This window comes from Chiloscyllium punctatum, chromosome 36 (assembly GCF_047496795.1).
Source record: "Chiloscyllium punctatum isolate Juve2018m chromosome 36, sChiPun1.3, whole genome shotgun sequence".
In the NCBI taxonomy this organism is placed as follows: Eukaryota; Metazoa; Chordata; class Chondrichthyes; order Orectolobiformes; family Hemiscylliidae; genus Chiloscyllium; species Chiloscyllium punctatum.
Genome location: NC_092774.1, coordinates 5,915,429 through 6,059,607, shown reverse-complemented (window position 1 = coordinate 6,059,607; position 144,179 = coordinate 5,915,429). Strand labels below are relative to the sequence as shown.

Genomic DNA, 144,179 nt, shown 5'->3' with positions numbered 1-144,179 from the left:
ATGAGCTGCAAATGTCTGATATTACAATATATTACTGCAAACTGAGAGTCACAATAACAGGTCCCAAGAGGGGGCATCGCACGAAGCCACCGCCAGGTGGTGGGAGAAACATTGATTACCAGCATTTAACAACAAACCTGGACAATGTCTCTGCATGAATGTTCCTATCAGTCCTGAATAATTGAGTGAGACTTCCAATATAAATTAAGTCCCCAGTGAGCAATTGCGAAATGCAATACTGTGGTGTTATTAAAACCCCCATCTAATATATGCATGCCAATTTCGCCTGTTCGCTGTTTTGATGCTGCTAACAAGGAATGACAAGGGGCATTCTTTCCCTCGTGTGTCCTGCATGGAAGTGTATCAGAATTTATCCCTTTCCAAACTCAGTCTAAACAGTGACAGTGAGAGAAAAAGGAACATCGAATTTCAGCAACTATGTTCATTACTCTGTAACTACTTATTTCAAGCCATCAAGTGGCAAACAGCTCAGTTTCAGATCAAGCTGCATTTGCTTGCTCGGTTTTCTTTCTGCTCATTGTAATGCACAATTAATATTTCTCTTCTCTGACATATATACCGACTTCTGGTTATCGAAATCATCAGACTATCAGATCCAAGTTGCCTATTGCACAATCCTTCGTGAGTGGCATTCATTAAACATAGCCAATGCTGACAGGTTTTACTTGTCCGATGCTCTGCAGAGCTCTGAGGCACTGAAACATCCCTGGCATCCGGATCAGCAGTGATCTGGCTTTCTGCGCTCTCTCTGGTGTGGGTAGCTTTTATTGTCGTTAAGAATTGAAATTTTGAAAGAGGATTTAATCACTGGAGGTATAAATTTGTGAAGCAGAGTGATTGCATTAGATAAGTATGCAAGTAGGATTAAGCCACACTTGGATGTGCACTTCTTGTCTCTTTCTTAACTGTAGAAATAATCGACACCGACATGCGGGAAATAGTAGTGCAAAAATTTGTAGAGTTTTTGAAACAGTGCTGACACAATTCTGCTTGGAATCCATTTTATGGTACATTTATTGTTTTCTTGAAGAAATAATACAAGCTGAATGTAGCTGAGCTTGTTTAAAGGCTTCTGCTCTAGTCTGACCTTGCAGCTGTGATCGCATAACTGTAGACAAGTACTTCTTTGTCTATGAAGTCATTGTCTGGCTAAAATAAAAATGCTTGCTGATCTATTACGAATGTCTGCATAAACAAGACGGCACTTGACCAGGACAGAAATTGCGCAAACAACCCTGTGCTCGCCTAATACTCTATTGCCAACAGACAGTTAATTGTAAGAGTTTTAAAAATATGGGAACCTCTGTAGCTATTTCGGAGAGCGATATGCAGTTCCATTCATTCATAATGGTATCCGTTTCTCTCAGTGTGATACATATCTTGCAATAAACGTGTCTGTGTTTGAGATTTATTTCTCAAAGTCAATTCTTCAAAAATAGACTGCATGTTTTCTACTTACAAAGAGATCAAGTCTGAAATTATAACATTGGTTTTAATTTCTGATTTGTAACGTAATCCTGACCTGAGCTGGCATGCAGGCTGACACGAAGGAAGAGTGATAAGAACGCTATTAAAACCGGCTGTCTGCAGGATCCTGACCGGAGCCAGCAGGCTGGTCCAAGTTAGGGAACGATCTGAGGCAAGAATGGGACAGGAGAGGCCACTGCCATTAAGAAAAGTGAAACAAAAAAATAGCAGACATTGAGGAATTCCCAACAGTGCAATTATTTGCCTTTGTTTGTCTCCGTTTGTCTTTGTTTCTTGTTCATTTTTACACAGTTAGTAAATCTGTCCGACAGAAATGAAGAAGTGAAATGGGGTCAAAGAACTGAAAGCACACAAGCAACGGGCTGCCCCTCGTGACGAGCCTACCTTGCCTTACTGAACAGGAGATTCGCACCTGTTCGTAGCTTGAGAACACATAATGAAGCGCCACAGTAAATATGTGAAATTCAGGAGTCAGGCAGGAATCCCAATGGCCCCCCCCCGGACAGTGGCTGTCAAAGTTTGGAAGGACACGGGCGGAGGTCATAACGTTATCCTTATTACAACCGATGTATAAGTGTAATCCCATGACTACCGCCCTTACAGAGGCTCACTTAAACTGGAAAATATTGATCACTGGAGACGACCATTGAGGGTGGGAATGGCGAAACTTCATCGGATAAGATTTATATGATACCGCACCTGGATAAAATTAAAGACTGAGCTGAAGCCATCAGTCCCGAAAAATAAAAATTGTGGTTAGTGTTCCGAGAACTCTTTTGAAAACCCTTCCACCAGAACTCAGCCCTATTTCCCGAAGTACTACAAAATTGCTGTCCCTGTCCAGGCGCCGAGTCACAAATAGAACAGATTGTTGTTTTTATCGCTTCAAAATGAAGCAGGGAAGCTGACCAGGGACAAAATGCTATTAGAAACACTGATACAGTGCTCTCTCTAATTGGCCAGAAAATGCGAGTGCGATTCACAATAGAGCCCTACTGGTCAGATGAGCGGGCCTGGTGAAAGCACTGAGGCAGGTCCCAGCAGACTTGACTGAACTTTTGTTTCAGAGTCTACTGAATCATCGACTTCCAGTTTGTCTGGTAGTGGACAAGGCACCAGATCTCACAATTTGCAGAAAATTAAGAAACTTGCTTCAACCCCTGTCTCGGATTATGACAGGTGAGACCCCATTGATAAGCCTAAACCCACGCTGATGTTCACAGCATGCTTCAAGATTATCCTGATCCGCTCAAGTGTCGAATATCATTTTAATTAGCTTGTTTCAAATCTGCAGCATTTGTAACAGCATGCCTCAAGACGTCCATACTTTATTGAATTGTCAAACGAGACACATTGGGCAACCGTTGAAGACTCCATTGTATTTTCCCCTGGGTCGTGGACTAATGCAGAGGCACGAACAGATTCGCTTGGATATATGGCTGGAATTGTAAATGGAATGGCTGAGAGGCATTTTGATTAATATTTGGTAAAGCAGCTGTGTGTCACAGCCAAGATTTATGAAGACAAACATCCTAATGTTGATTGTTTCAAAATGTGTATGTCTGATTACCTTTACGAGCGAGGAATACATGAAACTAAAAACTGAGATCGGAAGGAAGTTGGAAAATGTCATGCATGTGCAGACAGAGTGAACTTTATCTGTAAATAACATTCACTGAACTAAGTTTTGAAAGGAAACTGAGAGAAACAGACAGAGAGAGAGAGAGAGAGAGACAGATACAAAGAGAGAAAGAGAGAGAGAAAGAGAGTGAGAGAGAAGAGGGAGAGAATGAATAAGCACTCGAGTCAGCGCTGATTCCCTGACCCTTGTGGAAAAGTTAACTATTTGCATTCTTGTTGAATGCACACTTGCTTGTTGGTGATTGATTGTTTGTGTTTTGTTCCCTGAAGCTCGAGATCCGGAAATGTTTGAATTTAATTTGCATTTTTGAAACCTACGATTATTCTAAAGAAACCATCAGTGCGTACGAAATGAAAATTCCATAAAAAGTTAAGTTGATGAAATATTAACCCACCCATTCTTCATAAAGCTCATGACTGCACGACTGTCAATTTCGAACTCGTCACATTTTTATGTTTTCATGTAATACATTCTTATTTAAATTCGAATCCGTGTAATATGGAGGAAGACGACTTTACAATCTTTCAGTGAATGAAGTGTGGTTTTTCCTTCGATGTTTGCAACATTTAACACAAGCACAGACAACACTCAACACCCCTTCCCGCCCCCATAGTTTTATGGTACTGGCAAAGATCAATTTCACCCCTTTCAACCAGCAGCTGTTGTAATAGTCAAAGAATTGGCTGAAGGAATAAAAAAAGATTAGTACTCTACCCAAATTAGAATCAATATATACACTGCTTTCTTACAGAGGTTTTCTGAAGCATGTTTATTTTGTGATTAATAAATCAATTCAGATCAATCTTATGGTATAGTACAGTGACATTAACATTTCATCACCCTGGCCACAACTGCAGAATGTTCATGCTCATTTCACAGCCTATAACATTACAATGAACAATAACTGATTGGAACCGCTTAAATATTCAGATTTGTCATTGAATTTCAGTGACAAGAACCAGGTAATTATAATGGATTTCAGATGTGGCAATTGTGCACATTAGATTTAATAAAATTGGATCTTGCATGAATGAATTTCAGTTTATATTAAAAATCTTATCAAAATTTATACTCAATAGAAAGAAAAGTTGCAACCTAATAGGCAGAGTAGAATATAATAATCCTGATCAGATTTAAATCGTTTTTGTGGCATTTAGCCACTTGTCCAATTTTTTAATTCTCAATTAGAGACAATGGTTATATTAGTGAATATTTTTTGACAAACTATTTGTATGAGCCCTGCATTTAAAAAAAAATCAGAATTAGTTGGCATGATCGATTGGTTCTCATACTTTTATCGGGAACTGTGTCATTGCATCACGGTTTATTTGAAGCATGGGTTGTAATGATTAATCTCTGGTGCTGGAAAAGCACTGCTGGCAAGGCAGCATCCGAGGAGCAGGAGAATCAAAGTTTTGAGCATAAGGTCTTCATGTTCCTGATGGAGATCTTATGCTCGAAACGTCGATTCCTCTGCTCCTCGGAAGCTGCCTGACCGCATGTGCTGCTTCTGCCCCAGACTCGTGGGCTCTGATCTCAAGCATCTGCAATCCTCAATTTCTTCCTGTGATGGTTAACGTTTCTCTGGACCATTCCTTTAAAAAAAATGTACAATAGAAGTAAAGACAATATGAGGGAAAGTTTTGGAAGCAGAGCGCGTTAATAAGAAAGGGAGAATAAGATTTGCTGTGTTCCTCATGCAAAGAACTGACACTTAAACAAGACATTGAATAGCCTCCAGTGCTGTTGCCATTCTGATTTTATGTTATATGATAAGCTTGCGTTAGCGTATGAAAATCTAAATGTTGGAGTTTTTAAAATGAAGTTCTTCATTACACAGGTGTTTTTGGATAGCATGGAGACATGAATTATCTTGGATGTGCAAATTGAATCATTAATGGCAGCCCAAAAAAAAACGAAGGAAATTTAAAGAATTGAAAGCAAAAGTTCCAAAGGAAAGGGTACTCTTGGGGAAATTGTAACTTTGAACATGAACAAACAGGTCAGCATCCAAAATAGCAGTTGCAGTGGGTACATTGAAATTTTTAGTTCAGAAGAACAGTTAATCAACCTATTTTAAAAGTTAGACATCTTAAAAGGGAAACATTTTAGTATACTATGTATATTGTTGTCAAGTTGTTCGTGTACTGTACCTTTAAGAGAGTTAAAAGCTAACAGTGCTGCCTGACAGCACTAAGTGTTCAGAATAAAATAACAATTTAACACCTGGTCGAAAGCTAGGAAAGCTGTATGCCTCGAGACAAAAACCGATTCGAATTAGACCAATCAGTTCAAATTATACCCCGAAATATGTCAAAGTCCAGTCAAGTTTGATTGTCGTATATTGACAATCTTAAAGGCCAATGAGACAATCCAATGCTTTGCGGGTATAAGACGGTGAACATTGAACTGCCAAGCCACCAGCATGTAAAGTCTGCCCGGAAACATCTCTAAAGGTACCCTTAGCGATCAGTAACCTGTGAAGGAGAATCCCAAAGAAGAAACGAAGATAGGAATACAGAGAAGAACCGAACGCACCCTGATTGTGAGATAAGAAGTTTTGTTTTGTAAACTGTAGTTGGATTTTTTTTAATCAGAGCAGTATTGTAGAGGGAAAAGTAAAAGAGCGGTTAAAGGATGGATTGCAAATCGTTGCGAGTTGATTGTTCTCTGTTGGCAGAAAGTGAGGACTGCAGATGCTGGAGATCAGAGATGGAAATGTGTTGCTGGAAAAGCGCAGCAGGTCAGGCAGCATCCAAGGACCAGGAGAATCGACGTTTAGGGCATGAGCCCTTCTTCGGAAATGCGGTAAGTGTGCCAAGCAGGTTAAGATAAAATGTAGGGAGGAGGGACTTTGGGTGGGGGTGTTGGAAATGTGATACGTGGAAGGAGGTTAAGGTGAGGGTGATAGGCCGGAGTGGGGGTGGGGGCGGAGAGGTCAGGAAAACGATTGCAGGTTAGGAAGGTGGTGCTGAGTTCGAGGGTTTGGACTGAGACAAGGTGAGGGGAGGGGAAATGAGGGAACTGGAGAAATCTGAGTTCATCCCTTGTGGTTGGAGGGTTCCTAGGCAGAAGATAAGGCACTCTTCCTCAAGCCGTAGTGTTGCTATGGTCTGGCGATGGAGGAGTCCAAGGACCTGCATGTCCTTGGTGGAGTGCGAGGGGGAGTTGAAGTGTTGAGCCACGGAGTGGTTGGGTCGGTTGGTCCGGGTGTCCCAGAGGTGTTCTCTGAAATGTTCTGCAAGTAGAAGGCATGTCTCTCAAATATAGTGGAAGCCAGATTGGGTGCAGCGGATACAGTAAATAATGTGTGTGGAGGTGCAGGTGAATTTGTGGCGGATATGGAAGCATCCCTTGGGACCTTGGGGGGAAGTGAGGGGGGAGGTGTGGGCGCAAGTTTTGCATTTCTTGCGGTTGCAGGGGAAGGTGCCGGGAGTGGAGGTTGGGTGGGTGGGGGGAGTGGACCTGACGAGGGAGTCACGGAGGGAGTGTTATTTTCGGAAGGCTGATAGTGGAGGGGAGGGAAATATATCCCTGGTGGTGGGGTCCGTTTTGAGTTGGCGGAAATGACAACGGATGGTACGATGTATATGGAGGTTGGTGGGGTGGTGTTATACTTTAAGAAATAATGTGGTTAATTTTTACTTTAAATTGTAATTGGCCTCTCGAAGTTTCACAAATTACTGCAAGTAATAAATCTATTCTGTGTTGCTGGTTTCAATTAAATAGGAGGATTTACTCCGTGTCATAACAATTTGGGGTCTCAGGTCCGGGACTTGAACTCGTTTAGACATTTTTGAATAGATTTGGGGTACGAAGATTTCCAACATATTTAAGCACTTGCAAGTTCGTGCCCTAGTCGGTAAATGAAATATAGGTGTGACAACTTGTTTAATTTCGTTGACTTGTGGTTGATTAAATTATAATTGAGAGAAATGGCTATTAGAATTGCTCAAGAGGTTCCAGGATTCGAAGATGATCCTTAAATTTACGAACAAAGTTCATAAGGAAAGAAAAAAGCCCATAACTTCGAGAAATAGAAGTTAAACTAGATTTAGTTTTTACCAAGGACAAAATTAAATCTGACATTTTAAGGGAATTACTTAAACACTTAGATTTGTCAGAGAAACAGACAAGTGCATTCGAGGTCGAAAAATGTACATTATAATTGGGGAAAATAGAGTTAGAAGATAAACAAAGAGAAAGAGAGGAAAGACAGAGGGAAAGAGAAACATGAAGGGAGAGAGAAGAAAGAGGGACAGAGAAGGTTTTGAGCTGAGCAAACAGAGACAGAAGAAAAGAATGGCGAAAGAGAGAAAGAATACAGAGAAAGAGACAAAATTTGACCTTGAGAAGTTGCGAATTTGTCAGCAAATGCAAGTTGCTGGATGGAGATTAAAAGACAAGTTTGTGATATATATATATTGATATGTCAAAACTCTGCCACCGCTTTATGAGAAAGATGTGAAGTATTCTGTATTTCGTTTGAAAAATTGGCGACGCAGAAGGAATTGCCTGAGGATATATGATTACTGCCAGCTAAGACTAAACTGATAGGTTGAGCTAGTGAAATATTTGTTGCAAAGTCAGATGAGGTGTCAAGAAATTATGAAGAGGTTAAACAGCCTATTTAAAGTGATTATGAATTGGTACGAGAAGCATATCGACAGAGGTCCAAAAAACAAAGAAGGAACTAAGTTAGAATTACTTTGAGTTCGAAATAACTGAACACAACTTTGTTTAGACTACATTCCCTGCAGTGTTGAAGCAGGGCATTTGACCCAATAGTCCAAACCGACTCTCCAAAGAGTACCCCACCTAGACCCATTTCCCTCTGACTAATGCACATAACACCATGGGAAATTAGCATGGCTAATTCACCGAACCTGGATATTTTTTGGACTGTGGGAGGAAAACAGCGCACCCGGAAGGGACCCACTAAAATTTCAAGGATAATATTTTGACGCCGCTGGCAATGGTTGCAATCATCCCTAATGATCAGCCATCTTTTTCAGACACTGAAATGCTTCTGGAAATATAACATCGTTACATTTGCTATGAGCCAAAACAGAAACAAGAAAATTCGGTTCAATGAAACTCAATCGCAAATGCAGCAAAAAAAACAGTTTCTTCTCTACCTTAAAAGTAATTGAAAATGCAAATGTTTGTTTAAATCATCACTTTGTCCCTACCCTTCAGATCGACTGACACGCTGCATGGACTGAAGGGAGCTTTCGCAATCAGATTGCGGCTTTGTTACCTCTTGCAGGTCTTCTGCTATAAAATCATGAACTGTTTACCTCTCATGACATTGCATACAGGCAAATAAAGCTTTTCTGTCTGTGTTTTATTCACTGATAAAGAGATCAGCACTGTGGAGGACACTGCAGTGTCATCTATTGTGTATGTTATTGTGCAGTTAATCATCAGACACAAATATGCAGCACACGAATATACTGTTATGGGTGCTTCTGGATTCTGTCAGGCCATTACAACATATTTGCTTTACTTTCATGCATGCATTCGATCTATTTCAACAGAATTCAGCATAAATATGCGAAAAGAGTGCATGATTTTGTTTGAATCGGGTTACTCACTTTTGAGGTGCTATTCTGTAGCCTGTCTTCAACGTGTTAGCAAAGTGTTGCACAAACTTGTTTCGATATATGTTATATTTTGTGAGGTACAGATCCAAAGAAACAATCCAATCTTGACGAAAATATTCCACCAGATTTCAAAACGCAGTTTATCTTTTTTAAGACTTATTATGATAAAGGTCTGTGATCCTGTCATGTTCTTGCATCACAAAGACAGGGCCTTGCTGCTCTGAAGACAGGGGACATGATCAGATGTGAACCAGTGATGAAGTGAGAAAGGACCGAGAAAGCATATCTTCACATGAGATGAAATTATCCCCTTTCTAACTAATCAAAGAGTTGACACACCACGTGACTTTACTGGGTGTTGTTTAACTTTAATCCATTGACTGATTCATGCCTTTCTTTCATTCACGTCCTTTGCTGTCAGCGGTGTCCCAGTTTCTGAGTTACATCTCAATTTGAATGACGTATGATTTGGTGCAAAGGAATCCCTCTGTAGTCATTCTGGCAATGGCAACATGTAATTACAGGAGCTGTGCTCCATGAATAGCTGTGCTATTTAAAAAGTTGGTTACGTTTATCCAGTTTTCAGAGTGCGAGTCTTTTTTTCCGCTCTGCTCTCTGTGGCATTCATTATCGTTGAGAAGTTTAATGTTTTAAATAGCTTTGACTTGGTTGAGAGATTAATTTGAAATAAAAAGAAGATACTTGGATTAAACGTGAATCTGGCCTGATTTACTTTTGAACAATTGTCAACAATTCAGATCTCTTTCTTACCGAAGTAGCAATGGAGACAGAAAATAGGAATGAAAAGCAATTCCTGCGCTCATACTAATATGGAAAAATAACATCAAACATAAATCAATCTAATGGGTATGGTTCCTTCCTCCACGAATGAGAAGACAGATGAGTTGGCTAAATTATATCATTGGAATGGTTAATAGGCACTTCAGACTTGGAGAGGATGCTTCTCCCACTGATGTTTCAGATCTTGGCGCCCGAAAATCGATTAACTGGAAATGCAGACAAAATTTCTTCAGACAGGGCTTTGGGCAAGCGTGCCTCTCAGCGCCACGAGAAATGGTTGAAAAGAATAGTAAAGATGAATCGAAATGTAAAGTAGACTTACACATGAGAGTGAAACATGTTTAGGGACTTGAAAGGAAGCGGGAGGGTGCCTGCTCGTTTTTATTGACCACACAGACATAGGTCTGATGACCAATTGAGAATTTCTTTGGGCTCCAGTTCCTACCAACATTTGCGGGAATGCGGATTCTGAACTTTCTCAATCAGTGAAACATTTAATCATTTTCGTTCAAATTGTCTTCCAGATATGAGCAATGGGAATTCTGTCACTCAGCGAAAACCTTCTCTCTCACATACAGAGGGAGAAGATGTCACTGCACCTACAACGGCGCTGCTTCTTAATTTTTCTGGTACCTTCAGTACCCAGACAGACAACCCGAGTTCACATTCCAGAGGTACACAACTGATACGGATGCATATGAGGCAGATTTAGTTCAGATCAGGTCTTCTGATGCCCACCAGAAGACAGAAAATTCGTACCGATTGACAATCTCGAAGCTGCAGTTGTATGACACCGCCGGGTATTACTGGGCAATGAGCCTTACTGTGCTGGAAAAGAGCGAAAACATCATGCAATATCTGGCACTGATATCTGGGTCACGGCTGCTCTATATTTGCAGGGCTGTTTGTAACAGCATATCAAACACATTAGATTGTGTTCTGGCTTTGATTGTATACCTGTGAAGCAATATAAAGTTTTTCATATTCAACATGCTGATCATTGTACTGATTATGGGAGGCAACTAATACTGTTTATTTAGGGATCACTGGAGGCTTTCGATCTTCATTGAGCATAGAATACTCTGCAGCTAACCACACATGTACATAATTGATTTGAAAAATAAAACACCCATTGAGCATTTTTTAAACATGTGGATCACCTGTATTTACAGCCTGCCAGATAAGGCATATCCATAAAATTACAATACTCTCAGTGAACACCTCTCAATATTAAAATCACTCGTACATGTTAAAAAAATCGAAGGATGCGGATTGTGAAGAGCGTGAAAGAGAATGATTTTAAGGCAAGAAAAGAGAATGCTGAAGAAAGATGAAAAGCATAATGTCCTTTCAGAACAATCGTGATGCATTCTGGGTACCAGACCATTACGATCAATGGTTAATTTTAAATGTTAACTTGATAGGTGGTCATCATGAAAATATGTATTCCTGCAATATGTGACTTCTTTTTATCCTGTCATGAGATGTATGTGCCCCTGGGAAAACAAAACAGCATTTGTTGCCTTTCGTTAATTGCCCTTGAACTGGGTGCCATTCAAAAGATATTGGAAGACAATCAAGCGTCAATCACATTGGCTTTCCTCATGTCTGGCGGACTAGGTAACGAAGACATCATTCTTTCCTGAAAGAATATCAAAGTTTTGTTTTTTTTTTGTTTGCGCACCAATCGATCACTGTTTCAGGTGTATGTTTACAGGGACCAGCTAATTGCAGATTATTTTTTTACGAAATTTACATTCCATGAGTCGTCCTGTCTGCAGAATATTTGCCTGACTCTCTAAATTACTGATGCCTTAATATCACTATGACATCATTACCCGCCATTCCAATGTACATATTAAATATAATTATTTTTCATGTGTTTTTCATGATTTACGTTTTGGGCATTAAAATCATCAAAGAAAATTTATCATTTTAAAATTCAAATGATACATTTTTTCCCCCAATTTAAAAGTTTTATATGGTAGTGGCCCCCGTATCCACGGGGGAGATGTTCCAAGACCGACCACACCAACCTGAGAGTTTGAATCGTATTGAACCCATTGAATTGAAGGGGAAATGGACCGTCCTGACAGCTCCGTGTTCCCTGTTTCGGGAAGTTTCCCTGTAATATATTTGGGAAGCGATAAACTGCAGGTAAGTGAAACCACGGACACCAGACCCACGGATAAGGAAGATGCACAATTCTTGAAAACATCCATGGGTGAATAAAGAACTGCTGATCGACCAGGGATTATATTATCTAATGCAGTGTCCAAGCTGCATCGTTTACCATTCCTCAAACCAGGACTGTCGTAAACTCTATGATATTTGGAATTGTTATTTATTCTGTTTGAACTTACTTGCGGATAAAGTTCAAATGCTTGCTGCTATTACGAAAGATACAGAGTATTTAACAACGGTATGTAAAAATTTCCATGTATTAAAAACAAATCACAGGTCGGAGATACAACCGTCACTGTTTTTTTCTCTCTCTCAGCTCCCACTGCAACTGAGAGTTACTGCACATATTGTCAATTTTAGAATCGATCGTATCCCCGCCCAAAGCTTCCATTTCCGGCTCTTACTTCCCGCCCCCACCCACTCGTGCAGCGGAGGTTCACGACTTCAATTCCTGGAATGGCGGTATTGCCTTACGCTGAAATACTGGAGCGACTGGGCTTGTATACCCTTGAATGTAGAACACTGAGAGCGGATATGATTGAGAGATATAAGATTATTGAAGGATTGGACACTCTGGAGGCAGGAAACATGTTTCTGCAGATGGGTGAGTGCCGAACCAGAGGACACAGCTTAAAAATACGGGGTAGAACCTTTAGGACAGAGATGAGGAGAAACATCTTCACCCAGAGAGTGGTGGCTGTGTGGAATGTACTGCTCCAGAGGGCAGTGGAGGCCCAGTCTCTGGATTCATTTAAGAAAGAGTTGGATAGAGCTCTCAAGGATAGTGGAATCAAGGGTAATGGAGATAAGGTCGGAACAGGATACTGATTAAGGATGATCAGCCATGATCATATTGAATGGTGGTGCAGGCTTGAAGGGAAGAACGGCCTACTCCTACACCTATTGTCTATTGTCTACTCCTATTAAATCTATCTCATTTGTCCTTTTGGAGAGATTGCTGCCACTGCATCATCTATGTTATTAATTGGATTAGCAAAGCAGTTGGGCAAGGATCTGCATTTCTACTCCGTTCGAGTTACAGTGTCGGCAAAAATTATGGAGAAATGTCTCATACATGCTACTGTTACTACAAACATGTGGAGACTGTTTTAGAAACAGTTGTTGCAAGTAATGAATAAATATGTCCCTCTGAGACAGAAAAAAAGTGGTAAGATAAAGGAACCTTGGATGATGAGAGTGGTGGCGCATCTCGTCAAAAGGAAAAACGTAGCTTTTGTAAGGTGGAGGAAGCTAGGGTCAAACTCAGGTCTGGGGGACTACAGGCAGGCGAGGAAGGAGCTCCAAAATAGTCTGAGGAGAGCCAGGAGGGGGCACGGGAAAGGCTTGGCAGAACGGAGTAGGGAGAACACAAAGGCATTTTACACTTATGTGAGGAATAAGAGAATATTATAATACCAGGGAGAGCAGAGGGAATTTGTGCGTGAAGTCTGAGGAGGTAGGGGAAGGCCTAAATGAATTTTTTGTTCCTGACTTTGCGAAAGAAACGAACCTTGTAGTGAATGAAACCTTTGAAGAGCAGGTGTGCATGCTGGAATGGATAGAGACAGAGGAGGTTGATGTGCTAAACATTTTGTCAAACATTAAGATTGACAAGTCGCCAGGCCCGGACCAGATTTGACCTCGGCTGCTTTGGGAAACGACAAATACAATTGCTGCGCCACTTGCAAAGATCTTTTCATCCTCGCTCTCCACTGGAGTCGTACCTGAGGACAGGAGAGAGGCAAATGTAATTCCTCTCTTCAAGAAAGGAAATAGGGAAATCCCTGGCAATTACAGACCAGTAAGTCTCACGTCTGTCGTCTGCAAGGTGGTAGAAAGGATTCTGAGGGATAGGATTTATGACCATCTGAAAGAGCATGGCTTGATTAAATGCAGTCAACACGGCTTTGTGAGGGCCAGGTCATGCCTCACAAACCTTATCAAGGTCTTTGAGGATGTGACCAGAAGAGTTGATGTGGGTCGACCTGTGGATGTGGTGTATATGGACTTCAGCAAGGTATTTGATAAGGTTCCCCATGGTAGGTTCATTCCGAAGATTAGGAGGAATGGAATACAGGGGAACTTAGCTGTCTGGATACAGAATTGGCTGGCCAATTGAAGACAGCGAGTTGTAGTAAAAGGAAAATATTCTGCCTGGAAGTCTGGGTGAGTGGTGTTCCACAGGCGTCTGTCCTTGGGTCTCTTCTCTTTGTAGTTTTTATTAATGACTTGGATGAGGGGATTGAAGGATGAGTCAGCACGTTTGCAGACGACACAAAGGTTGGAGCTGTCGTTGACAGTATAGCGGGCTGTTGTAGGCTGCAGCGGGACTTTGACAGGATGCAGAGATGGGCTGAGAGGTGGCAGATGGAGTTCAACCTGGATAAATGCGAGGTGATGCATTTTGGAAGGTCGAATTTGAAAGCTGAGTACAGGATTAAGGAAAGGATTCTTGGTAGTGTGGAGGAACGGAGGGATCTTGGGGTGCACGTGAAAATGGCCACCCAGGTGGTCATGGTTGTTAAGAAATCATATGGTGTTTTAGCTTTCATTAACAGGCGGATTGAGTTTAAGAGTCGTGAGATCTTGTTGCTGCTCTATAAAACTTTGGTTAAACTGCACTTGGAATACTGCGTCCAGTTCTAGTTGCACTATTGGAGGAAAGATGTGGATGCTTTGGAGACGGTTCAGAGGAGGTTTACCAAGATCCTGCCTGGACTGGAGGGCTTATCTTATGAAGAGAGGTAGACTGAGCTCGGACATTTTTCATTGGTTAAAAGGAGAAGGAGAGGGGACCTAATTGAGGTGTCCAAGATAATGAGAGGCATTGATAGAGTCAATAACCAGAGACTATTTCCTCGGGCAGAAATGACTAACACGAGGGGTCATAGATTTATGCTGGTTGGAGGAAAGTACAGAGGGGATGTCACTGGAGGTTTCTTTACACAGAGAGTTGTGAGAGCATGAAATGCGTTGCCAGCAGCAGTTGTGGAGACAGGGTCGTTGGGGACATTTAAGAGACAACTGGACATGCATATGGTCACAGAATTTTGAGGGTGCATATATGAGGATTGGTGATCAGCACAACATCGTGGGCTGAAGGGCCTGTTCTGGACTGTACTGTTCTATGTTCGACAGTTCCTCACCATCGCATCTATTCTCAGGAAGTATTTCCTTCACAGAAAACGGCTGATTTTTACAAACTGAATGTTTTTGTTTGTTGATGTGACGGTGATGATTATGTTGATCAACAAGAGGCCGATGTTAATTATCATTCTTATTTCGTTTCACATGTTAGAATAGAGCCAGCAGGATACAGTGGAACAAGCGTTTGCTGAAATGACGGTTGTAGAGGGAATGGATATCGTACTAATCCTCAACTTGAAGACAAGTGATTCGAACCCTTTTGCATACTGGTACAGTCATCACACCATGCAGCCTCCAGATTTCATGTTTATTGGGATGAATGTGCGCAGGAACATTGGCGTCAGCGATGTATTTTCTTCAAATAAAACTGGCAAGATCGCTAAACTGTCAATCCGCAATATCCTTATCTCTAACAGAGCCGTGTATCTGTGTGCCCTGCAGCCCACACTGATGCAGAGATGTAGCAGATCCTGTCCAAAAACCCACATTGAGAGTATCAGTTTGTGTGCACTGGAGGGCACTCTAATATAGAGCAACGCAATCAATTGAGTCCAAGGCTGGGGGGAGAATCACAAAACTATGGAAAATGTCGAAACGTACAACGCTGTACACGAACCAGGGCGATTCTATTTCACAGTTAGACTGCATCTGCAAGCCAAACTTGTCGTACCAATTGGCTTTATAAGTTCTGAAGAAGGATTACTGGACTCGAAATGCTAACTCCAATTTCACTCCAGAGATGTTGCCGATCGTGCTGAGGTTTTCCAGCAAATTATGGCTTTGTTTCTGACTTCCAGCACCCACAGTTCCTTCCGTTTTTACCTGAATGCATTGTTCTCTGATATTTCTCAAATTTCGATTACTAGACCTAAGTGATTGATGTCAAAAATAATAAATGATTTGTCCAGGGATTGCATGTATTGCTCCAATTTTGGGAGAGTTTCAATCTGTATTGCAGAAATGAATTCTGCGTTGCAAATACATTCTGAGTCATTGTTTCATGAGAGAAATGCTATAAACCTACACTGACCTTACTTGATTTCTACGTGCACTCCAATCCTTTTCTTGTACATCCAGAAACGGCGGGGAATTCAGACATCTATACTGAAGACATGTAGCATGGAGGGTGAAGGGGTTAGGTTGTGGCGTGGGGTGGTGAAGAGGAATCCCTTGATTTACCAGGATTGCACTCTGTCAATTTGCACAAGTTAAACAAAATGACTGCTTCAAACATCGATGGTTTTCATCTCGCCCACAGTGCAGTGTATCTTTCTACCATGTATCCTATATTACTGCAGAAATTAGATTAGACTCCTTACAGGGTGGAAACAGACCCTTCGGTCCAACCAGTCCACACCGACCTTCCGAAGAGTAACCCACCCAGACCCATCACCCTCTGACGAAGACACCTAACACTATGGGCAATTTATCATTGTCAATTCAACTGACGTGCACATCTTTGGACTGTGGGAGGTAACCAGAGCAAACCCACGCAGAATGTGCAAATTCCACGCAGGATGTGCAAGCTCCACACAGACAGACACCCGAGGTTGGAATTGAACCTAGGACCCTGGTGCTGTAAGGTAGCAGTTCTTACCACCGAACCACCGTGTCACTATGCCGTGCAGAGTCGAGTGATCCAGACAAAAACACGAAGAGTTCGATCTCTTGTTGATGAGATGGTGCTCTCACACCGCTAAATGCAGTAATTATTCAGAAATACGAACGAGATGCGTCGAAGACACTGAGGTGTTCTGGCTCCATTTATTGAAAGGGATGAAGATTCAATGTACTGAGTTTTCTGACACCACCCTGCGCCCAGGTTAGAATAAAAGCGAATCGCCCCCTTGACTGCTGGTGAACCCAAACTTTCGACCCTGTTTTTATTCATAATCTTTTCATAAGCTTTATCTGGCCTAATTAATATCTGTCCAGTCTTCGTCCTCATTAATTATGATCAATTCAGATAACAAATTCCTCCTCCCTTAAAATTTCGTGGGAAATTTCTGTTGAATCGAAATGAGACACGATGTCCAGCTGCCAAGTATTGATTTTACAACTCAGCTGTCTCCCGTCTATCCATGCGAACAGCTCCTTTTATGGTCTCTGATCAGCCCTCCACCTCTTTCAACACTCTTTTTTTTCTTGATATGTCACTAAATGACTTTGACATTTCTTTTTAGAGGCAAATTACTGCAAATCATGAAATCTATAGTGAAAGAAATGCATGTTGAAGATCACAACGGATCAGGGAGCATGCATGGAGAAAGAGCAATCTCATGTTTCTGGTCGAGACGATTATTCAGCGGGCCCTGAAAAAGAGAAATAGACACGAACCATGAACTTGCTCTCTCATTAATCTCCAGCATTTTTGTTTTCAGTTGTAATGTCCTGTGCTTTGTTTCTTCGTGTGTCATGTCTGTGTGAATCCGTGTATTCCCATGTGCTGTCAGGTATTCGTTTCGATGAGCAATGAGAGTTATTTTGGCTGGAGGTTGACAGAATTAATGTGCTAAAGCACCTCGCCCCGTTGCTTGCTCTTGTCATTAAAACGATACAAGTGTTGCATCTGGTGGTAAACGAATATGACTGCAGGAGTTGTCAATTTTGAAAGCCATCAATATCTTTTTGAGGACTGCTCTTGACGTGTTTCTCCTGAAACTTTTTGATTCTCAAGGGATACTGTTTCATTTGCATTGCTTCATTTTATTTGAAGATGCCTTCAGCAAATAATAATACCTTCGCTGCTTGATTTAACATGCGATCTTTGTCAGCCAGTCCTCTCACATAAAACTTCACAACGTCAGACTCTAATTTGATTCAGCATTTGGCAAACGTCTTCTAGAAATGCAAATATATCGCACTGTCTCGTTTCCTTTTAACTGTTCTTCATCTTACCTCCTTCAAGGATTCCTCAATATTTGACGGACATGATAGCACTTCATTTCCCCCAAAGTAGGCTTGTTGACTCTGCTTAATTGCTATGGATTTCTGAATGATCTGTTCTGGCGTCCATTACAATAAACTTCAGGTATTTATCCTCAATTACAGAAGTTGGTTTATGCAGCTTAGGGTTAATTGCTTTTGCTTTCTTATACTATGGAATAGCTGTCGTGAGATTGGGTGCAAATAAACAAAAAGCGAAGGTAAGAGATGACGTTAATATTAGTGAGTTTCATATTCAAAGATGCAATCACTTATTGATCGATGGCATGGGGTGCATCTCATAGAGATGCATAAAATTTCAACAGGACTCGATAAATTAGTTACAGGGAGGAGTGCTCCGATGGTGGACCTGTCAAGAATCCAGAGTCACGTTCTGAAGATTTGGAGTGAACCATTTAGGACGGAGATGAGGGCATACACCTTCATCCAAAGAGGCATGAGCCTCTGGGATTCATTATCACAGCAAGTAGTTGATGCCATTACAATGAATTTATTCAAAAGGCGGTTAGTTACAGCAGTTGGGGCAAATGGGATCAAAGGTTATGGGGAGAAAGCAGAATTAGACTCTTGAGTTGGGTGATTCGCCATGATCATGATGAATGGTGGAGCAGGCTCGAAGTCCGAATGACCTCTTCCTGCTCCAGTGATCTATGATTCTATGCTTCGATTAAACTTTAATACACCTCAAAATATATAGTTTTAACTTTATGTGAGTTGGAGTGAAAATAGAGCGTTCATATGATTATTGCATCCTTCATTACATATTCCATTCACAAAATTGAGCTTTTCATGAAGGGTGTGAAATAACTTCAAATTTCAATAAAGAAATTTCCTCGTTGTCCAGTAAAACCAAACTGCCTTTTAAAATTTTGCTCTGTGTGAAGTGACACGGTGGTCAGTTTGGTTGTTTAGTGAGCTGTTACTCGGATTCAAAAAGATTGCATTGGAAGAATGAAACAATTCCGGAACCTGAGAGGTCCACAGCCCGTAAAGAAAAGCCTGTAGGGGTTTGGCGAGGCCTGCAGAAGGTGACATTGTATCTTTCATCATTTTAAATTTAAAAGGGACAGACAGGCAGACAGATAGACATTCTGAGCTTATGATTAATCTGATTTTAACCCAATCAATCATATGCTTCTCCAGGTGAGAAAAAGCTGTGCCCCATTGCAGGCAGAGACGGATCACTCACACACACACATACACACACACACACACACACACACACACACACACACACACACACAGACACACACACACACACACAGACACACACACACACACACACACACACACACACACAAATATAGGAAGGCACACTTTCATACTTGCAATAATGTAAACTGACTCTCACACAACTATCACAAACATGCAGTTACATATTTAGTGTGACCAAGTTTATTAAAAGCAGTGTTTTGTTACAAAAAAATATTAAATTTGAAAATTAGTTTCAACGTTTCGGGTCGAGCAGCACTTCCTGAGAATTCGTTCAGAAGAAGGGCCACTCGAGTCGAAACGTTAATTCTGATATCTCCCCAGCATATGTTGCCAATTATGCTGAGCTTTTCCAGCATTTTTAAAATTTCGTCTCGAATCTACTGCATTGGCAGTTCTTTCCAGTTTTTATGAACATTCAAAACTGATTTTGCGTAAACTTGTCTTCAAACTAATGTTGATACCGATCCACTTAATTTCGATTGCATATTTGCAGTCGCATTCTTCCTGCTATACAACCTGTTACAAAGCTGCTGCATGCAAGAGGGAAACTTTGCTTCGCCTGAACAAAGCCCTGGTCAGTTCACATTGGAAGGACGGAGTGCAGAGTGTTCATCATTCGCTGCTGATAATGAACTCTTGTTAGAGGGAAATATTCATACATAATAGTAGGATGCTTGAATCCTCTTCTGAAACTCTGTTGCAGAGGAAAAGTGAAAAAAAAGTAAAAGTAGGATGAGCATCGATATCACATTCTTTGTTTTCCAACACTGCAAAACCAAAATCCGAAGAATCGGTATCATTAATTAGATTCTTGGAAGGCAGGAAGGGAAGAGGTATTCTGTAGAGTTCAAACAATATGTTCGATAAAGATACTATTCTGATTATGGGTGGAAACTCGGCTATAATTACAGTTGGGGAGTCATGAAGCGACGCAGCATGGAAACAGAAGCTTTGCGCAACTCATCCGCACCAAGAAGTTATCTTGAACAGAAGTAGTGCCGTTTGCCTGCGTTTGGCACTTATCTCTTTAATCCCTTCCTATGCTTGCACCAATCCAGATGGTATTAAAATGTTACATTAATAAAACTTTTTGCACATCCTCTGCCCTCTCATTCCATGTACGCACCACCCAATGTGTGAAAGGTTTGAACCTCAAGTCCTTTTAACATCTTTCCTTTTTCACTTTAAATCTATGCCCTTCAGATTTGTACTCCCATAACTTGAAAGAAAAGGACCTTGCATATTCACCTATCTGTGCTGTGCATGGTTTTATCAACGTCTACAAGGTCTCTGCCCGGCTTCAGCGCTCCAAGGACAAAAAAGACCGAGTGCGTTCAACCTCTTGCAATACAGTTTATGTTGCGAGTTCTTGGATCAGAAGAAAATCACAGAAACCACTTGTTAATGTGTCACTGGAGCCCTGGATCAGCTACCTCGCCAGAACATTGAATGCCATCCTCTTTTGAAAAAGGAAACCAAATAACTAATCTTGACAGACGTTAAACTCTGAATGACATTAAATGCAGCTGAACTCGTTCATGTGTCATTATGATGTAAAACCTGGTGATTAATTTAGCTCACTACAAAGCATGTGTTGCTTGCTTCTCACAAAGCATCGCTTGCCTGCCCAACAAGGTGAAACCACTGACGTGGATTCTGACGTGTCCCCCTCTCTCTCTGTCCTCCTCTCTCTCTCTCTGTCCCCCCCATCCCTCTCACTACGTCCCCCTCTATCTCTGTCCCCCCTCTCTCTGTGTCCCTCTCTCTCTGTCCCCCCTCCTCTCTCTGTCCCCTTCTCCTTCTCAGGTCTGAACTCGAGCATAACGTTATCATATCCGCCACTTTCCCAGTGGGGAATCATGCATTTTCTTCACTGATTAGATTATTATTGTTAATTATTCCAATGTAACAAAGTAATTGTAGCAATTTTGATCGCCACCACGTTTGTTGCCAGAGATCTGCTTATACATTTTCTAAAGAAAATAAATTTAATATTCACACTAAGCTGTCTGCTATCGAATAATTGGCTTCAGTTATTCACCCATGGGCAGGACATGAGGACAGAAGTTGTGGAAAATACGAAATAAACATCAAAATGAGAATGAGACATATGTCCTGGGATCTGACTTAGAGTCATAGAGTCATAGAGATGTACAGCATGGAAACAGGCCCTTCAGTCCAACCCGTCCATTCTGACCAGATATCCCAACCCAATTTAGCACCCAGCCCATATCCCTCCAAACCTTCCTATTCATATACCCATCCAAATGCCTCTTAAATGTTGTACCAGCCTCCGTCACTTCCTCTGGGAGCTTAGTCCATACACGTATCACCCTCTGCGTGAAAAAGTTGCCCCGTAGGCCTCTTTAATATCTTTCTCCTCTTACCCTAAACCTATGCCCTCTAGTTCTCGACTCCCCGAACCCAGGGAAAAGACTTTGCCTATTTACCCTATCCATGCCCTACATAATTTTGTAAACCTTGATAAGGAACACCTCAACCTCCGACGCTCCAGGAAAAACAGCCCGAGCCTGTTCGGCCTCTTCCTATAACTCAATTTCTCCAACTCTGGCAACATCCTTGTAAACCTTTTCTTAACCCTTTCAAGTTTCACAACAGCTTTCCGATAGGAAGGAGACCGGAATTGCACGCAATACTCCAACAGTGGCCTAACCAATGTCCTGTACGGCCGCAACATGGCCTCCCAAATCCTGTACTCAATAATCTGACCATTAAAAGAAAGCATACTAAACGCCTTCTTCATTGTCCTACATACCTGTGACTCCACTTTCAAGGAGGTATGAACCTGCACTCCAAGGTCTCTTTGATCAGCAACACTCCCTGGGACCTTACCGTTAACTGTATAAGTCCTGCTAAGATTTGCTTTCCCAAAATGCAGCACCTCGCATTTCTCTGATTTAAACACCATCTGCCACTTCTCAGCCCATTGGCCCATCTGGTCAAGATCCTGTTGTTATTTAAGGTAACTCTCTTCGTTGTCAACTACACCTCTAATTTTGGTGTCATCTGCAAACTTACTAACTGTACCTCTTATGCTCACATCCAAATCATTTATGCAAATGACAAAAAGTAGAGCACCCAGCATCGATCCTTGTGGCACTCCACTGGTCACAGGCCTCCAATCTGAAAAACCTCACTCCACCACCACCCTCTGTCTTATACCTTTGAGCCATTCTGTATCCAAATGGGTTGTTCTCCTTTTATTCCGTGAGACCTAACCTTGCTAATCGGTCTTCGATGGGGAAACTTGTCGAACATTTTCCTGAAGTTCATTTCGATCAGATCTACGTATCTTCCCTCATGAATCCTCTTTGTTACTTCCTCAGAAAACTCAATCAAGTTTGTGAGACATGATTTCCCACGCACAAAACCATGGTGACTATCTCTAATCAGTCCTTGCCTTTCCAAATACATGCTCATGATAATGACGTTGGAGATTGACAGTTTAACGCCATCTGTAAATTTCTCAGACTCACATCCGATTCTAATCCGAGCAATAGCAGTAAAGTTTGTTTTACAAACGTTGCTGGCCTTGAGAGCCTGTTTGCAGGAGTCTGCTAACATACAGCGATATTTAAATAAACTTTTCTCGTTCTGTTCCCGGGGACGGTGAACAAATTCGCGAGGAATTTCTAAATATGCTGGTGCTGCGTTCATCGTTGATATCACACTACAAACTTCTAGCGTAAAGAATATGGATCACAAAACACATTTTGCTCAACCTGAAAAAAGGATAACTCTCAGCAGGTATAAATGAAACAGCATTTTAGATGCCAATTGTGGTCAGATTTGTGTTCGAAACTCTGTTTCAATGTCACGAAGAGTTGATCTGTCATAATTGCTTTTAAGTATCGTTCATATAAAATAAGTGATCTTTGATCCCGACAAAGGTTTCCTGCAAGTCACACACCATCCTGACTTGTAACTGCATCACCGTTCTTTGATCAATGCTTCGAGAACCTTCAATACCCGTCCCTGCAGCACTCTGGTTGTCCATGAACACCAAGGGCAACAATGGTCCAGGAACACAGCTCACCAACCAATTCTTCAGGACAGCGAGAGTTTGACAATAACAGCTGAGGCTCAAGTCCCATGAAAGTATTCAAGCAAATACATTCTCGGGTGGGTAATTGTCTTTTAATTGTTAGTATCCCCTCTAAAGATCGCTGAACATAGAGTGACTCAGGGAAATTTTATACTCCAACAGGTAGATCACTTCTACTACTCATATAGCATCTGATTTCTTTTGGAAAATTTGAGGGGTGATGCACTCTGAGGGAATGTAACACTGAAAGCCACGCTATTGGTATCGAGACTGGTTTTATTTTAAAGAGAAGTACGCAAGGTTCCAAACGATCAATTGTGGTAGGGGACTCTCTACAGAGGCACAGATGGGCGTTTCTGCAGCCAACAACGAGACATCAGAATCGTGATTTGCTTCCCTGAAGCAATTAGCAAGGATGTTTCGGAAAGGGTGTTGAATATTCTCAAAACCAAAAGGGAACAATAGGAGTTAACTGTACTGATTAGAGCTAACGATATACGAAGAGAAAATGATGGGATTCTGATGAGACAATATTGGCCATTAGACAGAAACTGAAAAGGCAGGTTCTCTAGGGAAGTGATATTTGGATTCCTCCCAATGCCACGATCTTGGGAGAGTATGAATAGGAGGATAGAGCGGATGGCAGCGTCTGTCATTGGAAGCTGTTTTGGGGCGAGAAGTGATCTATTTGAGAAGGATGGATTGCACGTTAATTGGAACGGGCTTAATATACTGGTGGGGAGATTTATTCGAGCTGCCAGCAGGATTGAAGCTCGTAAGGGTGGGGTTGTGGGAAGGAGCCCAGGAGTTAGTGAGAAGAGAGGCCATTCTGCGACTGGTTAATTTGGTAAACGGAGAGAAATAAACAGGAGCAAAATAAACTGTCAGGGCAGGCAGAAAGCAGAAAAGGGCGAAGGAGAACCGAAAGGGAATCTACAAATGCATTGAACTCAAAAGTGTATCAATGGACAGAAGAGAGCTCCTTAAAGATCAGCGAGGCTCCCTATATGTGGAACCACTGCAGACGGGGGAGATTACTGTGGATCAGGATGTGGAAGATACAGAATGTGAGGAAATAAATAGTGACATTTTCAAAAATGCCAATATGACAGAGTAGAAGGTGCTGAACATCTTAAAACGGATAAAGGGGAACAAGAGATCTCTATGAGAAGCTAGTGAAGCTTTTGCTGGGCCCTTTGCTCAGATGTTCGCATCATCAAAAGCCATGGGTGAACTGTCAGCACACTGGAGGTTGTTACGCACGTTGTGACATTTAAGAAATTACGTAAGGACAATCCAGTTCAACTATAGACTAATGAGTCTGACATCAGTAGTGTGCGAGTTATTGCAAGGGATCCTGAGGGACATATAAACCTGAATTTATATGGAAAGGGAGATCTGATTAGAGTTAGTCAACATGGCTTTGTGCGTGTGAAATCGTGTCTCCCGAGCTTGACTGATTTTGTTTTAAAGAAATGACGAGGGCAGAACGGTGGACGTGATCTATGTGAAATCTAACAAGACTTTCAACAATGTTCCTAAGGGTACACGAGTTAGCGAGGTTATATCACATGGAATACAGAGAGATCAAGTCACTTGCATAATGAACTGGCTCAAAGATAGAAAACAGAAGGTAATGGTGAAGAGTTTCTTTTCAGATTGGAAGCTTTTGTCCACTGGCATGTCACAGGGACCTGTGCTAAGTCAACTGTTTTTTCATCATTCACGTGAATGAATTGCATGTGAATATAGGAATTATGGGTACTAAATTTGCAGATGACAACGCAAAATGAGTGTGATATGGACAGTGAAATAGATTACCTCAGAACACAACTGCACCTTTATCATCTAGTCCAATTGGCCAAAGGGCCAAGGCTTGGGGGATGGAATTCCATTTTGAACTATGTGATGTTTAGCATTTTGGAAATGCAAATAAGGGCAGGACTTATACACTTAGCAGTAAAGTTCTGGGGAGGGCTGCTGAACAAAGAGATCTTAATGGAGATTCGTAGTTCCTTGAAAGTGGCCAACATGGTGACGAAGAAGGAGTCACATATGCTCACTGTGATTGGTCCGTGCATTGAGTCAAGAAATTGGGAGGCCATGTTTAAGCTGTACAGGACTTAGATTAGACCACATATGGAATACTGCAGGCAATTCTGGTCTTCCTGCCAGGCGAAGGACGTTGTGAAACTTTGAAATGATCAGAAAACACTTGCAAGAATGTTGCCAAATTTGAATTGTTTAATCCATAGAGACAACCTGAACCGGCTGGTTCTACTTGTCCTGAAGTCTCAGAGCGTAATGTTGATAAAATCATGAGGGGCAAGAATAGCTAACGTGTTGTCCCAGTAGAGGGGTTTCCAAAACTAGAGGGCGAAGGCTGAAGGTGACAGGGGCAAGATCTCAAAGGAAACTAAGGAACAACATTTTCATTCTGACGTGCTGCATGCATGGAATGAACTGCCAGAGGAAGTGGTGGAGGATGGTGTAATTACAACATTTGAAAGGCATCTCAATCGGGTCATGAAGAGAACTGGTTTAGAGCAATATGGGACAAATGCTGGCAAATGGTTAGATTAATTTACGATACCTGGTTGGCATAGACGCATTGGACTGAAGGGCCTGTTTTCATGCTGCATTTTTCTATGGCTCTATGACTCTATATTCTGATAGAGTCAAGTTTTGTCCCAATGAAAAACAATTGTGCAATGAGTCATAGAGTCAAACAGCACGGAAATTGACAGTTCGGTCCAACCTGTTTGCACTTGCCAGATGTCCTGAAGTTATCTAGTCCAATTTGGCAGCTTTTGCCCGTGTTCCTCTAAACCATTTCTATTTATGCACTCATCCAAACGTCTTTAAATGTTGAAATTTGTATCCAATTGGCTAGGTACCCATTGGGTCCAATGTGATTATAACTTATTCTTCAATCTACCATGCGGGAGCCTTGTCAAAAGGCAGGCTGACGTCCATATTGCTAAGGTCTACCTTCGTCAATCTTCTTTGTCAACTCTTAAAGAAGTTAATCCGGTTAGTGTGATACGATTGCTCATGGACAAAACTATGTTAAATAAACCTTAATCAGTCCTGACCTTCCAAATGCATGGACATCCTCTCAATCATAATCCTGCCAAGAACTTACCTAGCACTGACGTTATGGGTACTGAGCAGAAAGTGAGTAGCTTATTGTCGAAATTGCTGATGCAAAAACAATGTAGACTTTCCAAGTGCATGAAATAGAGAATAAGTATTGCTGAATTTTAACCATTGAACGCTGTGACTTTTTGTTCGAGCTGGGATACCTAATCATTGTTATTCAACTCTCAAGACAAACACCAGCCACAGCATATACGAATGGGAAACAGAAAGAAAGATTCTGGAACGTGAATTGGGAATGATGGAATGACTCGGAACTTTAAAAAGCCGATTCAAGTGCGAAATACCTGTCGTCAATGCGATAATCAGTGTGTGTCTGAGCTTCACCCCTATAGTTTTTGGCGAAACACAAGAAACAGGGACAGTGATCACCGTCTTTACCACGCACGGAATGGGAGAAAATTAAATCAAGCCTAATTAGTCAGCTGACATATAATCTCCTCCAGGCACATTCTTAAATGTTCAAACGACTCTTTCTGTAGAAGGGGGCTAATAATATTCAGTAGGTGAACAGCCATCTCCATCTGGTGGCAATTGTGACGACATCTGTAACAGACAAATGTAACCACGTCTACAAACACACGGAGGCTGAGAGGAAAGACTTAAAAGGTTCCACATTAAGGGAAATCAGCATGTCTCTGTTGCCTGGTGAGGAAGGAAACACTGTGTTGAAGATTTCTTTAAAAACTGAAATTTCATAGCATTTACTGTGTACCACGAGGTTTTCTTTAACAGCTACTACTGCTGTGCGTAATCTTCCAAAATTGCATCATATGAAAACAAAGACAGAAATTACAAAAGCAGTTAAGTTAAAATGCCCAAAACCAGCATCAGTACTTTCTCTGGCGCCAAACACACCCTATTATCTATATTCTTTTTAAAATCAACGCTTCTAAAATTTGGTGAATGAACTGGCAATAACACGGATTATGGGACGATGATAATCTGACATCATGGATGTCTACCCAATTGCCATTAACCATTATTGATGAGATAATTTATTTGGATGCATCAAATCAAGGTTCATCTCGAAATGCGATTAAACAATAAGTCCCAGGGTTATAGAAAGGAGAACGTTCAGGATAGGAGGCGCGAGGAAAACTCATAGAGGCTAACTTAGGTCCATTCCATAATAACCATGTTGGGGCCAAGAGATTTAGAGGAACTGAGAGTCGCAATGGGAGGGGTAGAGGTTTTGATTTTAGCCCAGAGATTTTGAGCAATAGTGATTTGCAGATTTGGTAAGACAAGAAATGTGAGAATAACACAAAATAAGCTCGATCTTCTGAAATCAATGTAATATTTGAATTTCGAATAAGATTTCAATTAGAATGTGATAATATTATTGCAATGTGTACTCATGCCGAGGAAAACAGGAGTACAGTGAGAAGTGTACAAAGCTGCCATTCCTAACTTGGAATGTGAATAAAACATAATTAATGTAAAAAACGGATACAAAAGAAATACAGCCAAACTTGCCAAACTTAAAGGAAACGTTCAAATCACCCTTATCACATCCACCATGAGTCCTGACCTATCACTGAAGCTGGTAAATCGCTGCTGGAATATTGAAGCTTTAAAGTTTATCCTTTATTTTTTGAACGCTCAGATGGATTTGAATCCATGCCTGCTGCTGATGCTGGAGAGTTGGAACGTTACTGTTACTTCCGCCAGGCACCCGAGTCTTGCCAGAGCCTGGATCTTCAGAACAATCTGCGATTCTGGACCAGGGGGTCAATATGGTCGCCCCGAGGTGAGTTGTCTCTTTTGTGCCATCTTTGCTGGTGCCGCAGTATCCTCAGAACCTGTTTCTCGATCACCAGGAAATCTCGTTGTTGCATTCCATGATTGAAATGCTCTTGCCATCACCAAGAATGCTGTTGCAAAAGGAAGAAAAATAAAAACAAAAAAAAAACAAGCAAAAGAAGAATTCGAACAAGAGAAATCAGAATGAAGGAGCTAAATTTGTAATAATAGGGAATAACATAGTTCGACAAAATTAAAAACAGGTTTGATAAAATACACCTTGCCAACTGTTTTCGGTAGTACGATTTTCAAACAGATGGGATAAAAAGAATTAGAAGAAAAGCAACATACTTTACTTTTCCCATTGAACTCTGCTCAAATTTTTGTTTCTGCAGTGAATGAATGGTAGGAAATTCGATTCTATGCAAACTTTTTACATGTATTGCAAGGGCACTAAATCTACACAGCGATAAAACAACAAAAGGATGAAAGGTTTGGAATTAAATAAATAGTCTTTTTGAAGAGTGGATGCAGCTTCGTTTTTTGATTGACTATATGCTGCATTGCATATCTCCAATAATTCGACTTTTTGAAATCCCCTACCCATCAAGTTGTATCTCACTTAACTTGTGACTAAAGGGGCAGGGTAGTCACAGATATCTCAACATTCTGAATTTCCATATGTCAAACCGAGCAGTGACACGTATTTTCTGTTCTCAAATGCAGCAGTAAGTTCACTCATCGCCATGTCACCGCAGTCCTGCCTTCAACTTCCGTTTGTTCTGACTCTTACCCACCTTTCCGCCCTGTGGTATTTAGGAGATTGCTGCAACCCTTTCTGCTGGTGATTGACTGGAGAAACTTTGAAAGTGGATCTAGGGTAGAGGGTTTTGCAGTCTGCAGAATTACAAACCCAGACAGCACAATGAAGAACTACCTTGCACGACTCTTCATCATTGCCTCATTTCTCAGTAAGTCCTTCTTTCCATTCAACCCCGGCCAAATTATTTGTAGTCGGGACATTATTATTATTGAAACAATGACTGTACTGATCATGACTTCACATAATGTTATTATTTTTCTTAGAATACAGTTGTGAAGACACAGTGGAACAACCAGTTCCTGAAATGACGGTTAAGGAAGGAAATAATGTTATACTCCCATGCAACTTTAAGACCAGTGATCTTAATCCGTATGTTTTCTGGTACAGACAACCCGCAGGACAGCCTCCACAATATATACTTTACATGATTACAGTTGGGACTGTAAATAGGAATCCTGAATTGTCTGATCGTTTTTCTTTGACATTTGAGAAAACTACAAAGGAAACCAATTTAACGATCAACAAGGCCTTCATATCTGACTCTGCTGTGTATTTGTGTGCAATGAGACCCACACTGATGCAGACAGATGGCACGACCCGTACAAAAACTCACTCTCAGACTTCCAATTAGAGGTCACCAGGGGGCAGTCTCACACCGCGGAACATAACAATTAATCTCTTCTGGGAGAATCACAGACCAAATTCTTGTAGTCATAAAAACGGATCTCAGTAACAAATGTTTAGTTACATTTGCAGATCTATATCGCTCTGTAAGTTCAGGATGCCAATATGGTAAGAATAACACTCAGAAATATCTCTGTGCTATTCTGTTTCCTGTTATTTTGCAAATGAACGACTCCAATGCATTTCCTTCTCATCTCTCCATTCAGTTCCTTCCGCTCAACACACTCGATCACATTTACTTTGCACTTGCATGACCATTGGTAATGCCACTGTGGCGGGGGCAGAGTGGCGTGAGGACTAGGCGCATATTGCTCATGTAAGTATTTGTTCATTCTTGGGAGACGAATTCAGAAGTTTTGCAACATGCCTTCGTGCAAACAGCAGCAACACGTTATGTCACGCATTCAATCAAAGTGCCTGACTTCTATGTCCACAGACATGTGAGCAGTTCTCTGAAGCACACACCCACACACATGTACAAATACACACATCTATGCACACGCATGAGCCTTCTGCCAAACGTCCTCCTTTTGGCTCGATCACAGCCTGTCAGGTCTATGTCATTTCTTCATCACTGCTGTCAACTGCGCGGTGAATACATTATTTACACTTGAATTGGCATTGGGCTGTAACTGCCATCCTCAGTAATTGTCAAACAGGGGGTTGCAATTCTAATAGGTTTCAACAAACTAGAATATGCTTAAGAGTGCCAAGGTCAATTTAACATGGTGTTCTAAGAAAATATCTTAAAAGCGTTGTATGTGTCTACATCCAGGTTACTTCAGCCGTTTGACATTTACAGTATTTAGAATAGTGGGAATGGAGGTTAGGGCAGTTGAATGTTCCTCTTGCAGAATGTGGAACTTTAAGGTCATCATCAGTTTCCATACTGAGTTCATCTGCAAGAAGTCACCAAACTCCATCTCCTCGAAACCCGCGGTGGGGAACTGAAGCTGGAGCTGGATGATCTTCGGAACATTGAGGAGGCAGAGTGGGTTATCGAGAGTAGTTACAGGAAGGTAGCGACATCTCAGGTACAAGAAGAAGGTAGATGGGTTACCGTCAGCTGATTGAAAGGGAACTGGCCGACAGTGCAGGGCTTAATAGTGGCCAATCCACCCAACAACATTTTGCGTACTGTTTTAGGCGGGGGTGTGGGGTAGACAGTATTGCAGTGGCAGAAAAGTCGTTTGAAGATTCCTCCACTGAGGTAGTATAGGCTGATGTTAGAATCAGGAAAAGAGAAATCACCAAGTTTGGAGTTTTCTATTGGCCTCCCAATAGTTCCAGAGATGTAGAGGCAAGGATAGCAAAGATCATTCTGGTTAGGAACGAGGGTAAAAGGTTAGTTATTACTGAGGACTTTAACTTTCCAAATATTGTTTGGAAATACCGCAGTTCGAGTATTTTAGATGGGTCAGTTTTTGTCCAACGTGTGCAGGAAGGTTTCCTGACACAGTATGTAGAGAGGCATACAAGGAGCGCGTACATATTGGAATTGGTTCTGTGTAATGAGGTCGTCCAGATGTTTGATTTTGGAGATACGTGAGCACTTTGGAGATAATGACCACAATTTGATTATGTTTGCTTAAGCAATTGAACGGGATAGGTATATACCACAGGGCAAGAGTTATAGCTGTGGGAAAGGCAAATGTGATGAGATAAGGCAAGATTTAGGATGCATAGGATGGGGAAGGAAATTGCCAGAGATGGGCAGAATTGAAAAGTGGAGCTTATTCAATGATTAACTACTGTGTGTTCTTGACAGTTATGCACTTGTCATAAGTTGTCGTACGTGGGAGCCATGGTATATCAAAGAAATTGAAGCTCTTGTCAAGAATAAGATGAATACTCATGTCAGGATGAGACTTTAAGGCGCAGTTGGGGCACTTGCGAGTTACAATTTAGACAGGAAAGACCTCAAGATAGAGCGAAGGAGAGCCTCGAGGGGGCATGAGAACTCATTGACGGATAGGATCAAGGAAATTCCTAAGGCTTTCACTCGGTACATTAGGAATTAAAGAATGACGAGAGAAAGATTAGGTCCAATCTAGGATAGCAGTGGGAAATTGTGTGCCGTGTCAGAGTAGATAGGGATAACGCTAAATGAATATATTTCATTAGTATTCACAATAGAAGAAAATAGTGATGTGGAGGACAATACTGTGTTATAGACTACTGGACTAGATGAGATTGATGTTCACAAAGAAGAGGTGTCAGCAATTCTGGAAACTGTGAAAATAGAGAAGTCCCTTGTGCTGGATGGATTTTATCCAACGATTCCCTGGGATGCCAGGGAGGAGATTGATGAGCCTTTGGCTTGGATCCTTATGTTGTCATTGTCTACAGGAATAGTGCCAGAAGACTGGAAGAAAGCAAATGTTTTTCCCTTATTCAAAAAGGAACGTAGAGGCAACCCTGGTAATAACAGACCAGTGAACCTTACTTCAATTGCAGATAAAGTGTTGAAAAAGGCCAGAACAGATCGGATTTATAAACTCCTCGATAGAAATAAGTTGATTAGGGATATTCAAAACGGTTTTGTGAAGGGTAGGTCGTATCTCACAGACTTTATTGAGTTGTTGAGAAGGTGACTAAGCAGGTGGATGAGGGTAAAGCAGTTGATGTGTTGTGATGCATATGGATTTCATAAGGCGTTTGAGAAGATTTCCCACGGTGGGGTATTACACAAAATACAGAAACATGGCATTGAGGGTAATTAGAGGTTTGGATCAGAAATTGACTGTCTGAAATAACTTATGACTGGTTTGAATCTGCCACTGAGTTAAGGTCTGAAGCTTCAGGAATCAGGACTCACAAATGTGTGGAGGAGGCAATGGGCTCTTATTTACAATTCCGATTCTATTTTCACCTGGTGCACTCGGTAGGAAATGGATCTGCAGTACGTCTTTTTCCTTTTGTTTTGTAAATTTGCATGAAATTAATTTCTTCCCTTCCATGAGCCATTTCTTTCCAGCTTTCAACTCTCTCGGAGTATAAGAGATTTCAAAGAATTTACAATGGATTAAATGACATCAGATGATATTGTGGTAACTCGTAGATCTGTACTTATGTTGCAAAGAAAACGATGTTGTTCAAAATTTTATGCTGTGATGAAACATGAATAAAATATTGATCGCTTAGATATTTGACAAGATAACTTTATAATGTGGTTATATTACTATCTAGCGTATTCAGTGCTCTTTAGAATTATGTTATTTTACATGAATAATTATTGTGCGAATATGACATTCGAGGTTATTTGTGGAGGCATATGAAAGTTGTGAGTGGGAGTGCACGATATTTAAGCAAATGTGTATTTTGGCTCGCCCCGATAGGTGTTGCACATATTTCTTTTACTTTGGATAATTCGAGTTTCTCATCATGAATGAGTTTTGGTTGCTTATTTAGTTTTAACTTCAGATTAAAGTTTACTTTTCTTCGTCTCTTGATTTGCTTTTGATGGAGATATGCTTTGAATGTTTTATGAGCAAATTTGATTTGAATACGAAATAAAACGACACTCAGAAGATGACTAGTTATTTTATCTGATAGTTTTTCAGACTTTTTCTGAAGTTCTTTTCGTCTAGGCTGTTTCTTTTCTCAGTGTCTGCCTATTTCCTCAGTTCATTTTCCGTCTGTGTCAGGGCTTAAATGTTATGCCGACCTGACTTTCTGTGAAGGAATTTTGATGTAAATGTATTCTTCCGATACATCATTAAACCCTTTTGCTAATCAAACCAAACACCCAGAAGACCTTACCTTGTCTCGTAGTTTGCAAAAGTATGGAGAACTCCTAAATTTCTCTATTTGAAGAAAGATTACCGATGCATTGTTTAACTCTAAAAGTAAACCAGAAACAACAACTATTTGTATCACTATGCGTTCTTTCTCTTTAATGATTGCTATCTCCATACAACTCTGTAACAATATGCTGTTCCAATACAACCGTAGTAAAATTGCATCAACTTAATCTCAAAATCACACAGCGGTTGTCTTCTCCGCTGTCCAACTTCTTTCTGCGGGAGACCTCCCTGTTTTATCTACTGTCTTTGATGGTAAAAATGTTTCAGATGTAAAAGGTGCCTTTGATCGCTCGTGTATGAGCTGGCACTGTATGTCGATGACAGTTGCCATCTGTCTAAATTTCAAACTGTCAAATTGCCAATTTTATCCACCCAATATCGGATTGTCTCATTGGTTCGATATTGGCAAATCAATAAATTCAAAATCGATTGTGTCTTCGTGTCCTGAGGCATACTTAAAGCAGATTGGTCAAATTCAAATTGTTCTAAAACAATCATGCATCAGTTTCACTGCCAAATGTTGAATTTTTTCAAATTTACAGTGCACTCTGAGAGTGCTATCTAGTCAGATGTTATGCGCTTTCAAGCTCCCAGTGCTTAACAACATTCATTTTCTTAAAAGTACGTACATGCTTTCATAATCCATAGCAGAATGTGTTTTATAAAAGCTGTGAGTCTTGTTGCGCATGTACCTCTGACTTTCTATGAACATGTGTGCATGTGGTTGTATGTCTAACGTTTCTGTATCTCGAAATAAGTAGTTTGTGTGTGTACGAGTTTTTGAGTTGTCTTATTTTCTGCATTAGTTGTTAACATTTTGTACGTTCTATACAATGAATTTAAACGTCGATCACTTAACATTTCAAACAAGATTGCTCCTACAAATCACTGAAGCTTTACTATTTTGTTCATTCCCTGGATATGCAGAAAATGATCTCTTGTTCCTCCAACTTGCGTTCAGATTTGCTGCGGCAGTGGAGGAGGCCAAGGATGGTGGTATGGGAAGGGAGTAAGAAGGGGAATTAAAATGGGCAGTGACTGGGAGGTCAGGTCGACATGCTCGGCGAAATGTGCACTGAGTTTATATTTGGACTCTTCCCGTTGAGAGTTGACCACACCGTGAACACTGGATACTGTAATGTGGTGTGGAGAAGAGGCAGCTGTACTTTTGACTTAATTGGAAGGACGGTTTGAAGCGCTGGATGGAGGCGAATGGGAGTGTGCTAACAGGTTTTGCAAATTTTTTGAAGTCAGGGAAAGGTACCTGAGTGTTGTTGGGGATGGTAACGCAAACCAGCCTTTGGCAAATGGGAATGCTTTACAGAAATCAGAGAGTGGTGGGGAGGGGAAGTTGATTTTGGTGCTGGGTCAAACTGGAGCTGGTGGAATTGTGTACGTGTGACATTTTGAATGTGGAGACTGGAGGGGTGGAAGGTCAGAACATGGGGAACGCTGTGTTCATTGCATTTAGGGTGGGATTTAGAGCAGTGGAGCGGGAAAGGAGGAGGTGCGGTGGAAGGATGTCTGGATGACAGAAGCAGGAAAAGCGAGTTTTTCAAATTAGGTGGACATCTGCAATGCTTGGCAGTGGAATGTCTCTTCATCCGAGCAGATGCTGTGGGGGCAGAGGAATTGGGAGAATGGAATGGAGTTCTTGCACGATACTGAGTTGGAGGAGGTGTAGTACAGGTAGTTATGGGAGTATATGGGCTTTTGTAAACGTCTGGCTGGAGACTGTCTATTATCCAGTACATCACATGTCTTTAATGAAAGTAGTTCATTTTTTAAAATTATGTTGTGATGCAGATTGTCTCGACGATTACTATATTTTAAAGGAAAGTAGGTAATTCTACACCATTGTCTATGTTCAGCAAAAACGCATCTTGGGTTTCAAAGGGGAGACAGGTGTTTACAATGTATTACCAAACAGTGAGGAACTGGATGATCTTCCAGGATTTAACAAATTTGGGAATTTTACACTTCAAGGGAAACCATACACTCGATTCGAGGAAAGGTTCCTTGGGGCATCGTGAAGTACGGTCATGAACAATTAGGAAGGAAGGAAGGAAAGAAGGAAAGAATAAAGGAAGGAGGGAAGGAAGGAAGGAAGGAAGAAAGGTGGATAGGCAGCTTAAATGGACCTTTTTCTGAATGAAAAGTAAGTGCTGCACTTTGAGACACAGGCATGAAACTAAGCTGTGTGTGAAGTTTCAGTACAAAATTTCCTGAGCGTGGTGGAGTGATACATCAGTATTTTGAGCACGTCGTGGAACGTATTCTGAGATTCTGCGGAGATGAATATGTTGTTGTGGGGATTAAATAGCTGGAACAAGTCATTCGTCTGTTTCAGGATGCAGTCTACATTTTGGAAATCCAGACAGTTGAAGTCGATATCACCTTTACACCGAAGGAGAAGGATATATCCCAATTCAGTGACCAACAGCAGTCGGAAGCTGACAGAGATGGTAAGAGCAGGCTGATGGATCTCCTGCGACATTCTATCCCTGCCATACACAACGTTTTCAAATATCTTGCGGGCATTGCTGACGGCTCGGTATGTCATACAGTCAAGACAGTAAGCAGCAGATTAAGCAGATAAAGTAGAAAGGGGTTTAAATGCATTTCACCTAATCATAAGTCTGCCTGGTGTGTAAAGTATAAATGTTGAATTTGATGTCACACAAATAGAACGCGCTATCCAGAACATATGGGGACGTTTTTGACACACCTCAGGATATAGACCATTCCAATGTCCAGCGATATAATTTTCTCGATGCAGTATCTGCACTTCAGGCATGAGCTACAAATGGATACAAAACGTTCGACAGTGAAGGCTACAGACAGACATACTGAGATCTCTCGGTTGCAGCGAACCAGGATTGCGCTCTGCCTGCGTACAGAGGTAGTGGAGAGTATTCTGTAAGCAAAGTAGACGTGGCTGATCCGATTGAGGATGCACCCAGTGATGATGACAAAAGAAATAGACACGGTTACTGCCATGAGATAGTAGGTTACGTACCTGGAGAGACCACATGGTCTGCGGGATAGTCTTATAATTGACATCAAGTTTGCTGTGAGAAACAGTACGTTTACTCGTAAAATGTAAGTTGCAATATCTATACTTCATATCACATGTAATTTTACCAGATGGATGTTGCTCAATCGAGTTCAATGATGAGCAGCTACTTCAGCCTATCTGACACTGAAACTCTCCTCGTCTGAACTTGAGTTATCTCCAGTCTCCAAACAAACAAGTTATTTGGTAATAGTTCAGTGTTTCATGATGAATTACACATTTGTCAATATCAGGTACCTTGCAGTCAGAGCCTTCCTCTAACAACGCTGTTCTCAAGTCAATTTTTCAATTCCAGTAGCGAGGTATCCAAATTAATAGATAAATAAAATCATATCAGACATTCCGTATTCATAACTAGACCTGTTCTTGAAAAATCTCTGCTCCCTGATTTTATGAGCATTGGGCTGGTAATCACTCACCTTTAATAACGTCATTGCTTAATTTGTGAAAGACCACATAGATTAATATCTCACATGCTGTTCCCACCTGACATCTCAAAATAACTGCACTTTTTCAGTTTTTTTGGTCTGATATTAATCACTCTGCTGTGACTTTAACTGTCGAGATCAAATATTCTGCAACTTCCTTGGTCATTAGTATTGTCTTATGTCTTCCTCAGGAAATTCTCCAAGCTGCACAATTCAGTTATACAACAGATTCAACTTGCCTCTCATTTATTCTAACTGAGAGTGTCCAGGGAGAAGCTAAATTGCATCATGCAGCTCAAATGCAGTTCAATGAACATATCAACACACATCTATGAAACTTCAGTTTGTAACATTGACAAATGAGTAATTCCATTATCTTAAAACAGACTGCTGGCAACGAATGTTTAGGCTGTTATTCCAAATCCACTTGTCATACATGTATCAACTGGAGTTTCTGATGGGACATGCTGACTGGAGGTCTTACTACTAACCTGAAATTGCCTCTACTCGTCTTTTCGCTCAGGTGCCTATGTATTCTATAAATTAGGGAAACAGGTTCGCTCATTTAATTCATTTGGTGGTGACGTTATCATATACATATTAATTATCAGGAGATGAATCCTGACTGACAGTGTGTAAAACGCCAGCATAGAACACAACGAGCCCAATGCAACCACTCCTGCAAAAATGAATAAAATAGAAAACTTTGCGTTCCAACCAAACCATGCAGGCAGAAATTGTATTTGAACCTTTGAGAGTGATGGTGGATGCCACAATAATTATCCGGTCTGCTTTGCTCTGCCTGCAGTATATGTTCGATGCATGCTTTGTGAGCTATCTGGGAAAGTGGAGAATACTTCATCATACTCTTGTGACTTGCTGAAAATTCATCGTGATTCTCGAATCAGGATGTAAATGACTCGCTGCAGTATTTCTAGCCACTGATCTGCTGTTTGAATTGAGAATACATTTTAGTTTCTTGTCAATGGTTACACTCAGGCTGTTGATCGTGGGGGAACTTAGCTCAGGCAATGTCATTTCATTTCCAATAGCCCATCGTTAAATTTGGTCGAAAATGATGCTCTCTCCTGCCACGAAGCCAAAGGGTCTTGACATCAAGATGAGGAAAATGCTCCATTCCATCACTTCCACGTCAGAAATCAAACATTTAACTGTTGAATCCAAATTTCACCATTCTGACTGATTGTGTAACATGCAGTGACGTTTCAACACGCATGCAAACACATTTGAAACGTTTTGCAATTTCTTGCCTGTATTATGTTAAGCAATGGGTTTCGCATAACCAATGCCCTTTGAGAGATTTTGTTTCCTCAAATCCCTTCTTACCTTAGAATTGTGCCCCCTGTTGTCGACCAGTTTAATAAGGGGAACATCTTCTCCCAACATACCCGACCGAAGCACCGATAAACTTCATACATCTTATTTAGAATTTAATTGCACCTAAAATGAGCATAGTTGGGGGATTCGGAATAATGAGAATGTGAACCACATTTACACACGAGCAAAAAGACACACAGCCATTTTCAAAATGACCAATGGCGTTCATGTATCCTGTACACCACTGTTATGCTAGCTTGTCCAATCTAGTGTTTATTGCACTTATTACAAGGTATTTTAAAATGAAAATGATGAACTTCAAGGTAAAAACAATGACTGCAGAGGCTGGAAACCAGATTCTGGATTAGTGGTGCTGGAAGAGCACAGCAGTTCAGACAGTATCCATTAAGCTTCGATATCGACGTTTCGGGCAAAAGCCCTTCATCAGGAATAAAGGCAGTGAGCCTAAAGAGTGGAGAGATAAGCGAGAGGAGGGTGGAGATGGGGAGAAAGTAGCAAAGAGTACAATGGGTGAGTGGGGGAGGGGATGAAGGTGATCGGTCAAGGAGGAGAGGGTGGACGGTATCTCCTTTTCCACCTATCGACTCCCCCACTCACCCATTGTACTCTATGCTACTTTTTCCCTACCCCCACCCTCCTGTAGCTTATCTGTCCATGCTTCAGGCTCACTGCCTTTATTCCTGATGAAGGGCTTTTGACCGAAACGTCGATTTCGAAGCTACTTGGATGCTGCCTGAACTGTTGTGCTCTTCCAGCACCACTAATCCAGAATGATGAACTTCAAACCAGTCTCTGCAGGCAAATAACAGATACAGACAAAATAACGAACTGCAGACACAATCATCGCAACACTCAAAGAGTAAGCTGCATTTGAACATTATGACAACACGCGACAAGACACAGCAGTACAGAGGATCTACGAAGAGCAAAGCAAAATCACCAATGCAGGAATTATGAAAATGTACCCAAAGAACACAGCCCACCAATTTCTCAGAAACAAACCCAAACAAGCAAACAAAACACGTCCAGAAACCAGAGCCACTCTCCCCTACATTAAAGACACCTCAGAAATGACTGCCATACTACTCAGACCTTTTGATATCATGATAGCCCACAAACCCACTAACACACTAAAACAGGAGCTAATGAACTTTAAAGAGTTTACACCGACAAAAAGCAGAACTAACATAATTTACAAAATACCTTGCAAGAACTGTTACAAGCGCTACATTGGCCAAACATTCAGAGAACTGGCCAGCAGGATGCATGAACAACAACTAACCACAAAAAGACATAAATCACTCTGACTAATATCCTTATATACAGATGAGGAAAGGCATCCCTTCGACTGGGGCAACATATCCATTCTAGAAAAAAGCCAAATAGAGACACATACGTATATTTCTTGAAACATGGCATTCCAACTGGAATTCTATCACCAAACACATTAAGTTGGATTCATTTGGCACCCATTGAGAAAGAGAACAGGAAATGACATCACCAACTCAAGGAAACCTAATCATGTAAATAGAAAGTGGGCCACATAACCAGTGCTTCATCCGGACGCTCTCTGATGGTGTAACCGAGTATGGTGACAAAACGTCTGAAAACTGATCTTCCAGCTCAGCGAGAAAACCCATATCCCGACACCTCAACCTGAGCTACAAGTGTTCTCAAAACTCGCTCAGAGTTGGGAATGTTCAAAAACGTTCCAAAACGTGACAGATGAGTTTCCAATCTTTGAATGTAATTTTTAAGGAGGTATTACTAATCTGGCCTGATTAAGCGACACATTGATAAATACTTACAAATGGAAATATATTTCAGAAAGGAAAAATGCGTCAATTCCGTTAAACCTAAGAAATGAATGGTCAGTTAGAATGACAAATGCTCTCATCCCTTCAAGATCAATTTAAACGTTCGCTACCAAAAGAAACAGAAACATCATTAAAAACAACTTTTCAAGAATGATTTCTTCTTCTACCTGCGTTTATCATTGTTGAACAGTTCTGAGTCCGTTAGCATATTAGCAGAACATACCCAAATGTTTCCTGTCTGTTTTTTTGAGCCTTTTTTCCTATTCCACCAAACTATGGTTGCTTCCTCGTACCACATCACTTTGTCTGATTTTACAATGAATCTTGGTTCTGTTGATGTGCACGATCGTTGGGCCGACTGGAGCTTTCGAGTCGCCCTTATTTAAAAAATACATCAAAGGATGAAACTAGCTGGTTATGATTTGTATGCCTGTTTCGTTCACAATGAGACTGATACCGAGTAATGGAAAGGAATGGAGGGTCGACTGAAGGAAGGAAGGAAGGAGGGAAGGACAGAAGGGTGGAAGGACGAATCATATACTTTTGAAGAAACTGTGGACTTTACAATCATTTTATCCAAAATTAGCAACGAATGAGCACAGTAGGATTCAAATTAAAAGAAAAGGTAAAGACGAATAAGGAGAAACATTACCTCACTTGTTATGACACGAGGGATAATTATTGACCAGGGTTGCAGAGAGAAATCTCTTTTCATTTTGAAGTAGTAAGGGTGGAATATTTTACGTACTTGCTGAGCTAATAGGAACAATCCTTGAGTAAGCATCCATAATGGACAGCTGGACGTTCAAATCTTTTTGAGCTGGCAACAGGAAACTACTGGAACAACTTACAGTTCTCCCACAGACCTGAAGCCACGAATGGCTGATTCTGGGAGAGGGTTTTACATGTCTAAAGGGAAGTACTGGCAAGATGTTCTGCACATTTTTCTTTCTACCACTAAGTGCTGGCCGTCAACATTTGGAAGGGGCGCTTCAGCATTTTCTCGAGTTCTTCCCGGAACATTTTCTGTGATACCACGAAGATGAAGATGTTGTTGCAGGAGCTGAGTAAGGTGAGAATGTTGGTTGTCTCTTGAAGGATATACTTGGGTTCGTTGAAATTCCGTTTGCCAACATACTCCTCACCGGGAACCATTCTGTGGAGAAAGCGTACGATATAAGTAACCCACAAGAGGAGGAAACTAAGAGAGATGGCAAAGAGCAGGAAAATGCACCTCTTGCGGTTCACCATCTCTAAGTCTCCATCTTTTCCAGCTCTGCGGAGTCTCTCACGGGCTCTGTTGGCCATTGCAATGTGACTTATAGTGAGGGCGTTGAACAGCACAATGAGGAACAATGGAAGCAAGGGGACTAGTATATTGTTTAAATATCGGTAGACCTGCCAACTGGGCGAAGTGTGGAATATCGACTTGATATCACAGAACCAGGGCACTGCATCGAGTATATACATGGGCTTGTAGATGAAGTAGAAAGGGACGTTCTTCATGCAGAGTAGGACAGAGATGAACCCTATGACCCGTGACGCAGTTTTCTTTGTGCAGCATTTGGTCTTGAAATTCTGGCAGCAGATGGCCACAAAACGGTCGAAGGTGAAAGCCACTGTCAGCCAGACGGAGCAATCTCGCGTGGCGTAGATCAGCACAGCACTGAGGCTGCAGCCAGGGGTGGTGGACAGAACGCTGTAGCTAAAATAGATGCGGCCAATCCAGTTGAGGATACATCCACTGATGATAACTAAGAAATCAGCGACGGCTATTGCCAGCATTTAGCAGGTGATGCATCGGGAGAGACCACAGCATCCTTGATATAAGATAATAATCGCTAACACGTTTGCTATGGAAGATGAAGAAAGAGTGAGATAGATGATACCAAACAATCTCCAAACGCCAGACAGCAGCCACATGCAGTCTGACACTGAAAGAGACATAATCCATCGAATTTCCGTGCTGAGACTCAGACTCAAATTCAGACCTTTCAAAATTGTTGGTAATTGCTCAATATCCATTGCTGGATTAAACACTTGTTCGTATAGGAATAACTGCAAACTTCTCTGCTCCAAGTTCTACTCTGACAACTGAGACATATGGGGACCTGGTTGAAGTCCGTTATATAGACAAAACATTGGATATTACGGATATTCAGCCAGATCGTGAAGGCAACGAGCATATTATTATGAAGAATAAAAACATGGCTGAGTTAGAACAGCCTGCTTACCGGGTGCACCAATAAAAGCGAGAAATGGATAGAAAATTGCCAAGAACAGCCCATTCGCTGGCCCATGCATATTTTTTTTTCAGCGATTGAAGGGATTACCGAATTTCCAGACTGCAGCCCTGACATACATTCGAGGTGCCCCTCATTTATCCTAAATGGGAATCTCCAGAGGGGCAATTCAGTTAGAACGTGCACGTCAGGTGCAGTTCTGCCAACAAAAAAAACAAAATCTCTTATCTTCCATTTGTAACATTGCTAACGGAAATCTGCAAATCGAAAAAAATAGAAGGGCAATAAGTTGGCTGCAAAGTCTGTCTTCAACTCTCACCACACGTAGAGTTCTTGAATTAAAACTATGCTGAGACCCCCATCGCGAACCTAAAACCATCACTCATTATTTAGAGGTTGCTCTAAATATCTCAAGAATCTTTCATCTTTTCAGTTCATGTATTTTTCTTTGCTTTTTGATTTTTACAAAGTGAGTTCACTTATCCATGGCTGAATGCTCACAGTATGTTTTAAAATACTAAGGAAGGCATCTGAGGAGGTCACCATCACAGTCAAATACTGAGCAATGTAGAAACTGCAGAGCATTTATTTGTTCTGCAAGACCACAAAATCAGTAAGTGCCACCAGGTGTTGGAGGTTCTTATTGAATTTCTGATGTGTTGATAGATGTTAATGGCCTGGTGCAGTATAAATAGAGACAACATGAGGTAAAGTGATAACTGAAACATGATTTTGAATAATGGTATCATGCTCATTTGCTGAACTGTTGGTGTCCGTAAGACAAGGGTCATTGTGCTGAAAATATATTGAGCTGTAACAGGAAAGGCACTACTAAGGGAGATTTGTGCAATGGAACGTAGAATTATATATTATCGAATATAACAACACATGACACAGAGCTGAACATAAGGAGATAAAAAGCGACATATACAGTAGAGTAGATATTTGGTACCATGTAATAATAAGTAAGGCAGCTCATGCAAGATAAACTGAGACAAAAAAATGAAGGAATAAATATGTAGTTGAATAACAATACAGAAACGCTGCAAAACAATAACGACCAAGGAACAGGAGAATCGACGTTTCGGGCATTAGCCCTCCTTCAGGAAACGTCGATTCTCCTGTTCCTTGGATGCTGCCTGACCTGCTGCGCTTTTCCAGCAACACATTTTCAGCTCTGATCTCCAGCATCTGCAGTCCTCACTTTCTCCCCAATGACGACCAAGGAAAGGCCTCATTCAATGTATGTTCAAACCATTTTCAATGAATGTTTCAGTCACTCTCTGATTATTTACGAATGGGTACCGAGTAACTAAACAGTCTCGACTCAAAAGGACAGACTTGAATAATCTCCTCTTGAATTTTGAGAAGTGACTTTTCCCAGCATTTGTATATGAACCCTGGTTAATGTTTTAATTGGTAAGAAGTCTGACACATTCACAGCGTAGCAAATGATGCAATATATATCATGACTAAGCATGCATCTCGAAACAGTGTGTCTCACTCCTATTTGGCGTGGGTGCACTTTACTTGCAAGCGTTCTCCTGTTGCTTTGTCCACTGAGCGAAGTGACCTGATGACTGCTAGTTATGGAGTCATAATAGTTTGCAGCATAGAAGGCAACTTTCCGCCCGGATACTCTGCACAGGTGAAAAACAAGGGCCTAACTATGCTAATCTCATTCTCCAGCTGTTAGCCCATAGCTTTGTTTGAGTTGGTACTGCAACCATTTATTGAAATACTTCTTAAAAGTTATGAGGAGCTCTGTTTCTGCACAGCTTACATGCCGCGAGTTCCAGAACACCAAGAGATTTGGAATCCCATACATTTCATAATTTTACATGAGTGTGCATTTAGGATCAATGTTCAGAGGACTGACATAATACAGAGACAAGCTACCGAATGGTGTCCAAAATGACATCCCGGTGAACCTCAGGAGAAAGCCTGACAGAAAAAGGGCCAAGAGAGAATGTGACTTCAGAAACCAATGGTTCCCATGTGTGGTGGGACATGATGATCGAAGCTGCCGGGAAGAGAACAAGAAGACATTATCCCTGCATGATGTTGAGGCAGTAACATTTTTGATCGCAGATAAATGCGCAGAACAATTGCACACCGAGACAGACAGGAAAGCAAGAATGGAATAAACACGAATGTAGCAGTTAAAGCTTTATATTGCTGTTATATGCAGCTCAATTGTTTTCTCTCAGTTCAACCTTCAAATCCATTATCAGGTTAGTTATGTATCTTCATAATAAGATCATAAAACCTCGGAGCAGAAGACGATTGAGTCTGATCTGCTGATCTTCAACTCCACTTTCCTGCCTACCCCAGAACACTAGATTTCCTTGTTGTATAAGCATCCGTCTATTTCAGCCTTGAAAATGTTTAAACGAACCATCCCAATGCAGGAAAGAATTCCATAGTTTCACTACTTTCTGAGAGAAGACGTTTCTCGTCAGCACTGTATTGTACAAGCCTTATCCCCAGATTAGCCCCACTGATCCAATATTGTGCCCAAAAACGAAAAAAAATACTTTCTGCCGCAACCATATGAAGTTCACTAAGAACCTTGTATATTTCAGTAAGAAACTAATTTCTGTAACAGTGCAGCCCAGTGAATTAGATACTGGATAACGATGATCTTCCCAATTTGCACCTGGCTCATGTGATGTGATACATTCTCACTGATTCTGACAGAGCCGATCTGGTTTGACTGATTTCACTGTCAAAGACTTCTGGCCAGTTGATGAGTTTGTGAAGGAGCAATAAATCCTCATGTCCTGACTTGGAAATGAATTTGAGATGGGCTGAATACATGCTGAATCTTAACTGCTGGACCAAAAGGGAAGACTTTTAACAGTTAAAAGGGAAGCCTTTTAACTTTTAAAAATCATAACATTTTTACCTTTTGATATTTTTCATTTTCCATCTCTTTCATGACTGAAATGTATTTATTCTTTTGCAAAATTATCATGCCATTGACTTTTACCAGCACAGAAAGAAATGAAGTCGCCCAACGTTTCAATTCCAGTCATCTGTTCTGATGCTATTTTCCAGCCCTCGACCCACAGCCTTCGTAGTCGTGGGATATCTAGTGTACATCTATGTAATATTCTTAATCTGACATTTCATTTAGAAAAGAATAAGACTGATTTTCGACATGGTAAAATTGTTTTAGTACTCCCTGCTGTAAGTGAGCTTCATTTTCATCCACAGACGAAAACGTGCAGACACTTCCACGAGAGTTAAAGAGGCCGCACGAAACTAACTCTTTAAAAAAAAACGATATTTTGGCTCATTGATGTCAGATTCAGTCTGTTGTCCATCAATGCGAGTCTGAGAAGTCATTAACTCACTGGAGATTCAGTCAACTTTAGGACCAAGAAATCGTGAATTTGTTTTGAACAAGTGCCCCGGGATGTGAAACATTAAATCTGTATTTTCGGCCCATTCCTCTAACAGTTTCTATGATTGCTTTAAATGCATTCGCTGCCTGGAATTTGACAGAGAAACAAAATCGAACAATCTGTTTTATAATTCGATTTTCTCGATTGCTTCCACAAAGTGAGCTGCGGAAGTCTGTGTGTTGCTGCTAGGAGATTCAATGATTGCCCCGCCAGTCGTTGTCATGGAACAGCTCTCCTTTTGTCTGAAGACAGCGGCAGCAGTCACAAATGATCATGACACAGAATTGACAAGAAATTATCGGACAGAGAGATACTTCAACTTCAGAATCAGATTACTTCTGGGAAATAAGGGAAGAAAATGGAATGTCTTTGATGCATAATTACCAATCAGCATTGATCGCCACAGAATCTAGACTCTGACCAACAGCATCGTCTTGTTCAATCGAGAAAAGGAGCGTGGATATTTGAAAACATTGATTCTACTCCCGACCCTCACTCATCTGTTGACCGACGCAGGTTACTCTCAACTCACTGCCTCATACCCTGAATAGATCTGAGACACTGAGAGTGTCAGTGAAAGGAAATGCACTGAACTGGAACATCGGCTCAGATGACAGGTAATTCAGTCTTCCAGAGGAAATGGTAACAAAAAAACGATGCTTTTATATTTCTAAAGATTCATTTACAGAAAAATTCTTGTGTAGGCCTAATGACCAAGGAGAAGGTACTGGTGAGTTGGGTACTTGACCTGTTGTTGCCATTGGTGTATGACGATACCGGGAGTGTTGTTTGGAAGGGAGTTACGAGATTATCACTCTGTGACACAGATGGAATTGCAGTATATTTCCAAGTCAGAATGATGAGTCATTTGGGGGACCGGTTACAAATAGTATTACAACTGATTACTCGGGAATTTAACTTGAATTTGGCTTATTGATGGCCCAATAGCTCCTCAAGTAAGTCGAAAATTCTGGACAATCTCCTCAGATAGATGCATAGATCCCTTCCCTTATGACAATGAAATCTGGTGTTACTGAATAACAATTATGGAATATTGACTCTCCCTGCAAATGTAAATGAGTTTTTTTTTGTGTGGGATCAGCTTTCAGTCTGCATCAGTGCCACTCATTGCAGAGAGATGAACCCCGCTGGTGAAGATGACGGCTTTGTTGGTCGCGAACTTGGTAATCTTCAAACTTTTATTCAATTTGACAGAGAATATATCCGTGGAGTCATAATTTCTGTTTGACATCACTTCTGCAACAAATAAACATGCTGTGGATGCTGCTGTGGTTGCTCACAGTGGTAGTAAACTTTAGGGACAGAATCGTATGTCTTCAAGTTGCATGTTACTGTGACATTATTTCCCTCCTTAACTGTTATATCAGGAACAGGTTATTATGTTGTCCCCTGCTGATCTCATGTTAATGAAAGAAAATATGTTACAAACATCTGGACGGGGTGGGGGTTGGGGTGGGATTGAATTTTGCTGGCAAACAAAATACCTTCTGACATGACAGATAATCACGAGGAGCAAGACAAGGCCGTTTCTCGTTGTGCTCCGTGGATTTGGAGTCAACGACTGGGTAAAACTACATCCTTAATTCCCGGTCAAAGGTGACCCAATCAATGGCAACGAATGCGGCCTTCAGCAAACCCTTAAGGAACACGTGGACGGGAAGGCATTTCATTGTGACAGCAGCAAACGAAAGCTGTGGGCGGCAGTGTGAACAGAAAGTGCACAGCGCCACTCAGCTATATCCGGAGCTGGTGAATGTTGAGAACTCTGTGACCACTGTGTTCCCTTAGTAACAGAGTCACTGAGGTGCAAATCGTGGGGACAAAAGATGACAAAATTTGGAAACATGTAAAGCAAATCGACGTCATTCAGACATTCTGTCCCTGACTTCTCTTTGAAAGAACTGAATAGCTATTCAACTCATCGCTCTTCATAAATTCTGCAGCTATGCATGTTTCAATCCATTGCAAATGTCTTTACAGCACTTTTTTCCGAAAATTAGCAGGAAGTCTGCTTTCCTTCTTCTCTAGCTCCTTGATTTATACTTCATATCAAGATTCAATACATAAAGTAAGGCGTATTTATTTTCTCTCTTAATTCTCTGGATCATGTTCCTTGGATTAGAGAGAATCAACCAGTGAAAACAATTGGTTCAGTGGGGTATCAAAATGGCTCTCTTTTGAATTACATGGAATCTGGATCTTTGATACATTTAAGACCAAACTCTCTCTCTCTCAAGTCAAATATTGGTCAAATTATCCCTCAGTTGATTTGGAAATATTAATGTTTGTCAAGTCAGTTTGAGAATAAAGTTTTTCTAATTCTGTTGGAGATCTCATTGCCTATGAAGTCAGTTAGAGGTCAATCGTCTATGTTTATTCAGCTTTATTTCTGAAGAGAAGAACGTGCTTTTAATAAATGCAAAGTTGTGTTGACGGAAGTGACGTTAGACCAATCAGGTCCAACGATCTGAGCACATCCTATCACACGTTATGGAAAAGGTGGCATCTATTGAGCCTTTGCTAATGCTTCCAGATTTTTTTGTTCAATATTTTGCGTACAGAACGGCCTCTCGAATACTAGAGCAGCCGTCATGTGACGCTTCATTACTGCTCTGGTCTTTGTGAACTGTATTATCGGTGAGAAGTTTAATGTTTTAAAAAATTGACATTGTTGTCGGGTAAATTTGAAATAAAAACAAGGTAGAAGGTTTAAAAGCATCTAACCTGGATTGGAACAACCTTGAATTATTGTCAGCAATTCTCATCTCTTCCATACAGAAGGAGTTATGGAGCCACAAAATCGAAATGAAAAGCGATTCCAGCAAACATACGAAAGTGGAAACAGAACATCTTCCATGAATCAATGCAAAGATTGTGCTTGCTTTCTCTACTAAGGAGAAGAGAGATGGGTTGGCTGATTTATACCGTTAGATTGACTAATAGGTGCATTAGACGTGGAGAGGTTGCTTTCCCCGTGGATGTTTCAGACCTTTGTGCCCAAAAATCGTCTATCTGGAAGTGCAGACGGAATTTCTTCAGCAATTGCTTTTGGCGAAAATGTCAGCCTCATTGAGAAATCGTTGAAAAGAAAATTAAAGACGCATAGAAGCGTAAAGTAGACGTACACATGAGAGTGAAATAGGCGTAGGGACTTGCTGTTTAATATGTCGAAATGGGAGGGTTTCTGATCCTGGTAATTACAAACAGAGAGACATGGGCGTGATGGCCAAAAGAAATTTTCTTTGGGCTCTAGTTCCTACCGACGGTGAACTTTCGCCATCTGTGGAACGTTTAATCGTTTTCTTTAACCCTTTGCTCCAGGTCTCAGTGATAGGAAATCTGTCATTCAGCACAATCCTTTTATCACACAGACAGAGGGCGCTACTCACCACTTTTTCTGGTACCATCAGTGTCGAGACAGACAGGCCGAGTTCGAACTCCAGATGTACATGACGGGCAGCGACACATTAAAGGTAATTTTTGCTCAGCTCTGGTTTTCCGATGTCCGCCAGCAGACTGAAAAGTTGTACCTATTGACAATCTTGAAGCTGCTGTTGTCTGACACCGCAGTTTATTGCCGTGCAATGGGTCTTGCGGTGATGCAAAATGTGAAAGCAGTGTACAATGACAGCCTCTGAAATCCAAGTCATAGCTGCGTTGTATTCAGGTCTGTTTGTAACAGCGAGTCAGATACATTCAATTGTGCTCGGATTATGATTGTATCCAGCAAAGCAACATGAAATTTTTCATTTTGAACATGCTTATCATTGCACTGACTATGGGAGGGAATTAATGCACTTTATTTCGGGATCACCGCAGACTTCCATTTTCATTGAGAATACACTATTCTGCAGCTAACCACGTATGCGTATCAGTGATTTGAAAAAAAAAACAAAACAGCAAATGAGTATTCTTCCTAAAACATGTGAAATATCTGCATTTGGCAGCCTGACAGATGAGGGGCATCTGCATAACTACAATAATCTCACAGAACACCGTTCAATGTTAAAGCAATTCGCACATATTAAAAAAAAAGCTAATGATGCAGAATGTGAAAATCCCCGAAGATAATGATTCCAAGGCAGGATAAGAGAATGCAGAAAAAAGATGAATGCAGCAATGTCAGAAAAAAAACAGTCGTGATGCATTCTGGGTACCAGATCATACGATCAATGGTCACATTTAAAATGTTTACTTCTTAGGTGATCATCATGAAAATATGTGTTCCTTCAGTATGGGACTTTTATTTAGCCCGTCATAAGGTGTGTGTGTGTCTCCGGATAAACAGGATTCGATACCCTTCCTTAATTGCCCTTCAACGGGTGTCTTTCAAAAGCTTTTGGAAGCCAGTCAAACGTCAACTGCATTGGTTATTCTGGAGTCATGTGTCAACCAGACCATTTAATGAGGATATCATTCTTTCCTGAAAGAATATCAGCTTTTTTAAAAATTGTACAGCAATCGATTACGATGTCACAAATATCCTTCCAGGTACTAATGAATTGCAGATTATTTCATAACTGAATTTACATTCCATTAGTCGACCTCCCTGCAGAGCACTTGTCTGAGCCTCTGAATTACTTATGCAGTAATACCACTACGATGCCATTACACGCCATTGCAAAATAAACATAGCATCAATGATTTCCATGCTTTATTCATGGTTTACGTTTTGAACATTAAAATTAACAAAGAAAATCTACCATATTCAAAATCAAGTGACACGACTTACTTTTGTTTTTCTTTGATTTAAATGTTCAATGCAGGACTCCCCCTCACCTATGGGGGATACATTCCAAGATCTATTACAGAAGCCTGAAATCGTGGATAGTAGCAAACCCTTCATCTAAATGGAACTGTGCATTCCTGGCACTCCCCGGTCCCTGGTTCTGGAAGGCTCCCTGCAATATATTTGTGCGACTTTAAACCGAGGGAAACTGAAGCTCCGGAAACCAGGCCCACAGAAACGAAGTTCGCCCTGTAGTTGAAATCAGCCATGTGTGAAGAAAGAACAGTGGACCGGCCGATGATTATATTGCCAAATGCAGTGTTCCAGCTCCATCATTTACCATTCCTCAAACCAGGACTATAAGAACGTCGCTGACGTTCAGCAATGTTATTTATGGCGTTGAAATTCTATGGGGATAAAATTAAAATACTCGTATGTATTATCAAAGATGTAGAGTATTGAAATACGGTAAGTAGCATTTTCCCAGTTTTGAAAACAGATCCGTGATGTAAATGTCATGTTTTTTTAAACCCCTCTCAGCTCTGAAGGCCGCTGAGAGTCACTAGACAAATTGCCAAGTTCAGAATCGACCGTGTCCCCGCCCAAAGCTTCAGTTTCCTGCTTTTACCCCGCCCCCACACCCTCACATTCACTCAGACGCAATTGTGCTTTTGAAGAGATTGCTTCTGCTGCACCATCTATGTTATTGACAAGATCAGCAAAGCAGTTCGTCAAGGATCTGTAATTCTGCTCTGTTCGGATTGCAGAGTCGGCAAATATGATGGGGAAATACCTCATACCAATCCTCATAATTGTGTCTATTCTCAGTAAGTATCTCTTTCTCAGAGAAGGGCTAAATATTACAAAAAGAATGTTATTGTTTATCGATGAGATGGTGACGATTATGTTGATCAATATGAGTACGATATTGATTGTCATTTTAATTTTGTTTCACCTGTTAGAATGGAGCCAGCAGGATTCAGTGGAACAATCGGTTGCTGAAATGACGGTTGAAGAGGGAAAGGACATCGCCCTCAACTGCAATTTGAAGACAAGTGATTCGAACCCTTATGCATACTGGTACAGTCAGCGACACGTGCAGCCTCCAGAGTTCATGTTTCGAATTATTGGCACGAATCTGCACAGGAACACTGGCATCAGTGACAGATTTTCTTCAAATAAAACTGGCAAGATCACTGAACTCTTTATTCGCAATAGCCTCATCTCCGACAGCGCCGTGTATCTCTGTGCCATGCAGCTCACATTGATACAGAGATATAGTGGATCCTGTACAAAAACCTCCCTTGAGAGTTTCAGCTTGTGCACACCAGAGGGCGCTCCAACACCAAGCAGACAGTTTACACCAATTGTTCTCATTGATTGCTGTTTCGCTGTCATCAGCGATGATAGAGCAGCCAATCTTACCTCAGTGGAAAAAGAACATGTTTTCTTATTATGTGCAGTTATTACAAGGTATTTTTAAATGACAATGATGAACTTCAAGGTATAAACAATGACTGCAGATGCTGGAAACCAGATTCTGGATTAGTGGTGCTGTAAGAGCACAGCAGTTCAGGCAGCAGCCAAGTAGCTCCGAAATCGACGTTTCGGGCAATAGCCCTTCATGAGGAATAAAGGCAGTGAGCCTGTAGCGTGGAGAGATAAGCTAGAGGAGGGTGGGGGTGGGGTGAAAGAAGCATAGAGTACAATGGGTGATTGGGGAAGGGGATGAAGGTGATAGGTCAAGGAGGAGACGGTGGACGGTATCTCCTTTTCCAACTATCCACTCCACCTGATGAAGGGCTTTTGCCCGAAACGTTGATTTCGAAGCTACTTGGATGCTGCCTGAACTGCTATGCTCTTCCAGCATCACTAATCCGGACTGATGAAATTCAAACCAGTCTCTACAGGCAAATAACAGATACAGACAAACTAACAAACTACAGAAGCAATCATCGCAATACCTAAAAATTAAGCTGCATTTGAACACTAGTGCAACAAGCGACAAGACACGGCAGAACAGAGGATCTACGAAGAGCAAAGGTAAATCACCAATGCAGGAATTAAGAAAAGGTACCCAATGAACACAGCCCGCCAATCTCTCAGAAACAAACCCAAACAAGCAAACAAAACACGTCCAGAAACCAGAGCCACTCTCCCCTACATTAAAGACACCTCAGAAATGACTGCCATACTACTCAGACCTTTTCATATCATGATAGCCCACAAACCCACTAACACACTAAAACAGGAGCTAATGAACTTGAAAGAGATTATACCGACAAAAAGCAGAACTAATATAATTTACCAAAAACCTTGCAAGAACTGTAACAAGCGCTACATTGGCCAAAGAGTCAGAGAACTGGCCAGCAGGATACATGAACAGCAACTAACCACAAAAAGACATGAACCACTCTGACTAATATCCTTATATACAGATGAGGAAAGGCATCCCTTCGACTGGGGCAACATATCCATTCTAAAAAAAAGCCAAGCAGAGACACATACGAATATTCCTAGAAACATGGCATTCCAACTGGAATTCCATCACCAAACACATTAACTTGGATTCATTTGGCACCCATTGTGAAAGAGAACAGGAAATGACATCACGAACTCAAGGAAACCTAATCACGTAAATAGAAAGTGGGTCACACCACCAGTGCTTCATCCGGACGCTCTCTGATGGTGTAACCGAGTATGGTGACAAAACGTCTGAAAACTGATCTTCCAGCTCAGCGAGAAAACCCACATCCCGACACCTCAACCTGAGCGACAAGTGTTGTCAAAACTCGCTAACAGTTGGGAATGTTCAAAAACGTTCCAAAACGTGACAGATGACTTTCAAATCTTTGAATGTTATTTTTAAGGAGGTATTAGTAAACTGGCCTGATTAAGCGACACATTGATAAATACTTACAAACGGAAATATATTTCAGAAAGGGAAAATGCGTCAATTCCGTTAAACCTAAGAAACGAATGGCCAGTTAGAATGACAAATACTCTCATCTCTTCAAGATCAATTTAAACGTTCGCTCCCAAAAGAAACAGAAACATCATTAAAAACAACTTTTCAAGAATGATTTATTCTTATACCTGCGTTTATCATTGTTGAACAGTTCTGACTTCGTTAGCATATTAGCAAAACATACTCAAATGTTTCCTGTCTGTTTTTTGAGCCTTTTTTCCTATTCAGCCAAACTATGGTTGCTTCCTCGTACCACATCACTTTTTCTGATTTTACAATGAATCTTGGTTCTGTTGATGTTCACGATCGTTGGGCCGACTGGAGCTTTCGAGTCGCCCTTATTTAAAAATACATCAAAGGATGAAACTAGCTGGTTATGATTTGTATGCCTGTTTCGTTCACAATGAGACTGATACCGAGTAATGGAAAGGAATGGAAGGTAGAATGAAGGAAGGAAGGAAGGAGGGAAGGACAGAAGGGTGGAAGGACGAATCATATACTTTTGAAGAAACTGTGGACTTTACAATCATTTTATCCAAAATTAGCAACGAATGAGCACAGTAAGATTCAAGTGAATAGAGAAGACAAAGGCGAATAAGGAGAAACATGACCTCACTTGTTATGACACGAGGGATAATTATTGACCAGGGTTGCAGAGAGAAATCTCTTTTCATTTTGAAGTAGTAAGGGTGGAATATTTTACGTACTTGTTGAGCTAATAGGTACAATCCTTGAGTAAGCATCCATAATGGACAGCTGGACGTTCAAATCTTTTTGAGCTGGCAACAGGGAACTACTGGAACAACTTACAGTTCTCCCACAGACCTGAAGCCACGAATGGCTGATTGTGGGAGAGGGTTTTACATATCTAAAGGGAAGTACTGGCATGATGTTCTGCACATTTTTCTTTCGACCACTTAGTGCTGGCCCTCAACATTTGGAAGGGGCGCTTCAGCATTTTCTCGAGTTCTTCCCGGAACTCTTTCTGTGATTCCACGTAGATAAAGATGTTGTTGCAGGAGCTGAGTAAGGTGAGCATGTTGGTTGTCTCATGAAGGATGTACTTGGGGTCGTTGAAGTTCCGTTTGCCAACATACTCCTCACCGGTAACCATTCTGTGGAGAAAGCGTACGATATAAGTAAACCACAACAGGAGGAAACTAAGAGAGATGGCAAAGAGCAGGACAATGGACCTCTTGCGGTTCACCATCTCTAAGTCTCCATCGTTTCCAGCTCCGCGCAGTCTCTCACGGGCTCTGTTGGCCATTACAATGTGTCTTACAGTGAAGGCGTTGAACAGCACAATGAGGAACAATGAAAGAAAGGGGACAAGTATATTGTTTAAATATCGGTAGACCTGCCAAGTGGGGGAAGTGTGGAATATCGTCTTGATATCACAGAACCAGGGCACGGCATCGAATATATACATGGGCTTGCAGATGAGGTAGAAAGGGACGTTCTTCATGCAGAGTAGGACAGAGATGAACCCTATGACACGTGACACAGTTTTCTTTGTGCAGTATCTGGTCTTCAAATTCTGGCAGCAGATGGCCACAAAACGGTCGATAGTGAAAGCCACTGTCAGCCAGACGGAGCAATCTCGCGTGGCGTAGACCAGCACAGCACTGAGGCTGCAGCCAGGGGTGGTGGACATAACGCTGTAGCTAAAATAGATGCGGCCAATCCTGTTGAGGATACATCCACTAATGATAACTAAGAAATCAGCGACGTCTATTGCCAGCAGGTAACAGGTGATGCATCGGGAGAGACCACAGCATCCTTGATATAAGATAATAATCGCGAACACGTTTGCTATGGAAGATGAAGAAAGAGTGAGATAGATGATACCAAACAATCTCCAAACGCCAGACAGCAGCCACATGCAGTCTGACACTGAAAGAGACTTAATCCATCGAATTTCCGTGCTGAGACTCAGACTCAAATTCAGACCTTTCAAAATTGTTGGTAATTGCTCAATATCCATTGCTGGATTAAACACTTGTTAGTATAGGAATCACTGCAAACTTCTCTGCTCCAAGTTCTACTCTGACAACTGAGACATATGGGGACCTGGTTGAAGTCTGTTATAGAGACAAAACATTGGATATTACGGATATTCAGCCAGATCGTGAAGGCAAAGAGCATATTTAAATGAAGAATAAAAACATAGGTGAGTTAGAACAGCCTGCTTACCGGGTGCACCAATAAGAGCGAGAATTGGATAGAAAATTGCAAAGAACAGCCCATTCGCTGGCCCATGCATATGTTTTTTCAGCGATTGAAGGGATTACCGAATTTCCAGACTGCAGCCCTGACATACATTCGAAGTGTCCCTCATTTATCCTAACTGGGAATCTCCAGAGCAGCAATTAAGTTAGAACGTGCACGTCAGGTGTAGTTCTGCCAATAAAAAAAAACAAAATCTCTTAACTTCCATTTGTAACGTTGCTAACGGAAATCTGCAAATCGAAAAAAAATAGAAGGGCAATAAGTTGGCTTCAAAGTCTGCCTTCAACTCTCACCACACGTAGAGTTCTTGAATTAAAACTATGCTTAGACCCCCATCTCGAACCTAAAACCATCACTCATTATTTACAGGTTGTTCTAAATATCTCAAGAATCTTTCATCTATTCAGTTCATGCTTTTTGTTTGCTTTTTGATTTTTACAAAGTGAGTTCACTTATCCATGGCTGAATGCTCAATGTATGTTTTGAAATACTATGGAAGGCATCTGAGGAGGTCACCATCACAGACAAATACTGAGCAATGTAGAAACTGCAGAGCATTTATTTGTTCTGCAAGACCACAAAATCAGTAAGCGCCACCAAGTGTTGGAGGTTCTTATAGAATTTCTGATGTGTTGATAGATGTTAATGGCCTGGTGCAGTATAAATAGAGACAACATGAGGTAAAGTGATAACTGAAACATGATTTTGAGTAATGGTATCATTCTCATTTGCTGAACTGTTGGTGTCCTTAAGACAAGGGTCATTGTGCTGATAAATATATTGAACTGTAACAGGAAAGGCACTTCTAAGGGAGACTTGTGCAATGGAACATGGAATTATATATTATCGAATATAACAACACATGACATAGAGCTGAACATAATGAGATAATAAGCGACATATACGGTAGAGTAGATATTTAGTGCCATGTAATAATAAGTAAGGCAGTCTCATGCAAGATAAACTGAGACAAAAAGAATGAAGAAATAAATATGTAGTTGAATAACAATACAGAGACGCTGCAAAACAATGAAGACAAAGGAACAGGAGAATGGACGATTCGGGCATCAGCCCTTCTTCAGGAAAAGTCGATTCTCCTGTTCCTTGGATGCTGCCTGACCTGCTGCTGTTTTCCAGCAACACATTTTCATCTCTGATCTCCAGCATCTGCAGTCCTCACTTTCTCCCCAATGACGACCAAGCCAAGGCCTCATTCAATGTATGTTGAAATCATTTTCAATGAATGTTTCAGTCATTCTCTGATTATTTACGAATGGGTACCGAGTAACGAAACAGTCTCGACTCAAAAGGACTGACTTGAACAATCTCCTCTTGAATTTTGAGAATAGATTTTTCCCAGCATTTTCATGTGAACCCTGGTTAATGTTTTAATTGGTAACAAGTCTGATACATTCACAGCGTAGCTAATGATGCAATAATATCATGACTGAGCATGCATCTAGAAACAGTGTGTCTCACTCCTATTTGGCGTGGGTACACTTTACTTGAAAACGTTCTCCTGTTGCTTCGTCCACTGAATGAAGTGACCTGATTACTGCCAGTTATGGAGTCATAAAGGTTTGCCGCACAGAAGGCAACTTTCCGGCCAGATAGTCTGCAGAAGTGAAAAACAAGGGCCTAACTATACGAATCCCATTCTCCAGCTGTTAGCCCATAGTTTTGTTTGAGTTGGTACTGCAAGCATTCTTTGAAATACTTCTTAAAAGTTATGAGGAACTCTGTTTCTGCACACATTACATGCCGCGAGTTCCAGAATACCAAGAGGTTTGGAATCCCATACATTTCATAATTTTACATGAGTGAGCATTTAGGATCAATGTTCAGAGGAATGACATAATACAGAGACAACCTACCGAATGGTGTCCAAAAGGACATCTCGGTGAACCTCAGGAGAAAGCCAGACAGAAAAAGGGCCAAGAGGGAATGTGACTTCAGAAACCAATGGTTCCCATGTTTGCTGGTACATGATGATCGAAGCTGCCGGGAAGAGAACAAGAAGACGTTATCCCTGCATGATGTTGAGGCAGTCACATTTGTGATCGCAGATAAATGCGGAGAACAACTGCACACCGAGACTGACAGGTAAGCAAGAATGGAATAAACACGAATGTAGCAGTTAAAGCTTTATATTGCTGTTATATGCAGCTCAATAGTTCTCTCTCAGTTCAAACTTCAAATCCAAAATCAGGTTAGTTATGTATCTTCATAATAAGATCACAAAACCTCGGAGCAGAAGACGATTGAGTCTGATCTGCTGATCCTCAACTCCACTTTCCTGCCTACCCCAGAACACTAGATTTCCTTGTTGAGTAAGTATCCGTCTATTTCAGCCTTGAAAATGTTTAAACGAACCATCCCAATGCAGTAAAGTATTTCATAGTTTCACTACTTTCTGAGAGAAGAAGTTTCTCGTCAGCACTGTATTGTCCAAGTCTTATCCCCAGATTATCCCCACTGATCCAATATTGTGTCCAAATGTGAGAAAAAAAAAACTTTCTGCCACAACCATATGAAGTTCGCTAAGAACCTTGTATATTTCAGTCAGAAACTAATTTTCTGTAACACTGCAGCCCAGTGATCTAAGATACTGGATAACGATGATCTTCCCATTTGCACCTGGCTCATGTGATCTGATACATTCTCACTGATTCTGACAGAGCCGATCTGGTTTCACTGATTTCACTGTCAAAGACTTCTGGCCAGTTGATGAGTTTGTGAAGGAGCAATAAATCCTCATTTCCTGACTGGGAAATGAATTTGAGATGGGCTGAATACATGATGAATCTTAACTGGTGGACCAAAAGGGAAGACATTTAACAGTTAAAAGGGAAGCCTTTTAACTTTTAAAAATAATAACATTTTTAGCTTTTGATATTTTTCATTGTCCATCTCTTTCATGACTGAAATGTATTTATTCTTTTGCAAAATTATCATGCCATCGACTTTTACCAGTAATCTTCGTAATTTTATTCAATTTGACAAAGAATATATCCGTGGAGTCATCATTTTTGTTTGACATCACTTCTGCAACAAATAAACATGCTGTGGATGCTGCTGTGGTTGCTTACAGTGGAAGTAAACTTTCGGGACAGAATCGTATGTCTTCAAGTTGCATGTTACTGTGACATTATTTCTTTCCTTAACTGCTGTATCAGGAACAGGTTAATATGTTGTCCCCTGCGGATCTCATATTAATGAAAGAAAATATGTTACAAACATCTGGACGGGGTGGGGGGTGGTGTGGGATTGAATTTTGCTGGCAAACAAAATACCTTCTGACCAGACATATAATCACGGGGAGCAAGACAATACCGTTTCTCGTGGTGCTCTGTGGATTTGGAGTGAACGTCTGGGTAAAACTACATCCTTAATACCCGGTCAAAGGTGACCCAATCAATGGCAAACAATGCGGCCTGCAGCAAACCCTCAAGGAACACATGGACAGGAAGGCATTTCATTGTGACAGCAGCAAACGAAAGCTGCGGGCGACAGTGTGAACAGAAAGTGCACAGCGCCACTCAGCTGTATCCGGAGCTGGTGAATGTTGAGAACTCTGTGAGCACTGTGTTACCTTAGAAACAGTCACTGAGGTTCAAATTATGGGACAAAAGATGAAGAATTTTGGAAAATCGACGCTATTCAGACATTCTGCCTGTGACTTCTCTTTGAAAGAGCTGAATATCTATTCAACTCATCGCTCTTCATAAATTCTGCAGCTATGCATGTTTCAATCCATTGCAAGTGTCTTTACAGCACTTTTTTTCCGAAAAGTAGCAGGTAGTCTGCTTTCCTTCTTCTCTAGCTCCGTAGTTTATACTTCAAGACAAGATTCAATGCATAAAATAAGGCATATTTATTTTCCCTCTTAATTCTCTGGATCATGTTCCTTGGATTAGAGAGAATCCTACCAGTGAAAACAATTTGTTCAGTGGGGTATCAAAATGGTTCTCTTATCAATTACAGGGAAGCTGGATCTTTGATAAATTTAAGACCAAACTCTCTCTCTCTCAAGTCAAATATTGGTCAAATTGTCCCTCAGTTGATTGGAAATATTAATGTTTGTCAAGTCAGTTTGAGAATACAGTGTTTCTAATTCTGTTGTAGATCTCATTGTCTATGAAGTCAGTTAGAGGTAAATCGTCTATGTTTATTCACCTTTATTTCTGACGAGAAGAACGTGTTTTTTAATAAATGCAAAGTTGTGTGGACGGAAGTGACATTAGACCAATCAGGTCCAACGATCTGAGCACATCCTATCACACGTTATGGAACAGGTGGCATCTACTGAGCCTTTGCTAATGCTTCCAGATTTTTTTGTTCAATATTCTCTCGGTTTTTGCAGTACAGAACGGCCTCTCGAATACTGGAGCAGCCGTGATGTGACCCTTCATTACTGCTCTGGTCTTTGTGAACTTTATTATCGGTGAGAAGTTAAATGTTTTAAAAAGATTGACATTGTTGTAGGGTAAATTTGATATAAAAACAAGGTAGAAGGTTTAAAAGTGCATCTAACCTGGATTGGAACACACTTGAATTATTGTCAGCAATTCTCATCTCTTCCGTACAGAAGGAGTAATGGAGCCACAAAATCGAAATGAAAAGCGATTCCAGCAATCATACGAAATTGGAAACAGAACATCCTCCATGAATCAATGCAAAGATTGTGATTGCTTTCTCTACTAAGGAGAAGGGAGATGGGTTGGCTGATTTATACCCTTGGATGGACTAATAGGTGCATTAGACTTGGAGAGGATGCTTTCCCCGTGGATGTTTCAGACCTTTGTGCCCAAAAATCGTCTATCTGGAATTGCGGACGGAATTTCTTCAGCAATTGCTTTGGGCGAATATGTCAGCCCCATTGAGAAATCGTTGAAAAGAAAATTAAAGACGCATTGAAACGTAAAGTAGACGAACACACGAGAGTGAAATAGGCGTAGGGACTTGCTGTTTAATACGACGAAATGGGAGGGTTTCTGATCCTGGTAATTACACACAGAGAGACATGGGCCTGATGTCCAAAGGAAATTTTCTTTGTGCTCTCGTTCCTACCGACTGTGAACTTTCGCCATCTGTGGAACGTTTAATCGTTTTCTTTAACCCTATGCTCCAGGTCTCAGTGATAGGAAATCTGTCATTCAGCACAATCCTTTTCTCACACAGACAGAGGGCGCTACTCATCACTTTTTCTGGAACCATCAGTGTCGAGACAGACAGGCCGAGTTCGAACTCCAGATGTACATGACGGGCACCGATACATTAAAGGTGATTTTTGCTCAGCTCTGGTTTTCCGATGTCCGCCAGCACACAGAAAAGTTGTACCTATTGACAATCTTGAAGCTGCTGTTGTCTGACACCGCAGTTTATTGCGGTGCAATGGGTCTTGCGGTGTTGCAAAACGTGAAAGCACTGTGCAATGACAGCCACTGAAATCCAAGTCATAGCTGCGTTGTATTCAGGTCTGTTTGTAACAGCGAGTCAGATGCATTCAATTGTGCTCGGATTATGATTGTATCCAGCAAAGCAACATGAATGCTTTCATATTGAACATGCTTATCATTGCACTGACTATGGGAGGGAATTAATGCACTTTATTTCGGGATCACCGCAGACTTCCATTTTCATTGAGAATACACTATTCTGCAGCTAACCACGTATGCGTATCAGTGATTTGAAAAAAAAACAAAACAGCAAATGAGTATTCTTCCTAAAACATGTGTAATATCTGCGTTAGGCAGCCTGACAGATGAGGGGTATCTACATAACTACAATAATCTCACAGAACACCGTTCAATGTTAAAGCAATTCGCACATATTAAAAAAAAAGCTAATGATGCAGAATGTGAAAATCCCCGAAGATAATGAATCCAAGGCATGATAAGACAATGCAGAACAAAGATGAATGCTGCAATGTCAGCAAAAAAGACAGTCGTGATGCATTCTGGGTACCAGATCATACGATCAATGGTCACATTTAAAATGTTTACTTCTTAGGTGATCATCATGAAAATATGTGTTCCTTCAATATGGGACTTTTATTTATCCCGTCATAAGGTGTGTGTGTTTCCCCGGATAAACAGGATTCGTTGCTCTTCCTTAATTGCCCTTCAACGGGTGTCTTTCAAAAGCTTTTGGAAGCCAGTCAAGCGTCAACTGCATTGGTTATTCTGGTCTCATGTGTCAACCAGACCATTTAAAGAAGATATCATTTTTCCTGAAAGAATATCAGCTTTTTAAAAAATTGCACACCAATCGATTACGATGTCACAAATATCCTTCCAGGTACTAATGAATTGCAGATTATTTCATAACTGAATTTACATTCCATTAGTCGACCTCCCTGCAGAGCACTTGTCTGAGCCTCTGAATTACTTATGCAGTAATACCACTACGATGCCATTACACGCCATTGCAAAATAAACATAGCATCAATGATTTCCATGCTTTTTTAATGGTTTACGTTTTGAACATTAAAATTAACAATGAAAATCTACCATATTCAAAATGAAGTGACACGACTTACTTTTGTTTTTCTTTGATTTAAATGTTCAATGCAGGACTCCCCCTCACCTATGGGGGATACAGTCCAAGATCTATGACAGAAGCCTGAAATCGTGGATAGTAGCGAAACCATTCATCTAAATGGAACTGTGCATTCCTGGCACTCCCTGGTCCCTGGTTCTGGAAGGCTCCCTGCAATATATTTGTGCTACAGTAAACCGCGGGTAACTGAAGCTCCGGAAACCAGGCCCACAGAAACGAAGTTCGCCCTGCAATTGAAATCAGCCATGTGTGAAGAAAGAACAGTGGACCGGCCGATGATTATATTGCCAAATGCAGTGTTCCAGCTACATCATTTACCATTCCTCAAACCAGGACTTTAAGAACGTCGCTGACGTTCAGCAATGTTATTTATTGCGTAGAAATTCTATGGGGATAAAATTAAAATACTTGTATGTATTATAAAAGATGTAGAGTATTGAAATATGGTAAGTAGCATTTTCCAAGTTTTGAAAACAGATCCGTGATGGAAATGTTATTTTTTTAAGCCTCTCTCAGCTCTGAAGGCCGCTGAGAGTTACTAGACAAATTGCCAAGTTCAGAATCGAACGTGTCCCCGCCCAAAGCTTCAGTTTCCTGCTCTTACCCCGCCCCCACACCCTCACATTCACTCTGACCCAATTGTGCTTTTGAAGAGATTGCTTCTGCTGCACCATCTATGTTATTGACAAGATCAGCAAAGCAGTTCGTCAAGGATCTGTAATTCTGCTCTGTTCGAGTTGCAGAGTCGGCGAATATGATGGGGAAATATCTCATACCAATCCTCATAATCGTGTATATTCTCAGTAAGTATCTCTTTCTCAGAAAAGGGCTAAATATTACAAAAAGAATGTTATTGTTTATCGATGAGATGGTGACGATTATGTTGATCAATATGAGTATGATATTGATTGTCATTTTAATTTTGTTTCACCTGTTAGAATGGAGCCAGCAGGATTCAGTGGAACAATCGGTTGCTGAAATGACGGTTGAAGAGGGAAAGGACATCGCCCTCAACTGCAATTTGAAGACAAGTGATTCTAACCCTGATGCATACTGGTACAGTCAGCGACACATGCAGCCTCCAGAGTTCATGTTTCGATTTATTGGGACGAATCTGCACAGGAACACTGGCATCAGTGACAGATTTTCTTCAAATAAAACTGGCAAGATCACTGAACTCTTTCTTCGCAATAGCCTCATCTCCGACAGCGCCGTGTATCTCTGTGCCATGCAGCTCACATTGATACAGAGATACAGTGGATCCTGTACAAAAACCTCCCTTGAGAGTTTCAGCTTGTGCACACCAGAGGGCGCTCCAACACCAAGCAGACAGTTTACACCCATTGTTCTCATTGATTGCTGTGTAGCTGTCATCAGCTATGACAGAGCAGCCAATCTTACGTCAGGGAAAAAAAAACATGTTTTCTTATTATGTGCTGTTAGTACAAGGCATTTTTAAATGACAATGATGAACTTCAAGGTAAAAACAATGACTGCAGATGCTGGAAACCAGATTCTGGATTAGTGGTGCTGGAAGAGCACAGCAGTTCAGGCAGCATCCAAGTAGCTCGAAATCGACGCTTCGGGCAACAGCCCTTCATCAGGAATAAAGGCAGTGAGCCTGTAGCGTGGAGAGATAAGCTAGAGGAGAGTGGGGGTGGGGAGAAAGTAGCATAGAGTACAATGTGTGTGGGGAAGGGGATGAAGGTGATAGGTCAAGGAGGAGACGGTGGACGGTATCTCCTTTTCCAACTATCCACTCCACCTGATGAAGGGCTTTTGCCCGAAACGTTGATTTCGAAGCTACTTGGATGCTGCCTGAACTGCTGAGCTCTTCCAGCATCACTAATCCTGACTAATGAACTTCAAACCAGTCTCTACAGGCAAATAACAGATACAGACAAACTAACGAACTACAGAAGCAATCATCGCAACACCCAAAGCGTAAGCTGCATTTGAACACTATTCCAACAAGTGACAAGACACGGCAGTACAGAGGATCTACGAAGAGCAAAGGAAAATCACCAATGCAGGAATTAAGAAAAGGTACCCAAAGAACACAGCCCGCCAATTTCTCAGAAACAAACCCAAACAAGCAAACAAAACACGTCCAGAAACCAGAGCCACTCTCCCCTACATTAAAGACACCTCAGAAATGGCTGCCATACTACTCAGACCTTTTGATATCATGATAGCCCACAAACCCACTAACACACTAAAACAGGAGCTAATGAACTTGAAAGAGCTTATACCGACAAAAAGCAGAACTAACATAATTTACTAAAAACCTTTCAAGAACTGTAACAAGCGCTACATTGGCCAAAGAGTCAGAGAACTGGCCAGCAGGATACATGAACAACAACTAGCCACAAAAAGACATAAATCACTCTGACTAATATCCTTATATACAGATGAGAAAAGGCATCCCTTCGACTGGGGCAACATATCCATTCTAAAAAAAGCCAAACAGAGACACATACGAATATTCCTAGAAACATGGCATTCCAACTGTAATTCTATCACCAAACACATTGACTTGGATTCATTTGGCACCCATTGAGAAAGAGAACAGGAAATGACATCACCAACTCAAGTAAACCTAATCACGTAAATAGAAAGTGGGCCACACCACCAGTGCTTCATCCGGACGCTCTCTGATGGTGTAAACGAGTATGGTGACAAAACGTCTGAAAACTGATCTTCCAGCTCAGCGAGAAAAACCACATCCCGACACCTCAACCTGAGCTACAAGTGTTCTCAAAACTCGCTAACAGTTGGGAATGTTCAAAAACGTTCCAAAACGAGACAGTTGACTTTCCAATCTTTGAATGTAATTTTTAAGGAGGTATTAGTAAACTGGCCTGATTAAGTGATACATTGATAAATACTTACAAACGTAAATATATTTCAGAAAGGAAAAATGCGTCAATTCCGTTAAACCTAAGAAACGAATCGCCAGTTAGAATGACAAATACTGTCATCTCTTCAAGATCAATTTAAACGTTCGCTACCAAAAGAAACAGAAACATCATTAAAAACAACTTTTCAAGAATGATTTATTCTTATACCTGCGTTTATCATTGTTGAACAGTTCTGACTCCGTTAGCATCTTAACACAACATACTCAAATGTTTCCTGTCCTTTTTTTGAGCCTATTTTCCTATTCCACCAAACTATGGTTGCTTCCTCGTCCCACATCACTTTGTCTGATTTTACAATGAATCTTGGTTCTGTTGATGTGCATGATCGTTGTCCCGACTGGAGCTTTCGAATCGCCCTTATTTACAAAATACATCAAAGGATGAAACTAGCTGGTTATGATTTGTTTGCCTGTTTCGTTCACAATGAGACTGATACCGAGTAATGGAAAGGAATGGAGGGTAGAATGAAGGAAGGAAGGAAGGAGGGAAGGACAGAAGGGTGGAAGGACGAATTATAAACTTTTGAAGAAACTGGGGACTTTACAATCATTTTATCCGAACTTAGCAACGAATGAGCACAGTAAGATTAAAATTAAAAGAACAGACAAAGACGAATAAGGAGAAACATGACCTCCTTGTTATGACACGAGGGATAATTATTGACCAGGGTTGCAGAGAGAAATCTCTTTTCATTTTGAAGTAGTAAGGGTGGAATATTTTACGTACTTGCTGAGCTAATAGGTACAATCCTTGAGTAAGCATCCATAATGGACAGCTGGACGTTCAAATCTTTTTGAGCTGGTAACAGGGAACTACTGGAACAACTTACAGTTTTCCCACAGGCCTGAAGCCACGAATGGCTGATTCTGGGAGAGTGTTTTACATATCTAAAGGGAAGTACTGGCATGATGTTCTGCACATTTTTCTTTCTACCACTTAGTGCTGGCCGTCAACATTTGAAAGGGGCGCTTCAGCATTTTCTCGAGTTCTTCCTGGAACATTTTCTGTGATACCAGGTAGATAAAGATGTTGTTGCAGGAGCTGAGTAAGGTGAGCATGTTGGTTGTCTCTTGAAGGATGTACTTGGGGTCGTTGAAGTTCCGTTTGCCAACATACTCCTCACCGGTAACCATTCTGTGGAGAAAGCGTACGATATAAGTAACCCACAAGAGGAGGAAACAAAGAGAGATGGCAAAGAGCAGGACAATGGATCTCTTGCGGTTCACCATCTCGAAGTCTCCATCGTTTCCAGCTCCTCGGAGTCTCTCTCGGGCTCTGTTGGCCATTATAATGTGTCTTAGAGTGCGGGCGTTGAACCGCACAATGAGCAAAAATGGAAGAAAGGGGACTAATATATTGTTTAAATATCGGTAGACCTGCCAAGTGGGCGAAGTGTGGAATATCGTCTTGATATCACAGAACCAGGGCACTACATCGAGTATATACATGGGATTGTAGATGAAGTGGAAAGGGACGTTCTTCATCCAGAGCAGGACATAGATGAACCCAATGACTCGTGACGCGTTTTCTTTGCGCAGTATCTGTTCTTCAAATTCAGGCAGCAGATGGCCACAAAACGGTCGAAGGTGAAAGCCACTGTCAGCCAGACGGAGCAATCTCGCGTGGCGTAGACCAGCACAGCACTGAGGCTGCAGCCAGGGGTGGTGGACAGAACGCTGTAGCTAAAATAGGTGCGGCCAATCCTGTTGAGGATACATCCAATGATGATAACTAAGAAATCCGCGACGGATATTGCCAGCAGGTAGCAGGTGATGCATCGGGAGAGACCACAGCATCATTGATATAAGATTATAATCGCTAACACGTTTGCTATGGAAGATAAAGAAAGAGTGAGATTGATGATACCAAACAATCTCCAAACGCCAGACAGTAGCCACATGCAGTCTGACACTGAAAGAGACTCAATCCATCGAATTTCCGTGCTGAGACTCAGTCTCAAATTCAGACCTTTCAAAATTGTTGGTAATTGCTCAATATGCATTGCTGGATTAAACACTTGTTAGTAAAGGAATCACTGCAAACTTCTCTGCTCCAAGTTCTACTCTGACAACTGAGACGTATGGGGACCTGGATGAAGTCCGTTATATAGACAAAACATTGGATATTACGGATATTCAGCCAGATCGTGAAGGCAAAGAGCATATTTAAATGAAGAATAAAAACATAGCTGAGTTCGAACAGCCTGCTTACCGGGTGCACCAATAAGAGCGAGAAATAGATAGAAAATTGCAAAGAACAGCCCATTCGCTGGCCCATGCATATTTTTTTTCTGCGATTGAAGGGATTACCGAATTTCAAAACTGCAGCCCTGACATCCATTCGAGGTGTCCCTCATTTATCCGAACGGGCAATCACCAGAGGGGCCATGAAGTTAGAACGTGCATGTCAGGCGCAGTTCTGCCAACAAAAAAAAACAAAATCTCTTATCTTCCATTTGTAACATTGCTAACAGAAATTTGCAAATCGAAAAACATAAATGGGCAATAACTTGGCTGCAAAGTTTGCCTTCAACTCTCACCACACGTAGAGTTCTTGAATTAAAACTATGCTGAGACCCCCATCTCGAACCTAAAACCATCACTTATAATTTACAGGTTGTTCTAAATATCTCAAGAACCTTTCATCTATTCAGTTCATGCTTTTTTTTTTGCTTTTTGATTTTTACAAAGTGAGTTCGCTTATCCATGGCTGAACTGCTCGAAGTCTGTTTTAAAATACTAAGGAAGGCATCTGAGGAGGACACCATCACAGACAAATACTGAGCATTGTAGAAACTGCTGAGCATTTATTTGTTCTGCAAGACCACAAAATCAGTAAGCGCCACCAAGTGTTGGACGTCCTTATAGAATTTCTGATGCGGTGATAGATGTTAATGGCCTGGTGTAGTATAAACAGAGACAACATGAGGTAAAGTGATAACTGAAACATGATTTTGAGTAATGGTATCATGCTCATTTGCTGAACTGTTGGTGTCCTTAAGACAAGAGTCATTGTGCTGAAAGATAAATTTAACTGCAACAGGAAAGGCACTACTAAGGGAGATTTGTGCAATGGAACATGGAATTATATATTATCATACATAACAACACATGACACAGAGCTGAACATCATGAGATAAAAAGCGACATATACAGTAGAGTAGATTTTTGGTGCCATGTAATAATAATTAAGACAGTCTCATGCAAGATAAACTGAGACAAAAAAAGAAGGAATAAATATGTAGTTTAATAACAATACAGAAACTCTGCAAAACAATAAGGACCAAGGAACAGGAGAATCGACGTTTCGGGCATCAGCCCTTCTTCAGGAAACGTCAATTCTCCTGTTCCTTGGATGCTGCCTGACCTGCTGCGCTTTACCAGCAACACATTTTCAGCTCTGATCTCCAGCATCTGCACTCCTCACTTTCTCCCCAATGACGACCAAGTCAAGGCCTCATTCAATGTATGTTAAAATCATTTTCAATGAATGTTTCAGTCATTCTCTGATTATTTACGAATGGATACCGAGTAACTAACCAGTCTCGACTCAAAAGGACTGAATTGAACAATCTCCTCTCGAATTTTGAGAATTGATTTTTCCCAGCATTTTCATGTGAACCCTGGTTAATGTTTTAATTGGGAAGAAGTCGGACACATTCACAGCGTAGCTAATGATGCAATATATATCATGACTGAGCATGCATCTAGAAACAATGTGTCTCACTCCTATTTGGCGTGGGTGCACTTTACTTGCAAACGTTCTCCTGTTGCTTCGTCCACTGAGCGAAGTGACCTGATTACTGCTAGTTATGGAGTCATAATGGTTTGCAGCACAGAAGGCAACTTTCCGCCCAGATACTCTGCAGAGGTGAAAAACAACGGCCTAACTCTGCTAATCCCATTCTCCACCTGTTAGCCCATAGCCTTGTTTGAGTTGGTACTGCAACCATTCATTGAAATACTTCTTAAAAGTTATGAGGAACTCTGTTTCTGCACACATTACATGCCGCGAGTTCCAGAACACCAAGAGGTTTGGAATCCCATACATTTCATAATCATACATGAGTAATCATTTAGGATCAATGTTCAGAGTAATGACATAATACAGAGACAAGCTACCGAATGGTGTCCAAAAGGACATCCCGGTGAACCTCAGGAGAAAGCCAGACAGAAAAAGGGCCAAGAGGGAATGTGACTTCAGAAACCAATGGTTCCCATGTTTGCTGGTACATGATGATCGAAGCTGCCGGGAAGAGAACAAGTAGACATTATCCCTGCATGATGTTGATTTGTGATCAACATCACAAATCGCAGTAATATTTGTGATCGCAGATAAATGCGCAGAACAATTGCACACCCAGACTGACAGGTAAGCAAGAATGGAATAACCACGAACTTACCAGTTCAAGCTTTATATTGCTGTTATATGCAGCTCAATTGTTCTCTCTCAGTTCAATCTTCAAATCCATAATCAGGTAAGTTATGTATCTTCATAATAAGATCACAAAACCTCGGAGCAGAAGAAGATTGAATCTGATCTGCTGATCCTCAACTTCACTTTCCTGCCTACCCCAGAACACTAGATTTCCTTGTTGAGTAAGCATCCGTCTCTTTCAGCCTTGAAAATGTTTTAGCAAACCATCCCAATGTAGGAAAGTATTCCATAGTTTCACTACTTTCTGATAGAATAAGTTTCTCGTCAGCACTGTATTGTCCAAGTCTTTTCCCCAGATTATCCCCACTGATCCAATATTGTGTCCAAAAGTGAGAAAAAAAAACTTTCTGCCTCAACCATATGAAGTTCGCTAAGAACCTTGTATATTTCAGTCAGAAACTAATTTTCTGCAACACTGCAGCCCAGTGATCTAAGATACTGGATAACGATGATCTTCCCATTTGCACCTGGCTCATGTGATGTGTTACATTCTCACTGATTCTGACAGAGCCGATCTGGTTTCACTGATTTCACTGTCAAAGACTTCTGGCCAGTTGATGAGTTTGTGAAGGAGCAATAAATCCTCATGTCCTGACTGGGAAATGAATTTGAGATGGGCTTAATACATGCTGAATATTAACTGCTGGACCAAAAGGGAAGACATTTAACAGTTAAAAAGGAAGCCTTTTAACTTTTAAAAATTATGACAGCTTTTAACTTTTGATATTTTTCATTTTCCATCTCTTTCATGACTGAAATGTATTTATTCTGTCGCAAAATTATCATGCCATCGACTTTTACCAGTAATCTTCGTAATTTTATTCAATTTGACAAAGAATATATCCGTGGAGTTATAATTTCTGTTTGACATCACTTCTGCAACAAATAAACATGCTGTGGATGCTGCTGTGGTTGCTCACAGTGGTAGTAAACTTTAGGGTCAGAATCGTATGTCTTCAAGTTGCATGTTACTGTGACATTATTTCCTTCCTTAACTGCTATATCAGGAACATGTTCTTATGTTGTCCCCTGCTGATCTCATATTAATGAAAGAAAATATGTTACAAACATCTGGACGGGGTGGGGGTGATGTGTGGGATTGAATTTTGCTGGCAAACAAAATACCTTCTGACAAGACAGATAATCACGGGGAGCAAGACAAGACCGTTTCTCGTGGTGCTCTGTGGATTTGGAGTGAACGTCTGGGTAAAACTACATCCTTAATTCCCGGTCAAAGGTGACCCAATCAATGGCAAACAATGCGGCCTGCAGCAAACCCTCAAGGAACACGTGGACCGGAAGGCATTTCATTGTGACACCAGCAAACGAAAGCTGCGGGCGACAGTGTGAACAGAAAGTTCACAGTGCCACTCAGCTGTATCCGGAGCTGGTGAATGTTGAGAACTCTGTAACCATTGTGTTCCCTTAGTAACAGAGTCATTGAGGTGCAAATCGTGGGGACAAAAGATGAAAGATTTTGGAAACATGTAAAGCATTTCGACGCCATTCAGACATTCTGCCTGTGACTTCGCTTTGAAAGAGCTGAATAGATATTCAACTCATCGCTCTTCATAAATTCTGCAGCTATGCATGTTTCAATCCATTGCAAGTGTCTTTACAGCATTTTTTTTTCCGAAAAGTGGCAGGAAGTCTGCTTTCCTTCTTCTCTAGCTCCGTGATTTACACTTCAAGGCAAGATTCAATGCATACAATAAGGCATGTTAATTTTCCCTCTTAATTCTCTGTATCATGTTCCGTGGATTAGAGAGAATCCTACCAGTGAAAACAATTTGGTCAGTGGGATATCAAAATGGTTCTCTTATCAATTACAGGGAAGCTGGATCTTTGATAAATTTAAGACCAAACTCTCTCTCTCTCAAGTCAAATATTGGTCAAATTATCCCTCAGTTGATTTGGAAATATTAATGTTTGTCAAGTCAGTTTGAGAATAAAGTGTTTCTATTTCTGTTGGAGATCTCATTGTCTGTGAAGTCAGTTACAGGTAAATCGTCTATGTTTATTCAGCTTTATTTCTGACGAGAAGAACGTGTTTTTAATAAATGCAAAGTTGTGTTGATGGAAGTGACATTAGACCAATCAGGTCCAACGATCTGAGGACATCCTATCACACGTTATGGAACAGGTGGCATCTATTGAGCCTTTGCTAATGCTTCCAGATTTTTTTGTTCAATATTCTTTTGGTTTTTGCAGTACAGAACGGCCTCTCGAAGACTGGAGCAGCCGTGATGTGACCCTTCATTACTGCTCTGGTCCTTGTGAACTTTATTATCGGTGAGAAGTTTAATGTTTTAAATACATTGACATTGTTGTCGGGTAAATTTGAAATAAAAAAAGAAGGTAGAAGGTTTAAAAGTGCAGCTAACCTGGATTGGAACAAACGTGAATTATTGTCAGCAATTCTCATCTCTTCCATACAGAAGGAGTAATGGAGCCACAAAATCGAAATGAAAAGAGATTCCAGCAATCATACGAAAATGGAAACAGAACATCTTCCATGAATCAATGCAAAGATTGTGATTGCTTTCTCTACTAAGGAGAAGAGAGATGGGTTGGCTGATTTATACCGTTGGATGGACTAATAGGTGCATTAGACTTGGAGAGGATACTTTCCCCATGGATGTTTCAGACCTTTGTGCCCAGAAATCGCCGATCTGGAAGTGCAGACGGAATTTCTTCAGCAATTGCTATGGGCGAAAATGTCAGCCCCATTGAGAAATCGTTGAAAAGAAAAGACGCATTGAAACGTAAAGTAGATGAACACATGAGAGCGAAATAAGCGTAGGGACTTGCTGTTTAATACGACGAAATGGGAGGGTTTCTGATCCTGGTAATTACACACAGAGAGACATGGGCCTGATGGACAAAAGAAATTTTCTTTGGGCTCTCGTTCCTACCGACTGTGAACTTTCGCCATCTGTGGTACGTTTTATCGTTTTCTTTAACCCTATGCTCCAGGTCTCAGTGATAGGAAATCTGTCATTCAGCACAATGCTTTTCTCACACAGACAGAGGGCGCTACTCATCACTTTTTCTGGGACCATCAACATCGAGACAGACAGGCCGAGTTCGAACTCCAGATGTACATGAAGGGCACCGATACATTAAAGGTGATTTTTGCTCAGCTCTGGTTTTCCGATGTCCGCCAGCAGAGAGAAAAGTTGTATCAATTGACAATCTTGAAGCTGCTGTTGTCTGACACCGCAGTTTATTGCGGTACAATGGGTCTTGCGGTGTTGCAAAATGTGAAAGCACTGTACAATGACTGCCACTGAAATCCAAGTCATAGCTGCGTTATATTCAGTTCTGTTTGTAACAGCGAGTCAGATGCATTCAATCGTGATTGGACTATGATTGTATCCAGCAAAGCAACATGAAATTTTTCATTTTGAACATGCTTATCATTGCACTGACTATGGGAGAGAATTAATGCACTTTATTTCGGGATCACTGCAGGCTTCCATTTTCATTGAGAATACACTATTCTGCAGCTAACCACGTATGCGTATCAGTGATTTGAAAAAAAAACGAAACAGCAACTGAGAATTCTTCCTTAAACATGTGAAATATCTGCATTTGGCAGCCTGACAGATGAGGGGTATCTGCATAACTACAATAATCTCACAGAACACCGTTCAATGTTAAAGCAATTCGCACATATTAAAAAAAAAGCTAATGATGCTGAATGTGAAAATCCCCGAAGATAATGATTCCAAGGCAGGATAAGAGAAAGCAGAACAAAGATGAATGCAGCAATGTCAGAAAAAAAAACAGTCGTGATGCATTCTGGGTACCAGATCATACGATCAATGGTCACATTTAAAATGTTTACTTCTTAGGTGATCATCATGAAAATATGTGTTCCTTCAATATGGGACTTTTATTTATCCCGTCATAAGGTGTGTGTGTGTCCCCGGATAAACAGGATTCGTTACCCTTCCTTAATTGCCCTTAAACGGGTGTCTTTCAAAAGCTTTTGGAAGCCAGTCAAGCGTCAACTGCATTAGTTATTCTGGAGTCATGTGTCAACCAGACCATTTAACGAAGATATCATTCTTTCCTGAAAGAATATCAGCTTTTTAAAAAATTGTACACCAATCGATTACGATGTCACAAATATCCTTCCAGGTACTAATGAATTGCAGATTATTTCATAACTGAATTTACATTCCATTAGTCGACCTCCCTGCAGAGCACTTGTCTGAGCCTCTGAATTACTTATGCAGTAATACCACTACGATGCCATTACACGCCATTGCAAAATAAACATAGCATCAATGATTTCCATGCTTTTTTCATGGTTTACGTTTTGAACATTAAAATTAACAAAGAAAATCTACCATATTCAAAATCAAGTGACACGACTTACTTTTGTTTTTCTTTGATTTAAATGTTCAATGCAGGACTCCCCCTCACCTATGGGGGATACATTCCAAGATCTATTACAGAAGCCTGAAATCGTGGATAGTAGCGAACCCATTCATCTAAATGGAAATGTGCATTCCTGGCAGTCCCCGGTCCCTGGATCTGGAAGGCTCCCTGCAATATATTTGTGCGACAGTTAACCGAGGGAAACTGAAGCTCCGGAAACCAGGCCCACAGAAACGAAGTTCGCCCTGTAGTTGAAATCAGCCATGTGTGAAGAAAGAACAGTGGACCGGCCGATGATTATGTTGCCAAATGCAGTGTTCCAGCTCCATCATTTACCATTCCTCAAACCAGGACTATAAGAACGTCGCTGACGTTCAGCAATGTTATTTATGGCGTTGAAATTCTATGGGGATAAAATTAAAATACTCGTATGTATTATCAAAGATGTAGAGTATTGAAATACGGTAAGTAGCATTTTCCAAGTTTTGAAAACAGATCGGTGATGGAAATGTCATGTTTTTTTAAACCTCTCTCGGCTCTGAAGGCCGCTGAGAGTCACGAGACAAATTGCCAAGTTCAGAATCGACCGTGTCCCCGCCCAAAGCTTCAGTTTCCTGCTTTTACCCCGCCCCCATACCCTCACATTCACTCTGACCCAATTGTGCTTTTCAAGAGATTGCTTCTGCTGCACCATCTATGTTATTGACAAGATCAGCAAAGCAGTTCGTCAAGGATCTGTAATTCTGCTCTGTTCGAGTTGCAGAGTCGGCAAATATGATGGGGAAATATCTCATACCAATCCTCATAATCGTGTCTATTCTCAGTAAGTATCTCTTTCTCAGAAAAGGGCTAAATCTTACAAAAAGAATGTTATTGTTTATCGATGAGATGGTGACGATTATGTTGATCAATATGAGTATGATATTGATTGTCATTTTAATTTTGTTTCACCTGTTAGAATGGAGCCAGCAGGATTCAGTGGAGCAATCGGTTGCTGAAATGACGGTTGAAGACGGAAAGGACATCGTCCTCAACTGCAATTTGAAGACAAGTGATTCTAACCCTTATGCATACTGCTACAGTCAGCGACACGTGCAGCCTCCAGAGTTCATGTTTCGACTTATTGGGACGAATCTGCACAGGAACACTGGCATCAGTGACAGATTTTCTTCAAATAAAACTGGCAAGATCACTGAACTCTTTATTCGCAATAGCCTCATCTCCGACAGCGCCGTGTATCTCTGTGCCATGCAGCTCACATTGACACAGAGATATCGTGGATCCTGTACAAAAACCTCCCTTGAGAGTTTCAGCTTGTGCACACCAGAGGGCGCTCCAACACCAAGCAGACTGTTTACACCTATTGTTCTCATTGATTGCTGTGGAGCTGTCATCAGCTATGACAGAGCAGCCAATCTTACCTTAGGGAAGAAAAAACATGTTTTCTTATTATGTGCTGTTATTACAAGGTATTTTTAAATGACAATGATGAACTTCAAGGTAAAAACAATGACTGCAGATGCTGGAAACCAGATTCTGGATTAGTGGGGCTGTAAGAGCACAGCAGTTCAGGCAGCATCCAAGTAGCTCCGAAATCGACGTTTCGGGCAACAGCCCTTCATCAGGAATAAAGGCAGTGAGCCTGTAGCGTGGAGAGATAAGCTAGAGGAGGGTGGTGGTGGGGAGAAAGTAGCATAGAGTACAATGGGTGTGTGGGGAAGGGGATGAAGATGATAGGACAAGGAGGAGACGGTGGAAGGTATCTCCTTTTCCAACTGTCCACTCCACCTGATGAAGGGCTTTTGCCCGACACGTCGATTTCGAAGCTACTTAGATGCTGCCTGAACTGCTGTGCTCTTCCAGCATCACTAATCCTGACTGATGAACTTCAAACCAGTCTCTTCAGGCAAATAACAGATACAGACAAACTAACGAACTACAGAAGCAATCATCGCAATACCCAAAAATTAAGCGGCATTTGAACACTATTGCAACAAGTGACAAGACACGGCAGTACAGAGGATCTACGAAGAGCAAAGGTAAATCACCAATGCAGGAATTAAGAAAAGGTACCCAATGAACACAGCCCGCCAATTTCTCAGAAACAAACCCAAACAAGCAAACAAAACACGTCCAGAAACCAGAGCCACTCTCCCCTACATTAAAGACACCTCAGAAATGACTGCCATACTACTCAGACCTTTTGATATCATGATAGCCCACAAACCCACTAACACACTAAAACAGGAGCTAATGAACTTGAAAGAGCTTATACCGACAAAAAGCAGAACTAACATAATTTACTAAAAACCTTTCAAGAACTGTAACAAGCGCTACATTGGCCAATGAGTCAGAGAACTGGCCAGCAGGATACATGAACAACAACTAGCCACAAAAAGACATGATCCACTCTGACTAATATCCTTATATACAGATGAGGAAAGGCATCCCTTCGACTGGGGCAACATATCCATTCTAAAAAAGATCCAAACAGAGACACATACGAATATTCCTAGAAACATGGCATTCCAACTCTAATTCTATCACCAAACACATTAACTTGGATTCATTTGGCACCCATTGAGAAAGACAACAGGAAATGACATCACCAACTCAAGGACACCTAATCACGTCAATAGAAAGTGGGCCACACCACCAGTGCTTCATCCGGACGCTATCTGATGGTGTAACCTAGTATGGTGACAAAACGTCTGAAAACTGATCTTCCAGCTCGCCGAATTTCAAAACTGCAGCCCTGACATACATTCGAGGTGTCCCTCATTTATCCTAACTGGGAATCTCCAGAGGGGCCATTAAGTTAGAACGTACATGTCAGGTGCAGTTCTGCCAATAAAAAAACAAAATCTCTTATCTTCCATTTGTAACATTGCTAACAGAAATTTGCAAATCGAAAAACATAAATGGGCAATAAGTTGGCTGCAAAGTCTGCCTTCAACTCTCACCACACGTAGAGTTCTTGAATTAAAACTATGCTGAGACCCCCATCTCGAACATAAAGCCATCACTCATTATTTACAGGTTGTTCGAAATGTCACAAGAATCTTTCATCTATTCAGTTCATGCTTTTTTTTGCTTTTTGATTTTTACAAAGTGAGTTCACTTATCCATGGCTGCACTGCTCAAAGTATGTTTTAAAATACTAAGGAAGGCATCCGAGGAGGACACCATCGCAGACAACTACTGAGCAATGTAGAAACTGCAGAACATTTATTTGTTCTGCAAGACCACAAAATCAGTAAGCGCCACCAAGTATTGGAGGTTCTAATAGAATTTCTGATGCGTTGATAGATATTAATGGCCTGGTGCAGGATAAACAGAGACAAAGTGAGGTAAAGTGATAAATGGAACATGATTTTGAGTAATGGTATCATGTTCATTTGCTGAACTGTTGGTGTCCTTAAGACAAGAGTCATTGTGCTGATAAATATATTGAGCTGTAACAGGAAAGGCACTACGAAGGGAGACTTGTGCAATGGAATATGGAATTATATGTTATCGAATATAACAACACATGAAACAAAGCTGAACACAATGAGATAAAAAGCGACATATCCGGTAGAGTAGTTATGTGGTGCCATGTAATAATAAGTAAGGCAGTCTCAGGCAAGATAAACTGAGAGAAAAAAGAATGAAGTAATAAATATGGAGTATAATAACAATACATAAACGCTGCAAAACAATGAAGACCAAGGAACAGGAGAATGGACGTTTCGGGCATCAGCCCTTCTTCAGGAAACGTCGATTCTCCTGTTCCTTCGATGCTGCCTGACCGGCTGCTCTTTTCCAGCAACACATTTTCAGCTCTGATCTCCAGCATCTGCAGTCCTCACTTTCTCCCCAATGACAACCAAGCCAAGGCCTCATTCAATGTATGTTGAAATCATTTTCAATGAATGTTTCAGTCATTCTCTGATTATTTAAGAATGGGTACCGAGTAGCTTAACAGTCTCGACTCAAAAGGACTTGAACAATCTCCTCTTGAATTTTGAGAACAGATTTTTCCCAGCATTTTCATATGAACCCTGGTTAATGTTTTAATTTGTAAGAAGTCTGATACATTCACAGCGCAGCTTATGATGCAATAATATCATGACTGAGCATGCATCTAGAAACAGTGATGCTCACTCCTAATTGTCGTGGAAGCACTTCACTTGCAAACGTTCTCCTGTTGCTTCGTCCACTGAATGAAGTGACCTGATTACTGCTAGTTATGGAGTCATAAAGGTTTGCAGCATAGAAGGCAACTTTCGGCCCAGATAGTCTGCAGAAGTGAAAAACAAGGGCCTAACAATGCTAATCCCATTCTCTAGCTGTTAGCCCATAGTTTTGTTTGAGTTGGTACTGCAACCATTCATTGAAATACTTCTTAAAAGTTATGAGGAACTCTGTTTCTGCACACATTACATGCCGCGAGTTCCAGAACACCAAGAGGTTTGGAATCCCATACATTCCATAATTTTACATGAGTGAGCATTTAGGATCAATGTTCAGAGGAATGACATAATACAGAGACAATCTACAGAATGGTGTCCAAAAGGACATCTCGGTGAACCTCAGGAGAAAGCCTGACAGAAAAAGGGCCAAGAGGGAAAGTGACTGCAGAAACCAATGGTTCCCATGTTTGCTGGTGTACATGACGATCGAAGCTGCCGGGATGAGAACAAGAAGACATTATCCCTGCATGATGTTGAGGCAATAACATTTGTGATCGCAGGTAAATGCGCAGAACAATTGCACACCGAGACTGACAGGTAAGCAAGAATGGAATAAACACGAACGTACCAGTTAAAGCTTTATATTGCTGTTATATGCAGCTCAATTTTTCTTTTTTAGTTCAACCTTCAAATCGAGAATCAGGTTAGTTATGTATCTTCATAATAAGATCACAAAACCTCGGAGCAGAAGAAGATCGAGTCTGATCTGCTGATCCTCAACGCCACTTTCCTGCCTACCGCAGAACACTAGATTTCCTTGTCGCATAAGCATCCGTCTATTTCAGCCTTGAAAATGTTTAAACGAACCATCCCAATGCAGTAAAGAATTCCATAGTTTCACTACTTTCTGACAGAAGAAATTTCTCGTCAGCACTGTATTGTCCAAGCCTTATCCCCAGATTAGCCCCACTGATCCAATATTGTGTCCAAAAGTGAAAAAAAATACTTTCTGCCTCAACCATATGGAGTTCGCTAAGAACCTTGTATATTTCAGTAAGATACTAATTTTCTGTAACACTGCAGCCCAGTGATTTAAGATACTGGATAACGATGATCTTCCCATTTGCACCTGGCTCATGTGTTCTGATACATTCTCACTGATTCTGGCAGAGCCGATCTGGTTTGACTGATTTCACTGTCAAAGACTTCTGGCCAGTTGATGAGTTTGTGAAGGAGCAATAAATCCTCATTTCCTGACTGGAAAATAAATTTGAGATGGGCTGAATACATGGTGAATCTTAACTGCTGGACCAAAAGGGAAGACATTTAACAGTTAAAAGGGAAGCCTTTTAACTTTTAAAAATCATATCATTTTTAACTTTTGATCTTTTTCATTTTCCATCTGTTTCATGACTGAAATGTATTTATTCTTTTGCAAAATTATCATGCCATCGACTTTTACCAACACAGAAAGAAATGTCTTCGCCCATCGTTTCAATTCCAATCATCTGTTCCGATGCTATTTTCCAGCACTCGACCCACAGCCTTCATTGTCGTGGGATTTCTCGTGTACATCTATGTAGTATTCTTAATCTAACATTTTACTTAGAAACGAATGAGACTGATTTTCGACATTGTAAAATTGTTTTAGCACTCCCTGCTGTAAGTGAGCCTCATTTTCATCCACAGACGAAAACATGCAGACACTTCCACGAGAGTTAAAGAGGCCGCACGAAACTAACTATAAAAAAAAACGTTGTTTTGGCTCATTGATGTCCGTTTCAGTCTGTTGACCATCAATGCGAGTCTGAGAAATCAGTAACTCACTGGAGATTCAGTCAACTTCAGGCCCACAACAGTCCGGGTGTTGCAACATTTCAAAAACAGCAGCGGTCAGGAAGGCATCTCACCAACACCTTCTCCAGGGCAGTTAGAGCAAATAAATGCTGGCTTATCCATCGATTCACACCGTCTGGGAAAGGTTTTGATTGTAATGAGTGCAAAGGCGATTATAAATATCTCTAAAACAACCATCCCCTGATAAGGTCAAACTCAGTGGATAGCCTGAATGATTTCTGTTCGCACCTCAAGCATTGGCATGCCAGGAGGAAGTATTATTGATGATTGTGTGACTGTTTTACCGGGCTGATACGGTAAGAAGACCCATTGGTAAATCTATAACCATTGAGCCATGCCCTGTTAACGTCTCAATGGCTGAATGGAGAGCCCGAATGGTTTCCATCACGAGGAATCAGAGTTCGATTCCGCAATCACGTGATTGTCTGCGTGGGGTTTGCACGTTCGCGCTCTGCCTGCAAGGGTATCTACTCACAGTAAAAGCGTGTGCATGCGAGTAGCACGTTTTATTGATTACAGACTAACTCTTCTATGAGTCTAAAAATGGGATAAAAATGAAACGGTAAAAAGATTCAATGGTAAATATCTAAAACTGAGCCAGCTCCTGTCAAGTTCATGATTTCTTGTCCACGACGGCTCAGTGGTTACCACGACTTCATAATGTCCGGTTCGATGCCAGACTCAGGTGACTGCATGGATTTTGTACATTCTCCCTTTGCCTAAAACGGTTTCTGCTCACAATTCATGCGTGTGAATGTCAGCTAGGCTGCATTAGTCAGAATTAGTCTTGCATCTTTATGGAATATTCTTCAGAGGGTCAACGTGTACTTACTGAATGAAACGGTCTGCACCCACACTGTACGAACTTTATGGTTTTAACTTGTGTCATCGGCATTCCCGGGCAGGCAGTTCACTTGATTCATTACCACATTTTCTGGCTATGATATGCTCGGCGTTCTTGTCCATGTGGAAACGCTTGCACATCTCAGGTTCCTTAGCTCAGATATGATTGCGCTGGACTTGTAAACGAGTGATTGTAAGTTGATAATCAGTGGCACTTTGCTAGAGTTTCAACATTCTTGATTCCTCCATTAGTAAAGTTAAGGGCCTTTCTATAATTGTGTGATGGTAATCATATGATAATGACGTTTCCTCCATAGGACGGGAGTGATCTGATTGACATTGGAATTCTAGTTTGTTCTTCCAGGATGTCACTGATTAATACCAGCTAACGGTCAATTCCAAAACTGGGCAATGAGAAAGTACCATGCGTGTCAGATGGTTGGAGGAACAGCCATTGTGTCAAGGGGCCTGGGCTATATCCAGTGGTGCCTAGTAACTTTGAGTAAGTTTCATTTGCATATAATGATAATAACTATAATAATGGGGTGATACTATCAGGACCTTGAAGCCTGGAAATCTGACGTGCTCGAAAGATTTACAATCACAAATCTGAACAGGTTGTTTCGAGTATTTATAAGGTAGCATTGCACTTGACGTGACTGACTTTCTTCAGAGTAGACAAAGAAAACGAGGTTATGTTCTTTGTTCGAAAAGCGGGGTGAAGTGTCATTTTGTGCGTTCAAAGCTCTGACTCTTGTTGGGCTTGATTGCACTGAGTTGGTTACAATACAAACAACATGATTTTCCAGCAGGTACACGACAGACTGTTGTAACCATTTGTAGCAAAGTTAGAAGTGAGAGGATAAAAGGAATCAGTGGGAAACCTATTTGGCAAAGTAAATGGGGCATGGAAATTTGAGGTTAAAAGAAAGAGATATGCTTTCACAATAGGTGTGGGCATAATAATTTTAATGTTCACTGGGATTACTGACTTTCTCTTATTCTGTAATATATGTTCATTCTCCACCCTTACTCGTACTTTATTTATTGCTCAATTGTGTAACAGGTGCAACACGTCGACAGAGGTCTCTATATTTCAGCATCACGTTTTCCACCATATTATCGAGCTGCAACCAAGCGCCGCCCCTAAATGTCTTCTCCGTTATCAGAACATAACGTCGCAGTATTGCATGCAACTTCGTCGAAATTGACTTTTGATCCATTTGACATTTCAAGTGCAAGTCCAGGTCACACTATGCCATGGTTATCAGAAAATCCTGAAGAGCGAGCATTCCTTCTAACCTTATGCAGCACCCAGCTATGTTTGTCCTGTTTGCTGCGGGTTGGGGCGATGGTGTGTGTGTGTGTGTGTATGTGGGGAGGGGGGTGGGGGTGGAGGCAGAGCGGAGAGGCATTGCATCGCATCTGCATTTCTTGGCTTTGCAAATTCGTTATCTTTCCAAATCCACCATCTAATGCAAATACACCATCTAATCAAACTAATGCAGTTCCCTTAACTGATACGTTCCAGAGTACTATAAATGTTCAGTTGCATGTAACATGAGCATAGCAATCTTCCATTTTCTGGTACTTCCTGTATTAAAACATGTGTTGTTAGTTTGGTTCATTGGTTAAAGTCATCCTTAGAATTTCTAAATTTCTGCAGGCCTTAACAGTGAAGATTCCATCTCACAGGAAAGGGTTACAGTGATACAGTTTGAAGGAGATTCGGTGATCAGCCATTTCAGATATGCGATCATTTTCATTACAATTGTATCGTCAGGAGCCAGGTCAGTTTCTGATATTCTTAATCGACATCCCTAAATACGAACAGATCCTTTGTCTCCTACCTTCAATCCAGGTTTGCATCCAATTAGTTGGATGCGGCACTAACACATATGATTAAATCTTGCTCACCAGTCCAACTTGTCAAACCTTGTCAAAAACCTTGCTGAAGACCAGATAGCCAAGGCCTATATTACGGACCTCATCAATCTTCTTTGTCACACCACAAAAGACTTAATAAAGTTGGTGAGATTTGATTGCTCAAGCACAAAGTTGTGTTGATTTTCCCTGATCAGTCCTCCCATTCCGAGTACATGGAAATTCTGTCCTTTATCCAGAAGCTTACTCACGACTTTACCTCGAATGATGACAAAACTTCTGAAAATGAACCTTCCGATCAGCGGACAGACCTACATCCAGAACCGAACATGAGCTACAAATCTTCTCAAAACTCTCAAATCCTGTTCTTCAGAATCCCTCCAATTACTTAATCAACACTTATGCCAGTCACACTGGTCTATTCCTTATTGAATTCCAATCTGGGAAGAGTCTCGTTAGCACCATAGATTTGGATTCTGAGCAACAACGAAGGAGCTTGATGTGGATTGTAGTAATAAAGAAGTCATAGACGCCAGATGCATGGATAGAAATTCAGTATTGCTGAATCAGCAGCATTTAATGCTACGTTTGTTCTGAGCGGGATACTGTATCCCTGCTACTCATCTCTGAGAACCAACACCAGGCACAGCATATACGAATGGGAAATAGAACAAAACTGATCTTTCAGGAACGTGAATGGGTTATGGTGAGATGACTGGGGAATTTAGAAAGCACATTCAAATTCCTTTCGTCAAGGCAATAACCAGTGTCCGTCATGGTTACACCACCACCTCATACCGCCCCCAAACACCCCCCACCTCCCCGGTTTCTGTCTGAACTCCAGAAACAGAGACAGTCATCACCATCTTCATCAGGCCCGGAATGGGAGAAAATTACATCGAAGCTAGTTGCTCGGCTCGTGTACATTTCGTTCAAGCCCATTCATAAATTTTTCAAGTTGTCTTTCTGTAGAAGGGTGATGGTGGTATTGAATAAGTGAACAGACATTGCCATCTGTTGGCAATTGTGAAGACACCTGAAACAGTCAAATGCAACCACAAACACAGTGAAGAGGACGGGAAATAATTAAAAGGTTGCACTTTGAGGGAAATCAATGAGGCACTGATTTCTGATCATGAACGAAACCCTGTCTTGAAGATTTTCTAAGAAAAACTGAGTTTTCCTGGCACTTACTGTTCAGCATGAGAATGTATTGAACAGATGTGCTTAATCTTAAAGAACTGTTTCATATGAAAACAAACGGGGAAATTACAATGAAGAGTTACATCACTTTGCCCAACATCAGCATCAAAAATTCATCTGACGCCAAATGCACACTATTATCTTTGTGTTGTGTTTAAATGTTAAGCTTCAAAAACATGTTGCGCTAACACTAACAGAAATCGGATGCTGTGATGATGATAAGCCAATTTCGTTAGTGGCTGCCCCATGCTCATTGAAAAGAACCCTTTAGATAATTAATGCGCACAGAGAGAATTAACCTTCTCCTCGAAATATGATTTATCAAAGTGCCAGGCTCAGAGAAAGCGAGGAGACATTCAGAATTGAATGCGCTCGGAGAGGTATTACAGGCTACCCTCATTCCTGAATGGAATGTCCACTCTGTTGCCAAGAAATTTAAAGAAACCATATCCCCAATGAAAAGGTGCCAGAGCGGGCAAAGTCAAGTTAGTGCAGAAGGACCATTGCAGAGATCAAGAATAGACTCAAAGCAGAGTAGAAAGCAGTCTTCATCAACAGTGTTCACCAGACAGGTGGATGACTGACCAAAGGAGAGGACGAAGACCAAGGGAATATATCTTTAACACTGCGGATAGATAACATGATGGGGGTGATCTGCACTATTGTAAAGAGACTGAAACATTCCTCAATGGTAGGCCATCGTGTTCTCTGATATTGCTAAACCAGGCAAAATGTCAACGATACATTTTTTAACATAATTGACGGGTGCATTATCTCTAAACTACTGCTTCTTCACAGACTCAATAAACTATGAGAAATTTGCAATAAATCGTTTTTTTGTGCAATTATGTTTGAAACAGTCAAAAACTGTTTTCTGTTGAGAACTAGATTGAGTGAATTCAAAAACAACTGATGATGTCCCGAAACTCCGATTCAGACTCATAGATTTGATAGTTGTCTGAAAACGTGCAGACAATAGTAACGAGATAAAGGTTAAAACCGGGATTAGCGGAAATCCGACGCTGATGAAAAGGGAGAAAATTAGAAAGTGAAGAGTAATAGTGAAATGAAAGAACAATTAAAAAAAGAAAAGCAGACTGAAGCAGGCAAGATCAAAATTAAGGAAAATATTAATAAAATGCGCAACATGACAAACAGGATTGATAAAATAGACCTGCAGTATTGTTTTCACTGGTTCTGGAACAGACGGAAAAAGATCAAAGGAAAGGTCAAAATTATGTGTTGAACCATATTCATATCGATTAATTCTGCAGTGAGAAGATGGTCGTATTGGGTGCTCTTGGAATTTTCCACGTGGGATTGCACTTGGAAAATTATCAAAATTTGCACAAGTATAAAATGCGTAAAGGGTGAATTGATTGGAATTAATTAGATAGTCTATTCAAACAGCAGATACATTGGCCGATTGACCGTAAGTTGTATGGTATGTTTTCATGAATTTAGACATTTTAAAATCCCCTCCCCATCTACGTGCTCCTCGGTTACTTTGTTACCAAAAGAGCAGGGTGATGGCAGGTTTCTCAGCATTAAATAGTTCCGGATGCAAAACTTAGCAGTGACACATATTTTCTGTTCTCAAATGGAGCAGGTCGTTCACTCAGAGCTGTGTTGCAACAGTTCTCATTTCAACTTCCGTTTGTTAGAACTCTGACCCGCCTTTCTGCCCTGTGTTATTTATGAGTTTGCTGCAGACCTTGCTTTTTGTGATTGACTGGAAAGATTCGAAAGTGGAGCAACGATAGAGGAGTTTCTGGACTGAAGAATTGACAAGGCAGTGAGAACCATGAAGAACTGCCTTTCTCGATTCCTCATCATTGTCTCACTTCTCAGTAAATCTTCCTTCCGTTACAGCTGACTAAGGTATTTGTAGTCCAGACGTGAGTACGAGTCAAAGAATCACTGTAATGATCGTGATTTCAAATAGTGTTATTATTCTTGTTAGAATACAGTTACGAAGACACAGTGGAGCAGCCAATTCCTGAAATGACGGTTGAGGAAGGAAATAATGTCACAATCACCTGCAATTTGAAGACAAGTACTACTAATCCTTATGTTCACTGGTACAGTCAGCACCCAGGGCAGCCTCCACAATACGTCGTTTACATGCTTGCAGCTGGAATGGAAAACATGAATCCTGACTTCTCTGGTCGTTTTTCTTTGACATTTGATAAAACTGCGAAGATTACCGAGTTAGCGATCAGTAATGCCTTCAAAACTGACTCTGCTGTGTATTTCTGTACCATGAACCTCACACTGACGCAGACAGATCGCAGAGCACGTCAAAAACCCAGTGTCAGTGTTCCCGTTAGAGCTCACGAGAAGCCAGTCTGACAGCGAGGGACAGAAATAATTCACGTCCAGAGGAATAATTACAAACCAAATTCTTGAAGTGACAAGAACAGATCTCAATATGCAAAGTCCTGTTCCATTTTCAGATTTCTACCCGTCTGAAAATTAGGGAAGTAAATATGGTGGGAATAAATCTTAACATCTATCTGTGCAATTCTGTTTGCTGTTACTTTTCCAATCAATGACGCCAATGTCTTCCCTTCTCATGTTGCCACTCAGTTCCTTCCACTCACAGACACAAACATCTCATGGATTTGCAATACTAACGTTAATTTGACCGCTGCGGCAGGAGTGGAGTTAGTTGGAACATATTGTTCAAGTAAGTCTTTGTTCATTCTTGGCAGAATGAAATGCAGAAATATTACAAAATAGGTTTGCTGAAACAGCAGCTGCAGACGATGTCGCAAATTCATTCCAAGTCTCTGACTCCCATGTGCACAGTTTTCTGAAGCTAATACACACACACACACACACACACACACACACACACACACACACACACACACACACACACACACACACACACAACCGACTAAGCTTTCAACCTTGCCTCTTTTGGCTCGATCACAGGCAGTGAGTCAATGTTATTTCTGCAACAGTGGCGTCAATTCTAGAAGGAACAGAATATTTACATTTGAAATCCGCCTTGGATGGTAACTGGCATCCATCAATAATCGTCAAACAGCGAGTTGCAGATATAACGATCTTCAGCAGAGGACAAAATGTTTAAGATTGACAAGTTGAATTTTATTGCATTTTCTGTATTTTTCATGTCAAAGCATTTTGATACATCCTTTACAAATGTTCTGAATAGAAGTATATTTTATAATCCCATGAAGCTGTCGAAATATTCAATGTTTTGTTTCTGATATTAATCTGTGGAAACGAACAGAAGGTGTAGGAAATGCGAAAAGATATGAAAGTGGGAATGAAACTGGCCTTGGCATCTATTTCCTCATGCAACCCTTTGCAATGACATTAGAGATTGATGATAATAGAATGGAAGACAGTTTAAAAACGCTTCTGTGTTTTTCTAGCCTCCCATGTCTTTCTAATCAGAACAATTGCTTATCCGCCGGTTCTTCATAGGCTGCTGATGCTAGGCACTTGTCAGCAGGAATCCCTCCACCATGCTCCATTCTCGGAAATGGTGATCAAATTAATATTAAATGACTGAAAGTTCTGGTGCTGCATTTTCCATTCTCTCCCCGACATCTACAGATTTTGAATGATTTTGGATATTCTTTTCCTGCAGAAAGAAGGATATTTTCCCTCAGGTAGAAGTAAAACAACAATTAGGTGTCAACCTCCGGCGAACACGTGCGGGAAACTGGATTTTGATTAATTGGGGTGTCGAATTTCTCTCATTATTTACATATTAAAATCAAATTTCAATGTTTTAATATGAGGTACTTATGGATCATTTCGACAGAAGTTCGTATCTATGTCATTCAATAACCGGCTTTGTCATAACTGCATTAACATTCGCTCAGTGTCCCTGGGTCTACATTCTGAGAACCACTTTCCCTCCAACAGTCCGGGCGTTGCAACATTTCAAAAACAGCAGCGGTCAGGAAGGCATCTCACCAACACCTTCTTCAGGGCAGTGAGAGGTTGCCAATAAATGTTGGCTTATCCATCGATTCACACCGTCTGTGAAAGATTATGTTTGTAATGAGTGCAAAGGCGATTATAAGTATGTCTAAAAAAAACATCTCTTGATAAGGTCAGGTTCAGTTGATAGCCTGGCTGTTTTACAAGACCACGGGTTTCGGTTCGACTCCACACGCGTGCGAGCGTCTGCATGGAGTTTGCACATTTGCTCTCTACATGGAATGGTTCCCATTCGCACTTCAAGCATTGGCATGCCAGGAGTAAGTTTTATTGATGACAGTGTGACTGTTTTACCGGGCTGAAGTGAAACGTCAAAAATGAAATGGTAAGAAGACTCATTGGTAAATCTATGAAAATTGAGCCATGCCCTGAAAACGTCACGGGTTTGAGTGTGCAATGGCTCAGTGGTGAGACCGAATGGTTTCCATCACGAGGAATCAGAGTTCGATTCGCAATCACGTGATCATCTGCGTGGGGTTTGCACGTTCGGCCTCTGCCTGCAAGGGTATCTACTCACAGTCCAAGCGTGTGCATGCGAGTAGCACGTTTTATCGATTACAGAGTAACTCTTCTATGAGTCTAATAATGGGATAAAAATGAAACGCTAAAATGATTGAGTGATAAATATCTAAAACTGAGCCAGCTCCTGTCAAATCCATGATTTCTTGTCCACGACGGCTCAGTGGTTAGCACCACTTCATAATGTCTGGTTCGATGCCAAAGTCGGATGACTGCATGGATTTTGTACATTCTCCCTTTGCCTAAAACGGTTTCTGCTGACAATTCATGCGTGTGAATGCCAGATAGGCTGCATTAATAAGAATTCGGCTTGCATCTGTATGGGTTATTCTTCAGAAATTCTTCATTTCATTAATTGTACTCACTGAATGAAACGGTCTGCATCCACGCTGTACGAACTTTATGGTTTTGATTTGTGGCATCTGCATTCCTGGTCAGGCAATTCACTTGATGCATTCTCAGATTATGTGGGAATGATAGGCTCGGCGTTCTTGTCCAAATGGGAAAGGCTTTCACATCTCAGGTTCCTTAGCTCAGATATGATTGCGCTGGTCTTGTAAACTAGTGATTGTAAGTTTGATTATCAGTGGCAATTTGCTTGAGGTTCAACATTCTTGATTCCTCCATTAGTAAAGTTAAGAGTCTTTCTATAATTGTGTGATGGTAATCATAGGATAATGACGTTTCCTCCACAGGACTGGAGTGATCTGATTGACCTTGGAATTCCAGTTTGTTCTTCCAGGATGTCATTAATTAATACCAGCTAACAGTCAATTCCAAAACGGGGCAATGAAAAAGTACCATGCGTCAGATGGTTGGAGGAACAGCCATTGTGACAAGGGGCCTGGGCCATATCCAGTGGTGCCTAGTAACTTTGAGTAAGTTTCATTTGCATATAATGATAAGAACTATAATAATGGGGTGATACGATCAGGACCTTGAAGCCATGAAATCCGATGTGCCATAAAGATTTACAATCACGTGTCTGAACAGGTTGTTTCGAGTATTTATAAGCCAACATTGCACTTGGCATGACTGACTTTCTTCAGAGTCGACAAAACAAAATGTGTTTATGTTCTTTGTTCGAAAACAGGGCTGGAGTGACATTTTGTGCGTTCAAAGCTCTGACTCTTGTTGGGCTTGATTGCACTGAGGTGGTTACAATCCAAACATGATTTTCCAGCAGGTAAACGACAGACTGTTTTAACCATTTGGAGTAAAGTGAGAAGTGAGAGGATATAAGGAATCATTGGGAAACCTCCAAAGGAAAATGTCATGTTTGGCAAAGTAACTGGGACATGGAAATGCGAGGTCAAAAGAAAGGAAATTGCTTTCACAAGAGGTGTGGGCATAACAATTTTACAGTTCACTGGGATCACTGACTTTCTCTTATTCTGTAATTTTTGCTCATTCTCCAACCTTACTCGTACTTTGCAACATGGCGACAGAGGTCTCGACATCACAGCGTCACCTTCTCCACCATATTATCGAGCAGCTTCCACGCGCCGCACCTAAACTTCTTCTCCGTTATCAGAATATAACCTCGCAGTATTTTATGCACCTTCGTCGAGGTTGACTTTTGAGCCATTTGATATTTCAAGTACAAGTCCAGATCAAACTATGCCATGGTAATCAGAAATTCTTGAAGAGTGAGCATTTCTTCTAAGCCGATGCAGCACCCAACAATCATTGTCCTGTTTGCTGTGGGGTGGGTGTGTGGTGTGCGTGTGTGTATGTGCCTAGGGAGTGGGGGAACGGTGTGTGGGGGTAACGGTAGATGTATTGCATCTACTTTTGTTGGCTTTGCAAATTCGTTATCTTTTCAAATCCACCATCTAAGTGGAAACAATTGATTCTTCGTCCCCTGCGTGCAAACCCACTATTCGCACTGTAAGGTCCCAGCTTTTGCTTTTTCTCATTCCAAACTAATGCAATTCCCTTAACTGATACGTTCCAGAGTACTATAAATGTTCAGTTGCCTGTAACATGAGCATAGCAATCTTCGATTTTCTGGTACTTCCTGTATTAAAACATGTGTTGTTAGTTTGGTTCATTGGTTAAAGTTATCCTTAAAATTTCTACATTTCTGCATGCCTTAACAGTGAAGATTCCATCTCACAGGAAATGGTTACAGTGATACAGCTTGAACGAGATTCGGTGATCAGCCATTTTAGAGATGCGATCATTTTCATTACAATTGTATCGGCAGGATCGAGGTCAATTTCTGACATTCTTAATCGACATCCCTAAATACGAACAGATCCTTTGTCTCCGACCTTCAATCCAGGTTTGCATCCAATTAGTTGGATGGGGCTACATCCCATGTGATTAATTTTTGCTCACCAGTTCAACACGCCAAACCTTTTCAAAAGGCTTGCTGAAGACCAGATAGCCAAGGCCGATATTACGGACCTCATCAAACTTCTTTTTCACATCACAAAAGACATCATAAAGTTAGTGAGCTTTGATTGCTCAAGCACAAAGATATGTTGATTTTCCCTGACCAGTCCTCCCATTCCGAGTACATGGAAATTCTGTCCTTTATCCAGAAGCTTACTGACGACGTTACCTCGTATGATGACAAATTGTCTGAAAATGAACCTTGCACTCAGCGGACAGCCTACATCCAGAACCTTAACATGACCTACAAATCTTCTCAAAACTCGCAAATCCTGTTCTTCAGAATCCCTCCAAGAACTTAGTCAACAATTATGCAAGTCACACTGGTGTATTCCTTCCTGAATTCCAATCTGGGAAGTGTCTCGTTAGCACCATAGATTTGGATTGTGAGCTGCAACTAAGGAGTTGATGTGGATTGTAGTAATGTACAAGTCATAGACGCGAGATGCATGAGATAGAAATTCAGTATTGCTAAATCATCACCATTTAACGCTACTTTTATTCTGACAGGGATACTGAATCCCTGCGACTCATCTCTGAGAACCAACAGCAGGCACAGCGTATACGAATGGGAAACAGAACAAAATTGATCATTCAGCAACGTGAATGGGTTATGGTGAGATGACTGGGGAATTTAGAAAGCAGATTCAAATTCCTATCATCAAGGCAATACCACTGTCCGTCATGGTTACACCATCACCCCATACCGCCCCCAACCACACCCCACCTCCCCGGTTTCTGTCCGAACTCCAGAAACAGAGACAGTCATCACCATCTTCATCAGGCCCGGAATGGGAGAAAATTACATCAAAGCTAGTTGTTCGGCTCGTGTACATTTCCTTCAGGCCCATTCATAAATTATCAAACTTGTCTTTCTGTAGAAGGGTGATGGTGGTATTGAATAAGTGAACAGACATTGCCATCTGTTGGCAATTGTGAAGACACCTGAAACAGTCAAATGCAACCACAAACACAGTGAAGAGGACGGGAAATAATTAAAAGGTTGCACTTTGAGGGAAATCAATGAGGCACTGATTTCTGTTCATGAACGAAACCCTGTCTTGAAGATTTTCTAAGAAAAACTGAGTTTTCCTGGCACTTACTGTTCAGCATGAGATTGTATTGAACAGATGTGCTTAATCTTAAAAAACTGTTTCCTTTTGAAAAAAAGGGGAAATTACAATGAAGAGTTACATCACTTTGCCCAACATCAGCATCAAAAATTCATCTGACGCAAAATGCACACTATTTTCTTTGTGTTGTGTTTAAATGTTAAGCTTCAATAACATGTTGCACTAACACTAACATAACTTGGATGCTGGGATGATGATAAGCCAATGTCGTTAGTGGCTGCCCAATATACATCGCAAAGAACGGTTTAGATAATTAATGTGCACAGAGAGAATTAACCGTCTCCTCGAAATATGATTATACAGCGTGCCAGGCTCAGAGAAAGACAGGAGGTATTCAGGATGAAAGAGATCGCATAGGTATTATAGGTTACCCTCATTCCGCACTAGAATGTCCACTCTGTTGCCAAGAAATTTAAAGAATCCATATCCCCAATCAAAAGATGCAAGAGCGGGCAAGGTCAAGTTAGTGCAGAAGGACCATTGCAGTGATCAAAAATAGACTCAAAGCAGAGGGGAAAGCAGTCTTCATCAAACAGCGTTCACCAGGCAGGTGGACGACTGACCAAAGGAGAGGTCGAAGACCAAGGGAATATATCGTTAACACTGCGGATAGATAACATGATGGGGGTGATCTGCACTATTGTAAACAGGCTGAAACATTCCTCAATGGGAGGCCATCGTGTCCTCTGGTATTGTTAAACCAGCCCAAATGTCACGGATACTTTTTTTAAACATAATTAACTGGTGCATTATCTCTAAACTACTGCTTCTTCACAGACTCAATAAACTATGAGAAATTTGCAATAAATCATTTTCTGTGTCATTATGATTGAAACAGTCCAAAACTGTTTTCTGTTGAGAACTAGATGGAGTGAATTCACAAACAACCGACGATGACCCCATCTCCGAATCAGACTCATAGATTTGATAGTCTGTCTGAAGAAATGCAGAGGATCATCACGAGATAAAAGTAAAACCAGGATTAGCGGAAATCCGTTGCTAATGAAAAGGGAGAAAGTTAGAAACTAAAGAGAAATCGTAAAATGAAAGAAGAATTTTAAAAATAAGAAAAGCAGACTGAAGCAGGCAAGATCAAAGTTAAGGAAAATATTAATAAGATACAAAAAATTTCCAACAAGATTTATAAAAGAGATCTTCAGGATTGTTTTCACTGGTTCGGGAACAGACGGAAAAAGATCAAGAGAAAGGTCAAAATTGCGCATTGAACCATATTCATATCAATTATATCTGCAGTGAGAAGATGGTAGTATTGGATGCTCTTGGAATTTTCTACGTGGGAATGTAAGTGCATTTGGAAAAATAACGTAAGTTGCAAAGCAATGAAACGTACAAAGTGTGAAAGGACTGGAATTAATTAGATAGTCTTCGCAAAGAGCAGTTGCATTGGCCGATTGATCACATGCTGTAGGGTATGTTTTCATGAATTTAGACATTTTAAAATCCCCTCCCTATCTACATGCTCCTCGGTTACTTTATTACTAAAAGAGCATGGTGGTCACAGGTTTCTCACCATTAAATAGTTCCGGATGAAAAACTGAGCAGTGACACATATTTTCTCTTCTCAAATGAAGCAGGTAGTTCGCTCAGAGCTGTTTTGCAACAGTCCTGATTTCAACTTCCGTTTGTTCTAACTCTGACCCGTCTTTCCGCCCTGTGTTATTTATGAGATTGCTGCAGTCCTTGCTGTTTGTGACTGACTGGAACAAATTCGAAAGGGGAGCGACGATAGAGGAGTTTCTGGACTGAAGAATTGATAGGCCAGTGAGAACCATGAAGAACTGCCTTTCTCGATACCTCATCATTGTCTCCCTTCTCAGTAAGTCTTACCTTCCATTCGACCTGACTAAGGTGTTTGTAGTCCAGATGTTTCTATTAGGAAAAGAATCACTGGAACGATCGTGATTCAAATATCGTTATTATTCTTGTTAGAATACAGTGAGGAAGACACAGTGGAGCCGCCAATTCCTGAAATGACGTTTGAAGAAGGAAATAATGTCACAATCACCTGCAATTTGAAGACAAGTACTACTAATCCTTCTGTTTAGCGGTACAGTCAGCCCCCAGGGCAGCCTCCACAATACGTCGTTTACATGATTACAGCTGGAATGGAAAACACGAATCCTGACTTCTCTGATCGTTTTTCTTTGACATTTGATAAAACTGCGAAGATTACCGAGTTAGCGATCAACAATGCCTTCAACACTGACTCTGCTGTGTATTTCTGTGCCATGAGCCTCACACTGGCGCAGACAGATAGCAGAGCACGTTAAAAACCCATTCTCAGTGTTCCCGCTAGAGCTCACGAGAAGGCAGTCTGACAGCGACGAACAGAAACAATTCACCTCCAGAGGAATAATTACAAACGAAATTCTTGAAGTGACCAGAACAGATCTCAATAAGAAAGTAGTGTTCCATTTTCAGATTTCTCTCAGTCTGAAAATTCGGGATGCAAATATGGTGGAAATAAAACTTAACATCTCTCTGTGCAATTCTGTTTCCTGTCACTTTTCCAATCAATGACGCCAATGTCTTCCCTTCTCATCTTTCCACTCAGATCATTCCACTCACAGACACAGATATCTTATGGATTTGCAATACCAACGTTAATTTGACCGCGGTGGCAGGAATGGCGTGAGTTAGAGCATATGTTTCTCGTAAGTGTTTGTTCCTTCTTGGCAGAAAAATGCAGAAATATTACAAAATGACTTCGCAGAAACAGCAGCTGCAGACGATGTCGCAAATTCATTCCACGTCTCTGACTCCCATCTGCATAGTTTTCTGAAGCAAATACACACACACATACACACACACACACACACAGACACACACAGACACACACACACACACACACACACACACACACACACACACACACACACACACACACACACAACGAGACCAAGCTTTCAACCTTCCCTCTTTTGGCTCGATCACAGGCAGTGAGGGCAATGTTGTTTCTTCAACAGATTCGTTAATTCCAGAAGGAATAGCAAATTTACATTTGAAATCTGCCTTGGATTGTAACTGGCATCCATCAATAATCGTCAAACAATAAGTTGCAGGTATAACGATCTTCGGCAGACGTGCGCATGTTTAAGCGAGACAAGTTGAATTTTATTGCATTTTCTGTATTTTTCATGTCAAAGCATTTTGACACATCCTTTACAAATGTTCTGAACAGAAGTATATTTTATAATCCCATGAAGCTGTTGAAGTATTCAATGTTTTGTTTCTGATATTAAAGTGTGGAAAGTACAAACGAACGGATAGTGTAGGAAATGCAAAAAGATATGAAAGTGGGAATGTAAGTGGCCTTGGCATCTGTTTCCTCATGCAACCCTTTGCAATGACATTAGAGATTGATGATAATAGAATGGAAGATAGTTCAAAAACGCTTCTGTGTTTTTCTAGCCTCCCATGTCTTTCTAATCCGAACAATTGCATATCCGCCGGTTCTTCATACTCTGCTGATGCTGAACACTTGTTAGCAGGAATCCCTGCACCTTGCCCCGTTCTCGGAAATGGTGATCAAATTAATATTAAATGACTTAAAAGTTCTGATGCTGCAATTTCCATTCTCTCCCCGACATCTGGAGATTTTGGATGATTTTGTATATTCTTTTCTGGCAGAAAGAACGATATTATCCCTCAGGTAGAAGTGAAACAACAATTCGGTGTAAACCTCCGGTGAACACGTGCTGGAAACTTAGTTTTGATTAATTGGGGTGTCGAATTTCTCTCATTATTTACATATTAACATCAAATTTCAATGTTTTACTACGAGGCATTTATGGATCATTTCGACAGAGGTTCCAATCTATATCATTCAATAACCGGATTTTTCATAACTTCATTAACATTTGCTCAGTGTCCCTGGGTCTATATTCTGAGAACCACTTTCCCAACAACAGTCCGGGTGTTGCAACATTTCAAAAACAGCAGCGGTCAGGAAGGCATCTCACCAACACCTTCTCCAGGGCAGTTAGAGTTTGCAAATAAATGCTGGCTAATCCATCGATCCACACCGTCTGGGAAAGGTTTTGTTTGTAATGAGTGCAAAAGCGATTATAAATATCTCTAAAACAACCATCTCCTGATAAGGTCAAACTCAGTGGATAGCCTGGCTGCTTTACAAGACCACGGGTTTAGGATCTAATTCGCACGCGTGCGAGCGTGTGCATGGAGTGTGCACATTTGCTCTCTACTTGGAATGGTTTCTGTTCGCACTTCAAGCATTGGCATACCAGGAGTAAGTTTTATTGATGACAGTGTGACTGTTTTACCGGGGTGGAGTGAAACGTCAAAAATGAAATGGTAAGAAGACTCATTAGTAAATCTATGAAATTTGAGCCATGCCCTGATAACGTCACGGGTTTGAGTGTGCAATGGCTCAGTGGTGAGACCGAATGGTTTCCATCACAAGGAATCAGAGTTCGATTCCGCAATCACGTGATTGAATGCGTGGGGTTTGCACGTTCGCCGTCTGCCTGCAAGGGTATCTACTCACAGTCCAAGTGTGTGCATGCGAGTAGCACGTTTTATTGATTGCAGAATAACTCTTTTATGAGCCTAAAAATGGGATAAATATGAAACGCTAAACCGATTCAGTGGTAAATACCTAAAACTGAGCCAGTTCCTGTCAAATTTATGATTTCTTGTCCACGACGGCTCAGTGGTGAGCACCACTTCATAATGTCCGGATCGATGCCAGACTCAGGTGACTGCATGGATTTTGTACATTCTCCCTTTGCCTAAAACGGTTTCTGCTCACAATTCATGCGTGTGAATGTCAGCGAGGCTGCATTAATAAGAATTCGGCTTGCATCTTTATGGAATATTCTTCAGAGGTTCAACGTGTATTTATTGAATGAAACGGTCTGCACCCACACTGTACGAACTTTATGGTTTTAACTTGTGTCATCGGCATTCCCGGGCAGGCAGTTCCCTTGATTCATTACCACATTTTCTGGCTATGATATGCTCGGCGTTCATGTCCATGTGGAAACGCTTGCACATCTCAGATTCCTTAGTTCAGATATGATTGCGCTGGTCTTGTAAACGAGTGATTGTAAGTTGATTATCAGTGGCACTCTGCTTGAGTTTCAAAATTCTTGACTCCTCCATTAGGAAAGTTAAGGGCCTTTCTATAATTGTGTGATGGTAGTCATAGGATAATGACGTTTCCTCCATAGGACGGGAGTGATCTGATATACCTTGGAATTCCAGTTTGTTCTTCCAGGATGTCATTGATTAATACCAGCTAACTGTCAATTCCAAAACTGGGCAATGAGAAAGTACCATGCGTGTCAGATGGTTGGAGGAACAGCCATTGTGACAACGGGCTTTGGCTATATCCAGTGGTGCCTAGTAACTTTGAGTAAGTTTCATTTGCATATAATGGTAATAACTATAATAATGGGGTGATACTATCAGGACCTTGAAGCCTGGAAATCTGACGTGCTCGAAAGATTTACAATCACAAATCTGAACAGGTTGTTTCGAGTATTTATAAGGTAGCATTGCACTTGACGTGATTGACTTTCTTCAGAGTAGACAAAGAAAACGAGGTTATGTTCTTTGTTCGATAAGAGGGATGGAGTGACATTTTGTGCATTCAAATCTCTGACTCTTGTTGGGCTTGATTGCACTGAGTTGGTTACAGTCCAAACAACATGATTTTCCAGCAGGTATACGACAGACTGTTTTAACCATTTGGAGCAAAGTTAGAAGTGAGAGGACAAAAGGAATCCGTGGGAAACCTCCAAAGAAAACTGTCATCTTTGGAAAAGTAAATGGGGCATGATAATGCGAGGTTAAAAGAAAGAAATATGCTTTCACAATAGGTGTGGGCATAATAATTTTAATGTTCACTGGGATCACTGACTTTCTCTTTTTCTGTAATATATGGTCATTCTCCACCCTTACTCGTACTTTGTTTATTGCTTAATTGTCTAACAGGTGCAACACATCCACAGAGGTCTCTATATCTCAGCGTCACGTTTTCCACCATATTATCGAGCTGCAGCCAAGCGCCGTCCCTAAACGTCTTTTCCGTTATCAGAACATAACGTTGCAGTATTGTATGCACCTTCGTCGAGATTGACTTTTGATCCATTTGACATTTCATGTACAAGTCCAGGTCAAACTATGCCATGGTTATCAGAAATTCTTGAAGAGCGAGCATTCCTTCTCACCTTATGCAGCACCCAGCTATGTTTGTCCTGTTTGCTGCGGGTTGGGGCGATGGTGTGTGTGTGTGTGTGTGTGTATGTGGGGAGGGGGGTGGGTGTGGAGGCAGAGCGGAGAGTCATTGCATCGCATCTGCATTTCTTGGCTTTGCAAATTCGTTATCTTTCTAAATCCACCATCTGAGTGGAAACAATTGATCCTTCGTCCCCTGCGTGTAAACCCACTATTCGCACTGGAAGGTCCCAGCTTTTGCTTTTTCTCATTCCAAATAATGCAGCTCCCTTAACTGATACGTTCCAGAGCACTATAAATGTTCAGTTGCGTGTAACATGAGCAGAGCACTCTTCCATTTTCTGGTACTTCCTGTATTAAAACATGTGGTGTTAGTTTGGTTCATTGGTTAAAGTCATCCTGAGAATTTCTAAATTTCTGCATGCCTTAACAGTGAAGATTCCATCTCACATGAAATGATTACAGTGAGACAGCTTGAATGAGATTCGGTGATCAGCCATTTCAGACATGTGATCATTTTCGTTACAATTGTATCGTCAGGAGCAAGGTCAGTTTCTGATATTCTTAATCGACATCCCAAAATACGAACAGATCCTTTGTCTCCTACCTTCAATCCAGGTTTGCATCCAATTAGTTGGATGCGGCTACATCCCATGTGATTAAATCTTTCTCACCAGTCCAACATGTCAAACCTTGTCAAAGACCTTGCTGAAGACCAGACAGCCAAGGCCTATATTACGGACCTCATCAATCTTCTTTGTCACATCACAAAAGACAGAATACAGTTCGTGAGTTTTGATTTCTCAAGCACAAAGTTGTGTTGATTTTCCCTGATCAGTCCTCCCATTCCGAGTACATGGAGATTCTGTCCTTTATCCAGAAGCTTACTCACGACTTTACCTCGAATGATGACAAAACATCTGAAAATGAACCTTCCGCTCAGCGGACAGACCTACATCCTGAACCTAACATGAGCTACAAATCTTCTCAAAACTCGCAGATCCTGTTCTTCAGAATTCCTCTAAGTACTTAATCAACATTTATGCCAGTCACACTGGTCAATTCCTTCCTGAATTCCAATCTGGGAAGAGTCTCGTTAGCACCATAGATTTGGATTCTGAGCAGCAACTGAGGACCTTGATGTGGATAGTAGTAATATTCAAGTCATAGACGCTAGAGGCATGGATAGAAATTCAGTATTGCTGAATCATCAGCATTTAATGCTACGTTTATTCTGACAGGGATACTGTATCCCTGCGACTCATCTCTGAGAACCAACAGCAGGCACAGTGTATACGAATGGGAAATAGAACAAAACTGATCTTTCAGGAACGTGAATGGGTTATGGTGAGATGACTGGGGAATTTAGAAAGCAGATTCAAATTCCTATCGTCAAGGCAATAACCAGTGTCCGTCATGGTTCCACCATCACCCCAACACCGCCCCCACCCACCCCAGCCCCTCCTCCCCGGCTTCTGTCTGAACTCCTGAAGCCGAGACAGTGATCACCGTCTTCTTCAGGCCCGGAATGCGAGAAAATTACATCGGAGCTAGTTGTTCGGCTGGTGTACATTTCGTTCAGGCCCATTCATAAATTTTCAAACTTGTCTTTCTGTAGAAGGGTGATCGTGGTATTGAATAAGTGAACAGACATTGCCATCTGTTGGCAATTGTGAAGACATCTCAAACAGTCAAATGCAACCATTAACACAGTGAAGACGATGGGAAATAATTAAAAGGTTGCACTTTGAGGGAAATAAGTGAGGCACTGATTTCTGTTCATGAACGAAACCCTGTCGCGAAGATTTTCTGAAAAAAACGAGCTTTCCTGGCACTTACTCTTCAGCATGAGATTGTATTGAACAGATGTGCTTAATCTTAAAGAACTGTTTCATATGAAAACAAACGGGGCAATTACAATGAACAGTTACATCACTTTGCCGAACATCAGCATCGAAAATTCATCTGACTCCAAATGCACACCTTTTTCTTTGTGTTGTGTTTAAATGTTAAGATTCAAAAACATGTTGCGCTAACACTAACATAAATCGGATGCTGGGATGATGATAAGCCAATGTCGTTCGTGGCTGCCCCATAAACATCGAAAAGAAGGGTTTAGATAATTAATGTGCACAGAGCGAATTAACCTTCTCCTCGAAATATGATGAAACAAAGTGCCAGGCTCAGAGAAAGAGAGGAGACATTCAGGATTGAGGGCGCTCGGAGAGGTATTATAGGCTACCCTCATTCCACACTAGAATGTCCACTCTGTTGCCAAGAAATTTAAAGAAACCATATCCCCAATGGAAAGGCGCAAAAGCGGGCAAGTCAATTTAGTGCAGAAGGACCATTGCAGGGATCAAGAATAGACTCAAAGCAGAGGGGAAAGCAGTCTTCATCAAACAGTGTTCACCAGACAGGTGGATGACTGACCAAAGGAGAGGAAGACGACCAAGGGAATCTATCGTTAACACTGCGGATAGATAACATGATGGGGGTGATCTGCACTATTGTAAAGAGACTGAAACATTCCTCAACGGTAGGCCATCGTGTCCTCTGGTATTGTTAAACCAGCCCAAATGTCACGGATTTTTTTTTTAACATAATTAACTGGTGCATTATCTCTGAACTACTGCTTCTTCACAGACTCAATAAACTATGAGAAATTTGCAATAAATCGTTTTCTGTGTAATTATGATTGAAACAGCCAAAAATTGTTTTCTGTTGAGAACTAGATGGAGTGAATTCACAAACAATCGATGATGACCCTAAACTCCGAATCAGACTCATAGATTTGATGTCGGTCTGAAGACTTGCAGAGGATAGCATTGGGATAAAAGTAAAACCAGGATTAGCAGATATCAGATGCTGATGAAAAGGGAGAAAATTAGAAAGTAAAGAGAAATAGAAAAATGAAAGAAGAATAAAAAAAAAGAAAAACAGACTGAAGCAGGCAAGATCAACATTAAGGAAAATATTAATAAAATGCGCAAATTGACAAACAGGGTTGATAAAATAGACCTTCAGTATCTTTTGCATTGGCAAGGTATTCTGGAACAGACGAAAAAAGATCAACAGAAAGTTCAAAATTACGCATTGAACCATATTCATATCGATTAATTCTGCAGTGAGAAGATGGTCGAATTGGGTGCTCTTGGAACTTTCTACGTGGGATTGCACTTGGAAAAATAACGAAATCTGCACAGCTATAAAACGCGTAAAGGGTGAATGGATTAGAATTAATTAGATAGTCATTTCAAACAGCAGATGCATTGGCCGATTGACCGTTTGTTGACATTCTAAAATCCCTTCCCCATCTACGTGCTCCTTGGTTACTTTGTTACTAAAAGAGCTGGATGGTGGCAGCTTTCTCAGCATTAAACAGTTCCGGATGTAAAACTGCGCAGTGACACATATTTTCTGTTCTCAAATGAAGCACGTAGTTCACTCAGAGCAGTGTTGCAACAGTCCTGACTTCAACTTCCGTTTGTTCTAACACTGACCCGCCTTCCCGCACTGTGTTATTTAAGAGATTGCTGCAGTCCTTGCTGTTTGCGACTGATTGGAACAAATTCGAAAGGGGAGCGACGATAGAGGAGTTTCTGGACTGAAGAAATGACAAGCCTGTGAGAACCATGAAGAACAGCCTTTCTCGATTCCTCATCATTGTCTCACTTCTCAGTAAGTCTTTCCTCCCACTAGACCTGACTAAGGAGTTTGTAGTCCAGACGTTACAATTAGGAACATAATCACTGTAATGATCGTGATTTCAAATATTGTTATTATTGTTGTTAGAATACAGTTACGAAGACACAGTGGAGCAGCCAATTTCTGAAATGACTGTTGAGGAAGGAACTAATGTCACAATCACCTGCAATTTGAAGACAAGTGCTCCTACTCCTTATGTTTGCTGGTACCGTCAGCCCCCAGGGCAGCCTCTACAATACGTCGTTTACATGAATGCAGCTGGAATGGTAAACAGGAATCCTGACTTCTCTTCCGTTTTTCTTTGACATTTGATAAAACTGCGAAGATTACCGAGTTAGTGATCAACAATGCCTTCAACACTGACTCTGCTGTGTATTTCTGTGCCATGAGCCTCACACTGGCACAGACAGATAGCAGAGCACGTCAAAAACCCATTCTCAGTTTTCCCGTGAGAGCTTACGAGAAGGCAGTCTGACAGCGAGGAATAGAAACAATTCACCTCCAGAGGAGTAATTAAAAAACAAATTCTTGAAGTGACAAGAACAGATCTCAATAAGTAAAGTAGTGTTCCATTTTCAGATTTCTATCCGTCTGAAAATTCGGGATGCAAATATGGTTGGAATAAAACTTAACATCTATCTATGCAATTCTGTTTCCTTTAACTTTTCCAATCAATGACGCCAATGTCTTCCCTTCTCATGTTTCCACTCACAGACACAGACATCTCATGGATTTGCAATACTAACGTAATTTGACCACGGCAGCAGGAGTGGAGTTAGTTGGAACTTATTGTTCAGGTAAGTCTTTGTTCCTTCTTGGCAGACAAATGCAGAATTACTACAAAATATCTTCGCAGAATCAGCAGCTGCAGACGATGTCGCAAATTCATTCCAAGTCTCTGACTACTATGTGCACAGTTTTCTGAAGCTAATGCACACACACATAACGTGCGAGCAGGCGCACACACATAACGTGCGAGCAGGCAAAGGATCACAGGCAGTGAGGTCAATGTTAAGTCTTCAACAGTGGCGTCAATTCGAGAAGGAAGAGAAAATTTACATTTGAAATCCGCCTTGGATTGGAACTGGCATTCATCAATAATTGTCAAACAGCGAGTTACAGGTATAACGAGCTTCAGCAGACGTGAACGTGTTTAAGAGAGGCAAGTTGAATTTTGTGGCACTCTCTGTATTTTTCATGTCAAAGCATTTTGACACATACTTTACAAATGTTCTGAATAGAAGTATATTTTATAATCGCATGAACTGTCGAAATATTCAATGTTTTGTTTCTGATATTAATCTGTGGAAAGTACAAATGAACGGGAGGGGTAGGAAATGCGAAAAGATATTAAAGTGGGAATGAAATTGGCCTTGGCATCTGTTTTCTCATGCAACCCTTTTCAATGACATTAGAGATTGGTGATAATAGGATGGAAGAGAGGTCAAAAACGCTTCTGTGCTTTTCTAGCCTCCCATGTCTTTCTAATCCGAACAATTGCATATCCATCGGTTCTTCATACGCTGCTGATGCTCGGCACTTGTTAGCAGGAATCCCTCTACCTTGCCCCGTTCTCGGGAATGGCGATCAAGTTAATATTAAATGACAGAAAAGTTCTAATGCTGCAATTTCCATACTCTCCCCGACATCTCGAGATTTTGGATGATTTTGCATATTCTTTTCCGACAGAAAGAAGGATATTCCCTCTCAGGTAGAAGTGAAACAACAATTAGGTGTAAACCTCCGCTGAACACGTGCTCGAAACTTGGTTTTGATTAATTGGGTTGTCGATTTTCTCTCATTATTTACATATTAACATCAAACTTCAATGTTTTAATATGAGGCATTTATGGATCATTACGACAGAGGTTCCTATCTATGTGATTCAATACCCTGCCTTGTCATAACTGCATTAACATTCGCTCAGTGTCCCTGGGTCTATAATCTGAGAACCACTTTCCCCACAACAGTCCGGGTGTTGCAACATTTCAACAACAGCACCGGTTTGGAAGGCATCTCACCAACACCTTCTTCTGGGCAGTTAGAGGTTGCCAACAAATGTTCGCTTATCCATTCATCCACACCGTCTGTGAATGATTTTGTTTGTGATGAGTGCAAAGGCGATCATAAATATCTCTAAAACAACCATCTCCTGATAAGGTCAAACTCAGTGGATAGTCTGTCTGCTTTACAAGGCTACGGGTTTAGGTTCGACTCCGAACACGTGCGAGCGTGTGCATGGAGATGGCGCATCTGCTCCCTACCTGGAATGGTTTCTGTTCACACTTCAAGCATTCGCATGCCAGGGGTAAGTTTTATTGATGACAGTGTGACTGTTTTACGGGGCTGAAGTGAAGCGTCAAAAATGAAATGGTAAGAAAACTCATTGGTAAATCTCTAAAATGGAACCATGCCCTGATAACGTCACGGGTTTGAGTGCGCAATCACTCAGTGGTGAACCGAATGGTTTCCATCACCAGGAATCAGAGTTCGATTCCGCAATCACGTGATTGTCTGCGTGGGGTTTGGATGTTCGCCCTCTGCCTGCAAGGGTATCTACTCACAGTCCAAGCGTGTGCATGCGAGTAGCACGTTTTATTGATTACAGAGTAACTCTTTTCTGAGTCTAAAAATGAAACGCTAAAAAGATTCAGTGGTAAATATCTAAAACTGATCGAGCTCCTGTCAAATACATGATTTCTTGTCCACGACGGCTCAGTGGTTAGCACCACTTCATTATGTCCGGTTCGATTCCAGACTCAGGTGACTGCATGGATTTTGTACATTCTCCCTTTGCCTGAAACGGTTTCTGCTCACAATTCATGCGTGTGAATGCCAGCGAGGCTGCATTAATAAGAATTAGGCTTGCATCTTCATGGAATATTCTTCAGAGGGTCAATGTGTACTCCCCGAATGAAATGGTCTGTTTCCACACTGTACGAACTTTTTGCTTTTAACTTGGGGCATTGGCATTCCCGGGCAGGCAGTTCACCTGTTGCATTTTCACATTATCTGGCCATGATATGCCCAGAGTTCTTGTCTAAATGGGAAATGCTTGCACATCTCAGGGTCCTTAGCTCAGTTATTATTGCACTGGTCTTGTAAACTAGTGGTTGTAAGTTTGATTGCCTGGAAATCTGTCGTATCAGAAATTCCTGAAGCGCGATTATTCCGTCTAATCTTACGCAGCATCCAACCATGTTTGTTCTGTTTGCTACGGGGTGATGTGGTGGTGTGTGTGTGGGTGGTGGCAGGGGGTGTGGGGGGAGCGGAGAGTCGTTGCAACGCATCTACTTTTCTTGGCTTTTCAAATCCACAATCTGAGTGGAAACAGTTGATCCTTCGTACCCTGTGTGTAAACTCACTATTCGCACTGTCAGGTCCCAGCTTTTGCATTTTACTCATTCCAAACTAATGCAGTTCTCTTGACTGATACGTTCCAGAGTACTAAAATGCTCAGAAATTCCCAAATACACACCAAGCAATTCCTTGTCCCAAGAAACAGTGTCAGAGTCAGAATTAGCAATTCATGTGAACGAATTGAAATTTTGTTTATGTGGGTGAGACTGTGAAAATTCTCGCATACGAATGCACTGAAATGACAGCAACTGACCCGTTGTTCTAAATAGCCCTAGACAGCCAACAGCTGTGGCCTAGAAACCTGTGGCAGTGTCTGAACAAGGCTTTCACTCATTCTCATCACTGTGAGTTTCATTGCACAGTAACAGCCTGCGATGTCAGATAGCAACAGCTTCGAGATTTTCAATCGACACAACTTGTCTAATTTGTCGGCTGCACAAGCAAACCATGGTTTTGTGAAGGGCAGGTCGTGCCTCACAAACCTTATTGAATTCTTTGAGAAGGTGACTAAGGAGGTAGATGAGGGGAAAGCGGTAGATGTGGTATATATGGATTTTTGTAAGGCGTTTGATAAGGTCCCCCATGGTAGGCTACTGCAGAAAATACAGAGATATGGCATTGAGGGTGAGTTGGAGGTTTGGATTAGGAATTGGCTCTCTGGAAGAAGACAGAGGGTAGTAGTTGATGGCAAAGGTTCATATTGGAGTGCCGTCACTAGCGGTGTTCCGCAAGGATCTGTTTTGGGACCATTGCTGTTTGTCATTGTTATAAATGACCTGGAGGAAGGGTTAGAAGGTTGGGTGAGCAAGTTTGCGGATGATACGAAAGTCGGAGGAGTTGTAGACAGTGAGGAAGGATATGGCAGGTTATAGCGGGATATAGAGAAGCTGCAGAGCTGGGCAGAAAGGTGGCAAATGGAGTTCAATGTAGCTAAGTGTGAAGTGATTCACTTTGGTAAGAGTAATAAAAAGATGGATTACTGGGCTAATGGTCGGATACTTGGTAGTGTGGAAGAGCAGAGGGATCTTGGTGTCCATGTACACAGATCTCTGAAAGTTGCCACCCAGGTAAATAGTGCAGTGAAGAAGGCATATGGCGTACTGGCTTTAATTGGTAGAGGAATTGAGTTCCGGAGTCCTGAGGTCATGCTGCAGTTGGATAAGACTCTGGTGCGGCCGCATCTGGAATATTGTGTGCCGTTTTGGTCGCCATACTATAGGAAGGATGTGGAGGCACTGGAACGGGTGCAGAGGAAGTTTACCAGGATGTTGCCTGGTATGGTAGGAAGATCCTATGAGGAAAGGCTGAGGCACTTGGGGTTGTTTTCTTTGGAGAAAAGAAGGTTTAGGGGTGATTTGATAGAGGTGTACAAGATGATTAGGGGGTTAGATAGGGTTGACAGTGAGAACCTTTTTCCACGTATGAAGTCAGCTATTACAAGGGGGCATAGCTTTAAATTAAGGGGGGGGTAGATATAGGACTGATGTTACGGGTAGGTTCTTCACTCAGCGAGTCGTAAGTTCATGGAATGCCCTGCCAGTTGCAGTAGTGGACTCTCCCTCTTTATGGATATTTAAGCGGGCATTGGATAGGTATATGGAGGATAGTGGGTTAGTGTAGGTTAGGTGGGCTTTGATCGGCGCAACATCGAGGGCCGAAGGGCCTGTACTGCGCTGTATTCTTCTATGTCCTATGTTCTATGTTCTAAACCAGCTCTGAAGGAAATCAACCTTCAGCTCAGCATCTCCGGACTGTGAATGCAGGCTGTCTGCCTGTGTTCTGACGGTTTCAGAAGAAGAAATAAGCATCGTCAGTGTGGATGCAGTTAAAGCATGGTCTTTTCATTCTGTCTGTGTGACCGAGAGGTCTGCTGAGTAATAGATCTGAATCGCTCATATCTGAATGAATGATTAAAGAAAGTGACAGTATTTGATTAAACGGTCATTTGAATGAACTGACAGTCAAAATAAAGTCACATTCAGAGTGACATGCAATTAAACAGGGATTTAAATACAAAATAAAAGAAAAACAAAGATGACTGAATGTTGGAAAACCCATTTCTAAAGAAGTGTCAATCGGACCGAAACTGTTTTAATTCTGCTTTCACTCCAGAGGTGCAACCAGGACTACGGAGCATTCCCAACAATTCCGGTTTCGATCATAAAAGCGACTTCAGAAAACAACTGCTCGTTGTCGCTATTAGTAATCCACACGAGCATCCACCAATCCCCTCACTCGAACTTGAAGTGCACGTACATGCTTCCTTCTCATCTTCACCGATTTAGCTGATTTCACCTTCATGATTCTGTGGATTTGACCCAACCACAACTTGTGTCATTTGAGTTCCATATTCAAAAGTGAAAACAGGATTCATTTTACATTTTCTGTTTGATCATTCTACTGACTCCAATATTTAAGACTCGTAGTTAAGGAATCGTTCCAAATCCGAAACATTCTCTCCATGTCTTTTAAACAATCAAACTATATTTGCATACATATCTCTATCAGTCTTCTCTATTGTCGAGGAAACAAATAGATCAGTTTGAATAAAATGTTATCAAATCTATCATCCTTAAAAACTGGGATTATCAGTCTGATTATTTTTATGTATTTTGTGTCCTGTTCTTTTTCTTGCATGATATCGAGAAAATCGACTCATAACAGCCCAGCATTAGTGCAAGCAGAGTCCAATGCATATTAAAAGAATACTCGTTCGATGTACACTTAGAAATGCAGATATTGAACACTGCCTGAGGGTTTAAAACTTCTCACCAATCACGACCATTAACGAAATCACCACGAAAACCGGTATCTGCATCGCCGCTGCTCTGTTGAATGGGAGTTTCTTTCTGTTTCGTAAATCAGCAGAATATCAAATAAGAGAACGAATAGAAAAAATGCCGAGAGCACTCGTGATCATTTTCTATGGAAAAAGGCTCTTTGATTCTTCGTGTCATTGCTGTTCATCAAACATCAATCTATTTTAATCCCATTTTCGAGCTCACGTCCCATACCTCAGTGGATGACAATTTCTCAGGCTGATCCTACTGCGCATGCTTCAGAAAGGAGGAAGGCAGGGAACGTCCTGAACATGCGCCCTGATCAACAATTCTGGAAATCCGAGATGGTTTCGCCCCTCTGGCAAATCTGGGTTAAACGGCTGTCATTGCAGAATTTGAATGTATTTATTATTATTTATTTATCAGCTACAAAGGAAGCTAACATGCAAAAGAGACAAAATATGGAATAAAACGTGCCAGAAATATAATATTGCTAAGTCTGACATGGAGCCACATTTTGAAAGGTAATTTGCTGATCTCGTTCTGGAACGTTGGGCTGCTGTCTTATTAAAAAGAGAGACAACAGGTAGTATTCATTCTGACGAGCACTCCACCTAGATGAGGTGAAAGATTGAGAAGGAGGGTCTTTATTAGTAACCCATGCCATTGTAGAAATTAAACTTGTACAGTTGGCATTATCAGTAAAAGTGGCTAAATGTTCGAAGAAAGATGTTGGGTTTTCAGAACTGTCTTCCAGGACGAAAATGTAGACTTCATGTTCCAGCAAAAAGCAATGCTTCCTGTCATTATTTGAAAGAGCTTTCAGTGCTCCACTGAAATGTGAAAGACCTCGATAAACTATTTCGATGACCAGTTGAAACATCAGCGCGCACAAGGGTATGGGTGAAGTGATGGAAGTGATCGATGTTTGATAACTGTCATTGACATAATAGGCCGAAAGGCCTCCTCGTGCTGCAAAAATACTCAGTGAATGCCTATCATTTTGCAACTGATAAAAAAGGAAAAATTGCTGACAACAAGAAAGATTGAGCATGCCGTCCTTCCTGTTCAACTGTTACGATTTGACACCCTCTCTGTTCTGCTGTATTTGATTCCAGGTCAGGGGATGTGTGTTTATTGTTCTTGTACAAACTCTTAACATGAAATGAATTCCTGACATTTAAAACAGCAATTTGAGCAGCACTGTCAGAATCAGTGACATCTTAACATCGGAGATGAAAAATGATTTGATGAAGCACCAACATAATTTGCTTCAACCGCTCAGCTACAGTACGACAAAACTTCATTTCCTTGGGGATGCATCTCGTTTTTTGAGAGTAGTCAGGTTGGTTGTAGAAAGATTAGTTCCACTCCTGGGAATGTCCAGAACCAGAGTGTATTATCTTGGAGCAAAGCTCACGCATTTAACAGAGAGAGAAATGGGAATGTATTTGTGTGCCTTGCGATTTGTGAATCTGTGGAATTCTTTCCAGTGAAGGACTGCCAAGATTGGGTGTTTAAGTAAATGCAAGGCCGAAATAGACAGATTTTAAACCAATAAGGGCATCAAGGGTGAAAGGGAAAAGCATAAAAGTGCAGTCAATGATTACCAGATCAGACATGTGCTCACTCAATAGTGGAGAAGTTTTGATGTGCAGAATGGCTTGTTCCTGCTCCTGACGTCCACAGTGTTCAAATGAGGCTGCAAAACTCCCCTGAGTAAAGTTTGCCAAAGTAAAAACGCATGTGTCCTCTTGGTGGGATTGAAACATGGCGAGACACACCAACAGTAACACACAAGAGCGAATCATTGTGGAAGATTTCTTTTCAGGTGCGATCTGTATTTGTGGGTAAAATTGGAAAAGTGATCTTCAGCCTCCATATTTATCCCAGCCCAACTCGGTCATATTTCATAAGCTCACAAGCAACAAATGTGCTTTCCAAATCCTGACGTCCCCTCCGTTCTGATTTTATGAAGTTTGCAGATTAGGCAATTGCAGTTCAAGTTACTGATGAGGAAATGTGACATGATGTGACGAGATTCTTACTGGTCCGCGGCATATTTCCGTTTCTGAAGATCAGAAAACACTTCATCGTCATTACTATATATTATATGTGGGGCGGGATGGTGACTCAATGATAGGTCCTGCTACCTCACAGCATCAAGCTTCGTTCAGTGATCAAAAGCAGATTTACGACAGATGCAGGGGACATGGCTGAGGTGTAACATGAATACTTTACAACTGAGGAGGATGCCTTCATGGTGACGATGGAGAAAATTGTCACCACCGGAGAACAAAATTGTTGACGACAAAGATCTGAACAGGTTTTAAGATAAGACAGATACGATACATCCACGGAGTTTGAAGGAAGCAAGGGTCCAAATTTTGGAGAAGTGACGATTAGCTTTCAGTCTTTCCTGGATTCAGTGAAGGTGTCAGTAGACTCGATACATTCGCTCTGCTCATCTCTCTGTTAATGGAACGAGACCGCTTCACTTTCTCCAGCAGGTTCTCTTTTTATTTCTGAACGTTTCTTTATTTTATCAGTGGACAACGCGGTCTGTTGGGCGCTGGCTGGAACTGTTAGCGTGGATGTGTTGTGCAGGGTCCACGACATCCTCTGCAGCAGTATGTATTCCATGGTAGAGAGGTACACGACTCTGTCAGAGAGATGAATTCCACGATATATAAAGTATGCTTTTTGTTTACTTTGTGCAAATTAAACAGAGAAACTTCCTATTAAAGCTGGAGATTTCTCTTCATCCGCCGTGCTATATATCTTTGGTAAAAATAACTCAGCTTCACAGGGATAACAGGATAGAATAGAACAGGATTGTACGCTGTCTTTTGTGGAATAAATGCTGCTAAATTTTATGCTCTTTCCCTCACCAAACCAATAATTCAACTTTAATTTGTGGCAATGCATCTTTACCATTCGTTCCTGTTATACAGATGAATTTTTTTTTCCAAAGTGCGGCATTAACTGAAACTCTTGAATATCCACTCACTAAGGTAATTCAGACATCACAGCTAAAATGTTGAACGAGAACAGTGAAACACACAGCCATGAGTACTATGCAAATAATCTTGTGATTGAATATTGTGCAAGACACAGAATAATACTGCGCAGTACAGCCCCTTCAGCCCTTGACGTTGCGCTGACTTCTGAAATCATTCTGAAGCCCATGTAACCGCCATTATTTATCCAATGAGTGTATAAATGCTGTTAAAGTTGGCGATTCTCCTACTGTTGCAATCAGGGAATGCCATGCCATCACTAATCTCTCACGAAAGAACAGAACTTTGACACCTTTTCTATGTCTATCATTCCTCAGTTTAAAGTTCTGTTCCCTCGTGCTAGCCATCACCATCTAATGATAAAGGCTGTCACTCTCCACCTTATCTAAACCGCGGATAATTTTGTATGTCTCTATTAATTCACCTCTTTACCAGTTTCTCCCTAATGAAAACAACCTCAAGGCCATCCGTCTTTCCTCAAAGGATCTTCCATCCATATCGTGCAATATCCTGGCAAATCTCCTCTGCATCCTTTCTAATGCTTCAATGTACTTCCTGTAATGGTCAACCAGAACTGTAGGCAACATTCCTAGTGCGGTCGCAACAGAGTTTTGTATAACTGCAACATGACAGCATTGGTCCAAAACCTGATCGCTCTACCAATAAAACCTAACATGCAGTATGCCTTCTTAACAAACATATCAGTTTGGGTGGAAACTTTCAGGGATCTATGCACATGGACATCGAGATCTCTCTACTAATCCACATTACCAAGAGTCTTACCATAAGTCTAGTACTCTGCATTCCTTTTTCTCCTTACAAAGTGTTTCACCTCACACTTTTCTGCATTAAACTCCATTTACCCCCTCTCAGCCCAGTTCTGCAGATGATCTACGTCCATCTGCAATCTCCAACAGCCTTCTGCATTGCCCACAACTCCACAGACTTTAGTGTCATCTGCAAATTTACTAACCCATCCTTGACACACTACTCTAGGTGATTTATAAAAAATAACGAACAACGGTGGCTCCAAAACAAATCCTTGCGATAAACCACTCGTAACTGAACTCCACGATGAATATTTCCCATCAACCACCACTCTTGGTCTTCTTTCAGCTAGTCAATTTCTGATCCAAACCACTCCATCACCCTCAATCCCATGCCATCGTATTTTGTGCAAGAGCCTATCGTGAGGAACCTTATCAAATGCGTTGCTGAAATCCACGGACAATACATCAACCACTTTACCCTCATCCACCAGTTTGGTTACCTTCTCAAATAACTCAATAAAGTTCGTGCGGCATGATCTAACCTTCAAAATCATTGCTGACTATCCCAAATCAAATTATTCATTTCTCGATTTTTAGAAAGCCACTCTCATAATATCCTTTGCAACGCTTTAACAACAATAGAAGTAAGGCTCACTGATGTATAATTACCAGCGTTGTCTTTACTCCCCTTTTTGAACAAGGGGGCAACTTTTGCTATCTTCCAGTCTTCTTGCAAAATTCTAGTACATGATAACGGCATATAGATTAGCGCCAAAGAGTCTGCAATCTCTTCCCTATTTTACCTGAGACTGCTAGAATAAATCACAATCTGACCAAGGAGTTTACGCGTTTTCATTCTTTCCAGAATTGCTAACACCTCCTCCTTATGAACTTAATCCCCTCTAGTCTAATAGCCTGCATCTCAGTATTGTCATCGGCAACATTTACTTATTCCACTGTGAATACTGACGAAAACATTCATTTAGCGTCTCTCCTTTTTCTTCGGACTCCACCCACAATTTAACACTATTGTCCTTATATGACAGATTGAATGAGCACAAACCATAATACACCAGCAGGTGGCGTGAAATTCATGTGGTGTTTTCGCTGACGTCTTATTAAAAGTTAAACCGTAAATATTGTTTCTGTTTATTTTAACCCAATGAAACTGCACCGAACAAAAAAAAGATTAATCTAAGCACAATTTAAAATGGATGCTTACCGAAGGGGAATATGATACAGAATCACGATTGAATGCGAGTAAGTGAAAGGGTTCATGAATTCAGAGACAATGATTGAAGGTGGGACCATGGAAAGGAAGTCCTGAAAATAGATTTTTTAATTCCAGAACTACCATAAGCATTTCAGTTAGGAATGTGACCAAGATCAATGATCGAGATCATGAATTATTTAATCCACCACTACACATTGAATGAGAAGGGAGAGAATGAAAGGCGGGGTTGGGAGTCTGGGGGGGGGGGGGGGGTGGTGCACGGATAGAGAAAGAGAGCGAGAGAGAGAGAGAAAGAAAAAGAGGTCGATAGATATATATAGAGAGACGTCAATACCTTTCAGTTGTGGTTTCAAGAGGCCCCTGTTTTGACACAGCCAATCCCTGAGTGTGACGTTTATGATGTCTTGTGTCAACATCCCATAATAAGCTAGTTGCTTTCAATGCCGTCTGTCAGTCTCTTTCTGTAAAAGGAGAATGTAACGCTTTCCTCTCTGCTCTCCGATTGGCATTATTGAAACTTATCTGTTGGCAGCTAGTCCTGGTCTGGAAACAGTGCCTGGTTACTCCACTTCCAAACAGTTTTAATAGGCATGAGCAGAAAACTCCGCAATCACTTGTTTTTAGTTGGAGTTCTGATGACATTCATATTCTGTAAGTTTATTACTCTTATCAGATGCCTTATTTTACCAAACCTTCAATTTCGTATCACGTTAGAAAGATGTTTCTTTTCTTACAGCGGTTCAGACCGAGGATCAGAGCTCACAGACTGATCAGAAGTTAACTCTGGAAGGGGAACGAGTGAAACTGCATTGTTTGCAGTCCATTGGTACTAGTGATACTGTGGCCTGGTACAGCCAAACGCTGTCAGGGATTCCGAGATACATCGACTCCATATACCAGGGCAACCAGACTAAAGGCCGTTACACGTTGTCTGTTGACCGAGATAGGAACTCCTACATCATGTTTATAGAAGACACCGCGTTCGAGGACGCTGGAACGTATTACTGTGCGAAGCAGGCACAGTGAGTGAAAGTGTAGATTCACCTGTACAATAACTGGCAAGGCCTAGCATCTGCTATCTGAATGAACCTATTACACATGGGGAATTTTGCAAACCATAGTGACATGAGCAAAAGGTTAATTTTCGATGCTTAAACTTCCATCTGCATGAAGCAAGAAAATGTGACTCGCTGTTACGACAGGTAAAGTGCAGGTATATTTTCAATGAGATGCTTTCTATTCTATTGCTCTGCAGAGAAAGCAAAGACATCAGCACAAGAAAAAACTTTGCTTTTCACGTGACTAGATAGATAGATAGATAGACAGACAGACAGATAGATAGGTATTTCGTTCGATTTTGCACCTATTTCTCCTCATTCAGGGATATGTCAAATTCCAATTAACAGGGAACTGTCGGGTAATCCATTTCCCTTCTGCGCAGCACTACTTTTCCATTCTTATCCAGGTATTTCTCCAATCAATTTCTGATTCTCAACTTCAAAGTTAAGAAACAGAATTGAGAGAAGTTGTAAAATATCTATGTGTGTTTAAAAAAAATTCATTGGTCTCATTGTTTACACACTCAAGCTGCCATGCGCTGTGGTGTGAAATCCAGAAATTGGCATTTCATCAGTATTAGTGCTGGAATTATTGAGTCAAGGTGAAGTGAATCGGATTAATGTAACTGAATATATAACATCCATTAGTGACTTGGAGAATTCGTAGATGACAGACGGCTAATTACAGAATCGAACTAAATGATTTGTGAGAGTCATAATGGAATGAAACCATTCAGCAATATCCGTTTTGATATTTTACAGTCACTGTATGAAACATTGCATTGCACTGGTTGTGTCTGCAGTGTATTTTCTGTAATCACAATTTTAGGAACCGCAAATTTATTCGAGTCCCAGCTGACAGCTGGTTTGACAGGAAATATCTCTGTGTGTAACATTTCACTTCGTGCCGTAAATCAATGAGAATCGATGGAATACTCTCAGCTGGTTCGAATCATACTTAACACAAAGGAAATTATTTGTGTTTCATGAAGGTCAGAGGTGGAAGTAAGTTCTGTCAGGCCCAGGACGACAATGCAGTCATTGCTTGGACTAGTGCCAAGTACGCACTATTATCATCAATTTCATCAATGCTGCTCCGTCCATAATTGGATCAGAACTGGCAGGCCCAGGAGTGTAAATTACTGACCCCGAAGCTGTTCCTTGAACGGGAATACAAAGACACGCTGGCACAGTGATGCGCTCCCAACCCATTCGCGAAAGTGATTGCCGAAGACTGAAAAATGTGTTGCAGGAAAAGCGCAGCAGGTCAGGCATCATCCAAGGAGCAGGAGAATCGACGTTTCGGGCATAAGTCAGCTGCCTGACTGCTGCGCTTTTCCAGCAACACATTTTTCAACTCTTATCTACAGCATCTGCAGTCCTCATTTTCTCCTTGTTGATTACCCAAGACTTGTGGGTCTGTGATCATTCAGTTTATCCCCTATTGCTATCTGCTATAGCAATCTGTCCTGGACCGCAAATTTGGAAATATTTGCTGGAAACTACACAATATATTATTTCAAGATTCTTCATTTATTTAAACAGTTCGTATTGGCATGCCATAAAAAGAAAATATCTGAATAGCTTTCAAGCATGGCTTGAATGCTTTGAAGTACTAGTCACATAACTCAAGCGCCAGGTTGCTATGATCTGCAAAAAAAAAATAATCTAAACATATTGATTGTCAATCGTATTGACATTGTTGAAACTGCACTATCAAAGTATTGGTTTTCAATACACCAGACATGAATGTTGTGGCTACAAGAGTAGGTCAGAGAATCAAAATGCCAAAGTAAATAACAAATCTTCTGACTACAAAAGCCTGCCCAGCATCCACTATTGAAATGAAATACTTTCCATTTCTGTGGAACAGTGTTTTTCCAACAACACACAATAATCTCGAGACTGTTCAGAGTGAAAAAAAAATCTCAGGTCGTCATTCGAAGAGAACAGATTTTTCCAGACATTAAAACGCTTGCTGTCAAGTGATATCAATTGACTGCGAAAGTGGCCCAAAGAATTGTAGCTCAGCATAGTGAAGATGGGATAAATGTTCAATTTTGTTGACTTTACAAATCGAAAACCAACGGGTGTCAGAAAACAATTTATAACACTATTTGCTGGGATGAATATAATTTACTAATATAAACGAACTGCGCACGGAAACTCGCCTGCTTCTGTTCATTGTTGTGCGTTTCATCATCGTCATTTTAAAAATAGATTTCGTGGTTCTTTCCTTGCCAGGACTCAATTTTTTTTTTTGTTTCCTGGTGTGATATCGCCCCCTGTTAAGCAATACCCTGAACTCTCAAGCTGGATTTTTGTCTGACAGGGCTGCATGGCACAGAGGGACATACCGCTGACTTAGACGAGGATGCTGATAACTTTTACTTCATGACATTGTCACTTTTATTAAGCTGAGAGGGAAATCGATTCGTCATGCAGTTTTCCCTCTGCACACTGCTCCCAATATTTTGAAACATGGACTGTACGATAATACATCAGGGTGAGAATAACTTCTCTTCAAATGACGGGTTGAAGAGATATTATTTGCCTCGCCAATCATCCTTTCAGCACATGTCTTTCACAAAATATCTTGCTGGCTCCATTACAACACTTGAAAAGAAATCGAAAAAAAAACACCATGGCACTCTGCATCGGTATCAGATTGACTAATATAATCTTCACATTCACTGTTATTCGACCAACAATAACATTTGTACCGGAAAAATAAGATACTCACTGAGAATGGATTCAATGCAGAGGAACGGTAAGAAACACTGTTGAGTCTGCTCCTTTGCGTTGCTAACACAGTCAATGACAAGTTCGACGCAGCGGCAGCAATCTCCACAAGAATATAATTTGGCCAGAGAGAAGGAGAGGGAGAGAGGGTTAGAGCAGGAAAATGAAGCTGTGGACGGGGATCCCATGCACTCTAAATTTGACGAAGTGTGCAATGAATCACAAAGAGACACGTCGCTGGTAGAGTGGAACTAATGATGGTTACTTTTTCAAGTTGCGAACTGTTCAATATACATGGACAATATTATTTGTCATGGTTCAATAACCTATATTCCGAGTAAAGGCTACAGTGTGTTTTTACATTGAGAAGATCGTGGTGTAAACAGGTGAAATTACATTTCTGAATATCAGCACGATTTCGACAGTACCAATTTGGGGAATGAAGAATGGTGCAGAAGGGTCAGAACAGTTGAATGGATAACGTCCAATCAACCCACTGTTTCTATTTCGCACAAGGACACTTGCAAGTATTGAAAAAGAAGGAGGAAGCAAAAGAAAATCAATTTGAAGGAATGTGCATTTCAAAGGCGGATGGCGGTGTCACTGCTCCTTGCAATTCAGAAGCCCAGACTAACGTTTTGCAGACAGATCGCATGGCGTAATGCGAATTCAATCAAGAATTAACTGGCACCCGTAATGGTGGACGTGAACCAGTAATTGATTTGGTGTATATTGATACCATTTAGGGAAAGAAGGATGGTAAAATTGCCTGGCATGGCCTACATGTAACTCCAGTAATAAGCAGTGATATTGACTCTTTTCAAGGATTTTCAAGAACGTGGTTCAAAGCAATTATGGAAGGGGCAATTATAATGTCTTTCACAGCGACACTGAAAACTAATGACGGAAGAAAGTAAAAAAGAAATGTGACACAATTAAGTTGTATTATCATTTCAAATTTTCTTTGAGCCACAGGCTGTCTGTTAAATATTTTAACTGTCACTGTTAATGGAACTCTACCCAAACACCTCACCGTGGCAAAATTCCGAAGACTTGTAGTTCGCAGCGTAAAAATGCTTCATCATGTGGGCGGCACGGTGGCACAGTGGTTAGCACTGCTGCCTCGCAGCGCCGGAGACCCGGGTTCAATTCCCGCCTCAGGCGACTGACTGTGTGGAGTTTGCACGTTCTCCCCGTGTCTGCGTGGGTTTCCTCCGGGTGCTCCGGTTTCCTCCCACAGTCCAAAGATGTGCAGGTCAGGTGAATTGGCCATGCTAAATTGCCCGTAGTGTTAGGTAAGGGGTAGATGTAGATGTAGGGGTATGGGTGGGTTACGCTTCGGCGGGGCGGTGTGGACTTGTTGGGCCGAAGGGCCTGTTTCCAAATTGTAAGTAATCTAATCTAATCTCTGTCTTAAGATGTATCTGGACAGATGCGTGCATGGTTTAGGGGGCAGGGGGATACAGATCCTTTGAAAATAGACGAGACGTTTAGATCGACGCTGGCTTGGCGGGCCGAACGGCCTGTTGCTGCGCTCCAAATTTCTTTGTTCTTTGTTCTGATTTCGGGCTTTTATTCTGAGACTATAGGTCCTGGTACTGGGCTTTCACATGAGTGGAAACATCCTCTCAGCATTTTCCCTGCCAAACGCTTAATGTTAATAGCCCTATTCCTCTCTGTTTAAATATGATAACCGCTCATTCTCCTGAAATCCGGCGAGTAGAATCCAAACCTGTTAATTTTTATTCATAAGAAAATCTCTACAGACTGGTGATCATCCCACTGTACCTTCTCTGAACTGACTCCAATGAAACGTTATCTTTCTTTCAATAACGGAATATAAACTGCTCACAGTACAAATCACGTGGTCCTCTCGTATCTTGCTCAGTTGTAGTCAGTAGCTCCGACTCTAAAACGTCAAACCTCTTGAAATAGGATCAACGTTCCTTTAGTCCTCCTGATGACTTGATGCATGTGAGTGCTAGCTTTCTGTGTTTCGTGCCCAACTGAGCCCAAATCTCTTTGTTTCTTTGCAAATTTCTGGAGTTTCTATCCATCTACAAAATAACGTTTTCGTTTCTCTTCTTTCCAAAATGAACATGATCAATTTTTCTCACATCTGCTGCAAATACTAGTATTTTGCCACACCACCTTTCTCTATCAACTCATCAAAAAGATGTGTATTTCTTTTCTCTATATGTCTTTCCACCTATTTTTCATTATTTGCATAATTGGCTGCAGTATATTTGTTTCCTTTATTCAATTTATGAATGCAATATATTTTTAAAAATTGTCATTCGATCACTGATCCCTGTGGGAGCACACTTGTTCCACGAAGCCAGGCCAGAAAATAATTATTTTTACTCAGTCGCTGTTTATTGCCTATCAGCCGATTCTTCATTCATGGCAGAATTATACTTCCACATCAGTAGGTTCTTATCTTCTGACAAACCTTTGTGAGGTACCTTACAAACATTTCCTGGATGTCCAAAACGACACATCTACCTATTCCCCTCAATCCACTCTCATTGCGATGGCCTCAAAATGCTCTGAAAAATTAGCCAGACGCAATTTCAAATCCACGATGAGACACCGACTTTCCAAATATGCGGACATTGCTTCCTTGATAACTTTTTTCAATACTTTCCCAGCAATTGACGTTAGCCAAATTATTCTGCACTTACGTGATGTTGTACTTCCGGGTCTTTTTCAGTAGGAGCTTCACATTAGTAGTTGGCAATTTCTGCCTTACTTCATCAGAGTTCAACGATTTTGGGGAAGTAATCAGAGCCTACTCTGGGGTGTTTCCTGAAAGGCGCTGCCACTTTACACATTACTAAATCCAGAGCGTAATGAAGGACATGGCTAGAAACATGCAACGGATGCAGAAGTTGCTGGAGAAATTCAGCAGATCTGGCAATATCTGAGGAAAGGGAACTAACGTTCCCAGTCGATTGACCACTTGACAGAACGGAATGTGGACTCAGATCGTTAACTTTGTGTGTTTTTATTATTTGTCCAACAATATCTCTGATCTACCGTGATCATAAACCAGGAAAGCACAATGAGGAAGAATTGGAATAGGTTTGGGTTTGAGTTTTGCGATGTGTTCTGAAAGAACGTGTTCGTCTTAAAAACATATCTGTTTTGCTTTCCGAAACAGTTACTAAAGAGTCAGCAATTGTCCAATCGCAGCAAATGTTTCCACAACAATTGAAATCCAATGAAATACCAGTTGTGTGCTCGGGTAAACAGTCAGATGAATGGTTAGATTATTATAAATTCCAGCACGTGACTTTGTTCTGGCAGAACAGCTTACTCAGTTTTTTCCTTTCATATCTGCTCCTTTTAAACCGTTATCCCTGTACAAACTCTCACTCAGTACCAACTTCACACATCCTGTATGAGGCACTCAAATTATTAATCACAACGGATAAAGCGAGGACTGCAGAAACTGGAGATTAGACTCAAAAACTATGGCGCTAGAAAAGGACAGCAGGTTCAGGCAGCATCCGAGGGGCAGGAGAGTCGACGTTTCGGGTATAAGCCCTTCATTGGGAATGTCACATTCCGAAACGTCCACTCTCCTGCTCCTTGAATGCTGCCTGATCTACTGCCCTTTTCCAGAACCAAACCTTTTGACTCTTATTAATTATATCACTGAGTTTAAATCATGATAGCAGCATTGGTCTTCTCGAGGCTGCTTTGCATTGACAGTCAGCAGTTCAAATGTCTCTGCACAGACGGTTGAATGGGATCTTTTGCACTGACGCCATCATGATATGAGCTGTATTTCATGCAGCAAATCTTCAAGACTGAAGCAATTGAAGGAATAACACTGTCTTTAATTCCTGTCCTGTTTCCTTTTCCATTCGCTGTTGTTCTTCTGATGTCAAGAGGTGGAGAATAAACGAACAGTAAGCAGATGGCTGTCTGCTGTTAATCATGTCAACAATGAGACAATGGGCAGCCTCTCAGGACATTACTCAAAGTTAATTACTTTCTTGAGTGGAACAATTGCAAGGTTTGTTTGCGTTATGCAAATCTACATCCACTTCGTACAAACATGTCTGTAACTTTATATTCATCCTTCACAACTCTAGCTCTCATATTTGGTAACTCATTTTAAATACTGCACACCTCGCCATGCAGGCATCACTAACATCATTTTAATCTTCTCTCTATCTAGTTTGAGGTACAAAAATGTGTTCCCAGGTTATACCTTGTATAATGATAACCAACTGCGATTCTGCAATTGTAAATGTTTGCAGGTGTAGCAGGTGCTAACCGAGTTTGCCAGGAGGCAACTTCATCGATGAAGTTTGAAAAATAAAATACTGTGGTCACTTGTAAAACTTATTCGAAAACTGCAGCTACATATTCTTTGCAACTATACGGTCACGATCGGGATAAAGCTCAATATTCTTGATTTACATTCCTAACTTCCTAAGTGGTAAGGCTATCAGAGCCGAGTGTGTCGGTCCGCGATTTTCTGCTCACAGTGACTGTTTAAAAAGTGATGACAATTTCACCAATAATGAGCTGCAAATGTCTGATATTACAATATATTACTGCAAACTGAGAGTCACAATAACAGGTCCCAAGAGGGGGCATCGCACGAAGCCACCGCCAGGTGGTGGGAGAAACATTGATTACCAGCATTTAACAACAAACCTGGACAATGTCTCTGCATGAATGTTCCTATCAGTCCTGAATAATTGAATGAGACTTCCAATATAAATTAAGTCCCCAGTGAGCAATTGCGAAATGCAATACTGTGGTGTTATTAAAACCCCCATCTAATATATGCATGCCAATTTCGCCTGTTCGCTGTTTTGATGCTGCTAACAAGGAATGACAAGGGGCATTCTTTCCCTCGTGTGTCCTGCATGGAAGTGTATCAGAATTTATCCCTTTCCAAACTCAGTCTAAACAGTGACAGTGAGAGAAAAAGGAACATCGAATTTCAGCAACTATGTTCATTACTCTGTAACTACTTATTTCAAGCCATCAAGTGGTAAACAGCTCAGTTTCAGATCAAGCTGCATTTGCTTGCTCGGTTTTCTTTCTGCTCATTGTAATGCACAATTAATATTTCTCTTCTCTGACATATATACCGACTTCTGGTTATCGAAATCATCAGACTATCAGATCCAAGTTGCCTATTGCACAATCCTTCGTGAGTGGCATTCATTAAACAGAGCCAATGCTGACAGGTTTTACTTGTCCGATGCTCTGCAGATCTCTGAGGCACTGAAACATCCCTGGCATCCGGATCAGCAGTGATCTGGCTTTCTGCGCTCTCTCTGGTGTGGGTAGCATTTATTGTCGTTAAGAATTGAAATTTTGAAAGAGGATTTAATAACTGGAGGTATAAATTTGTGAAGCAGAGTGATTGCATTAGATAAGTATGCAAGTAGGATTAAGCCACACTTGGATGTGCACTTCTTGTCTCTTTCTTAACTGTAGAAATAATGGACACCGACATGCGGGAAATAGTAGTGCAAAAATTTGTAGAGTTTTTGAAACAATGCTGACACAATTCTGCTTGGAATCCATTTTATGGTACATTTATTGTTTTCTTGAAGAAATAATACAAGCTGAATGTAGCTGAGCTTGTTTAAAGGCTTCTGCTCGAGTCTGAACTTGCAGCTGTGATCGCATAACTGTAGACAAGTACTTCTTTGTCTATGAAGTCATTGTCTGGCTAAAATAAAAATGCTTGCTGATCTATTACGAATGTCTGCATAAACAAGACGGCACTTGACCAGGACAGAAATTGCGCAAACAACCCTGTACTCGCCTAATACTCTATTGCCAACAGACAGTTAATTGTAAGAGTTTTAAAAATATGTGAACCTCTGCAGCTATTTCGGAGAGCGATATGCAGTTCCAATCATTCATAATGGTATCCGTTTCTCTCAGTGTGATATATATCTTGCAATAAACGTGTCTGTGTTTGAGATTTATTTCTCAAAGTCAATTCTCCAAAAGTAGACTGCATGTTTTCTACTTACAAAGAGATCAAGTCTGAAATTATAACATTGGTTTTGATTTCTGATTTGTAACGTAATCCTGACCTGAGTTGGCATGCAGGCTGACACGAAGGAAGAGTGATAAGAACGCTATTAAAATCGGCTGTCTGCAGGATCCTGACCGGAGCCAGCAGGCTGGTCCAAGTTAGGGAACGATCTGAGGCAAGAATGGGACAGGAGAGGCCACTGCCATTAAGAAAAGTGAAACGAAAAAATAGCAGACATTGAGGAATTCCCAACAGTGCAATTATTTGCCTTTGTTTGTCTCCGTTTGTCTTTGTTTCTTGTTCATTTTTACACAGTTAGTAAATCTGTCCGACAGAAATGAAGAAGTGAAATGGGGTCAAAGAACTGATAGCACACAAGCAACGGGCTGCCCCTCGTGACGAGCCTACCTTGCCTTACTGAACAGGAGATTCGCACCTGTTCGTAGCTTGAGAACACATAATGAAGCGCCACAGTAAATATGTGAAATTCAGGAGTCAGGCAGGAATCCCAATGCCCCCCCCCCCCCCCCGGACACTGGCTGGCAAAGTTTGGAAGGACACGGGCGGAGGTCATAACGTTATCCTTATTACAACCGATGTATAAGTGTAATCCCATGACTACCGCCCTGACAGAGGCTCACTTAAACTGGAAAATATTGATCACTGGAGACGACCATTGAGGGTGGGAATGGCGAAACTTCATCGGATAAGATTTATATGATACCGCACCTGGATAAAATTAAAGACTGAGCTGAAGCCATCAGTCCCGAAAAATAAAAATTGTGGTTAGTGTTCCTAGAACCCTTTTGAAAACCCTTCCACCAGAACTCAGCCCTATTTCCCGAAGTACTACAAAATTGTTGTCCCTGTCCAGGCGCCGAGTCATAAATAGAACAGATTGTTGTTTTTATTGCTTCAAAATGAAGCAGGGAAGCTGACCAGGGACAAAATGCTATTAGAAACACTGATACAGTGCTCTCTCTAATTGGCCAGAAAATCCGAGTGCGATTCACAATAGAGCCCTCCTGTTCAGATGAGCGGGCCTGGTGAAAGCACTGAGGCAGGTCCCAGCAGACTTGACTGAACTTTTGTTTCAGAGTCTACTGAATCATCGACTTTCAGTTTGTCTGGCAGTGGACAAGGCACCAGATCTCACAATTTACAGAAAATTAAGAAACTTGCTTCAACCCCTGTCTCGGATTATGACAGGTGAGACCCCATTGATAAGCCTAAACCCACGCTGATGTTCACAGCATGCTTCAAGATTATCCTGATCCGCTCAAGTGTCGAATATCATTTTAATTAGCTTGTTTCAAATCTGCAGCATTTGGAACAGCATGCCTCAAGACGTCCATACTTTAATGAATTGTCATACGAGACACATTGGGCAACCGTTGAAGACTCCATTGTATTTTCCCCTGGGTCGTGGACTAATGCAGAGGCACGAACAGATTCGCTTGGATATATGGCTGGAATTGTAAACGGAATGGCTGAGAGGCATTTTGATTAATATTTGGTAAAGCAGCTGTGTGTCACAGCCAAGATTTATGAAGACAAACATCCTAATGTTGATTGTTTCAAAATGTGTATGTCTGATTACCTTTCCGAGCGAGGAATACATGAAACTAAAAACTGAGATCGGAAGGAAGTTGGAAAATGTCATGCATGTGCAGACAGAGTGAACTTTATCTGTAAATAACATTCACTGAACTAAGTTTTGAAAGGAAACTGAGAGAAACAGACAGAGAGAGAGAGAGAGAGACAGATACAAAGAGAGAAAGAGAGAGAGAAAGAGAGAGAGAGAGAAGAGGGAGAGAATGAATAAGCACTCGAGTCAGCGCTGATTCCCTGACCCTTGTGGAAAAGTTAACTATTTGCATTCTTGTTGAATGCACACTTGCTTGTTGGTGATTGATTGTTTGTGTTTTGTTCCCTGAACCTCGAGATCCGGGAATGTTTGAATTTAATTTGCATTTTCGAAACCTACGATTATTTTAAAGAAACCATCAGTGCGTACGAAATGAAAATTCCATAAAATGTTAATTTGATGAAATATTAACCCACCCATTCTTCATCAGGCTCATGACTGCACTACTGTCAATTTCGAACTCGTCACATTTTTATGTTTTCATGTAATACATTCTTATATAAATTCGAATCCGTGTAATATGGAGGAAGACGACTTTACAATCTTTCAGTGAATGAAGTGTGGTTTTTTCTTAGATGTTTGCAACATTTAACACGAGCACAGACCAGCACTCAACACCCCTTCCCGCCCCCATAGTTTTATGGTACTGGCAAAGATCAATTTCACCCCTTTCAACCACCAGCTGTTGTAATAGTCAAATAATTGGCTGAAGGAATAAAAAAAGACTAGTACTCGACCCAAATTAGAATCAATCTATACACTGCTTTCTTACAGAGGTTTTCTGAAGCATGTTTATTTTGTGATTAATAAATCAATTCAGATCAATCTTATGGTATAGTACAGTGACATTAACATTTCATCACCCTGGCCACAACTGCAGAATGTTCATGCTCATTTCACAGCCTATAACATTACAATGAACAATAACTGATTGGAACCGCTTAAATATTCAGATTTGTCATTGAAGTTCAGTGACAAGAACCAGGTAATTATAATGGATTTCAGATGTGGCAATTGTGCACATTAGATTTAATAAAATTGGATCTTGCATGAATGAATTTCAGTTTATAATAAAAATCTTATCAAAATTTATACTCAATAGAAAGAAAAGTTGCAACCTAATAGGCAGAGTAGAATATAATAATCCTGATCAGATTTAAATCGTTTTTGTGGCATTTAGCCACTTGTCCAATTTTTAATTCTCAATTAGAGACAATGGTTATATTAGTGAATATTTTTTAACAAACTATTTGTATGAGCTCTGCATTTAAAAAAAATCAGAATTAGTTGGCATGATCGATTGGTTCTCATACTTTTATCGGGAACTGTGTCATTGCATCACGGTTTATTTGAAGCATGGGTTGTAATGATTAATCTCTGGTGCTGGAAAAGCACTGCCGGCAAGGCAGCATCCGAGGAGCAGGAGAATCAAAGTTTTGAGCATAAGGTCTTCATGTTCCTGATGGAGATCTTATGCTCGAAACGTCGATTCCTCTGCTCCTCGGAAGCTGCCTGACCGCATGTGCTGCTTCTGCACCAGACTCGTGGGCTCTGATCTCAAGCATCTGCAATCCTCAATTTCTTCCTGTGATGGTTAACGTTTCTCTGGACCATTCCTTTAAAAAAAATGTACAATAGAAGTAAAGACAATATGAGGGAAAGTTTTGGAAGCAGAGCGCGTGAATAGGAAAGGGAGAATAAGATTTGCTGTGTTCCTCATGCAAAGAACTGACACTTAAACAAGACATTGAATAACCTCCAGTGCTGTTGCAATTCTGATTTTATGTTATATGATAAGCTTGCGTTAGCGTATGAAAATCTAAATGTTGGAGTTTTTAAAATGAAGTTCCTCATTACACAGGTGTTTTTGGATAGCATGGAGACATGAATTATCTTGGATGTGCAAATTGAATCATTAATGGCAGCCCAAAAAAAAACGAAGGAAATTTAAAGAATTGAAAGCAAAAGTTCCAAAGGAAAGGGTACTCTTGGGGAAATTGTAACATTGAACATGAACAAACAGGTCAGAATCCAAAATAGCAGTTGCAGTGGGTACATTGAAATTTTTAGTTCAGAAGAACAGTTAATCAACCTATTTTAAAAGTTAGACATCTTAAAAGGGAAACATTTTAGTATACTATGTATATTGTTATCAAGTTGTTGGTGTACTGTACCTTTAAGAGAGTTAAAAGCTAAAAGTGCTGCCTGACAGCACTAAGTGTTCAGAATAAAATAACAAGTTAACACCTGGTCGAAAGCTTGGAAAGCTGTATGCCTCGAGACAAAAACCGATTCGAATTAGACCAATCAGTTCAAATTATACCCCGAAATATGTCAAAGTCCAGTCAAGTTTGATTGTCGTATATTGACAATCTTAAAGGCCAATGAGACAATCCAATGCTTTGCGGGTATAAGACGGTGAACATTGAACTGCCAAGCCACCAGCATGTAAAGTCTGCCCGGAAACATCTCTAAAGGTACCCTTAGCGATCTGTAACCTGTGAAGGAGAATCCCAAAGAAGAAACGAAGATAGGAATACAGAGAAGAACCGAACGCACCCTGATTGTGAGATAAGAAGTTTTGTTTTGTAAACTGTAGTTGGATTTTTTGTAATCAGAGCAGTATTGTAGAGGGAAAAGTAAAAGAGCGGTTAAAGGATGGATTGCAAATCGTTGCTAGTTGATTGTTCTCTGTTGGCAGAAAGTGAGGACTGCAGATGCTGGAGATCAGAGATGGAAATGTGTTGCTGGAAAAGCGCAGCAGGTCAGGCAGCATCCAAGGACCAGGAGAATCGACGTTTAGGGCATGAGCCCTTCTTCGGAAATGCGGTAAGTGTGCCAAGCAGGTTAAGATAAAATGTAGGGAGGAGGGACTTTGGGTGGGGGTGTTGGAAATGTGATACGTGGAAGGAGGTTAAGGTGAGGGTGATAGGCCGGAGTGGGGGTGGGGGCGGAGAGGTCAGGAAAACGATTGCAGGTTAGGAAGGTGGTGCTGAGTTCGAGGGTTTGGACTGAGACAAGGTGAGGGGAGGGGAAATGAGGGAACTGGAGAAATCTGAGTTCATCCCTTGTGGTTGGAGGGTTCCTAGGCAGAAGATAAGGCACTCTTCCTCCAGCCGTAGTGTTGCTATGGTCTGGCGATGGAGGAGTCCAAGGACCTGCATGTCCTTGGTGGAGTGCGAGGGGGAGTTGAAGTGTTGAGCCACGGAGTGGTTGGGTCGGTTGGTCCGGGTGTCCCAGAGGTGTTCTCTGAAATGTTCTGCAAGTAGACGGCATGTCTCTCAAATATAGTGGAAGCCAGATGGGGTGCAGCGGGTGCAGTAAATAATGTGTGTGGAGGTGCAGGTGAATTTGTGGCGGATATGGAAGCATCCCTTGGGACCTTGGGGGGAAGTGAGGGGGGAGGTGTGGGCGCAAGTTTTGCATTTCTTGCGGTTGCAGGGGAAGGTGCCGGGAGTGGAGGTTGGGTGGGTGGGGGGAGTGGGCCTGACGAGGGAGTCACGGAGGGAGTGTTATTTTCGGAAGGCTGATAGTGGAGGGGAGGGAAATATATCCCTGGTGGTGGGGTCCGTTTTGTGTTGGCGGAAATGACAACGGATGGTACGATGTATATGGAGGTTGGTGGGGTGGTGTTATACTTTAAGAAATAATGTGGTTAATTTTTACTTTAAATTGTTATTGGCCTCTCGAAGTTTCACAAATTACTGCAAGTAATAAATCTATTCTGTGTTGCTGGTTTCAATTAAGTAGGAGGATTTACTCCGTGTCATAACAATTTGGGGTCTCAGGTCCGGGACTTGAACTCGTTTAGACATATTTGAATAGATTTGGGGTACGAAGATTTCCAACATATTTAAGCACTTGCAAGTTCGTGTCCTAGTCGGTAAATGAAATATAGGTGAGACAACTTGTTTAATTTCGTTGACTTGTGGTTGATTAAATTATAATTGAGAGAAATGGCTATTAGAATTCCTCAAGAGGTTCCAGGATTCGAAGATGATCCTTAAATTTACGAACAAAGTTCATAAGGAAAGAAAAAAGCCCATAACTTCGAGAAATAGAAGTTAAACTAGATTTAGTTTTTACCAAGGACAAAATTAAATCTGACATTTTAAGGGAATTACTTAAACACTTAGATTTGTCAGAGAAACAGACAAGTGCATTAGAGGTCGAAAAATGTACATTATAATAGGGGAAAATAGAGTTAGAAGATAAACAAAGAGAAAGAGAGGAAAGACAGAGGGAAAGAGAAACATGAAGGGAGAGAGAAGAAAGAGGGACAGAGAAGGTTTTGAGCTGAGCAAACAGAGACAGAAGAAAAGAATGGTGAAAGAGAGAAAGAATACAGAGAAAGAGACAAAATTTGACCTTGAGAAGTTGCGAATTTGTCAGCAAATGCAAGTTGCTGGATGGAGATTAAAAGACAATTTGTGATATATATATATTGATATGTCAAAACTCTGCCACCGCTTGATGAGAAAGATGTGAAGTATTCTGTATTTCGTTTGAAAAATTGGCGACGCAGAAGGAATTGCCTGAGGATATATGATTACTGCCAGCTAAGACTAAACTGATAGGTTGAGCTAGTGAAATATTTGTTGCAATGTCAGATGAGGTGTCAAGAAATTATGAAGAGGTTAAACAGCCTATTTAAAGTGATTATGAATTGGTACTAGAAGCATATCGACAGAGGTCCAAAAAACAAAGAAGGAACTAAGTTAGAATTACTTTGAGTTCGAAATAACTGAACACAACTTTGTTTAGACTACATTCCCTGCAGTGTTGAAACAGGGCATTTGACCCAATAGTCCAAACCGACTCTCCAAAAAGTACCCCATCTAGACCCATTTCCCTCTGACTAATGCACATAACACCATGGGAAATTAGCATGGCTAATTCACCGAACCTGGATATTTTTTGGACTGTGGGAGGAAAACTGCGCACCCGGAAGGGACCCACTAAAATTTCAAGGATAATATTTTGACGCTGCTGGCAATGGTTGCAATCATCCCTAATGATCAGCCATCTTTTTCAGACACTGAAATGCTTCTGGAAATATAACATCGTTACATTTGCTATGAGCCAAAACAGAAACAAGAAAATTCGGCTCAATGAAACTCAATCGCAAATGCAGCAAAAAAAAAACAGTTTCTTCTCTGCCTTAAAAGTAATTGAAAATGCAAATGTTTGTTTAAATCATCACTTTGTCCCTACCCTTCAGATCGACTGACACGCTGCATGGACTGAAGGGAGCTTTCACAATCAGATTGCAGCTTTGTTACCTCTTGCAGGTCTTATGCTATAAAAGCATGAACTGTTTACCTCTCATGACATTGCATACAAGCAAATAAAGCTTTTCTGTCTGTGTTTTATTCACTGATAAAGAGATCAGCACTGTGGAGGACACTGCAGTGTCATCTATTGTGTATGTTATTGTGCAGTTAATCATCAGACACAAATATGCAGCACACGAATATACTGTTATGGGTGCTTCTGGTTTCTGTCAGGCCATTACAACATATTTGCTTTACTTTCATGCATGCATTCGATCTATTTCAACAGAATTCAGCATAAATATGCGAAAAGAGTGCATGATTTTGTTTGAATCGGGTTACTCACTTTTGAGGTGCTATTCTGTAGCCTGTCTTCAGCCTGTTAGCAAAGAGTTGCACAAATTTGTTTCGATATATGTTATGTTTTGTGAGGTACAGATCCAAAGAAACAATCCAATCTTGAAGAAAATATTGCACCAGATTTCAAAATGCAGTTTATCGTTTTTAAGACTTATTATGATAAAGGTCTGTGATCCTGTCATGTTCCTGCATCACAAAGACAGGGCCTTGCTGCTCTGAAGACAGGGGACATGATCAGATGTGAACCAGTGATGAAGTGAGAAAGGACCGAGAAAGCATATCTTCACATGAGATGAAAATATTCCCTTTCTAACTAAGAGTTCAAAGATTTGACACACCACGTGACTTTAACTGGGTGGTGTTTTCTTTTATCCTTTGACTGATTCATGCCTTTCTTTCATTCATGTCCTTTGCTGTCAGCGGTGTCCCAGTTTCTGAGTTACATTTCAATTGGAATGACATATGATTGGGCGCAAATGAATCCCTCAGTAGTCATTCTGGTAATGGCAACATGTAATTACAGGATCTGTACTCAATATATAGCTGTGCTATTTAAAACGCTGTTTACGTTTATCCAGTTTTCAGAGTGTGAGTCTTTTTTCCGCTCTGCTCTCTGTGGCATTCATTATCGTTGAAAAGTTTAATTTTTTAAATAGAATTGACTTGTTTGAGAGATTAATTTGAAATAAAAAGAAGGTACTTGGATTAAACGTGAATCTGGCCTGATTTACTTTTGAACAATTGTCAACAATTCAGATCTCTTTCTTACCGAAGTAGCAATGGAGACAGAAAATAGAAATGAAAAGCAATTCCCGCGATCATACTAATATGGAAAAATAACATCAAATATAAATCAATGTAATGGGTATGATTCCTTCCTCCACGAATGAGAAGACAGGTGAGTTGGCTAAATTATATCATTAGGATGGTTAATGGGCACTTCAGACTTGGAGAGGATGCTTCTCCCACTGATGTTTCAGATCCTGGTGCCCGAAAATCGATTAACTGGAAATGCAGACAAAATTTCTTCAGACAGGGTTTTGGGCGAGCGTGGCTCTCGGCGCCACGAGAAATGGTTGAAAAGAATAGTAAAGATGAATTGAAATGTAAAGTAGACTTACACATGAGAGTGAAACACGTTTAGGGACTTGACAGGAAGCGGGTGGGTGCCTGCTCGTTTTTATTGCCCACATAGACATAGGTCTGATGACCAATTGAGATTTACTTTGGGCTCCAGTTCCTACCAACATTTGCGGGAATGTGGATTCTGAACTTTCTCAATCTGTGGAACATTTAATCATTTTCGTTAAAATTGTCTTCCAGATATGAGCAATGGGAATTCTGTCACACAGCGAAAACCTTCTCTCTCGCATACAGAGGGAGAAGATGTCACTGCACCTACAACAGCGATGCTTCTTAAGTTTTCTGGAACCTTCAGTACCCAGACAGACAACCCGAGTTCACATTCCAGAGGTACACAACTGATACGGATGCATATAAGGCAGATTTAATTCAGATCAGGTCTTCTGATGCCCACCAGAATAGAGAAAATTCATACCGATTGACAACCTCGAAGCTGCAGTTATATGACACCGCCGGGTATGACTGGGCAATGAGCCTTACTGTGCTGGAAAGGAGCGAAAACATCATGCAATATCTGGCACTGATATCTGGGTCACGGCTGCTCTATATTTGCGGGGCTGTTTGTAACAGCATGTCAAACACATTAGATTGTGTTCTGGCTTTGATTGTATTCCTGTGAAGCAATATAATTTTTTTCACATTCAACATGCTGATCATTGTACTCAATGTGGGAGGCACTAATACTGTTTATTTAGGGCTCACTGAAGGCTTTCAAACTTCATTGAGCATAGAATACTCTGCAGCTAACCACACATGTACATAATTGATTTGAAAAATAAAACACCCATTGAGCATTTTTTAAACATGTGGATCACCTGTATTTACAGCCGGCGAGATAAGGTATATCCATAAAATTACAATAATCTCAGTGAAAACCTCTCAAAGTTCAAATCACTCGTACATGTTAAAAAAAATCTAAGCATGCGGAATGTGAAGAGCGTGAAAGAGAATGATTTTAAGGCAAGATAAGAGAGTGCTGAAGAAAGATGAAAAGCGTAATGTCTTGTAAGAACAATCGTGATGCATTCTGGGTACCAGACCATTACGATCAATGGTTAATTTTAAATGTTAACTTGATCGGTGGTCATCATGAAAATATGTATTCATGCAATATGTGACTTCTTTTTATCCTGTCATGAGATGTGTGTGCCCCTGGGGGAACAAAACAGCATTTGTTGCCTTTCCTTAATTGCCCTTGAACTGGGTGCCGTGCAAAAGACTTTGGAAGCCAATCAAGCGTCAATCACATTGGTTTTCCTCATGTCTGCCGGACTAGGTAACGAAGACATCATTCTTTCCTGAAAGAATATCAAAGTTTTGCTGTTTTTTTTTGTTTGCACACCAATCGATCACTGTTTCAGGTGTATGTTTACAGGGACTAGATAATTACAGATCATTTCTTCACGGAATTTACATTCCATTAGTCGACCTGTCTGCAGAACATTTGCCTGACTCGCGAAATTACTGATGCCTTAATATCACTATGACATCATTACCCGCCATTACATATAATTTTTTTCATGTGTTTTTCATGATTTACGTTTTGGGCATTAAAATCATCAAAGAAAAATTTATCATTTTAAAATTCAAATGATACGACATTTTTTCCCCCAATTTAAAAGTTTTATACAGTAGTGGCCCCCGTATCCACCGGGGCATATGTTCCAAGACCGACCACACGAACCTGAGAGTTTGAATCGTATTGAATCCATTGAATTGAAGGGGAAATGGACCGTCCTGACAGCTCCGTGTTCCCTGTTTCGGGAAGTTTCCCTGTAATATATTTGGGATGCAATAAACTGCAGGTAAGTGAAACCACGGACACCGGACCCACGGATAAGGAGGATGCACAATTCTTGAAAACATCCATGGGTGAATAAAGAACTGCTGATCGACCAGGGATTATATTATCTAATGCAGTGTCCTGCATCGTTTACCATTCCTCAAACCAGGACTGTAGCAACCTCTATGATATTTGGAATTGTTATTTATCCTGTTCGAACTTACTTGCGGATAAAGTTCAAATGCTTGCTGCTATTACAAAAGATACAGAGTATTTAACAACGGTACGTAAAAATTTCCTTGCATTAAAAACAAATCACAGGCCGGAGATACAACCGTCACTGTTTTTTTTTCTCTCAGCTCCCACTGCAACCGAGAGTTACTGCACATATTGTCAATTTTAGAATCGATCGTATCCCCGCCCAAAGCTTCCATTTCCTGCTCTTACTTCCTGCCTCCACCCACTCCTGCAGCGGAGGTTCACGACGTCAATTCCTGGAATGGCGGGATTAATTTACACTGAAATACTGGAGCGACTGGGCTTGTATACCCTTGAATTTAGAACACTGAGAGGGGATAGGATTGAGACATATAAGCTTATTAAAGGATTGGACACTCTGGAGGCAGGAAACATGTTTCTGCTGATAGGTGAGTGCCGAACCAGAGGACACAGCTTAAAAATACGGGGTAGAACTTTTAGGACAGAGATGAGGAGAAACTTCTTCACCCAGAGAGTGGTGGCTGTGTGGATGCACTGCTCCAGAGGGCAGTGGAGGCCCAGTCTCTGGATTCATTTAAGAAAGAGTTGAATAGAGCTATCAAGGATAGTGGAATCAAGGTTTATGGTGGTAAGGCCGGAACAGGACACTGATTAAGGATGATCAGCCATGATCATATTGAATGGTGGTGCAGGCTCGACGGGCAGAACGGGCTACTACTGCACCTATTGTCTATTGTCTACTCCTATTAATTCTGTCTCATTTGTGCTTTTGGAGAGATTGCTGCCACTGCATCATCTATGTTATTGATTGGATTAGCAAAGCAGTTGGGCAAGGATCTGCATTTCTACTCCGTTCGAGTTACAGAGTCGGCAGACCTGATGGGGAAATGTCTCATACATGCTACTGTTACTACAAACATGTGGAGACTGTTTAAGGAACAGTTGTTGCAAGTAATGAATAAATTTGTCCCTCTGAGACAGACAAGAAGTGGTAAGATAAAGGAACCTTGGATGATGAGAGTGGTGGAGCTTCTTGTCAAAAGCAAAAACGTAGCTTACGTAAGGTGGAGGAAGCTAGGGTCAAACTCAGCTCGAGAGGACTACAGGCAGGCGAGGAAGGAGCTCCAAAATGGTCTGAGGAGAGCCAGGAGGGGGCATGAGAAAGGCTTGGCAGAACGGATTAGGGAGAACACAAAGGCATTTTACACTTATGTGAGGAATACGAGAATATTATAATATCAGGGATAGCGTAGGGAATTTGTGTGTGGAGTCTGAGAAGGTAGGGGAAGCCCTAAATGAGTTTTTTGCTCCTGACTTTACGAAAGAAACGAACCTTGTAGTGAATGAAACCTTTGAAGAGCAGGTGTGCATGCTGGAATGGATAGAGATGGAGGAAACTAATGTGCTGAAAATTTTGTCAAACATTAAGATTGACAAGTCGCCAGGCCCGGACCAGATTTGTTCATGGCTGTTTTGGGAAACGAGAAATACAATTGCTGCGCCACTTGTAAAGATCCTTTCATCCTCGCTCTCCACTGGAGTCGTACCTGAGGAATGGAGAGAGGCAAATGTAATTCCTCTCTTCAAGAAAGGAAATAGGGAAATCCCCGGCAATCACAGACCAGTAAGTCTCACGTCTGTCGTCTGCAAGGTGTTAGAAAGGATTCTGAGGGATAGGATTTATGACCATCTGGAAGAGCATGGCTTGATTAAATGCAGTCAACACGGCTTTGTGAGGGCCAGGTCATGCCTCACAAACCTTATCAAGTTCCTTGAGAATGTGACGAGAAGAGTTGATGTTGCTCGAGCTGTGGATGTGGTGTATATGGACCTCAGCAAGGTATTTGATAAGGTTCCTCATGGTAGGTTCATTCCGAAGGTCAGGAGGAATGGAATACAGGGGAACTTAGCTGTCTGGATACAGAATTGGCTGGCCAACTGAATACAGCGAGTTGTCGGAGAAGGAAAATATTCTGCGTGGAAGTCTGGGCAAGTGGTGTTCCATAGGGCTCTGTCCTTGGGTCTCTTCTCTTTGTAATTTTTATTCATGACTTGGATGAGGGGATTGAAGGATGAGTCAGTAAGTTTGCAGACGACACAAAGGTTGGAGGTGTCGTTGACAGTATAGAGGGCTGTTGTAGGCTGCAGCGGGACATTGACGGGATGCAGAGATGGGCTGAGAGGTGGCAGATGGAGTTCAACCTGGATAAATGCGAGGTGATGCATTTTGCGAGGTCGAATTTGAAAGCTGAGTACAGGATTAAGTTTAGGATTCTTGGCAGTGTGGAGGAACAGAGGGATCTTGGTGTGCACGTGAAAATGGCCACCCAGGTGGACATGGTTGTTAAGAAGTCATATGGTGTTTTGGCTTTCATGAACAGGGGGATTGAGTTCAAGAGTCGTGAGATCTTGTTGCTGCTCGATAAAACTTTGGTTAGACTGCACTTGGAATACTGTGTCCCGTTCTGGTCGCCCTATTGTAGGAAAGATGTGGATGCTTTGGAGAGGGTTCAGAGGAGGTTTACCAGGATCCTTCCTGGACTGGAGGGCTTATGTTATGAAGAGAGGTAGACTGAGCTCGGACATTTTTCATTGGATAAAAGGAGAAGGAGAGGGGACCTAATTGAGGTATACAAGATAATTAGAGGCATTGATAGAGTCGATAGCCAGAGACTATTTTCTCGGGCAGAAATGACTAACACGAGGGGTCACAGATTTAAGCTGGTTGGAGGAAAGTATAGAGGGAATGTCACAGGCGGGTTCTTTACACAGAGAGTTGTGAGAGCATGGAATGCGTTGCCAGCAGCAGTTGTGGAGGCAGGGTCATTGGGGACATTTAAGAGACAACCAGACATGAATATGGCCACAGAATTTTGAGGGTGCATATATGAGGATTAGTGGTCAACACAACATCGTGGGCTGAAGGGCCTGTTCTGTGCTGTACTGTTCTATGTTCTACAGTTCCTTACCATCGCATGTATTCTCAGTAAGTATCTCCTTCACAGAAAACGGCTGATTTTTACAAACTGAATGTTTTTGTTTGTTGATGTGACGGTGATGATTATGTTGATCAATAAGAGGCCGATGTTAATTATCATTCTTATTTCGTTTTACATGTTAGAATAGAGCCAGCAGGATACAGTGGAACAAGCGTTTGCTGAAATGACGTTTGTCGAGGGAACGGATATCGTCCTCATCTCCAACTTGAAGACAAGTGTTTCGAAACATTTTGCATACTGGTACAGTCATCGCACCATGCAGCCTCCAGATTTCATGTTTATTGGGATGAACGTGCGCAGGAACACTGGCGTCAGCGATTGATTTTCTTCAAATAAAACTGGCAAGATCGCTGAACTGTCAATCTGCAATATCCTTATCTCTGTCAGAGCCGTGTGTCTGTGTGCCCTGCAGCCCGCACTGATGCAGAGATGTAACCGATCCTGTCCAAAAACCCACACTGAGAGTATCAGTTTGTGTGTACTGGAGGGCACGTTAATATCGAGCAACGCAATCAGTTGAGTCCGAGGCTGGGGGGAGAACCACAAAACCATGGAAAGATGTCGAAACGTACAACGCTGAACACGAACCAGGGCGATTCTATTTCACAGTTAGGCTGCATCTGCAAACCAAACTTGTAGTACCAATTGGCTTTATAAGTTCTGAAGAAGGATTACTGGACTCGAAATGCTAACTCCAATTTCACTCCAGAGATGCTGCCGGTCGTGCTGAGGTTTTCCAGCAAATTATGGCTTTGTTTCTGACTTCCAGCATCCGCAGTTCCTTCCGTTTTTACCTTAATGCATTGTTCTCTGGTATTTCTCGAATTTCGATTACTAGACCTAAGTGATTGAAGTCAAAAATAATAAATGATTTGTCCAGGGATTGCATCTATTGCTACAATATTTAGAGAGTTTCAATCTGTATTACAGAAATGAATTCTGCGTTGCAAATACATTCTGAGTCATTGGTTCATGAGAGAAATGCTATAAACCTACACTGACCTTACTTGATTTCTACATGCACTCCAATCCTTTTCTTGTATATCCAGAAACGGTGGGGAAATCCGATATCTGTACTGAAGACATGTAGCATGGAGGGTGAAGGGGTTAGGTTGTGGCGTGGAGTGGTGAAGAGGAATCTCTTGATTTACCAGGATTGCACTCTGTCAATTTGCACAAGTTAAACAAAATGACTGCTTCAAATATCGATGGTTTTCATCTCGCCCACAGTGCAGTGTATCTTTCTACCATGTATCCTATATTACTGCAGAAATTAGATTAGATTCCTTACAGGGTGGAAACAGACCCTTCGGTCCAACCAGTCCACACCAATCCTCCGAAGAGTAACCCACACAGACCCATTTCCCTCTGACGAAGACACCTAACACTATGGGCAATTTATCATTGTCAATTCAACTGACGTGCACATCTGTAGACTGTGGAAGGAAACCGAAGCAAACCCACGCAGGATGTGAAAATTCCACACAGACAGTCACCCGAGGTTGGAATTGAACCTAGGAGTCTGGTACTATCAGGTCGCAGTTCTAACCACTGAACCACCGTGCCGTCTAGAGTCGAGTCATCCAGACAAAAACACTAAGAGTTCGACCTCTTGTTGATGAGATGGTGCTCTCACACCGCTAAATGCAGCAATTACTCAGAAATATGAACGAGATGCGTCGAAGACACTGAGGTGGCCTGGCTCCATTTATTGAAAGGGATGAAGATTCAATGTACTGAGCCTTCTGACACCTCCCTGCGCCCAGGTAAGAATAAAAGCGAATCGCCCCCTTGACTGCCAGTGAACACAAACTTTCTACCCTGTTTTTATTCATAATCTTTTCATATGCTTTATCTGGCCTAATTAATATCTGTCCATTCTTCGTCCTCATTAATTATGATCAATTCAGATAACAAATTCCTCCTCTCTTAAAATTTCGTGGAAATTTCTGTTGAATCGAAACGAGACACGATGTCTGGCTGCCAAGTATTGATTTTACTACTCAGCTGTCTCCCGTCTATCTGTGCGAACAGCTCCTTTTATGGTCTCTGATCAGCCCTCCACCTCTTTCAACACTCTTTTATTCTTGATATGTCACTAAATGACTTTGACATTTCTTTTTAGAGGCAAATTACTGCAAATCATGAAATCTGTAGTTAAAGCAAGGAATGTTGAAGATCACAACGGATCAGGGAGCATCCATGGAGCGAGAGAAATCTAATGTTTCTGGTCGAGACGATTCTTCAGCAGACCCTGAAAAAGAGTAATCTAGACGCGAAACATTAGCTTGCTCTCTCAGTAATTGGATGCTACCTGGCCCGCTGTGATCTCCAGCATTTTTGTTTTCAGTTGGAATTTCATGTGCTTCGTTTATTCGTGCGTCATGTCTGTGTGAATCCGGGTATTACCATGTGCTGTCAGCTATTCATTTCGATGAGCAATGAGAGTTATTTTGGCTGGAGGTTGACAGAATTAATGTGCTAAAGCCCCTCGCCCCGTTACTTGCTCTTGTCATTAAAACGATACAAGTGTTGCATCTGGTGGTAAACGAATATGACTGCATGAGGTGTCAATTTTGAAAGGCATCAAATATCTTTTTGAGGGCTGCTCTTGACGTGTTTCTCCTGAAACGTTTTGATTCTCAAGGGATACTGTTTCATTTGCATTGCTTCATTTTATTTGAAGATGCCTTCAGCAAATAATAATACCTTCGCTGCTTGATTTAACATGCGATCTTTGTCAGCCAGCCCTCTCACATAAAACTTCACAACGTCAGACTCTAATTTGATTCAGCATTTGGCAAACGTCTTTTAGAAATGCAAATATATCGCAATGTCTCGTTTCCTTTCAACTGTTCTTCTTCTTACCTCCTCCAAGGATTCCTCAATATTTGACAGACATGATAGCACGTCATTTCCCCCAAAGTAGGCTTGTTGACTCTGCTTAATTGCTATGGATTTCTGAATGTTCTGTTGTGGCGTCCATTACAATAAACTTCAGGTATTTATCCTCAATTACAGAAGTTGGTTTATGCAGCTTGCGGTTGACTGCTTTTGCTTTCTTATGCTATGCAATAGCTGTCGTGAGATTGGGTGCAAATAAACAGAAAGCGAAGGTAAGAGATGACGTCAATATTAGTAAGTTTCATATTCAAGGATGCAATCACTTATTGATCGATGGCATGGGGTGCATCTCATAGAGATGCATAAAATTTCAACAGGATTCGATAAATTAGTTACAGGGAGTAGGGTTTCGATGATGGTTGTGTCGAGAATCCTGCGTCATATTCTGAAGATTTGGAGTGAACCATTTAGGAATGAGATGAGGGCACACACCTTCATCCAAAGAGGCATGAGACTCTGTGATTCATTATCACAGCAAGTAGTTGATGCCAAAACAATGAATTTATTCAAAAGGCGGTTAGTTACAGCAGTTGGGGCAAATGGGATCAAAGGTTATCGGGAGAAAGCAGAATTAGACTCTTGAGTTGGGTGATTCGCCATGATCATGATGAATGGTGGAGCAGTCTCGAAGTCGGAATGACCTTTTCCTGCTCCACTGATGTATGTTTCTATGCTTCTATTAAACTTTAATACAGGTCAAAATATATAGTTTTAACTTTATGTGAGTTGTAGTGATAATAGAGCGTTCATATGATTATTGCATCCTTCATTTCATTACATATTCCATTCACAAAACTGAGCTATTCATGAAGGGTGTGAAATAACTTCAAATTTCAATAAAGAAATTTCCTCGTTGTCCAGTAAAACCAAACTGCCTTTTAAAATTTTGCTCTGTGTGAGGTGACACGGTGGTCAGTTTGGTTGTTGAGTGAGCTGTTGCTCGGATTCAAAAAGATTGCATTGGAAGAATGAAACAATTCCGGAACCTGAGAGGTTCACAGCCAGTAAAGAAAAGCCTTGTAGGGGTTTGGCGAGGCATACAGAAGGTGACATTGTATCTTAAATCATTTTAAATTTAAAAGGGACAGACAGGCAGACAGATAGACATTCTAAGCTTATGATTCATCTGATTTTAACCCATTCAATCATACGCTTCTCCAGGTGAAAAAAAAAGCTGTGCCCAATTCCATGCAGAGACGGATCACTCTCTCTCATACACACACACACACTCACACACACACCAACACAAACATCGGAAGACACACTTTAATCCATGCAATAATGTAAACGTACTCTCACACAACTATCACAAACATATAGTTAGATATTTAGTGTGACCAAGTAAATTAAAAGCAGTGTTTTGTTCCAAAAAATGTTAAATTTGAAAATTAGTTTCAACGTGTCGGGTCGAGCAGCACTTCCTGAGAATTCGTTCAGAAGAAGGGCCACTCGAGTCGAAACGTTAATTTTGATATCTACCCCGCATATGCTGCCAATTATGCAGAGCTTTTCCAGCATTTTTAAAAGTTCGTCTCTAATCTACTGCATTTGCAGTTCTTTCCAGTTTTTATGAACATTCAAAACTGATTTTGCGTTAACTTGTCTTCAAACTAATGTTGATACCGATCCACTTAATTTCGATTGCATATTTGCAGTAGCATTCTTCATGCTATACAAACTGTTATATATCTGCTGCATGCAAGAGGGAAATTTTACTTCGCCTGTACAAAGCCCTAGTCAGTTCACATTGGAAGGACGGAGTGCAGAGTGTTCATCATTCGCTGCTGATATTGAACTCCTGTTAGAGGGAACTATTCATACATCATAGTAGGATGCTTGAATCCTCTTCTGAAACTCTGTTGCAGAGGAAAAGTGAACAAAAGAACAGTAAAAGTAGGATGAGTATCGATATCACATTCTTTGTTCTCTATCACTGCAAAACCAAAATCTGAAGAATCGGGATCATTAATTAGATTCTTGTAAGGCAGGAAGGGAAGAGGTATTCGGAAGAACTCAAACAATATGTTCGATAAAGATACTATTCTGATTATGGGTGGAAACTCGGCTATAATTATACTTGGGGAGTCATGAAGCGACGCAGCATGGAAACAGAATCTTTGTGCAACTCATCCGCACCAAGAAGTTATCTTGAACAGAAGTAGTGCCGTTAGCCTGCGTTTGGCACATATCTCTATAAACCCTTCCTATGCTTGCAACAATCCAGATGCTATTAGTTCTCGACTCCCCGAACCCAGGAAAAGACATTGCCTATTTACCCTATCCATGCCCTACATAATTGTGTCAACCTTGATAAGGCACACCTCAACCTCTGACGCTCCAGGAAAAACCATATCTGTGCTGTGCATGGTTTTATGAACGTCTACATGGTCTCTGCCCGGCTTCAGCGCTCCAAGGACAAACAAGACCGAGCGCGTTCAACCTCTTGCAATCCAGCTTTTGTTGCGAGTTCTTGGATCACAAGAAAATCACAGAAACCGCTTTTTAATGTGTCACTGGAGCCCTGGATCAGCAACCTCTCCAGAACATTGAATGCCATCCTCTTTTGAAAAAGGAAACCAAATAACTACTCTTGACAGACGTTAAACCCTGGATGACATTAAATGTCGCTGAACTCGTTCATGTGTCTCTATGATGTAAAACCTGGTGATTAATTTATCTCACTACACAGCATGTGTTGCTTGCTTCTCACAAAGCATCGCTTGCCTGCCCAACAAAGTGAAACCGCTGACGTGGATTCTGATGTGTCCCCCTCTCTCTCTGTCCTCCTCTCTCTCTCTGTCGCCCCCCGTCCCTCTCACTGCGTCCCCCTCTCTCTCTGTTCCCCCTCTCTCTGTGTCCCTCTCTCTCTGACTCCCCCCTCTCTCTGTCCCCCTCTCTCTCTGTCCCCACCTGTCTCTCTGTCCCCCCTCCTGTCTCTGTCCCCTTCTCTCTCTCAGGTCTGAACTCTAGCATAACGTTATCTTATCTGCCACTTTTCCAGTGGGGAATCATGCATTTTATTCACTGATTAGATTATTATTGTTAATTATTCCAATGTAACGAAGTAATTGTCGCAATTTTGATCGCCACCACGTTTGCTGCCAGAGATCTGCTTATACATTTTCTAAAGGAAATAAATTTAATATTCACACTAATCTGTCTGCTATCGAATAATTGGCTTCGTTATTAACCCATGGGCAGAACATTTGGACAGCAGTTGTGGAAAATACGAAATAAATATCAAAATGAGAATGAGACATATATCCTGGGATCTGACTTAGAGTCAAAGAGTCAGAGAGTCATAGAGATGTACAGCATGGAAACAGGCCCCTCAGTCCAACCCGTCCATTCCGACCAGATATCCCAACCCAATTTAGCACCCAGCCCATATCACTCCAAACCTTCCTATTCATATACCCATCCAAATGCCTCTTAAATGTTGTACCAGCCTCTGCCACTTCCTCTGGGAGCTTAGTCCATACACGTATCACCCTCTGCGTGAAAAAGTTGCCCGGTAGGTCTCTTTTGTATCTTTCCCCTCTTACCCTAAACCTATGCTCTCTAGTTCTCGACTCCCCGAACCCAGGAAAAGACATTGCCTATTTACCCTATCCATGTCCGACATAATTGTGTAAACCTTGATAAGGCACACCTCAACCTCTGACGCTCCAGGAAAAACAGCCCCAACCTATTCGGCCTCTCGCTATAACTCATTTTCTCCAACTCTGGCAACATCCTTGTAAATCTTTTCTGAACCCTTTCAAGATTCACAACAGCTTTCCGATAGGAAGGAGACCTGAATTGCACGCAATACTCCAACAGTGGCCGAACCAATGTTCTGTACGGCCGCAAGATGGCCTCCCAAATCCTGTACTCAATAATCTGACCAATAAAAGAAAGCATTCGAAACGCCTTCTTCACTATCCTATAGACATGTGACTCCACTTTCAAGGAGCTATGAACCAGCACTCCAAGGTCTCTTTGTTCAGCAACACTCCCTGGGACCTTACCATTAAGTGCATAAGTCCTGCTCAGATTTGCTTTCCCAAAAAGCGGCTCCTCGCATTTCTCTGATTTAAACGCCATCTGCCACTTCTAAGCCCATTGGCACATCTGGTCAAGATCCTGTTGTTATCTGAGGTAACTCTCTTCGCTGTCAACTACACCTCTAATTTTGTTGTCATCTGCAAACTTACTAACTGTACCTCTTATGCTCACATCCAAATCATTTATGCAAATGACAAAATGTAGAGCACCCAGCATCGATCCTTGTGGCACTCCACTGGTCACAGGCCTCCAGTCTGAAAAACCTCCCTCCACCACCACCCTCTGTCTTATACCTTTGAGCCATTCTGTATCCAAATGGGTTGTTCTCCTTTTATTCCGTGAGACCTAACCTTGCTAATCCCTCTTCCATGGGGAACCTTGTCGAACATTTTCCTGAAGTCCATATAGATCAGATCTACCTCTCTTCCCTCATCAATCCTCTTTGTTACTTCCTCAAAAAACACAATCATGTTTGTGAGACATGATTTCCCACGCACAAAACCATGGTGACTATCTCTAATCAGTCCTTGCCTTTCCAAATACATGCTCATGATAATGACGTTGGAGATTGACAGTTTAACTCCATCTGTAAATTTCTCAGACTCACATCCGATTCTAATCCGAGCAATGGCAGTAAAGTTTGTTTTACAAACGTTGCTGGCCTTGAGAGCCTGTTTGCAGGAGTCTGCTAACATACAGCGATATTTAAACAAACTTTTCTCGTTCTGTTCCCGGGGTCGGTGAACAAATTAGCGAGGAATTTCTAAATATGCTGGTGCTGCGTTCATCGTTGTTATCACACTGCAAACTGCTAGCCTGAAGTATATGGATCATAAAACACATTCTGCCCAAACAGAAAAAAGGATAACTCTCAGCAGGAAAAATGAAAAAGCATTTTAGATGCCAATTGTGGTCAGATTTGTGTTCGAAGCTCTGTTTCAATGTCACGAAGAGTTGATCTGTCATA

General features: G+C 41.2%; 1 protein-coding gene across 1 annotated transcript; it reads right to left on the bottom strand.

The window, feature by feature from the left end:
- Positions 1 to 40,971: 40,971 nt before the first annotated feature.
- Positions 40,972 to 41,799, bottom strand: LOC140461086 (probable G-protein coupled receptor 139). Its single transcript, XM_072555863.1, has one exon. It carries the CDS (start codon positions 41,797 to 41,799, stop codon positions 40,972 to 40,974), a length of 828 nt encoding a protein of 275 aa, XP_072411964.1.
- Between the last annotated feature and the right edge of the window lie 102,380 nt (positions 41,800 to 144,179).

Coding starts and splice junctions, on each gene's coding strand:
- LOC140461086 (XM_072555863.1), bottom strand. CDS start 41,799: ATGCTGGCAATAGCCGTCGCTGATTTCTTAGTTATCATCAGTGGATGT.